This window comes from Zosterops lateralis (assembly GCF_965231275.1).
Source record: "Zosterops lateralis genome assembly, chromosome: Z".
NCBI lineage: Eukaryota > Metazoa > Chordata > Aves > Passeriformes > Zosteropidae > Zosterops > Zosterops lateralis.
The window spans coordinates 48,340,388-48,444,606 of NC_139800.1; the positions used below are offsets into that span (position 1 = coordinate 48,340,388).

Below are 104,219 nucleotides of genomic sequence, written 5' to 3' on the forward strand. Positions count from 1 at the left end.
CACCCTGCTGCATGATGATGTGAAAAACAATGATGTTACAGGTACTGATTAAAAACCAAACCACTTGTAGTTGAAGGGTTATGTTAATCAACACCTGTGCCTTGTCCACTCTTAGGTTTTTTATGGCCAGGCTACACACATAGCAACAGGAAGGACACCAGCTCCCGTACTGCCTCCACAGCCAAGCAGCAGTACAGGCTGCTGGAGTGCCTCTGTCTCAGTGGCCAGACCCTCCTGACAGCCCATCCCTCTCTTGCCATCTGGGAAAAAATGCTTGGTGAGTTTCCTCCCTGGCAGGCTTCTACGCAAATGCGTGAGAGGAGCAGTGGTTGTTGTGGACTCCCTTAATCTGGGAGAAAGCACCCTTCTCCAGCTGGACGCTGCCCGTCCTAAGGGCAGCAGCTGGTCTCCTGCACTGAACCTCGTAAGAAACACCCAGAGGTGGAGACATGGCCAAATGAAGGGCAAGCTGCTTGGACATTTTGAGGCACCGAGACTGCAAGGACTGGGGCTAACCCTGAAGAACGGCTGCTGCCTGCCAAGCCACAAATACCATTTCCTGCCCCTTCCTTACTTCTACAGCTCATTTATTGCCTCATTTGTAAAAGCATCCAAGGGCCTTGCCCAAGATTACAGCTTGGAAGTGTAACACAGCCTGCAAGTTAAATATACTCAATCCTATCAAACGTCACCAGGCAGGGTCGTTACTTGTGATTAGTCTACATTAACACAGAAATTAGTTTTCTCACAGTTCTCCCTTGTTTACAATCTTTAAAAATGAAAGATAAATGTCTCGAATCAGTTTTTACCTGTGAATAACACCTTTTCAGCCTAATTTCACTCCTAACCTTGAAGCAGTTTTGATATGACTCACACATTAAAATCACTCAAATGGGTTAGAAAATCCAGCTTCTATCATGTCTGTAGCATGGTCTCCCCCTCCAAGACGATACAGCCAAAGTACACCACACCACATTTTGATTTCATGAGGCCTCCTTTGCTCTGTATGCACCCAAATCAATGCCTGTCTGTCCTCACATCACAAACTGGTTTAGGACCTCAAAACCATGCAGATTAGAAACACAGCAGCTACCCCTGTGAAAACTGCAGGGGTGCCTGTGGCTCTATTGGTTTAATGTACCTAGTCTCCCTGCACTCTAGTGCATAGCTGCATACATGGCTTCTGCGGACATTGTTTGCTAATTGCATGTGGAAACACTACCTGGAAGCTGTCCTCTCTGGGAACCCCACTGACTACCTACCATCTTCAAGCTGCACTGGATCTCTCCATGCCACTCACTGCAAACAGTAGAGAATCAACCCACACAAAGTAATGCCTAACCAGCCTCAGGTCAGCTAGCTGCTCCTCACGGCCTGGGGAAGGTGCCAGTGCCTCCAAGATGCTCAAGCCAGGAGTCAGCTGGGTAGATGAACTCAGATGCAGCCAATGGAGAGTCTGAGCATGGCCCTTTATATGCTGCTGCAGACCCCATCTAGGCAAATGTGAAGAGCATGAGGCAATTGGAGATTCCATGTCACCAGCTGTTTACCCATACCAGAGCTCAGCCCCTGCTGCAGCTGGATTCGGTCCTCTTCCCTGCAGCTGTGGGGGAGGCTTGGTATGAAACAGGATATGAAAACTCCCAGGGTAAGAACTGCAGGTGGGCACTAAATGTAGGCATAGGAAATCTCTGACCACACTTGGGCCATCCTTTCGCCTCTCAAAAGGAGAAGAATGACTCCAGCTCTAAATACACTCTCTACCAGTCTCCTTTTGCAGCAAGGCCAATTTGCAGGGAAATAGCAGTTCCTACTGCTCTCTCTGGATCTCTGGATAAAAGAGATGGAAACTCTGGGCAGTTCCCAGGACCTGTGCTAACCCACTGCATAGGTTTCTGGTAGTGTAGTTGTTTGAAAGCAAAACCAGTGAGGCACTCCAAGTCAGAAATACAATTTAATAGGAAGAGAAAAAAAAAGAGTAAAATAAAATAAATGCAATAATAAAAAAGACCACTGACAGAGTCAGAATACAACCTGATGCCTGTTGGTCAAGGTGTTGGAAAACAGTCCAAAAGTAAGCCCCCCTGGAGTGGCAGATGTGGTCCTGTTGGAAGCAGAGATGGTCCTGTAGAGAAAAAAGGGTCCAGAGATGGGTCCAGTCTTCCTTTGGGAGTCTTGTGGGAACACTGGATGTCTGGCAACACTTGTGGCTCCTTTTTATCTAGGGAGAAATGGTTTAGCTCTTCTTCCCTGAGCAGAGGATTTCACATGATTTTTGTTGTTGTTGTTGTTGTTATTGTTGTTGGGTGGGTTTTTTTGTTTCTTTAGTTTTTTAGTTTTTTGGTTTTGTTTTGTTTTGTTACAAAACCCAAGACAAGTGGAAAGCGGATTTCAACCCATCACAAGGAGAGATTAGAAAAAGCCCATAACTAATATCAACTATGTTTCAGGAGGAAGGTCTGGCACCTGATGGGATCTCAGCAGGTGGAGGAATGGGCCAGAAGTAAACACATCAATTTCTGCACAGGAGCGGTGACTCTTGCTCAGCACTTTGTGCTGCTGAACACTCATCTCACTACTGCACCCTGCAGTTTGGGCCTACAAGGAAAACACTGACAAACTGGAAAGAATTCAGTGGTGATGAGGCTGCAGCACAGGGTGCATGAAGAGATATTGAGGAAACTGAGCTTCTCCAGCCAGGAGAAGACAACTGGGGAGTTCTCACAGGGGTCATCCACATCCTGAATGGTGGTCATGGGAAAAACAGAGACAGACTCTTCCAGAGGCAGGCAAGGACAGCACATGGGGAAACAGATAACATGCTGCACAATGGGACATTCCAACTGGGTATGAAAAAATTCCTCCACAGAGGGTGGTATGACTTGGAGATTAGGTCTCTGTCCACAGAGGTATGCAGAACTCAACATGGCCAAAATAAACCTGATCTAGCTTTGGACTGGGGAGTTGAATTGCAGACTTCCAGACACGCCTTCCTATCAAGACCTCCTGGAAATTTGGTATTAGAGGGAATACAGCTGCCTTCCTTTGGAGCTTTGGGCTCCCCCATGCTCTGAAACATCCCTAGTGCCTAGGACGTATCTGAGACACTACGTGCCTCTCCCTCACCATCCTTGGGCTGCTTTCCTCCTCATGAAAGCTAACATGGAAGTGAGGATTTTCAGTGTGGTTCCTTCACAACCTGGGAAAGGCAGGAAGCTGTGTCCCAGCAGGATGGCCTGGACGAAAGGTCTCAAAACCCAGACCTGAGCTGGACCAGGTGCCACTGTACTCCACACTGCTGTGCACTTCCAGTTGGCCCAGGAAATAACACGATGCTGCAACTCAGACCCTCTAACATGCCTTTGCAGATCCTCTCTGCTACCTCTCTGAGAAGCATTTGTGTCTGTGTGTCTACAGTTTTACGGATGCAGAACAGTGACGGAGCAGCCAGGGGAATTGAGACAAGAGTGGAAAATGGCTGCAGGCATGTATTAAAGTATTCAGCTTGTCCAGCTGAAAGAGATTTTTGCCAAACAATTTTATAAGGAATAAGGCATTTTACAGGAAAAGCAGGGCCTCTCCTCTCATTTCCTTTCCCCTCTCCTCTGTGAACTTCAAAGGAAAGAGGGGTCAAAACAGAGGCCAGGCAACTGGAACTGAATTCCTGAGCCCTAAGGCCTAATTAGTCCAAGATACATTTCATTGGGTATCTTTCAGGGACTGGCCTAAATTACCAATCTTCCCTGCTGTGCTGCTAAGGGTTGGATGAAGCCAGAGTGTGGTCCACAGTTTGCAGGGCCCCAGCATCCCCAGAGCTCTTGGGGGGAGGGGGAAATGTCTCAGTTCAAGCCCCACTGACATAAGGCTCTCCCAGCCCCCTCCAGGCTTTCTGTGGCCACAACTAAAATCTCCTCTTCAGGACAGAGAATGTCTCCACAACTAAAACCCCCTCTCTCCAATGTCCCTATCAGGCTAGTGGCTTGCCCCAGAGCTGCTGGGGACTGCGGCTGACTAACAGCTTCAGAGCTATGTGTCTGCTGCCCATCCCTGGGTCAGCTGAGACTATCAAAGAGCCTTCAGCCATTTGGAATCACCCCTCAGTAATTACAGACTGATATTAAACCTCCTGCCTCACCTCATCCATCAAGCCAAGCCCAGCTCCTACCAGCAGACCATGTGCTCCACGCCTTTCCTGCCTTGGATATGTTTGCTGGTCCCCCTCTAGCTTCTCCACATCCTTTCCTATTGGATACCCAGAAGAAAGGATAACAATGTCCTTTTATCTGTGTCTCCTCATGTGGCCCAGCATGTGGTCTGCCTCACCACCACCACCAAATAAAACTGTTCTGCACACAGGTTTAACAACTCTCTGGAACCACACATCGATCACAAGTCACATGTCTCTCCCCTGCACAGCCTCTCTTAAGAGACTGGCCTCAGAGGGGTGCATCTTATTTTGAGTGTACAGTAAATGCATTTTGATGGAAGGACTAATTTCTGGCCTTGTGGCCTGAAAGCTGAGAAAAGCCAAACTTCTTGTAGATCTTGTAGATCACCAGAGAGCAGGGAAAGGACATCATTGTCACTGTAAGCTTATGTGACCTCCTGGTGCCATTGTCACTGTAAGCTTGTGTGGCTTCCTGGTGCCATAGCACAGCTCTGAAGCATAGAAAACAAGCCTGGCAGCTTGTGAGGCAGCTGCACATGAAGTCAGATGTCTTACTGGTAGGGAATGTGATATCCTCATGGATGTGGTGTGATTCTGCACCCCATCCACTTCATGGATCCTGCTCCACAGCCAGTGCAGACTGGTGATGTGGTTGGCATAAGGCACACCTCATTCCTGGCTGGCTGCTCAAGCTGCTCTCCCAGAGAAGCAAGAGAGCAGGATGCATGAAAGAGGGTAAAGCAGGAAACTGACTGCTTTTGAATCAGGAGGAATTTAAAAAATATTTTATTAAATCTTCTGCCAGAAAGAAAGGTAAACATCTTGCCTTAAAAAATTTGATTCTAAGGTGCTTGCTCACCTTCCATTTAAAGAATGGGCCTGGGACCAATGAGGACTGAAGTCAACTCCAGTGTGCTACAGAAAACTGTGCTGCCTAACTGCATCAAGACTGTTTATTTCCCTTTGCATCCACTTCCCAATGGAGCCAAAATATAAAATGCAAACCTCTCCTTCCCTCATGTAATGCTCTGCCAGAGCTGGCATCCTGTGAGTGTTGGCTGGAAGGATCTCTGGAGGTCTCCAGACACTGGACTGCTGCCAGCACCAGATCAGATTGGCCATAGCTGTGTCTGGCCCCAAAGTCTAAGTCTGATTCTCGTGTGCTTGCATAGCACTTGGAGCATTGGGGCCTTTTTCTCAGATTCATGGATTCTCAGGGTTCATGGAGGGCACAAGAAAGTTTACCTGGGATGTCCACCTCCCTCTGCCTCTATCAGGGAAGGAAAGCCAGAAGGGCTACTAAACCAGCATGTGTTCAGTCTGTTAGCAGGTTCCTGTGCTGAATTTACCTCATAAAAATGCCATCCTGGGGCAGGATGACAGTCCCCAGGACTGGGACAGTTCAGGACCAGGTAGCCTGCCTGTTGGGTTTTTCCTGCTAGAGGCCATTAACACAGGAGGGAGAACAGCAAGAGAGCACCAGTTGAATTTACTGAGGAATTGAGCCAGATTCCTATGTGCTGCCAGCACAAAAATAGCTGTCATCTTTAGATTTTATGGCTTTTCTTTGTTAGAGTCTGGATCAGACTTGTTTTCAAAACAACCTTCAAACAACATAAATATACCTGTCACTGAAAACAAATAAGCCTGGAGCAATTAAACAATACTTCCCTGAAGTAATCCCTGAACCTCTGTAAAAGCCGTTAAAAAATGAGTTGGGATCACAGAGAGGAAACAACAGAATGCTGAATGTTGGCCATGTACCTCACTCACTGTTTTTTCAACTTCATGCTATTGGATTACTTTCTAAAGTACTCTGGGGACAGAGACAGGAAAGAACAGCTTTCCTTGGCAAAGGGAGGAAGTTTCTCACACACGGCTGTATTTTCCGTGGCTCATCTAGCAAAATGCACATGCCTGAAAAAACAGCAAGAAAAAGTCCATCCAAGAGAGGCCGATAGTGTGGATTCCATGTCCCCATGTACTGGCAGTCTGGCACTGGTATGGGGCTGGATGGTATCCCTGGGTCACTGGGTGCAGGTGGGAAGTGCTGCATGCCAGAAAGCCATGAGCAGCTAGCATGATCTTGGTCCTGGCCAGGGAATAAGGAGCCTCTCCTCCTGACAAAGAAGCTTATGTGCAGCTAGGAGAGTCACGATGAGTTTTACTCATCTTGTAGCACTAACCAGGGCAACAAGACTTTCGCTTCAGTCAGAGTCCCAGCAGGACGGATGGCTGCCAGAGCCACCATGTTGGGATTAGGTTTGTTCCTTTTTTACTCTAAGGAATTTGCCCCCATAAGTTACTAGGAGACTAAGTACTGGGTGCTTAAGGGTGCTTGACCAAAACAAAGAGGTGGCCGGGACAGGGAGATAAGGACAGGGCGGAGGCAGCTTCGCTCTCCCGCTCTCAAGCATCGCAGCGGAGAGGAGACGGGCAGCTGCTGCAGCGGGAGGAGCTCGCTGTCCCCACCGGCTCCAGTCCTGAGGAAATTACCACCACCTGCTCGTGTGCCCCGAACACTGAGCTCGCCTCCTCCCGCCCTGCCGGGCCGGCCCTGTCCCGCCACGGCCGGCTCTTGGGCTCTGCTGTGAGGCTTTTTGTTTGGCTGTAGCCCCGCATGTCCCGCCCTGCCAGGATACCGCTGACGTTCCGGCCACCACTGGAGGAGCTTCTGATCATCCACCAGCCCACGATTTTCCACCGTTCCAGACTGGTGCTCTCGGAGTCCCAAGAGATCAGACTGCTCCGGGCTCTGTGAAACAAAGCCCCTCGAGGTTCCTGGTTCTGTTTATTATTAATACTGTAGCTCTTGTTGTTAGTTTGCCTTTGTTATACATACTAGTAAAGAACTGTTATTCCTATTCCCATACCTCTGCCTGAAAGCCCCTTTAATTTTATAAATTATAATTATTCAAAGGGAGGCCCTGCCTCTCCTTAGCAAATACCAAGACACATCAAACCAAGACACATCATAAGTGTGTTTCAAGGCGAGTTGTCTTCTCATGCTCATCCCTGCTTCCACTGTAGGGCTCTGCCCAGTTGAGTATAATTTTTCCAATTCTTATTCTGTAATTAGAGCAACCATGAGATGCTAATAATTTCCCTACTCAAATTGCTTTGTGCACTGCCATTCTTTCACACACGACCACACTCTTGAGATGCAGTGCTCACAATGGCTTTTTAAGGCTTGCAAACTGCAAGTAACACCTTGGACTTGCACCTGCAAATCTGCATGTCCAAAGAAACAGGCGCCAAAGGAACTGCTGTGTGTCCTTGTCAGAGTGCCTGACATGCAGCCCGCCGTGCCTGTGTCACCACGGGGACTCTTCTGAGAACCCTAGCAATGAAACAGCGGTGAGCAGAATCTCAGAATCAATGAGATTGTAAAAAACTCTGAGATCATTGCGTCCAACCTATGACTGAACACCACCTTGTCACCCAGCACCGAGTGCCACGTCCAGTCTTTCCTGAAACACCTCCAGGGACCGTGGCACCACCACCTCCTTGTGCAGTCATTCTAGTACCTAATCACCCTTCCTGTAAAGAAATCCTTCCTGATATCTGACCTGAACATCCCTCGTGTAGTTTGAGGTACCATGTTCTCTTGATCTGTCACTGGTTGCCTGAAGCAGCAGCCAGTCCCCACCTGTCTGTACCCTCCTTTCAGGGCCTCCTAGACAGTAATAAGGTCACCCTCGAGCCTCCTTTTTTCCAGCCTAAACAACCCCAGCTCTCTCAGCCACTCCTCCAAGGGATTGTGCTCCACACCCTCCAGCAGCTCCACTGTCTCTGGCATCTCCATGTCCTTCCTGCACTGGGAGGCCCAGGGCTGGACACAGCACTCGAGGTGTGCCCTCACTAGTGCTGAGCACAGGGGGACAACCCCTGCCCTGCTCCTGCCGGTCACACAATTGCTGACACAGGTCAGGATACCGCTGGTCTTGGCCGCCTGGGGGCACGGCGGCTCCCGCTGGCCGGCGGGAGTTCCCCGCCCTGGGAACGCCATTGGAACCAGCGGCGCTCTGATCCCGCCCGCGCATGCCCAGGCCGCGCCTGGGCCCCGCGCCGCCTCCGCTCCACCGCTGGGGGGCGCGCCAGCTCCGCAGCCGCCGGGGGGGGGGGGGGGCGGGGGGGGCTGATCCGGAGGGTGACGTCATCCGCGCCAGGGGCGGGGCGGGGCGGCGCGCGCGTTATTTATCCGGGGGCGCGCGGGAAGAGGAAGTGGCGCAGAGGTCGCGGCGGAAGGGCTGGCGGAAGGCCTGGCAGCGGCGGCGACACACCACTGATACCACTACCAGCGGCGGCCTTAGCAGCAGCGGCGGCGGCTCAAGATGTCTATCGAAATCGAGTCCTCCGAGTACGTATAGCGGTGGTGGCGGGGGACCAGGGGGCCGGGGGAGCGGGGAGGGAGCCGTTCGGCGGCCCTGGCCCTGAGCCAGGCCCGGCGGCGCAGCGGCAGAGAGGCGAGGCCTGGCGGTCTCGATGGCCCCGGGGCCGTGAGGGGACGGAGGGTTGCAGGCGGTCCGGGAGGGCGGCCCGCATGTCCGGCGCCCGGCTGACCGTGCGCTGTGCTCTCTCCGCAGCGTGATCCGGCTCATCATGCAGTACCTGAAGGAAAACAGCCTCCACCGGGCGCTCGCCACCCTGCAGGAGGAGACCACCGTGTCTCTCAACACCGTGGACAGCATTGAGAGCTTCGTAGCAGACATCAACAGCGGGCACTGGGACACGGTGCTGCAGGCCATACAGTCCCTGAAGCTGCCCGACAAGACCCTCATTGATCTCTACGAGCAGGTGAGCGAGCGTGGGGTTCCTACGGACGCTTTTGGTCCGTCTGGGAGCTTCTGTGTGGTGTTTTCTAGTAACTCTTTGCTGATGCAGACATTTGTCTCTGAGTGCAGGTTGTGCTGGAGTTGATCGAGCTCCGGGAACTGGGTGCTGCGAGGTCTCTGCTGAGACAGACGGATCCCATGATCATGCTGAAACAAACTCAGCCAGAGCGCTACATCCACCTCGAAAACCTTCTGGCCAGATCTTACTTTGATCCTCGTGAGGTACGTTATGTCTTTCTCTGGAAACTTTTCCTGCATGACCCTCAGCATCATTGCAAGCTGCTGATGGCTCACAGCATTGTTTTTGTTTTGGTTTGGTTTTTTTTTTTCTTATCTTGTGCAGTTTTCAGTCTGATTTTACACCCTTCTATGAAGTATTTGGGAAGCAGTGCATGACACTTCTTGGAGAGACAGCAGCAGAGCAGTCGTTTTGAAATGTACTGTGGTTGGGAGTTTGGGGATTTGGCCCTGTGTCCTGCCACAGGATGACATCTGCAGCTTCCTTTTTTAGTATCATGTAGGCAGCAGAAGAAAATGCAGGTTGTGCAAACAGAAAGAGTGTTACAAACTATCAGTAAAAACAAGACGTTGTTTCTGACTGGTTACATCAGTCTAAAAGTTTTTGTGAAGGCATGTTAGGTTAACTTAGTTAAGGAACTGCTTTTTGAAGGTCTTTTCCAACCCTGATGATTCTTTGGTTTTAAGATTGGTGTTAAAGAGCAGAGCTTTTTTGGAGGCCTGACACAAAATTTTTATGGAAGGGGTTTCAATTTCAGAACGACAGAGGTCTTTTTGAGAAAAAAAAAGTTATTTGGACTACTAACCTCACAAAAAAATCTTTTCTCTAGGCATACCCAGATGGGAGTAGCAAAGAGAAGCGGAGAGCTGCTATTGCACAAGCTTTGGCTGGAGAGGTCAGTGTGGTGCCTCCATCTCGTCTTATGGCATTGTTGGGGCAGGTGAGTATTGAAAAATATTTTAGGAGCTGTGTCTTTACAAAACTGTATAAAACTAGTTATGGTATAGTTGAGTCTCCAGCTGTGTAAAAGTAAAGTTTAAACGTGGTACAGTTTAAAAAAAAGTCATCACTTTAGCAGTAGACTTCTTCCAGTAGAGTAAATATGCAGCACAGTGTGCACTTTGAGAATAACAGTCTATTATCAGCCCTTTCTGATTCTCAGAACGTATTCATTGGTACAGGCAATGTTTCATATGTAGTAGATTTGTGTTAATTTGTCACTAATGGTGTGTCTTTCATCTCCTCTAAAGGCGCTGAAATGGCAGCAGCACCAGGGCCTGCTTCCTCCCGGGATGACAATTGACTTGTTCAGAGGCAAAGCAGCTGTGAAAGATGTAGAGGAAGAGAAGTTCCCCACGCAGCTGAGCAGGCATATTAAGGTAACGCTTGCTTTTGTGTGTTTCTGCTGCTTTTTCTTTCATGTGTTTTATGTTGGGAGATAAGAGGAACTCTTCTGAATGCTTCTTTTTACCTTGTTGTAAGTAGTTCCCCTCCCTCACCATCCACACCTGTGTTTTTTCTATCCTTTTCCATGCCTTATTTTGTCAGAAGACTTTTCATGGGAGTCTGAGATTAGGTCTGTTAGTAATTTTGGGTGCTTATGGTATTTGTGATTAAGATAACCGTATTTTTACCATCATAATGACACTGCAGTTTTGTTTTAATGAGTTGAGTCTTTTATATTGCTTATTAAGCTTTACTTATACTTGTTTTTTAAAACAGTTTGGGCAGAAGTCACATGTGGAGTGTGCTCGGTTTTCTCCAGATGGACAGTATCTGGTTACTGGCTCAGTTGATGGCTTCATTGAAGTGTGGAACTTCACTACTGGAAAGATTAGGAAGGTAAGTTGCTCCTTATTTCACACACAGTGACTTTGTCTTGTCAGAGTGCCCGATTTTTATTCTTTGAGATTGTTTAACTTCTTAGGGACTGTGAACCTGAGATTGTCTGTTTAGGTGATTCAGATATCAGTCTGGAAGATTTATGTGGGTGTAGTTGTTTAGTTTATCATAGATTTCTCTCAGTGATAACTTTTTTACCTTTCTGCACTACTGTGTGGCCTTTAAAATGGTGACAGTGGTAGTACTCTGTATTACAAGGCAATGAAGTCTGATTTACAGTAAGTTATAGAATATAACTGAAGTTATATAACTGTTAGTACTTTTGCACTTTGTCTTAAAATAGACTTCATTGATTCCACTACTTTGACTGATGAATCTTCTGCTTTTATTTAGGATCTGAAGTATCAGGCACAAGATAACTTCATGATGATGGATGATGCAGTGCTGTGCATGTGCTTCAGCAGAGATACAGAAATGCTAGCAACTGGAGCACAAGATGGAAAGATCAAGGTACAAATCTTTTTGTATGGTATGTTGGGAGAGGCTGTGACCAAAAAGATTAGTTTGCAATATCAGTAATGTTCCCATTCTGTAAAAACTCAAAGGAAGTTTAACATGGGTCAGAAATAGCTATGTATTGGCTCTGATTAAGCTCGTGTGATCTCATGACAAAGTAATCACTTATTTGCGGTTTCTTTTCAGGTGTGGAAAATCCAGAGTGGTCAGTGTCTGAGAAGATTTGAAAGAGCTCACAGTAAAGGTGTTACATGCCTCAGTTTCTCCAAAGACAGCAGCCAAATTCTTAGTGCTTCTTTTGATCAGACAATCAGGTAAATAAACGGAGAATGTGTGAGCTACAGTGTGGGAGAAAAGAAAACAGATTGTTCTCATTAAGCAGTTTTAACTATAAAATAGTGTGATTTAGAAGGTAGCTGTAGAGATCCACTATACTTCTAAAGCACAGCCAACCTTTCAGTTAGGACAGGCTATTCAGAGCCTTGTCCAGCTGAGTTTTCAAAATCTCCAGAATTCCAGATCCCAGTGCTTCTCTTGGGGAAAATCCTATATGGATATAGTGGAAGATATTTGGGGTTAATTTGGTTTGGTTGGAGTTTTTTGTTGTCTTTTTGGTGGGGTGGGATTTTTTTAATGTCACTTGCCTTTTGTACTTCAGCTCTACACCTTTTGAGGAGTCTTATTTCCAATTAGTCTGTAAAGACATGTTGGGTAGTGATGTTAACCCAACAGTTACAATTTTTTAGGTGTTAAAATTATTTTAGTGAATATACCTCCTGTTCTCCTCTTTTGTCCCCTTTCTCTCTTTTCTCTCTATTCTCCTCAGGATCATTGCAGGATATGATCTGAGGATCTTGGAATATTTATACTCAGAAGAATACTCAAACAGTGTTGTAGTCTTAACAGGCAAGAGGATCATCCTCAAACCCCTTTTCCTGCAGATCTTAGCATCATGAAAGTCTTGATTATTGTTTGTGTAATTCAATAACATCCTACACCAGCTTGGTTACTGAATGGAATTTGCTCACTCATTTCCACCTATGTTGTCTGACAGGATTCATGGTTTAAAATCTGGGAAAACCCTAAAGGAATTCCGTGGTCATTCTTCCTTTGTCAATGAAGCTACTTTTACCCAGGATGGCCACTATATTATCAGTGCATCCTCCGATGGCACGGTGAAGGTAAGCTGGCATTTATCCTTTGTGAAGAATGCCTTCAGACTCTTGCTGTCTTACCACTCCTTTGTTAGAATTGTTACAGTCATTGGAGCTAATTTTTTTTTTTTTTTTTATACAAGGTTTGGAATGTGAAGACAACAGAGTGCTCCAACACCTTCAAGTCTTTGGGTAGCACTGCTGGGACAGACATTACTGTGAACAGTGTCATTCTTCTGCCTAAAAACCCAGAACACTTTGTTGTTTGTAACAGATCGAATACAGTTGTCATCATGAATATGCAAGGACAGGTATGTGATCTTACTGGTATCCTTTCAGGTCTCTCTGTCATTTCAAGAATGCAGAAAACCTAGTTAATAACCTAACCCTAACCTATCAGGCTTAAACTTGATTTCTCTGGTTTGCTTGCATGACAAATATTCTGGACTATGTTTATAGAACACAGAAAGCTCTTGAAGTTATCGAGAGATCTGTGTTCTGAACAGACCTAGTACTTCCTAAATATTTTTGCCCTAGACATAGTGTTCATATGCTGCTGTTCAATCCTGACAAATGTTTTTGGGGTTGTGTCTTTACAGATTGTAAGAAGTTTTAGCTCTGGTAAGAGGGAAGGTGGTGACTTTGTCTGCTGTGCACTTTCACCTCGTGGTGAATGGATCTACTGTGTTGGTGAAGATTTTGTGCTGTACTGCTTCAGCACAGTGACGGGCAAACTGGAGAGAACTCTGACTGTAAGTTTTCAGCTCTAAGCTTTTCCAGACTTTTAAATATGGGGATGATGTAAATGCTCATTATGAACTCCATAAGAAGGAATCTCAGACCAAGGAGTCTTTCAGCTCTAGCAGACATGATTGGTAACAAATAAATTTCAGGTCATTTGACCATAGAATGTTTTTGGGTTTTTTAGAACCATATAATTGTAAAAGTTAGGGAAGTATTTACCCATCAAGCAAAGACTGAATTTGTACTGCTTTCCTTGAAGGAGAGCATGTCTTGATCTTGGCTCCTCCAGCTGGTGGAGAATCTGAAAAAGCTGTCAGATTTAAAGCTATTTGATTTAAATTTGCTTTAGATTGAACTTAGAGGAATATCAGCTTAAGTGTCTAAATTTAATGGGGAACACTTAGATATCATGGACTTCAGTGGATGTAAACCTTCACAGAACCTTCCCTTGCCCAACAAAAAGTTAACTGCCATGTCACAAAATTTGTTGTGACTGGAATTGAATGTTGGGGGGGTATGTACCCCTGCTTTTGCTCTATGCACAAATCACCTTAACCCTCAGTCTGGCTGTCCTCCAGTTGTTTTTTGAAGAAAGTATATTTCTTAAATCTTCTTAAGGTTAGACTCTAATGTAACTTTCTGCTTACTTTCTAGGTCCATGAAAAAGATGTCATTGGCATTGCTCATCACCCCCACCAGAACCTGATTGCCACCTACAGTGAAGATGGCCTCCTCAAGCTCTGGAAGCCATAGATGGGTTTTGCAGCAAGTTCTGAAGCATGCCTGTTAGTTGCAGGTTACTAGTGTTTGTGCTTTAACAAAGTCTAAATATGCAGAGTGTAATACTTGCTCAATTTTCAGTTCAGGTTTCCAGAGAATTACATTTTTACCTACCTAGAGTGGATTGATGCATAAATACAGCATCAGATAATTTCATATACTTTTATTTTTAGTAGAGTAGTTAAAGCAACTTCAGTGAGAATGCTTTTCTGCCTCCTGAAGTCTGTACTCTTCCTACAATGTTTGTAAAAGTTGAATGAGCCAGCAGCTGTACATGCTTATGAGTTGTTGCTGACTTCCTAGAATACAGTAAAATGCTGTTGTGTTTTTTTTTTTTTTCTTTTGAGTGAAATGTGGAATGGAAAGCTGTCTCTTCCCCACTGCTGAAACAGGAATAGTTTCCTGGGATGCAGATGAGGATACAGTATCATCGTCTTGAAGATGGGGTCATTTCTAGGCCATTAGGTTTTGCTGTGTTGAATTTTCACTATCATCTTTCTACTTATCTGGGGAAAGTAGAATCACACAGCTGCCTTAGGATGAAACTATCCTTCCCCGTCTGCCAGCACTTCCTACTACAGACTGTAAACCTGCCTAATAAGGCAGTGAGGTACAGTTGATTTTGTTTGGGGATTTTTTTTTGTTTGTTTGTTTTTATTTTACTTCACTTCCAGACTATAAGGAGTTATTACCGGGGCCATCTTCCTGTAAGTGCAAAATGTTTTCAGACCAGCTGTAACTGAAACAGGCTCCAGGGGATCAATATTTTAAAACATGAAAAAGCTGGTTTACATAGGCTGAGTTCCTAGTGCTGTGATAATGCTTTAAATAATTATTTTAAAGATTTGTTTTTAAATTTCATATTCCTGTGGACCTAGCCAAGGTTATTCTTAGGTCCCACAAGATAAGATATTTGCAGGCTCTTCAATTTGAAGCACGTGATTTTTTTGTTGAGAGATTCTGACTAATGTACACTGTTCTGAATGTACACCAGAATCTTCTAAAGTCTGTGTCTTTTCTAGGATGCAGAAAAATGAGGTTTTTCCTGTAATGATGAATCAAATGCATGTACATACAATGTGTTCTGTCCTCATCTCATGTAGAATGCTTTCCTACTGCAGCAGTCTATCAGACAGTAATAACTTGTCTTCACCTTAATAAATTAGTTCTACTTTAAGTATTTTGTCTGTGTCTTTACTGGTGTGGGGAAATGTCAAAAAAGTTCAGCTGGAATTCTCACACAGCACCTTTACTGTGCTGGCAGAGTTCAGCTCTCTACTGAGCTATGATGTCTGAATTCCCAGGTTGTTTTTTACTTCCTGAGATAGGCTAAAGGGGCCTTTTTTAGAAAGTAAAAGGTGATTATTTTTCCTGCCTGGAAAAACAGATATATCTGACAGTGATACTGTCAGTGATATCTGACAAGCTCCATAAGCAGTTAGTAATTCTGTTAAGGGGGAAGAGCTTGACAAAATATTTTTAGTAGTACTTTCCCATCCCTTTAGCATCTTTGTGACTCTTTACTGGTCTCTCTCAGTACAACTCTGTCCCTTTTGTATGGGAAGACCCAAAACCAGCGAGTATTCCAGGTGTGTCCTTGCTCTTGCTGAGGTGCTGGGAAAGATTGCCTCCTTCCACTGCTGGCAACCAGGAGACCATTTGTCGTCTTTCCAGAAAGGTGGCTCATGTTGAGCTTGCTGTCCACCAGTTCCTTCTTGGCTGTTTTCCAGCTGAGTGCCCCCAGCATGTGCTGTTGCATTGGGGTGTTCCTCCCCAGGTGCACAACTTTGCACTTCCCTTCGAATTTCGTAAGGTTTTTGTCAGCTCATTTCCCCGGCCTCTCCAGGTCCCTCTGGATGGCAACTGTCTTGGGTTATGTTACCAAAAAATAATGTGTATTCTATTTAATCTGTTGAAAGCCTATGGGGACATGTTTTTGTTTCTCTCTTGTAACTGCAGGGGGGAGGGGGGTGGCTGCTTTCTGATAATGGGCCATTAAGGCTCACCAATAATATGACACATCATCTCAGTGTTCTCTATTCCAGTGGAACTGCATCTGCCACTCCAGGAGGGCTTACTTCGGACTGCTTCTAACACCCTGACCAACAGGGTGTCAGCTTGTATTTCTGACCCTGTCAGGGTTTTCTGGGATTTTCTATTTGTTTTGTTTGCTTGTTTTTTTGTACTACTACATTTGTATTCTTAATATTTCTAGTAAAGAACTGTTATTCCTTTTCCCAAATCTTTGCCTGAAAAGCCTTTAATTGCAAAATGATATAATTTGGAAGAGGAGAACTTACGTTCTCCATTCCAAGAGAAACTCCAGTTTTTCCTGGCAGATATCTGTGTTCCCAAACCAGGAGAGCAACACACCCCTCTGCTTTACCAGCTGCTTCTCCCTCTTCAGTCCTATCTGCAAACTTGCTGAGGCCTGAAGCAGTACTGACCCTGGGCTCTGCCCTCCAACTGCACTTTGGGGGGTATCCAGCCATGAAAGCCAGACATTTTATCTGCACAATGTGTCTGCCTTTGGCTGTCCTGCTTTCTCTAACAGGCAGGACACATGAGGAGATGACTTGGGATGTTTTTCATTTGCTTTGCCAGGGCTTTATAATCTTCCTTGATCTCACCTGTGTTTGGGCTTGTGGCACCATTTGTACTCATATGAAAAAGTGATGGGGGTAGTGGTCTATGACAGGTCAGGGTACCCTCTCAGCAACACCATAGATCCCAGTTACTGGAGGGCAGGATGCCCCTCAAGACTGTCAGGCTGGCAGATGGACAGCTCAGTCCTCACCTGCTACAACCACTTGATGTTTCTCTTGACAGTATTCACAATGCACTGCCAGTGAGGTTCTCTTTGTTGGGCCTTGCTCATGGACATCTGAAGCCTTTAAAGCATCAGATCTACATTTCTGGTCTGCAAGTTGAAGGGTGGAGACTGAATTGGAGCCCTGCTTTTGTGGTTCACCAGGGTGCCAGTTGCCCTAGGCTCAGTGGTATCCACTGTAGGTATGTGGTTCTGGACCCACTTACATATCTCTGCTTCAGCTGCTCTAATACTGCACAGCCAAGTGCCTGTCTCTTGCGCTCCAGCCACCTCTCACAGCTGGTCATCCACCTGTGCACACTTGGTGCCGGTACCAGCCTTTCCTTCAGAATTATCTGGGCATCCATTGAAACTTACTACCTGTACTGACACTGCCTACCTCACCATTTTTTTTTGCGTAGAAGCGTCAGGCTTCTCGGGGGCTGGCTCAGCAGATACACTGGCTTTAGCTCTGGAATGCCCACTATTATGGCACAGACCTAAAGCACTTATCTGAGATGTCGATCTACTTGTACTGTTACTATTATTATTATTATTAATTATTATTATGTTTTCCTGACAGCATTTAACAGGGCAGCTGAAGTCCCATTGTTTGGGCACTGTAACAATACTCATTTTACCCCCTAAGAAAACAATAAGCTTGGCATTTCTTTATGTATGGTTTTCAAAAAGAGTGACTTAAATCAAATCCCACTTTTCTTTGTGTGCTTTCCTAATGCTCTGAGCAGCAATCAGTCACAAACATGTCTTCCCATGTGAAGCTGCTAATGAAACATCATAGGCCAAGTTGTTTGCTTACTTGAATTTACATCACATTGCAAATTCAGAGATTTGGGATGACTGAGTTTGAATTTACACCCCTGGGCTGGGCCAACCTCTTCCACTGCTGCTGGGTAGCAGGAGGAGGAGAGGACCTTCTAAGGGTCTGAAAGCAGAGGTAAAAATGAGAGTAGACTCTTAAATGAGCCTGCAGTGGGTATTCTGTTTCACAGCCACCATGTGCAATAGTAGCACTGCTAGTTTTATGGGGAAAAAAATGAAGTCCTAAATGCCTGGTGCACAGTGAAAATAATTGTAATAGACTAAAATATAAGCTCGATCATATGAATTAGGTGGTGTTGAAAGTAATTCCAAACTCAGATTACAATAGGTCAGGTTACTATACCGGTAGTTACAGAAACAGGTATTTTCTGCTACCGTATCCTCAATTTTTACAGCTGTCCCTTCTGTTCATTTCCCCAAATTAGAAACTGTATCCCAAATGAAGCAACAAGTCAGACAAAAAAGAAAAAAAAAGCCTCTTCATTTTTTAGTGGCACAGAACATGTCTAGCTGCTTGCTCTGTGCGGCATCCAGCGTATCACGGGAGAACAGTCCTTCTAGCTCTTGCCATCCAGTGCTTTTTGCAAAAAGCTTACTCTGCTGCGGCCAATATTCATTTGGGGCACAGATTTTGTATAAGTGACCAGTTAATTTCAAAACAGAATACAAACGTGGTGGTGTTCCTGCTGCCCTTCCTGCACCAGCAGTGCATCCTTCCCTGGATTGCTCTGCTAAGGTTTCCAGGGGCAGCACTTGGTCAGTCACATTCCTCCTGGAATCTGGACCTGGTCCATCTGCTGTGGGGTCACCATGTATGAAGCACGTATGAGTCCATGGTCTCCAGACTAAGTCAAGAATATGACTTCAGATATGCCAATGCAGGTATGGGTGGGGTGAAAGGAAAACTACTGTTCCTGAGAAAGTAAGTCTATGGATATTTTTTTTTCTTAATATAATACACAGTCATCTGAAGCAAAATCATATCCCACTGTCATGCTCAAGGCTGTGAATGGAGTGTTGTTTGTCCTTGCTATTTTGATCTAGTGATTAAGGAAAAAAATAAACAAGAGTGCTTACTGAGCGGAAAAAAAAAGTAGCGTATTTTACTATGGTTTATGCCTCAAGCCAGCTGTGCAGGAGTTAGCCCTAACCAGAGGAGGATTACTTTCTATTTCTCCCCTCAACTTGGAGAAACCAATCTACTGATATAACACAGCACCTACAGGTCACATTTTTCAGCTCACTGATGAGCTCACTCAAGTAGAATTTGGAAAAACATTTGGCCTACATAATTTTATTTCTGTTGAGACAGAAAACAAGTAAGTAGGTGAAACATGCAGGTGAAAGATCACAGTTCTATAGATTCCTGAAAGGGACTACATTTGAGGTACAAAATCCATGGTATACTAGCTGTCTTTATACAATGAAACTTGTAATGCTCAGGTAAGCTAGAGATGTTTTTTTTCCTAAGAGCTTCCAGATATTCAAGTTACAACACATATACTGCCACAAAACAGCTACTTAGGTGAGTTTGCCTCATGATACTTTTGCTTCAAAGCAGTACAAAAAGCGTAAGCTCTCTCCCAAGCCAGATGGTTGAGCAAGACTAAACTACCACACTAGAGGTTAAATCTGGAGTTGTCTTCTCAGCATATTTTCTGAAAGAAGGTTTTTAAGATTTTTCTGTGAATAGCTGTCTAAAAAGAAGGGGGTGGTGTTTTTAAACCAACATCTGGTCTAAGAAAAGAGGCAATGAACAATTTTGTAATTATATTGGAAACACTTCATCTACAATAATTAGAACATTCATACAGAAATTTAAGAGTCAGCTTGAAATAATGCACACAAATACATTAATTTCAGAACATCCTAGATGCATTGGTTGGTTGTATTCACTACTGTACTCTCCTCTGCAAGATCACATACACCCACTAAGAGGACTGGTACGGCTTTCTGTAACACACCAAAGGTATCTGGTTTCAGTAATCAAGGTGGAAATCAAGCTTCCTCTAGCAGCAATCTGACACTCCAAGCCACCTGTGTGTTGACAAAGCCTGGAGGATTTTACTAATGCGCAGTAGCCAAGGCTGCTCCAAGCAACCACTGGCTCCCCAGGCAGTGTGGCTCAGGACAGCAGCCAAATGGGAGTCACCAATGAAACAAAGCAAGCTCCACACCTAGCTTCGGGGTCAGGAGCAGAGCTGGCACAGTAAAGGACTACCTGACCTCATACTTGGGGATCGCACGATTTTAATGGGCCTGTGCAGATTGACCACATCTGTGTCAGCCTCATCTACCACGTGGGTTGTATTAGAGCCAGTCCCTATTAAACAAACACCAGCACAAGCCCAAACATCATTATCCTAATTGGTACAAAACTTAACTACATCTTACCATGGATTGTAAGTACTTGTGCAGACTTTATTCACAGAGTCTAAGATCTAGAAGTCCTAAAAATCACACCACAGAATCTTAGTTTAAGCCTGGGCAATTGCACACATACAGGAATTACAAGGTCTGGAATAAAAGACAAAAAGGTAAAGGAGTTTTCTAGACCAAGAGGCAGGGGTGAAGTGCAGTCAACTTCATTTCAGCTTGCATCCTGGAGCTTTACACAAATTGCAAAGTCAGTTTAATTACTTAGTTTATTTCTTTTATGCTTTTAGAAATAACTATGGCTGGATAGAACAACAAATAGCAGGAAGTGAGGGCAAACTGCTTGTAGTCCTTCACTCATCCACTACTGCATACAAAAAAAGCATCACAAGTTATTCACTGGCCCATTTATGATGTCTGGCACTGAACACCACCTCTAGGCTGATGTTCATCATCTTCATACACTTCTCCATTATAGTGGTGTTTTCGCTTCTGAGATGGATCAAAGTCCACTAATTCCACCTGTTCCATTTCCTCAGTTTCTTCTATCTCCTGCCTTGTAGGTAGCAGTTTTTCAAGTAAGGACAGCTTATCTGAGGACAGGAAGCCACTCTCTGGGAAGATGACCTGAAATCATCAAGAACAAAGGTTACTCAAGTCTAGCTGGACCTCAAGGTTAAATATCTGCCAAAGTCAGCTTTGTTGACACAGATTACCTTAAATTCAGAGCTTAAAAAATTATCGACATCACTAAGCTGTTTTTTAATGCCTGCATTATGTTAGTTTCTAATTCTGGCAACTCAGTCAACACCTTTCTTCTGACTCAGGCCACCCTCCGGAAATACTCACAAAAGCAAGGTATATACGTAATATAATAGCACATACAACTACATATATTAATATATATAAAACCAAAATGTCAGCAATAGAGATATGGTTAAATATATTCCAAGCTGTAGCAGATGGGGTGTGGATGCTGAATGTGAAAAATCAGGCAGCAGCACAGTATCTGTGTGAAGCTAAGTCACACAGACTTCTCATACGGGCCTGAGATATTGTGGCCTGAGAAACTGGAAGTAAGAGTTTAATTAGTCCTTGGAGAAAGTAAAACAATCTCTGCACATGTTGTTTGTCTTCCTGTTGTTTACTTGCAAGAAATAACTGAAGGGTGTTGCTCCTAACTGTCTAATAATGGTAGTGTATTGATTTGCTGTCCAATGAAGTTTTATTCCATTGGAACTGTCTATAAAAGAAAATTTCAGAGAATAAAGATCGCTCTCACTTGTTAATAAACCTGAGAGTCTGTGTGTCATTTCTACTGCTGTTCCTAATTAGAGTGACAAGGGGGTCCACTGCTATAGCTCCCAGCACTAGCTTCCCCCAGAGCAGGAAATCAGCATTTTCCAACCCACTCTTCTGCTCCAGCGCAGAGGTTGAAGTTATTCATGCATCCTTCCTACAGGACAATAAAAACTAAAGAATATGTCAAGCAAATGGAAATTCACAAGGCTGCTGAAGAAACTCCTCTGTACTTTGAGTGCATAGTGTTCTGGCAGTTTTCTCTTTGCTCTGAACTGTAATTCTGACAGGTTGCATGTTCTCACCATTGTAAAGAACAAACACCAAAATAGAATATCTGATTATCGATATCTCTTCTTGACTGAGGTAGTGTTTATTGGTTAAATTTTGGATGGATGTTCAGTCCTGAAATGCCGAGGAAATGAGTTGATTCACTTACCCTGAATTCTATGATCAGACGTCCTTTTTCATATGGTCTGCGATAAATTGGCATACCTTCATTCAACACACACTTAATAGCCCCATGCTCAACAACCTGGCCTAAAAAAACAACAACAAAAAAACTACAAAAAAGGAAGGGAACCATGCAGGCAACAGAAGCAGCTTCAGTTACAATTCCCTTCAATATTTATGTAGCTTTCTACCTTGTGGTTAGGCAGCAACACCAACATGTAGTAGTTGAACTTCCTGAGTAACAGGAACTTATTGCCTGGTAACATCTGAGTAGGAAAGCAGATTGATGTCTACATTACATTCCTGTAACCTTGTTATGCTTCCCAAAGGAAGCATACTTACAAATTTATTAAGTGCTCCATTGCTTCCAAGGCTGAAAAAGTGGTTTTCAGAGACCCACAGCCTTCAGTTCTCATGAGATATCCTCAGGATGCAAGTACGTCCATGAGGTAAGATCTGTTACTACGTCACACAAAGAGAAAGTTACTGCTGACTGCTATGCAAAAATCCTTTTTTACTTTAAGATTTGTACTGCAAAGACTAGGGCAAAGAATGTGATACCAGCACACAGTCCCTCTTACACCAAGATGGGGTGCTACTCTTCCTTTAGATTTCCAGCTTGCATTCACTGTATGCTACAACTTCCAGCAGAAAGCAAACCAACTCTTACCAGGATGGGAGGTAATAATAATAGTTCTGTTATCCAGCGTTGTGATAGGCTTTTGAAAGCCACATAGTGCTTCAACCAGTTGAATATCCATAGACAGAAGCAGATCTTCATCTCGTCTAAGGCAGAACCAATCAATAACAGTCACAGTGAGAAACAGTTAAAGGATCATACTGAACTTCAATATTTAAATTGGAAATTACAATAAACTGTAATTATAACAGAAGCCCAGGCAATTAAATAAAGAATACCAAATATTAATGTAGCTCCTCAGTTACCAGGATGATACCCACTCTGAGAACCATTATGATGACGTCAAGCTATCTAAAGTGTTAGCAGTGTTTATTGGAAAGAAATACAAGGCCCACTTGCATCCAGTCTCACTTCATTGCTCTTTCTCAATTAAAAAAAGAAAACAAAATCTCTCAGCCTCATAAATACTGAGACAATTCCTTTCTTTGTGTAGATAAATACCTTCTTAATTGCACTAGCTTTCACTATGGTAATCTGTTACACTCTGCAGATTTATTACCAGGAGATGGCATTCTGGGTAATGATACAAGGACCTTCTAGTAAGTACCAAGAAGTATCTGGAATAGATAGTGCTAATTACTTTAATTGGGTTCTGACCTCAGTATGGCAATGCTAGTGATTGTCTACACGTTCAAAGGTTACAAAATCCTTCACCTTATTCAAAGAATGTAGAGCACTCACCCTGTTTTTAAAAGGTCTCTGGCAGGAGACTTGAACGAAAAGCTAATTTTAGACTCTGAAAGGAGAGGAGGAACATCCCACTTGTGCGAGAGCGTGACCTCAACATAACCCCACAAGACCAGTAATATCAAGGGTTATCGAAGGACACTATAACTGAAGGCAGCGGGCAGACGGATAGATAAAAATAATCTAGCAGAACTGTGACTTCGAGTCCTAGGAAACCATGAGAACAGTTTGGCATATCTTAATCAGTGTCTGGTTTCATGGGAAGTTAAGAAAAATCAGCTGAGTAAGCTCATCCAAAGCAAAGAGAAGTGATTCTTAACCTGTGAGCTCAGTGTTCCTTGGCACGGAATTCTGGCACCAGCTTCAAGAGCTCAGCACCAAACATGATTGTCAGGCAGACCAGCTGCAGGTTTCCCAAGAACCTTTGGCTCACTGTTCCTATTTACAAGCACAAGGTCAGTGGTCGGTGTTGAAACAAGCAAGTGCTTTCTCTAAACCCTGCAATTTCCTTGTGACTGCTGTGAACAGCAGCGAGACAATAAACATAACACACTTCTGCAACACCATTGGCGGTGCTTTTAACGGGACCAAAACATCCTGGACAGACTAATTCCACAAATAGTAACAGAAAGAGGGAGGCGTGCAACACCAAGCAGTATTGCCTGGGAACACAAAAGAGCTGAGATGTGGTCAGGGCTACTTGAGTCACTTGTGCTCTCACAACAAAAACCAGACAGGACCAATTATCCTGCCCATAGGACTTGGCAGGAAATGAAATGTGAGAAAACATGTTTGATCACAAGGGTGCACACTAAATTGAGTAAGTTTGTTCTAGGTAAGATCCACCAAAACATGTGCACACATTCCAAGTTTTCTGTGCCTTCAGGACTAGTGGACAATAGTTGACGACACTAAATGGCAATTTTCTGAGCTAAGTAATTGAGAGCAAGGAAACAGTCACAAATATTCAAAACTACTAAAAACCTCAGTATTTCAATGAGTCCTTAAAATTAAAGATTTGTAAACTCTTAACTGTAACTGTTGTTGTTTGCCTTCTATCCCCTTCTGCTGCCAAAGCTCACAGGAGATTATCTCATGTTGTTAGAACACAAGTGGCCTGACTAGCAGAATTCCCCCACGTCAGCACTCCTCTGGCCACCCAGACAAGATCACAGCTGACTGACAGTCACGTGATCTTATCTCCTGACACTCCAGTAGTACCAGATGAGTGGTAACCAAGGAAGCATGTGGAAAAACATCACTGGAGATAACATAAAAGAATTTCAAGCATCTTTACCTTGTAAATAGAGAGTGGTCTTTCTGATCCAAGACAATAATAATATCCCCTGGCTCCAGACCTGGCTCTTGGTCCCCTTCACCATGGAATGTTATTTTCTGACCATCCTTCATTCCTATTGCAGAAAACAAATACACATTTAAGATGAGAGCACCAACAACACACACTTCTATAGGCATGAGCTGGTATCAAGGTATCTCTGGACCTTTCAGCAAGAACATCAGGAATCATTCTTTCCACTGTTTTTTAATCTAATCACTTGTTTGACAGATCTTAATGGTGCTAACCTGAATTCAGTGTTATGTTTCAAGATCATTAAGTTTAACTGTACTGCCAAAAGAACCACCAACATAAAGTCCTGAAGGGAAATATCATCAAAACAGTACTCGTTATGCACACAAATACAAAAAAGAAGGCAGAAACACTGCATACCAACTGCATTTCAAGAGCAATTGACCAGTCAGCTTCTTCCGTTTTAATAAATACATGGCACATCTCCCATGAAACATCTCCCTAGTGCCTGCCAAGCTCAAGAAGCATTCTCCACAGACTGAAAGGAAGTTGTTTCACCCACTCAAGAAGTCTATCTAACAAAAAATACTACCTTTCTTATGATGTATCAGTCTCTCTTCCTTTCCTTCTAGAAAAATACTCTTCTCATAAGACTTCCCTGTTTCAAAATATCAGTAATAGATCCCTTCTAGTTCTCATTTCTTATTACTGTAGGATGTCCCCTACAAATTCAGGCACTACATAGGCTCTGCTTACATACGTAACAGTCGCAGATCATAATCTCAACCAAGTCATGTACTTGTCAGCTTGTTCTGCAGTCTTACAGGCTGCACTACTCCGGAGACTTCTCCCATCAGCTTCCCCTCAACAGAGATGCATTTGTCACTCAATACCATTACATTCACCCATCCCCGTTGTGTGTTTGTGTATCGAGTTGCATTTTGCCAGGCAAGGTAGTAGTACCTGTGCTGAGCAGCACTGTCAGGGTTGTGTAGCCAACAGAGCTCTAAGCATGAGAGGCTTAGCAATGTCTCTGCACCCTATCACTATAGCAGACCTGGCTCCCCTTCACACTGAAACACAGCAAAAGTGATCGGAGTCTGCAGGGCTTTGCTGCAGACAGTTAAAACTGGTTAGGGTACCGTATCATAAACTGGGCTTAGAGGGACCTGAAAAGTAATTTACTGCTTACAGTAATGCAGGCTTCAGAATTCCTTCTTAGCTATGCACCAAGCTTTAGAAGTGCCTGGTGATAGAGAGACAGAGATAGTCGATCTTCCCTAGAAACAAGTCTACTTTTTGTAAGGCAGAAACAAGCAATTGTACTGTGTACGTGTTCAGCACTGTTACTCACCAAATCAACCCCACATATTTGCTAAATCTTCTGTTTTAGCACTGCAAAGTCAGTCAGTACCTTCAAGTTCAATACTTCACCTTAATAAGACACCTCACACCTCACCTTTGTCAATGTGAACTTCTAGGATCTTCTTTTCTCTAACAATTTTTCTGCCATTGCAGCTCTTACACCGGTCCTTGGGGCTAATACGCTCTCCATGCCCCTGACACTCCATGCACACAGACTGGATCTGCTGCACCATTCCTGGCCCGATCTGGTGAATTCTGATCTGCATGCCTGTTCCCCTGCAGTTAGGGCAGCATTCTACCGCCCCTTTCTTACCACCACGACCTAGAAACAAAAATTGGAAATAGATGGTTTTGTCCTACAAAAAGAAAAACAACCCAGAAGTTTTAGAAACATCATCTGTTTAGTTTCAGTTTCAACATTACCTTCACATTTGTCACAGATAACGTTTTTCTGCAGTGCAAGTTTCCTCATCGCCCCATTGTACATATCTTCTAAGCTTACTGATAACTGATGGACCACGTTTTTACCTGTAAAACAGACATTTACTCAAATTTAGAAGCTTGGTCTGGACATCTCCTTGCCAAGCCATGATAAACCAAGTCTCTGCGGTTTTACATCTTGTTTCAATAGAGCTTTGTCTTGTTTTGCTTGTATTGGTCCAAAGCCCCTTCCCAGCTGCTGTCATATTAGGTAACAGTTGTTTTGACTTTGACACAGGTAAAGTCAGAAGAGACCTTCTGGAGAAGTACAAGCAGTAAGAGCAACAGAACATACAGAACCTCAAATTTTTAAGTTTTATAATGCAGGACTCTGATTTTAACGAAGTCACTGAACAGATCTCCTACAAACAAGAGACTCTGTTTGGGACCTCCATTTCAGCACTTTCTTCCTGTCAATAGGTGACTTTTTGGAACCAGAAATGAGCAATCATATTTTTACCTTCAGGAACTCCTTGGCACTTCGGCTGTTGTAGGCTGAGTTTTGTAAAGGATCCTGAGCTCTGGGTTGCTACAAGTACTTTGACAGACACTCTTAACATTCTGAGACAAAACATTCTTTCTTTTCTTTTTCACCAAATGTGCACTAGAGGTGATGGGGTCAGCACTGCTCTTAACAAATTTAAAGTTTTCCCCAGTGTGATTAAACTGGAGCTTAACTTCTGGGTAGCATTTTACTGCAGCTTCAACTTAATTCCCCTGCACAATGACGGAACACAGAAAGGCTTCACAGACTAAACTGGATCTTAGTCTCTTGTTTAGATAGTTGCTTTTGAAGCTACACTTAGAGTAGCTTAGTTAACAAGCCATTTTAAGCTACTTTACCCTCCCATTTCCTATTCTGACTACTAACAGCTAGGCTTACACTCAGCTAAAGGTTCTCCAAACACATCTGGTTAGTGATTAACAGGAGACAATGTACAGGAGACCAAACTACCACCATATCAACCAAACGCCCTCCCTTGTGGCTTCAGGCGTTAAGGGACAAAATTTTTCTCCATTTTTTACATTAAGCCTGTAACTTCAGTTTAACTCTGTTTAAATTCCTGCATCTAGGGCACTGTCCTCAGAGAATAGGATACCCCCGCCGACACGTTACCGCGCCTCTCCCTCTGCATCCTCCCTCCGCCGCCGAAGAACATATCGAATATGTCCATGGGTGACCCGAAGCCGCCGCCAGAGCCACCCTCCTTGATAGCTTGCTCTCCTCCTTTGTCATACAGCTCCCTCTTCTTCGGGTCCGACAGGACTTCGTAAGCCTGGGAGATCTGCTTGAACTGCAGGAGAACAGTTACTGGCACTCAGGAACCTGCGGCACCCTCGGCGGAACCCCCACCCGGCCCCTTCCCGCCCGGCCCCACCGCCCCGGCCCGTCCCGCCGACCTTCTCTCCTTCATTGGGGTTCTTGTCCGGGTGGTACTTCAGCGCGAGCTTGCGGTAGGCCTTCTTCAGCTCCTCGGCGGACGCGTTGGGCTTCACGCCCAGCACGTCGTAGTAGGTGGTCTCTTTCACCATGGCGGTGGCGGCGGTGGCGGCAGCGGCAGGAAGCCCCCGGGGCGGCGAGCGAACACCCCGCTCCCTGCTCCTCCGATCCCGACTCTTCTGGAAAGTTCGGGCCGGTCCTGCAGCCCCACCGCTCTACAGCTGGCCCCACCCCGGAAGTCCTGCCCCGCCGCGCGCCGGGCCCGGGAGATCGGCCCACCAATCGTTGTTCGGGAGGGGAAGACACTTAGCCAATCAGCGCCCGCCTCCGCCGCCCGCATTGAGCGCGGGTCCCGCCCCGCGCGGGCGGTGGCTCCCGCCCTGGCTCGTGTCCGCCTCGCTTTGCGCCTGCGCGCCGGGCGGCTCCCGCCCTCGGAGCCATCGGGCTGCACCGGGTACGGCAAACCGGCCCGGCCGCTGCCTTCGCGGCACCGATCCGCACCTTTCCCCCCTCACCCTACACGGGCCTGGCTCCGCCGCCGCACAGGCTGGCCGGCGGCCCTGCCCGCTCCACGGGCCTGCGCCTGTGCTAGGACCCAGCCCACCCGTCTGTAGGCGGCCCCAGTGCGCCTGCGCCCGATCACGCGCCGCGGCGGGAGCCGCTACCTGCTCGCGTAGAGACGCGCTGCAGCCGCTGATTGGCTGCGGCGGCGGCGGCGCGAACGTCGCGCGCGCGGTAAGGGGGATGGAGTCGGTCCCGGCGTTGCCATGGGAACGGGGCCCACGGGGATAGGAGTGCCTTAGGGATGGGCGTGGGACAGCCCCGGTGTCACACTGGGGACGGAGCCTTGCTTTCCGCCAGGATGAGCTCACCACCAGAGAGCTGGGAGGAACAGCGCCGAGCACTGGGCAGGGTGAGGGATCTTGGGTGTCCAGGGTCAAATCACTGTAAACTCGAAGGTTTCATACCATGGTCCGTGTGCTGGATAAAGCTATCCCGACTCTCTCATCATCTCTTGTCTTCTGCTGCTGTCTCTTGTTTTGGTGGTTAAGTTAATCTGTCAGGTGATCTCTGATTCAGTGGAAAACAAATTGAGCTATTTTGTGGCTAGGCTCTTCTGTCAGATGGAACTATCAATCCAATCAATTTTTCCTGTATATGGATTATGGATGTGAGAATGTATGGTAGTGTAGGAAGGAAAACAGGATTGCCCTTTCAACAGCAACCTGCTCTTAGATTATGCAAGTGCTGGTGACGTGCCTTGCCTTGAATTTCGGAAACATGAACCAAGTTAGCAGAATTGGCCCAGCTAATGGATGGGCTGGGAACAGAATTCATGGACCCTGTTCCACAGGAAGGTGGCCCATCAGGAAGTGGCACGTTGGTGACACACTGTTTATTTTACGCTGTAGCACAGAGATGCGTGTGTGCTGGCTCGTGGGGAAAGAGAAATGCACTCAGCGAGTGAAACTGCCACACTTGGAAGCTGTGGTAATTGGGCGTGGCCCAGAGACTGGGATTACAGATAAGAAGTGTTCGCGGCAGCAAGGTAAGGTGATTTAGCTCAAATCCTGCTTTCTACGTGCAGCGGCAGCTGAGCTTGCCTTGTTCCTCCGTGTGGTCTACAGTATTGCCTGGTTCTTGAAGTCATCAAGCCTTTTTAATGAGCACTTACAAAGATCTCTGGGACCTAAAGAATCAGAGACACTCCACAACAGGATGTCCACCTCTATAAACTAAAGCATTAAACCTTAATGTGAGTTTCAGGTCCACAGTTGTGTTCCACTGTCTGCATCCCTGCTTCGTGAGCAGCATTTCTTCTCCCTAGTATTCCATCAACTGATTTTTAGCATGACTTTTATTTTATGCATAAAATGGTGTCTTGTAGAATATATGAAAATACCTGTCACATTTTCAATACTGCACATCTTCCCTGCCTTCTGTGCCTCTGGACCCAGTCTTGCTCTATTGCCTTATTGTCACAGAGGGCTGGTAAGAATATCAAGAACATGTATAAGACATCGACCTTTGTTCTGAAGTAATTCCACCCTTGGCTCAGTTTATGGGTGGCTTTTGTTTTTACATGTGGTCCTAGAAAGAAGAGACAAGGCAGTATTCTTGGCATACATTAACAAAGATCAGCTCCAGAAAGAAACAGATCCTCAAAAAGAGGTGTGTTTTCAGCACTGGGTGATGCAGCAGTGTTCTTTTTATTCACATTGTTTTGTGACACTTTGTTCTTTCTTTTCCAGTTCAGTTAAAAGCAGACTGTAACAAGGGCTATGTGACAGTTAAACAGGTATGTTTTTATGCATGGATTTACAGTATTTCTGGTACTTACTGGGCAGTTGTGTACTTAACTCCACAAATGCTCGAAGTGATGATTCTGGTCACTGGGCCTGAGGGATCTGAAGCTTTCTTGTCACCAAGGGAGGTTACAGCAAGTCGCCCTCAGAAGTGAACTTATTTCTTTGTGCACCTCAGTGGAAGACTGCACTATTTCTTCCAGATACACTCTAGTCTAAGACAGCCAGACTTGCAGCATCAGGAAATGCTGAGAGACTTAGGACTTCTACTAAACTTGCTTATCTTCCTCCTGAGCCTTAAACTTCACAAGCTGAGGCAGCCCTTGCTTTAAAGTTGAAATTCTTGTGTTAATGGGACTACGCAGTTGTAGAAGATTTTTGTTGGTGGGCTGATAGAGCCAGAGATGTGGTTACTTTTGGGAAGGGATGGGATGAGATGTGAGACAGCACTCAGGACAGCAGGAAGGCTCATGTACCAGATGGCTGGAGGCAGGGATACTCCCTCATACTTATGAGACCCAGTATCTCTGAGGTAATATGAGGGGAAAGGTCTCTGGTGCTGATGTTTGTGTGTGTGCCCACAGCATCAGCCTATGTGGACAGCACAACACGTGTTCTGCCTACTGAGGAAAAATGTCTTCTCTCAAAATGCCTCCAGAGCCCACTAGGCACAGGCACCCCAGTGGTATCTGATGAATCTGGCAGAGATATCTCAGTTTTTCACAGAAATTAGCCTTGGTCATGATTTGAATATTGTGTTACTGGAATCTCAAACTGGGAGTACTCTCTGGTGGTGGGTACTAGCATATTTTCACTGCCTATTAAAGAGTTGCTGCCCAGGTGGGAGGTGTGTAGCACAAGGTTCCATTGATCAGTTGTTTGATACTTCATTTGCTGATGGGAAGCTTCCTTGACCTGGACAAAACTGCAGAGCTGTACACCAAAGAGATCCTGATTGGAATCAGATGTGTGTTCATTGCAGTGAATACCAAGTGAGAGGTATGGTACCATCTTGTGAAGCAGGTATGGCAGCAACAAAGCTAATGAAACACTCTGACTGAGTTCATCAGTCACAAGATAGAGCTGATTTCCTGAAGCCTGTTTCATGCATAAACATTAACCAAAAGCAGTTTGCTGGAGACTCCTAATTTTTGTGGGGTCACCCACATGATGAGGTAAAATCCATCTATCAAGCAATCACTCACTGTAGGTTGCCTACACCACAGTGTGCTTGCACTAAAATAATTCACTAAAACTGCTCTTACTCCTCAGAAATAGTTGCTGCTGTTACTTGTGGTTTAATAGGTTGCTAATTGGTGAGGGAAGTGCAGCACAAGTGATGCTGTAACTCTCTCGCTGCTGCAGACCCAGGCTCCCTGTGGCTCTAGGCCCTGGAGTTGTCTGCTGACAGCTGTGACTGCAAGACTGGGACAGAAGCAGATGTCCACGGTGCTGCAGTGCCTGGTCTGCTAAAGCGAGTTGATGTGGGCAGGGTGGGCAGTGAATACCAAATGCATTTGCTTTCCAGGATGGTGGCATTCCAGGAGAACTGAACAGAAATTGGCGATTCCACTTACAGCATCATTTTCTACTATTTTTCTCCTTTTCTGTCTACCAAAGATAGGGGTCAACCCAACTAGTATTGATCTTGTGAATATTGGTAAGGATGAAGTGGTGAAAATGAAGCCAGGCCAAGTTCTGCATATTGTGAATAACCTTTACCCCTACATGGTGCAATTTGCCGAAGAGTCTGGGAAAACTGTTCCAACAGCAGACAGGATGCCACAGGAGGACTCCTGTGAGAATGATGATATAGAGCTTGTGCCCAGAAAAACAATGAAGTTGGAGGCGGTGGATACACAGGGCAGTTCTACAAATCCCAAGCTAAGCAATACCAGTGTATCTACACATGAAGGATCTTCGAGCAAAAAGGCAAGTGTGTTGGTATTAATACTTGTGCTGTTTCTCCTGGGGTTGTCTTTTCCATGAGGAGACGTGGTCTTTTACTTTTGTGGGTTCAGCTGGTGGCAGGCATCTCAGGTGAACACAGATCCTCGGATCCACAGTATACAGAGCATGAGAGGTGTTACATGCTCCTGACATCACCCAGACCCTTGGAAAGTTACTTGGGACCCATTCTAACTTGACCTGAGGGTTAGGTGTGTGTGAGGGAGCTTCCCTATAGCAAATGAGGATTTAATCTCTGTTTTCTGCTGCAGTTTCTGCTAGAAGGACAGTCCACAAGAGCTCCATTTATCTGGAGTCACGCAGGGACACTGTCCTGGCTCTTCAGTGATTATCTAAAAGCAAGTGTACAGAGAACAGAACAACCTGAGCCTTTTTGATTTTTAGTTACTTTGTTTGTAATTGCACGGGGCTTTTTTTTTTTTTTTCTGCTTTGTTCATTCCGTATGGCAGAACCATTTTTACATTAATGAATGTTACCAGCCAGAATCTTTGGAAAGGAGTTTTTAGCCCTGTGATATGGACAAAATAAAAGATCTTAATGCATTTGGAACTAGTGCAGTGCTGGAGGAGAATACACAGAAATGAAACCCCTTAAGACAAAATTTTAATCTCAGGTTGCTGTGAGTTAGCCACTTTATTTATGCACTTGGGCTGGTTATATTAGGACCAGATTTGTGGTGGAATGAGCAAGGAGCTGACAACTCACACTGTTTCCCTGCCAGTAATAATGTTTGAACTTCTTCCTTTATAAGAATATGATGAACATCATTGCTGATCTGAGTAGTTAAAACATCAGTTTTAAAAAAGGTGCATTCGAGGCACACCCTCTATTAGGTGTTCAGTAGCTAACTTAAGAAATAGCTTATCTTGGCTTGATCTTCCTGTGCCTTTCTTGTTTTCTGTACAAGCCACTGCACAATACAAAAAAAATCAATACATCTAAGGATAAGGCCACACACTGCAATGACTTTGTTCTGTGCAGAGCAGTATGGGATAGGACAGTTAATAGAGATCTTTGATTTTTCTTTGGTTCTTGTGGTCCCTGAAGCAGAGGGCCTTGTACCATGACACATGCAGGCAAGTTATTAAACACATTTATAGCTCCCCATTGTTCAGTTTCTAGTGTTTGGAAGATTGAACTTTCCATCTTCACAGTATCTTGTTAAGAGTTTTCAAAAGTAGCTTTTTGGGGCCAGTTGGAGCAGGTGTGTTGGCATTTTGTAAAAGGGAAATAATTGAGCTTCTATATTTATATTTTTTCTTCTAATTCTCATTCAGCTGTTACTGTACTGCTGTGTACTAATGAATGTTCTTAACTGAATCCTTTAAAATATATATTTGGACACTTAATTGTCTTACAATTCATTCTCCCCATTCTGTGCTATAGGAACATTTAGGACACTGGAGTCAGGGTCTAAAGAGCTCCATGCAAGATCCAAAGATGCAGGTGAGAGCTGTATACTTGTACTTTACAGTAGATCCTGTCTAGCAAAGCTGAATGAGCTTGCCTTCTTCCTTCTGCAATTTGCTTTAACGATCCGAATAATCAGTGGAGTCATGCATAAGGGCTGAAAGGTACTTGCATCTCTCTCTTTAATAACATTAACTTGGGAGTCTCTATTGTACTGATTTTGCAGAGTGTCATTGTCTTAATTGTCTTTGAGTTCTCTGTACCGTGAGATTTGGCCAACAGATTTCAAAAAGGATGATGGGAGAGCAGGCAAGCTGTGCAGTTGCTTTGTTTCATCAGGGAAACGAACTAAAATGGGGTTATCATTTGAAGCTGAGCAAACACAGAGGTTCCCATTCTCCATCAGTTACCACTGTCTTGTTTCTTAGTACAATTTCCTGGTTTCCAGCAAATTCTTAACTTTCACACCTTTATGTCAGCCGATAGGATCTGATCCCTGGTCTCACTGGGCCTCTTCAGGTGAGATCACTGTCAGGCTGAAAATAATTTAGAGTCATAGTGTATGTTGAGTTGGAAGGGACCTGTCAGGATCATTGAATCCAACTTTCTGCCCTGCACAGGACATCTCCAGAAATCACACCATGTAACTGAGAGTGCTTCTTGAACTCTGACAGACCTGATGCCATGATGACTTTCCTGGCAAGTCTGTTCCAGTGCCCAGCCACCCTCTGAGTGAAGAACTTTTTTCTGATATCCAGCCTAAATCTCCCCTGACTCAGCTTCAGGCCATTTCCTCAAGTCCTATCACTGGTCATAAGAGTGAAGAGATCAGTGCCTGCCACTTCTTGTCCCCTCAAAAGGAAGTTGTAGACTTCAATGAGGTCTCCCCTCAGTCTCCTCCAGGCTGAACAGACCAAGTGACCTCACTGTTCTTGATATGGCTTCCTTTCAAGGCCCTTCACCATCTTCTTAGCCCTCTTTTGGACACTTTCTAGGACCTTAATATCTTCTATTGTGTCACCCAGAACTGCCTCCACAGTGGAGGTGAGGCTGCCCCAGAGCAGAGCAGAGGGGACAATCCCCTCCCTTACCCGGCTGTGATGCTGTGCCTGATGCACCCGAGGACACAGGTGGCTCTCCCGGCTGCCAGGACACTGCTGGCTCATGTTCAACTTGCCACAGATCAGGACCCCCAGGTGCAGAATCTGGCACTTTCTGTTGTTAAACTTCTGCCCAACCCTCTAATTTGTCCAAGTCTCTTTGCAGGGCCTTCCTGCCTTCAAGGGAGTTGACAGTTCCTCCCAATTTAGTGTCATTTGCAAACTTGTTTTCTATTCCTTCCAGTCCTGTGCCCAGGTCATTTATGAAGATGTTGAAGAGCACAGGGCTGAGGATGGAGCCCTGTGGAACCCCATCAGTGACAGGTCTCCAGTCTGATGTCTGATTCACTGTAACCCTTCATACCCAGCCTGTGAGCCAGTTCCTCACTTAGCTGATAACTAAACTAAGAAGGCTCCTATTTCTTGACTGATTTTTCTTTTTAAATCCAAGTATGAAGTGTTGAACTGCATAGATTTACAGAAGAATTGGATGCCCATTGTCGTAGATTGCCAGCACTTTCAAATGAGTCTATCTATATGGGATGGTAAAATTATGGAAATTCTTCCTTACTTTAGACATGAAGCTTAATTTTTATCCCTGAAGCAGAATTCTATATACTTACCAAACAGGGCTTTATTGACCCAAAATGTAAGCAAGTTTTAAAACTGTTCTTTTAATGTTAGACACAAACTGTTTGTGAGTGAAGATTAGCTTTATTAGTTGTAGCCTAAATATGAATGCACAAACAACAGAACTCCTATATTTTCTTTTTAATCAAATATTAAATGGCAATATTTCTTTCTTCTGAAAAGACTTGAAAATTATCCTTTTCCTACTGGCAGCAGGAGTGTAGACACACTAGAATGTGTGTATAAAATATCTTGCTGCTGAAATAATCAGTCTTGTGATTTGTGTACTGATAGAACTTTAATCTTCCTTCCTGTAGAGTAAAACTGGTCTGTATATAAACATACAAGAATAATTAGCAAAGGTGATAAAGATGTCATCCATCTCTCATCAGCAGGTGCCCTGCTAAAAGACCAGAGGCACAATACACAGTTTCTGCTTCACAACCTGACAGCTTTTTATTGCTGCGTTCTCCCCACAGTTGTCCACAAGCTTCCCAACCATTTCCCTTCCTCAGCCTCATTGAATTGTTACAGAAGGCAAAACAAAATGAAAACAGGAAGAAGACAGGAATCATAGACAGGAGTCTGTTCTCCTTCCTGTGAGTGATCTTACAAAGCAGCACACTGGATAGGATGAACTGAAATAGCCCAGACTTGAATATTTTTGTCTTTGCAATGCTGGTGGAGGTCTGCAGTAAACTGTTGGTAGCACATCTGAGATTTGTGCTTCACTCCAAGAATCTGCAGCCCAGTGCATTCTTACATGTTCTATATTGAGCACAGTGGTTTTGTTTGTGACTGCAGAGCTTGAATGGAGCCTTGATGGAAGTAGAGTTCCCTAGGCCTCACTGGTGCCTCAGTCCAGGTGATTTTCAAGTGTTCATATACACCTATAGCTATGGTTAACTTACTGCAAAGTAAGATTAGACAGCTTTTTCCTTTTATAAAAAAGGAAACCGGAACACTTCTCCATAGCTCCCTGGTATATGTTATGGAAGAAGGTGCTTATTCTGGAGCAACTTAATTCCAGCAAAAGTTCTCGCTGGATAGCATCTCTCCACTAAATATAGTGCTTATAGAAATAATATATTTAACTTTCAATCAGAAAGTAACCTAGTTATTTTGTCTTTGCAAGGTTTACAAAGACGAAAAGACTGTAGTCATCAAGGATAAATATCCCAAAGCACGTTACCACTGGCTTATCTTACCATGGGACCCCATTTCAAGCCTGAAGTCAGTCACCAGGGACCACCTTGAACTCTTAGAACATATGCATGCCGTTGGGCAAAAAATGATCGAACAGTGCCCTGCCAGCGAGAGTCTGGAGTTCAGACTGGGTTACCATGCTATCCCCAGTATGAGGTAAGACCTAGAGGAGTCATGTGGTGGGCATGCTGTTCCTTCAGTTACATAGATTTGGGGGTAAATCCTTGAGATTTGGCATTGCTAAAGAACAGGCAATCTTCCTCAACACTAAACAGCTTGGTGTGCCCCACACTACTGTATAGGTCTCCATGCACAGGCATCTTTGGCACGGTGGGAAATGCCTGTTGGGCTTCTCTAGCAGAGGTTGGTGCCTGGGGCTATGGGACACCTGTGGTCCAGCCCCAGTGACAGGAGCACTGCTGGCAATGCTAGGGCTTCCCCCTCCTAGGGCACCAGTGTGGCATTAGAGACTGACTCCTAGACCTGTCAAGTCCTCCTAATACTGAACAAGGATGTGAGTCTTGTGTCTAAATCCAGACCTTAGAATGTCCAAGTGCCTGTTGATACTGCAGTCAGTTGTTCTCCAGTTCTTGAATGAAGCTTTTGAGCACTGATAAGTCCCACTCAATTACTCTACTAATAATAAAACTTTGGTAAGTTTTAATAAGTCTTTGGTTTGCTGATGCGACTGTCTCCACCTTTTTGGAAATGAGCAGGAATATAGACTGCAGTGAGGCGCCAACAGAATATGCAGACTAGCGACCCTGACTGTTTATAAGTGAAATGGTTGGCAAGAGACAGTGTTCCAGAACAGACTGTGTTTCTTTTGTCACAGGGTCAGGACTGACCCACAAGGCTGGCACTCTGTTGAATCATGTTTGCAACTGATTCAACTGCAAAACAACTTTGAGCATTAACCTTTTTCTCTCGTATCTATGTTATGTATTTTTTTCAGTCAGCTACATTTGCATGTCATCAGCCAGGATTTTGATTCCCCGGCCCTAAAAACAAAAAAGCACTGGAATTCTTTTACTACAGACTACTTCTTAAACTCTCAAGGTAATGATTAGGAAAAGTATTTCATAACAGAATGCTGCTTGCAGGTTCTAGCTTTGGGATTTTCTCTCAAACAAATGTGCAAGGTATACATTTTATTGCAGCAAGTGAAAGGTTTTATTTAATTTAAGATACTGGGGAGTAGCACTGAATAAAACTCAATGAATTTTGTGGCTGGTTTAAATTAGAATGCAGCAATGACACACTGTGCATGCAAAACAGTGCACAGAGATTTGCAGTATCATGTGCTTCATGATGTTACGTGTTCTCAATACTTATGATCTTTTTTATTTTTATCCCCAGATGTGATAGAGATGGTAAGAAGCACGGGAAAAGTGATGGTGAAAGAGCATATCTCTGAACTTCTCAAACTTCCCCTCAGGTGCCATCGCTGTAAAGAAAAGCAGTCCACAATCCCACAGTTAAAGGAACATCTTAGGAAACACTGGCCAAAATGATTTTGCAAAAAATCATCTTTCAGTCTATCTTCAGACTTCAAGCATCATAAAACCCACAAAATGTTAACGGAAATGTATGTTTATTAACTGGAATGACAAATGTAATGTGGGGAAAATAGCCTGGAAACAGCAGCATACTAATTTAGTAATACTTCAACAAAAAACCAAGCCCTCTTCTTCCTCCCTACTAAAAATATAAATAAAGTGACCTCTGAAATTGAAGCTTTTGGTTGCAGCTTTACTGTGGTACAGTCACACTAATCTATAAGTGAACTGAAGTCTGGGAGAAGTGCTTTGTTTGGATGAAAAGATTTATTTTAATTCAGAAGCTGAACTGAGCCCAGATCTAGGTTTCTACTGAGAAAGAAACAATGATTCAGAGGTCTTTCTCTTGATGTTTTCTGCCTACCACTGAAGTTCCTCCTACATGTTAATGTTGCAAGCACTGGTGTGGCTGACAGAACGTACTGTCAGTAGACAGGAAGGAGCAGCAGCTGATCCATCCCTGCTTTGCTGTGCCACTGAAAGGCCTGACAGTCAGTGCTGCTGAACTGCCCCTCAGCTGTGGAGTGGGCTTTGCCCCTCACCAGGGTGCCAGGACAGCCACTGCTCAGGCTCTAAATGGGGCAAACAATCTCTTGGGTACAAGGATGTGTTTAAGCATTTTTGTATGAAATACATGTGTAATACACAATGGTCAGCTTTACTGCTCCCCAGAGTCATAGAACTATCAAGGTTTGCAGTTGCTTGTCAGCTTATGTTGAGGTTAGTACAGAAATTCTGTGGTTTAATCCTGCCCTGTTTGTCCAATCAGGATTTTAGTGAGTCTCTAGTCATTTGATTGTTGTCAAGATGTAAACTTTCAGAAGCAGCAAAACAGTTACTAGTAAAAATCTCTGCTGTCCTGATCTGGTTTGTGGAGTTCAACTTCATCCTAAGCCCAGCTTTGACTTAAGACTCTCTGGGTGAAATGGCTTTCAGTAAGAGTGCACAGAGCTTTTGCTATACATGCAAAATGCTGCTCCTAACAGTAACACATTCCATGGGGAGAGAGTGTCTTCTTCTTCCATTCCCTCATGCAGCAGCATATTGCTGGACCCACTCAAATGGGGCAAATAGTAAGTTGATGTTGCTGGAAAAGAAAAAAGGTGTTCTTGTCATAAAGTTGTCCCCAAAAATGTGTTCTTTCAACCTGGTATGCAAGCATCCAATCCATACAGAAGGTTGGTCCTGTTTTATTTTGTGCTTGTGCAGAGATGGGTGCGAGGTGGTGAATCCACAGAACCAGCACACCCAGTTCTAGCCAAGCACTAAGATATTTCCAAAATATCTAAGTCTGCACTTACCTGATGTCTAAATACCTGCCTACTCAATAGCTATTCAACAACCTTTTGCCTGCTTCAATTTAAGGCTACAATGGGTTTCAAATTTATTATGCGTATTCAGTAGGTAAGATTAATTTGGAGGTGCATAATCTAAGCTTTAGAGATGTGGTTTTCACATTATAATGAACTAAGTTCATAAAAAGGATGCTTTTTTAGCTGATTTAATCAATTTCAGTAAAACATGGAACATTGCCAAATGCAGTGTTCAGTATCTGATTCAAGATTTCTGTTTGTTTTCTCTACTTGTTTCAAAACTATTCTACAAGACCCTGCCATTTCCCACTTTTCTGTGTCTTTAAAGTATTTATTGTTCTCATGACTGTGTGAAATCTTTTCTTAAACCATACCAGAATGGGGTACCATCAAGGTGAAGGGGTGGCCATGGTCTAATTTAAAACACCAGTCAGAGTTCAGCTTTTGCTGACATCAGTAATAATATGCCTTAAATTACAAAACAAAGCTTGGAGAGTAAGGAACAATGACAAAAGCACAGCCACACTGTGAATTAATTCTTGACACAAACTAGGACTTCACCTCAGTCGAGGTAAATGCTAATGCTTTGCAACAGGAACCAATTTGGACCAAGGCCAGTTGCAAATGCTGGAGAGCTGTGGTCTTTCTCATGGCAGACACAGGCCAGAAAGGGAAGCCATGCTTCTTCATGGTGAAATCCACTGCTTATAGCCCATCATATTTGGGTGGGAATCATGGTTTTAGTACATCTCAGAGCAGGTCAGAGTGAAGCATAAACCCTTGCAATCCATCTGTATAGGAACAGTGTGCAGCTGAGCCACAGTTCCCACACACTCAAATGCACGATTCAGAGTAACAAGCCTATGTATGATGTTGTAAATGAGTGGCCCCAGAGGGAGGCATGGCAGCATGTCCAGCACTTGCTGTGTGAGGTCACTCCTGTATGGGAAAGGTCTGCAGGAAGGCAGCAGTGGGCACAGGTGCTCTGAAGCCAACAAGGGGCAGCCGCCTGTAGGGGTAGCCTCAAGGCCACGAAGGAAACCAAGGAATGAAACGTAGACATTGTCACAAGTTACTTTGCATGTGGCTTTGCAGGGCACCCACAGACCCCACTGTCTCTGTCCTCTTTGCAACTCTCAATACTCTTTTACACAGAAAGTCCTTATCTCCCCCCCTCTCCGTTTACAATTGCAGTTAGAGAATATTTGACTATAGTCTCATCTCTGCTTCTCCAAAAAAGAAAAAAATCATTCTTTGAAAGCTTCTAAGGCAAGAGAATGAGAACATGACCACCTTGCAGACAAGTCAACAGTCTTGTCTCTTCCCCAGAGCAGGGATGCCTCTTTGGAAGATCTATGACTCTGACTCCATTGGAGTATACCTGGGAACACTTGTACATAGCACTATACACTTGTATTTTGCAGGTGTGTTTATCACTGGCAATCTAACAAGATATAATCTGCTGCTCCAATGAACCACACTGTTTGTGGATCTGTTCATGAAAGTTCCTACTGAACTTGACGGATTTCCTTTCATTTAATGAAGATAATCAGCAGACAGGTGAAAAATATCTAACAAGAGAAACAGGCTTCCATACAGCCACATTTGCTGAGAAGTGGAGACATTTTTGTAGTTAACTCTGTACTTCTGCATTAATGGCTTACTTCCATTCCCAGTAACTTTGTAGGAGCCTCCACAGAATTTTTAAGAGCAAATTCAATGTGTCTGTAATGACAGTAACTAAAGCTGAGTACATTTAAAGATTAAATGCATCACCAAGAATGCAAAAAAAACATGCCAGCCCACTCCTAGCTGCTGCTAAGAAGAAACTAAAGTTCAGCAACTGCAGAAGCAGTTGCTGAAGCAGGACATCCCCCCTCAAGGCTCACCAGGTGCTGATCACAGCTCTACTGCTCCTTCCTCCAAGTTCACTCAGGAGGGAAGGATGTAGGAGAAGACAGTAGGAATTCAGTGATGAATGATTTAGAAGATTTTTTTTCACTTGGATGGCAGATTTAAAGGGGTTTTGCCTTGATGGGAACACAAGAAAGCACACCTAACCCCAAACCATCTTTGGCTTTCACCATCACCATAATGGAAAAGCAAAAGAAATCATACACAGACACAAGCACAAATCCTTGGTAAGCCAGTGGCAATTTTACCTTTTTATGTGTTCTCTTTCTAGACAACAGATTAGGTTGCACAAGACCTCAGCATTTCCTGGCACTGGATTTAGGAATGTTAGGAATTACTGATGTCAGTGTCATATTTCAGTTGCAGTGCCAGAGTGCTCTGCAGAGGAGCACAGACTCCCTCATCAACCCTTTCTCCAGATCTGGTAGATAGTTTCTGTATTTCACCATGGACTATGCTACCATTTTGAAGACCCAGATCCTGTGAAACAGTCTTGGCCTATAAAGTCTTTCATGTGTTTTGCCATCTCAATATGTTTTATCTGCTCTTGGAGATTCTCTTTCCAGTGTAGTCACAATATTTGACAAGCTTAAGTCATACCCACACAACCCAGAACCAGCCATAAAACTCAGAACAACTGGAAATAAAATGTGCTCCAATGCTTCACACTGACAAAAGACTTTTACCACTGCCCTTCAGCAGGCCCAAGACAGCACAACATACAGTGCAAGACCAAATGGGCACCCCCATCTGATGGAGTTCTTGCCACACAAAAACAGTGACCTGCAGCACTGGACATGCTCATGTTGTGCAATCAGAACACAGCTCACTGCTGTGCCATTAAACACCTCCATGGCACCTTGTTTGTGCCATGTTTTTCTGCAGCACCCAATGGAAATGGCCTGAACACTGCAGCTGCCAGGCCAAAACTAACCAAGAATGGGATGCTACCACTGAAAGAGTTTCCAGCCTTGTCTCCTTCCTCTGCTCCCAGAACTGCTGCTGCTACTTCTCACATCAGATTGCAGAAGTATTCTGGGGTAAAACCTAATTCTCAATACAAGACCAGTTTCCCGATGACACAGTTCTGCAATAGTGCACAGCATTATCAGGGTACAGCTGCTGATTTGTCAGTGCCATAAAGCAGCATTGGTCTATCTTCTTTGATCTCAGATAATCAGGTATTACCCAGCAGAGTGTGACACTGACACCTCCATCCTGCTTTTGTTCGTGTTTTCCTCTGTCCAAGACCTCCCGCTTGTGAATGGGCCCAGTTTCAATACAGCAATGACTGTTGGCACTGCAGGATTCACTTTGAAGTAACAAAGCAATGATGAAAATGTGGTATCAGCAACACCCAGATTCAGCAGAGAAAACACAAAATTCATTTAACAACTACAGCAATTTGCTATTGGTACAGTCTTACAGGAGAATTCTCTAAAGTAGGCTGTGCTTAAAATGTGATCTCGTGGTCATCATGGCAGGTATTAACTCTGGGAGGGAGGGCAGAGAAGATAACCCATCCAATACTGGTGGGATTGCTTCATCCAGAAAAGGGGAACAGTGGTAGGAGCTTTCAGAGCTGCACATTTTTTGCTCCCCAGCCTCACAAGCCACCTCTGCAGTGGATGTGAGTGGCTGTGTCTGAAAGTGTGACACCATACGGGTCACAGTCACAGCTGCACCAGGTGGAGAGACCCTTCACTTGTGCAGCCTCAAGAACAGTGTATCAGAAAAACCAGAACAGCAACGGCTTCTGCAAAGATATAGTGAAATTATATGAAAAGTTAACAAAGTTCAGAGTCCACAGGGATTCCTTGGCTTCTGGTTACTGGAGAAGATGCAGTTTCCACTGTAGATTTTTATTTAATTTTGGTGGAGCCAGTACTTCTGGATCTGAAAGGCAAATGGAACAAGTGTCAGAACAGGGGCTAACAGCAATATAGTTTTTTCAAGAGTTGTCAACTATATTTGATTGTTGTCAAATGTCACTTTTCTTACATCAAACAAGGCTGAGAAATCTCTTGACATCTGTTATTTCCCTTTAGTGACTGATCATCAGCATGCACAGGACAGTGTCTTCACAAGACCTGCTTTCACCAGGAAACCTCTGGGAACACCAAGTCCCCTCTCAATAGGTAAGTGTTCAGAATGAGGAGGCACAGGCACAAAGCCACAACCATTAGTGATACAAAGCAAAACTCCATTCATTCACCTGTCACTGGCCCATCATGCACCAGAGAGAGCTGGCTCCTTTTGGAGTAAAAGGCACAAGGCTTTTTCTGAAGCCAGCCCTGGAAAGTGTCAATAGACAGGCTGCATCTATAGATTCAATAGAGGACTAGCAGGGAAATTTCAGGACTAGCAAGGAAAGAGGATGTAGAACTAGTGGGAAGACAGAAGACTGGGGAGTTGGGACCACCCTTTGCTAGGTCTCTCAGCCCTAATTTTGTATTCACTGCAAGGACTTTGACATGGCAAAGTGGCATGACAGATTGTAGTCTGGTCTGGTCAAGAGCCTGGCCTGCCAAAGCTAGACAGAAAAATTCAGAAAGTAACTTAGGTGAAGAATTATCTAATATGTTCCTTAAGAAATCAGATTTTCAATTCCATCACAACAGACTGACATTACACACAGAGGAACCCAGAAGCAGCTGAGATATTTTAGCATGGGAGACAGTTTTGCACACAAATTCAGAGCAAAATAAACTTTGTTAAGAAAGTTGCTCACTTGCCACAAGGCAGCATGGTACACCATAAAGAAAAGCAACAAACCACCACAGCTGAGTAACTGGTACAACTCTTGGCAGGTAGCAGTGCCTGGAGAGCCTCCAAGCCCACTAACCTTCCTTCACACTCAAACTTAACTCAGAGCCCCAGCTAACCTTGTACAACAGGAGGCATCATCCTCTTTTGCTGATAGGCAGCCATGATGCTGTTAGCTGTGGAATTGGGTCCCAAGACCTGTAAGAAGAAATAGCCATATTCCAACCTGAACAAAGCAAGGCGCAAGCAGGGATAATCTCAAAGGAAACTCTGCTATTACTGTCCAAAACAAGGAGACCTCTCAGTAAAAAGTGAACAGGATCAAAGCATAATCTGTGTGATCAAAGCCCAGTGATGTCTCAGAAAATTTAACACAGAGGCAGAGAGAACTGCTTTTACACAGCTTTTCAGGATACAGAACTCTTATCCCAGCACCTACTTCTTCACAGCACCACAAATGTCATAATTCAGCAGGACTGATTTCATTACAGCGCCATCAATATTCAAAGTTCATCTGGGAGTCTCTGTTCCCTGTCAGAATAATTTTAATCTGTCTTTAGGGGTCCTGCTAATCAGCAGGTAGGGAGAAGATACTGGGGAACATCTTGTGTTCGCCATAAATGCTCAGAAACCACTTATTAGAAATAAAGACTTTTTTACTCTGGAAAATAATCCTTACTTTGCATTAAGCTGAAGCTTAGAAGCCTGACATGATCCTCCTTTTTTAAATTTACTCCTTACGATACATGGTTCAGACTAAATTGACCAATCCAGTAGCTTTTCACTTCACGAGATCAGACTGGCCAACAACTACTCTAGTACACTTCTACAATTAGGCCTAGCAGAGAAGGGAGTGTTCCCATATTCTACAAATTGCTTCAGATGGGGCTTACAAAAACAAGTCACCACTAGGACAAGGCAATGCAAGCCTCAGAAGACCTCATCACATCCAATGTGGCATCCAGTGCAGGGAACACAGTAGGCTATACATGTTGTACCCATCTAGAGTGTACTGACTTGGCAACTCCTGCCTGGAATGTCTACTGACCCTCCAACAGGAAAAACCCCAGATTTTGAAAGCCATGGAAGGATTCCATGCTCTTTGCTGGAGAAGGCAAAATACTGCTAAACACTTGATACTGCCTAGCGAGTGTGATAGGTATTGTGGATGAGCACAGACCAGGCTGACAGAGCTTTGTTGCAGGTCTGAAGTCCAGATTTCTGGAATTGAGGATTCCATCAACTGCAAAACCTCTTCCAGGACTTGCTGCAGTGCCCCAGCTTGCTCATCATAACTAAAGAGCAAAAGCTGTTTCAGAAGAATGTGTATCTCTCCTGCAGGAGGAAACAGAAGCAATAAATAGCAATCAACACAGGTATACTAAATAAACAGCTACACTTCTTTGCTATCAGCACAAAGGAAGGAGAGCAGCAACTCAGAACTGGCTTCATTCCTATTGAGCCCCTACAGTGTCCGAGAACAAAAAGAAGAGAAATCTGCAGTGGCACTGAGAAGGCTTCTTTTCTCTGCTCCCAACTTCAAATGCAGAGAGCTCAAGTTATTTTGAGCACAGAGGCAGGTTAACTAAACCAAGGTCCAACACAGATGGCTGTATGGACCAGGCAGCTTTTGTCCCCAGCACACACAGTAAGAACAAGAGGGGGCATGCTACCTTAGCTGTCCTCATCCTCACAAGCTGCAGCATGGATTAAGATTATCCATTGTCTTACCTTTCACAGTCTCAACAGCACGAATGCTCTCTCCTAGGGCTTCCAGAAGGGCAATATCCTCAAAAGGACTCCCTTCCTTCAGGCTGTATCTCTTACGCTCTGCCTTGCGTCGGTTCTTTGAAGATCGCCTGTAAAGAGGACGTTCAGTTACAGTGTGCACAACAGGATTAGCTGTTAGCAGGGTTAAGTCTGAATGAACACCGACAGTGTCCATGAAACTTGTCATTCAAGTCCTTGCTTTCTCCAGTGACAGACTGCATGTAACCTTAAGTACTGTGACAAAGTTTTCAGTGCTACTCGACCAATATCCTTAGTGGTCTGAAACACCAGACAGGAGTCAGCCTGCTTCTCTGCTCCAAAAATGACTGATCCATGTTCCAGCAAGGTTAAAGCACATCTACAACACAAAGCAGGAGCTGCTCCAAGCACAAAGCAGTAGTCACTATCAGGCAAAGCTGAGGTCCACTTAAAACACTGGTGGCCAGGGTCTGTGCTTGGCTGCAAACATTTTAATTTCTGCCATCTCCAGAGCCTGCCCAGCTCCTACCCATGATCACAGGAAAGCAACTTCTTTCATAGAACAGACCTACTTGCATAATGTTCCCAAGTGATCTGCATACTCTGACACTGAATACTAAGGCTGCATTCTCCTTCTGTTGACATATGGTCCACAAAAAAAAAGTGTCTAAAAAGTCCACATTTTTCCTGCCACTGTATTCTTCCACAATTCAGCCAGGGAATTCAGAAGTGGTCCCACAGATTACACCAACCTGTTACACACCCCACCCCACACTGCAGCTCATATTATTGAGCACTCAAAAACAATGCACACAGCCACTGATTGTGGGAAGACATTGGTATGAGTTTTAGTAGCAGCTCCCACACACGAAGCACAAAACCTGGGCCAAATAACACAAGGCATGCGCACAAGGTAATGTCTGAGAGGCTCTGCCTGTATTCTGTGTCTAGCTTTCTACAGCCAGCTATTCTGGCCACATGCCCAACACCTATGGAACCAGAACCTCTCCAGAGTCTGTGTTCTCAGCTCCTCTGCCGGGCACCCAGTTCCTGTTGCACTAGTAGCTTCTGGCTTTTTCTGCTCTTTCTCTTCCAATGAGAGTTAAAATAACCATGAAATGCCTGTAATTAAAGCAGCTCCAAGGCACTACAGCTGCAAGGAGGAGCATGTCAAGCATGAGCAAGCTAAGCTCCTCAATGCTGATACCAGAACAGTCACTACCTGATTTGAAGACAGATACCTACGCTGATATTCTTGAATTGCTGTGTGAGTATTTGCTGTGCATGTCACTGGCTGTCACAACACTGCTGGTTTCAGAGAAAAGCTCCAATTCTGGGCAATTTGGCACTTCATAATCTGCAAAACATGGTAAGAACTGTCACAGTATAGAAAAAGGTCAGAATTACTTCAAGCTTTCTGATTGATCTGTGTAGCCTGCTGGGCAGATTCATTCTGCCTGCTGGTATTCTGGAGCCTTATGGCTTCCCACTGAGTCAGCACACAAGAAAAACCAGTAATTGTGAGAACAACCCTGCTCCTCTGCCCTGGTGGGGATCCTGATATTGAACAGCACAATCAGAGGGAAGACAATCTCAGTGCAGCAGATCTGGACTAGGACACAGCATTCTACTTTCAGAGAAATTTCCTGTGTGAGCTAGCAGGTGAATACGCCTATAGGTACTTTCCACACAGGTCATGCTGAGCAGTGTCTCACCCAGCCAGGATGGTACTGTGGAGACAATGCCATGTCATTTTGAAGAGCTTTCAGGTGCATTTTCCTGGTGCAAAAGCCATGACCCAAGGAAGAGCTGAAAATACAGAGTAACCACAGTCCAAGTATGGAGTGAGGAGGGGTTGAGAAGGATGCTGTTTTACTGCTGTAGATTCCATTGAAACTAAAGGAGAGCACAGTTCCATCAGAGCAAATAGCAACCACAAACACATGATCCCAATTTCTTATGCAGGAGAAAGTCCCATCCATTTCAATACTAACCCTGTGGGTTCTCACAGGCCTTCTCCTTCAGCTCTCGCACCACTTGCAGGCGAGTCTTATGGCGAAGAAATGCTGTTTTCTGGGAATCTAAGAAGATCAGCTGACTTTTCTGAGCTGATTAGTAAGAAAATCAAAACATAAACATTTGTGCAAGAGAGACAGAAAAGCATTTTTTACACAAGCACAGTCCCTCAACAAGCTCAAAAAAAAAAAAAAATCCTGCAACTCATAAAGCATGAACAGGAAGAACAAGGAATAGTAACAAAACATTCTTTGTATGTGGAAGGGAGAATAAAGCTATCAAATAATTTTTTTTTCCAAAAATTACTCATGAAAGCTTAGAGGACAGAGAGCCATTTTCCTGGTCCATAGCTCTGCTGCCACATGTGCTCTGGAACAAGGACTGTCCTGCTTGTTCATGGACATGCAGACACAGACCCCTTTGCAGCTTCTGACTGTGAGGTCTGGAAAAGCTCCAAAGGAGCCTGACTAAGCTAAAAAGATCCCACGACAGGGAGGACTTTAAGATGCACTGAAAGCCAAGTGCAGCTAACTGATCGGCATCAATGAGATGGAAGCGAAGTATCCTTCCATACACCTTCCAATACTAGAATGCTGTGATTTCCCATAGACCCAGAAAAGATCTTTTTTAGCCTAAGACTCCTGCACAGACTCACCTTCCAAAATAGCAGGTTTCAAGTTGGTCTCCAAGATATCCAGTCTACCATACTTATGAATCTGGACCAGGGAAAGAAGAGAAGGTACCATTTAAGGATCTTACCCAGATCACATCCCTGTTTTTGCACTCTGAAGATGTATTTCCACTTCTGTTCTTGTGGTTTGAAATGTCTTACCAGTCTCAAAGCTTCTTCCCAAAGAGCCCCTTTTAAGAGCAGAACAACAGCCTCTTCATAGTCCTAGAAGGAAAGAGCAACCATGGGCTGCTGCTAATGTTTGTAATACATTTTCAGGTAGAAGCTATTCAGATGGGTATTTCTATGCAGCAATATCCCAGTTAAGAGGAAAACACTACTATGCCAGCTACTTTGAGATGTTGACATAAAAACCCAAACAAGCAAACAAAAACCACAAATCAACTCAGCAGAACTATGTTACTTCTCCCACACTAAGGGGAAATCCCTCTGGAACTCTGTCTTCCTTATTCCAGCCCTCATGTTTCAGCTCTCTCAGAAAAAAGCTTTTCAGACCAAAGCATGGGTGACTTCATGAGTGGAAAAACTCAGGGATACTGCATTTATCCCATTCTGCTCACTGCATCACCCAGACCTGCTCTGCTCTCCCCAGGGGGGCCCATAGCACAGACTGTTTTGCTGTCAGCATGCACAGAGTCACACCTGGTGCAGTAGAACAGAGAAAATACGGATGGTGTATTTGACTGAGAGATACTGGGCATTACTGGGACACAGGCAGGAGGTTGATTACATTACCTGAGTGTACTGCTCCAGGAGTATGGCTGCCTCTGCATACTTTCTCTGTTCAACTAGTTTTCCTACAAGAAAAAGTGGAGTTTCAGCTTTTCAGAAACAGCTGGATTTTGTGCCAGAAAACTATGAAGTAGAGGAAAATCCCATTCACTGAGACACTTTCTATCTCAAGATACATGTATTCAATTGCTAAATTACGGCTGTAATTTAAAAAGGGCTCTATAAAAAAGCATTAAAGGCATGAAGGATTTAAATCGCATTAAGTGACAGAAAAAGCAAATACTGTAGTATCCAGCTCCAGAAGACCAGACTCCCAGAAGCCATATATTCCCTCTGTGTTAAGTGGCCCTTCATAAACTCTGCCTCTGAGTAAGGCTGAATTAAGGATGAAGCTCCATTCTCTTGCTGAAATAGGTGAAATTTCTCGTTTGAAATACACACCACATCTACAACACACTTCATGTCTGATGTGGTAGTGAGCACAAATTTTCTGACCAACTACCTTCTTCTCCTTAGAACAACACACAGCTTTAAGTACCAGCTATTCCTAGCTGCTAGCTGGTTTCAAGGAGGAAAATAAGATGCAACAGCCTTTGACGTCAGTGAATAGGCACAGAACTTTCACCACTTAATGTCTAGAGGCCTCAGTAATACCAGACACTTCAGTGCACGTCCATTCCTTGAGGTTAACTAATGAGGCAACTTGGAAGAGCAGTCTGGCAACCAGCTGCAAGGGAACAACGCAAGAAGCAGTCAGCACTGGGCAGCCAAGGCCACAGTTTGCCTGGCAGCTCCTGGGCTGCCTATCAGTTCAGCTTCAACATCTTTTGGTTCCTTTGAGAAACAAAGACCATGTGCAAATGCACAAACCCTTGGGGAAACATGGGATCTTTGTTCTCATTTAAGAAAAGCGCTGCTGAATACTGAGGTTTTCATTGAATTTTAGGAAAAAATTAAGTGAACCATAAATAACAGCAGCCACGGTTATTTATGCCCTGAACATTTCAGTCTCTTGAAGGCCTACCTGCCATGCTCTGTGCCAGGCTGGACAGCTTATCCTTTGTGTAACCAAGCCGTGATGCCATGCACAGGGCTTGTTGCCAGCTGCCACTGCTCTGAAAAGCATCAAGTGCTTTTGCAAAGATGCCAGCACGAGCAAATATCAATGCAGCCTGTTCAAACAGCTGCTTCTGAATCAAGTACTCCCCATATGCATCACTGATATCCTGAAAGAAAGGGATAAATAAAAAAGAAAAAAGGTTAGTAAGGTCAGTAGCAGTCCTCCATTAGTAAAAATTAAGGGCTCATCAACAAAAGCCTCTTAACCCAGTTTCTAGGAGTTTCTAGGCATGAAGTTTCTACCCCATCTCAAACTATATCAAGCCAAGGGCTGATGATCAGCACACAGAGACACTTCACAGAGCTACATCAAGTGAAACAGGGAGGCACCTGAATCTTCAAACCAAGTGCTGGGTAAACCAGATACTGCAGGAAATCAGACCTTTCCTCCCCACTTACACGAGCCGTTTTTGTTAGAATGTCTCTCTGAACCAACCTACTTTAGCAAACAAACACTGACACAAGGGAACATGCACGCCCTGTAACTCTATAGGCATAAGCTACTCAAAGCTCACCATCTCCATGAAGAAGGGGCAAGTGGATTTGACTGGAAGGATCCAGGGGGAATAATAAAACATTCCCGAGTCATTCAGAAACAGACCTTGATCCTGAGTAAAGACTCCTTTCTGCTTTCACTGTTGCAAATAGACCAATTTTCTCTACTTCTTCTCTCACTCAACTCCTCCTTGTACAAAGGCTTGTGTGCTGTGTATTTACAGTATCTACATTAGATTATATTAAATGCACTCACATTTTATCTCAGCCTTGGACAAGCTCAAGTTCTTCAGTAACACTGAAACCAGTAAGGGACACTATGTACTAGAAAACAGCACATCTAAAAGTGTCCAAGTTCTCCAGCACTTTTCAGAATAGTTTAAGGATAATGAATTGTCCCCACACAATCTACAAGCCACAAAGAGGTCAAAATGGGAAGAAGTTTTCCTGAGGTTATGGGAGTTATTCAGCAAGATAGCGCAGCAGAAGAAACAGGACTTCCAGGATCAAAGGAATAACAACCATTTCCAGGTCCCACAGGGTTAGTGCTGAGAGTCATTCCAATTATTATTTCAGAAAAGGGTCTCAGATAACATTGGAATAGTAATGACCTACTTGAACTTGAACACAAGCTGCTGCAGTTTCATTCCTGCCCTCACACGAGGTGCTGAGGAGATCCAAACACATGCATAAGGGAATATAAAGCTGTGACATTGCACTGTCACTAGTGTACGCACCTTGTACTCCTGAGTGCTACAGGGGTACATCTTCAAGGCCTCAGAATAAAGACTCTGATCCTTCACCAAGTTCAGAAATTCAGAGAAGTGTTCAGGACCTGCAGAAATAATTTACTTTTCATAAAAATAAAAGAGAAAGGACATGGCCCTCCTAGCTCCCAGAGAGTCTGGGTTCACAATATGAAGAAGCAATTATAAGTGCCTGAGTGGAAAAGCACCTACTCTACTACTGTAAAATCAAGGTATTCACTTCCTTGAGGTTTTGTCAGAGATATTAACCAGGCACAATTCACTTGAACAGGAACAACACAAGACTTCATGTGCTGCATGACCACAGAGGAGTAAATATTTTTTTCCCCCTGCACCAAACTACAGTACAAAAAGTAAGTAGCAGAAGTTCACCATGCATTACCAGACAGGAAGATGATCTTGTGCAATCCTTCTCTTTCTTTAGCTATTTCCGCTCAAAGGCTCTCCAAAATGGAAATGTTACACTGCAGAAATCCTCCTTAGGACACCTACCACATTTGCTGAGGTGTCCAAGAGCTTTTGTGTATCTCTTCAAGTGTCTGTCTATTGTATATCGCTGGTAATTGGTTTCCATTTTCCGGAGGGTATTTAAGAAGGGCAAGTATTCTTTTGGGTCCTGCAAAGAACAATAAGAACTGCAGTTGAGCTAATCTGCTAAAAAATCCTTATTTGTCCCCATCTTCATCAACAGACAGTCCCATATTTGAAAATATAAAGGCTCTTTTTTTCCCTAAATGTAATCCATCCCAAAGAATCAATTTGTGCATATACTCTTGCCAGAAATTACTAACTTGAATTACCAGGCTCCCACACAGACTTTAGCAGTATCTAAAGGCTGGTAGCATTTAAAATTCAAGCCTATGTGTCATGTCAATATTGTTTTCTATTATCTATGATCATGTATAAATTTGTAGCCATAAAGTTGATCAACTTCTCCACACCAAAGGTCATAAAACCTGTTAATATGAATATGGTGTTCTAACTTATGGGCAGCAGAATTTGCTGTAACAATAGGAAACTCTAAAGATGTAGACGGGCATTTCAGTTCAGAGATTTCACATTAAACCCACATGAAGACACATGCTATTATCCTAGGAACCACTAAATAAACAAGAATCAAGAGTACAGAACTAAGAATGGAAGACATGAAGTCACAAAACTTCAGATACCAATCCCTCCCTTCCCCAGAGTTACCTTGCCCCGCTGCTCTAAAACACAAATAGATTTCTAAAGCTGTGCCCGAGAAGTACCAGAGGATGCAGAGACACAACACTTTCCCAGCATCATCCCAAGCACACACAGAGCAACTGGAGTCCTGCCTGGGTAGAGAGCCATTACTAAAAACACATAGGCTGATCTGCAGACTACAAAGAACCTTTGAGAAAGTAGAAAAATAAGTTCCTTAGCTGGAACTATAAGCCAAGACCTTTTGAGACTTTTCTGCCACCATGACGACTAAATCAAAGTCATATGTCCCCAAGGAATAATCATACAATTCATTAACATCCACAAGGAAAAGCAGGTACTTTAGTGCTTCTTCTGCACTCACAGCTTGGACATCTGACGTAATGCTTTCTGCAACAAGATAAAGCAGCATATGACCTGTTAACACCACCAGCAGTGGAACCCTGCTGTGAGGAAAAGGATGCACCATCAAGCACAACCCTGACATCAGAGTGGGACCATCAGACTAACAGCTTGTTCTGTCTTGCAGAAGGGTTACTTTGCCTTTACTGGGCAACTTCAAGGACCATCCCAAGCATAGCACTGAGCGGGCAACTGTGATGAGCTTGACACATCAGCACAGAATAAAGGCAAAGTTTGCTAGCTTGAGATACCAGAATCCAGAATAGGAACGTCCAGGTTGGCAGAACTAGAGTTCCAAATGGAAAGTGAAAACAGGTCCAACTCTGGAGTATCTGCCAGCAAACCTAGGTAAAAGGGTGAGCTGAGGGCATGTACAGCAGCCTTTCTTAGGTGATATGCTGCTGTACCTAAACACACAGATGGTTTCAAATACATTTTTGGTTTTTGGCTTGCTGCATAAACAGTCACGTTAAAATAATTTTCTTGGTGAACCATGCTAATGATCAAAGTGTTGAGGAACAATTTAGTGCAATATCTCAAGGTGTAACTGCACTGGGAGCTGCAGGTTGAGCTCTGGGTCGTGAGAGCTCCGGCGTGAACTTGCATAACAAAGGGGACAGAGACCTGTGAAACACTGAGACACAGCAGAGCTGAGGACCTCCAGATTTTTGCAGGCTGTGAAGGTATAAAAGTTCTCACAGGCCCAGGGTCCCCCCTCAGAGGCACCAGCCAGAGCTGCTATTTTGTTTTGTTAGTTATTGCGCTGAGACTAAATTACTTTGAGGATTACGATGTCTGAGACTCAGCTATGGGAAATCTGAGGTTGAAATGGTAAGGAATCCTGGTTTGGCTGTGAGTGTGAGAGGCATAGCTGTGGGGGTGGTCTAGCTCAGGCGGTGCCAGTGTGGTTCCTGGATGATCAGATGGGAAAGTTTCTTCCTTAACAGTTTTGGCTGGACAGCAAAGTTTCCTTAACACAAATGTCCTGCAAACCACCCATTTTCGAAACTTTTGAGCTCCTGATACAAAACCTCGAAGATCGTGAACCTTCTGGAGAGCAATTTCCAGTTCTGGAGGACTTTTCTTTACATGTGCTGTCAGTATTGATAGGCAGTACCTGAAGAAAAGAGATGTAGTGAATGAAAAAGTGAGAAGGCAAAACCACAGCTTATTCCTTTTTTAAAACAGTTTGTGCAAGTTCTAGTTTACATCTTAGTAGAAAAAATAAAAATGCAACTGTTTACGCACTTTGATCCTCCTACAGGAAGGAAGCAAACATGGGAAAAGAACAGAATATAACAGAACAGAATATAACAGGAAGATTCTTCTACTCAGCATGTCTCCCCAAACATGTCACAAAACTGAAGGTGTATTTGGAGTAGAATGAGCTTCCTTACATGCCAGCCAGCATGATGAAGAGGACATACCTCTCTCTGAAAGTTCAGATACCAGGACACAATTTTCCAGGTGAACTCTGGCAGAAACATAACTTTTTATAATAAAAGTAAAGCTTTCTAGGGTGATTTTATACTTCCATATATTTCACACTTACTATTTCAAAAGAGCTTTCCCAGCCAAGCAGATGCTTTATTTTCTGAAAATGCTTGCTGGCAAGTGTGTAAATTCTCAGGGCTTAGCAGCTACCCACCACCTGTTGCTCCTCTCTCCATAACACTAAGCTGCCAATATTTAGCACCATTTCAGCGGGCACTGTTACCACCCTATTTTTCCAGGTTTTATCTTTGTCTGGTGTTGATTCATCCAAGAAGGATGGTTACCAAAAAGGTAATCAATCAGGAACATGGAGCTGATAATTTACAAAGTAATTCAATGTCAAATAGAACAGCTGATATCTTTCCAAAGGGCCAGCTGCTTCAAACAGTCAGCAACTCACCAAGATGAAAACCTTGTTCATGTCTCCATTTCCACACAGACAGATCCTAAATTGAGTGTATCTCCTAAACCTTTATAGGCATCCTGGATCTTTTATTTTAATTCTGGTAGTAAAATGCTGGTGTGGTACCTGTGGAATTATTAGATGTTTCCAGGGTAGAATCCTCAGCAGAAACAAGGCATGGTATAGTTAATTTTGTGGAGCACAAGCTCATCTCAGAGAACCTACAGTCAAGAACCTGATGTCAAGGACAGCTTTGCTTCCTGCTAGCAACTCACTAGAAATCTCTCTAATGGTTCCTTCACCTACAATAAGAAAGTGCTCACTTTTGAGGGTCAATGTGTTCCATGGCAACTCTCATCACATCACATATAAGGTTTACTTTTTTCTGATCAGGATGCTGGCGTGGCTGGCTGTTACTGCTGCCATTCAGAGATGGGTACATACTCTTTGTGAAATCTTCCTCTCTAGATAAAAACAGGTAATGTGAATAAGAGTACATAGCCCAGGACAAAGTTAATAAAGTTAAGGAACTCAAATGCATGCAGAGAATAACTACTCATTAACTGCCATGTTAACAAGAAGCTCTCCAAAAATCTCTGTCAGTCCAAACTGATTGTTATCCAAAAGAGGCATTTAACAAAAACCCTAAAATTGGTCAAACAACTACTTCAGTAGCATATCAGAAGGCAAGATTTACAAGATACAGCTGTCTTCTACTAAATCCACTACGGATTTATCCACTGAAAAATTCAGAAAAATAAGACATTTGCTACTGTTTCTGGTCAGGTCAAAACTGAAAATCAAATGCAACACCGAAGTGATAGCACCAGTTCCTACAGAATTACTGACTTCTGCAAGCTTGAGAAGTCCTGAAACTAGCATTACCATAAAGCTTCATCACCGACCCTTTAATAAAGAAGTCAGGGGACTTGTTTGAGGATCCAAGCAAGTATTTTGGCTTCAGACTAGATATGCATTTCCATCCTGCCCCTCTTTATGAGGGAACAAAACTTTCTCTGTTCTCATTTACTGCTCTACAGCATACCAGCAGAGAAGTCAAAGCACTCAGATAATATACTAATTACTTGCTGCAAAAATCTAATGGCTGCCTGCATACTGGAATTCCCAACAAGAAACACTATCCCTGAGACTACTGAGCCTGCTCAAGCCTTTATGACTCAACATGCCAGATTTCTGATTCTTTGCATCCATACTGAAGAGTTGCTGATATTTTGACACAATAATGTACTACCACTAATTACATGCATGCTTCCATTTGTGGACTTATACTTACCTCAGTTCTGTGAAAAACAAGTTGATATAGTTCACGGAATCTATTTGCCTGATAAAGGTTTCTGTGTTTTCCAGAAATACCTGAAATGAGTAAGAGTACAAGAATAACAAGAATAACACTGTTATTCTGAACACTGAGAACATGTACATCAAATACAAGAATAAATTCACAGACCTTGTCTGAAAGCACAGGATGAAGGAAAATGCTAAATTGGATCTGCCTGTATGATGATGTTGCAGTGCAGAACAGCCATCACTGCTGAAAGCAGAAATGACAGCGCCACCTACACTTTTGAGTGCACTGTTTCAGGGTAGGTTAGTACGCCAAACAACACAAGAGAACTTGAGCAGACTTGCCTTGGGATTGTGGTCGTAGAGAAGATTGAGGTTGATTCGCAGCTTCCTCATACACTGAAAAGCTTCCCTGAACATAAGCCTGGAGGAATGAGTCAAGCAGGACAGTTTACATAGTGAACAAGATGCAAATAAAGGCAACTGACTAGAACTAAGCACAGAACCAGTGGGAAGAGAACAGCCTACACAATTAGCTATGTAGACAGCCTTCCAGAAAAATGTGCATGGTCAATAATGTTCATCACTGACCCTTGCAGTGGGACACACCAGCTTGCAAAGTTGAAGCAATACGGAACTTAGATGATTTTTATCTCCATTAAAAGAGAGTGTTATATTTTGTATCAATTTCCCTTTCAGAAAATTTCATCATAATGAATTCAGTAAAAAATGGAGAACAGCAAGCTTAATCCTGAAGTGATTGAGATGTCTGGAGAATGGAGCAGATGAAGTTTTCTCACACTCATGCAATTTCAGCAAATGTAATAAGCCCTTCAGTGGTGAAGCAAGAAGTACCTGGCACAGCTGACAGCTAGACTTCTAGGTGGTCCCCACAGAAACAGGTTTGTTTCCTCTAACAAGGTCAATTCCTCTAAGTTTAGCCTCCCACTCTTTTCCAGGTCAGTCAGCCTCTCACAGCTCAGAGTGGGGAAGGAAGACAAGAATAGACCAGTGCTATTTACCTGTCTAGCCACTTCCGAATCTGGGCAAGAACCAGAGCACGGTGGTGAATGGTCTCCAGATTTCCTCTTGGCATCTGTAACACAAGATCCATGCAATAACTTACTTGTAGTTACTCTGCCTACATCGTGGGAAGTGAGGACTGGCCCATTTCTTAGGCCTGTTGGCTACTTGCAAGTGGATGGGCCTGTTCGCTTCCTTCAGAGGACATGCAATTTCAACCACTGTGGAAAAATACCTGGACATTCTCTCAGTTCAGAAATATTCCTTCCTCAGAAGGCTGGACTCTATCCAACCAGGCATGACCCAGAGCAATCCGATCAAGTTTTCATGTCAGCCCCGCTCTGAGGACGATGTTGGGCTCCACACCTCCAAAAGTGCCTCTCAAATTACAGCCGTCTCCATTCTGTGAATCTCTGGCGGTTCTGAAGAGTGAGCTCACCAAAAAACTAAGTGCCAAGGCTAATGGAGGGCTGCTAGTAAGTACTAGGAAGTGAGTCTTGAGATTTATGGTGAGAGGCCATAATATGTAGCACTACACTACCTTAGCCATTAGGAACTTGGATAGTCCTTTCCCAGTTCTGCACACACCTGTCTGCCTGAATCTGTACTGAACCCAACTCCCAAAGGCATGCTCAAAATCCCTCTGCATCCAGCTGGGCAGCTGGAGATTTGTGAGGTGCTGTGCTGCAGCAGGGCAGGTGCTGTGCTGTGTAGAGCTTTGTAGCACTGCACACTGTTTGCGGGTTGGCCAGGTGCCCACTGTGACAGGCCCCTGCACACCCTGACAGCACACGTCAGCAGACACGGGCAGAGCACTGACCTGCAGCACCACCTTTGTGTCCTGGGGAACAACGGTGACAATGCGTGAACCTCGCTCCACCTTGCGCAGGGTCTCACTGTTGGGTGCAGCAGCACTGCTCAGGCCAGCCTGCAGGGCTGGAGACAACATTTATCAGCACAACTGGCACGTGCAGCACAGTGCCTCATTAAGAACCTCTGATATTGTAGGAGCCAGGCAAGGTTGTACTGGACAAATGAAGCAACCAGTACAACAGTGATCTTCAACTATTACTGACAGGATGGGAACTTGCTGAGTGCTAATCACTGCTGTACCTGTACACAAAGAAGAGGTGTGTACACTGTACAACAGGATGACAAAGGTCAACAGACCAGATAAGAGTAGCAGTGAAGGGTGTAAAGGATCAGTAAGTTGTGGTCCTGCCTTTACCAAGGTCATCACACTTCTCTCAGCCAGACACCACCAGAAAATCTTTATACAGTGATCCTCTCTCTACCACACACCCTCAAAATAGCACACAGACTTCTTTTGGACATGGAGGGAAGAGGGAGAATGCAGAGCTAGGCTGTTGGAAACAGTGTAAGGGTCAACTACAGCACAAATTCTCTTCCCTGTGAAAAGCACATGATACATATTCAGTTCCCTGAGCTCCTTGCTCTCTGGTAAATTTTTGAAAGCATCTCTCCTGCTCTCATCTCTTAAACACTTCCTTGGAGGAACCCAAATACAACAGGTTTGGACGTGAAAAATGGGGAGATATTGTGTTTCTAAGACAAATGCTACAAGTTAGCGGCAGCAGGCAGCCAGTGCTGATATTTACCCTTCACTGATAAGTTTTTCAAGCAGAAGCACTGACAGGTGTGTGAGTTGGTTGTCACCAGCAAAAACTCATTGTATGTTGCAAATGATGTGATGTTAGAAGCAACCTGTAAAATATGAAGTTTATCACAGTTTAGACCAGAATATGGAAGTTGCCTTTGGCAGAAAAAAGGGGATGAAATGAGGGGCAAAATCTTTGTACCTCAATATCATTAACAAAAAATCGGCATCGATCTGTGAGGCCCAAGATCACCTCCTGTAATTAAAATAATGACAACTATGAGCTATCAGCATCACAACCTCCAGTCTTTCACAACACTGACCAGCACCAGATTGAAGTATCTTACAATTAGGCAACAAGTACCTCATGTGAATTACTTAGAGAAGCCAGACGGCAAGTTATCCAACCTCTCTTTCAGGAGGACTTAAACTTGAACATTTTTAAATACTGCTGGCTGAAAATCCAGCTTGGCCTACCCTGTAGGTAGGCTGTTTGCACCGTCACAAAATGGAAGTGGAAGCCAGCTTGGTCTAGGATGCCAGAGGAAAAGTACCACTAAAGAGCAGGGCAAAGCAGTTTCCTACAGCTGGATGCACACTGAAGGAAGGAAACCCCTGAAATACCAGCAAAATAGCTAGTCAAGCTGTTGTAACTATCAAGAAACAACAGCTTCTTCAAGCAGTTGTAACTATCAAGAAACCATCCCCAACAGGAAAAACCAGTAGCAGAAGATCTGTAATAATTCAATGCAGCCATATTTGCTAAAAAGTTAAGTTCAAATAAAACAAAGCAAAATGTTTTTTTCACAAAGAATGTGGTAGTAACTACTAGAAATTTCCAGTCTGAATTTTCTCACTCTTTAATGAAATTATTCATTGTATTCATATAATGGGGTGATTGAGTGCTAACTGCAATCCACCAGAAATTCTCTAGAAGGTAAGACAAGCTCTCAGCTCTGCAAAGGGCCTTATGAAGAACATCATGAACAAGTATCACTGGGCCCTGGGCTGAAGACCATAGTTTACTTTTGGCACAAAAACAACTGAGCAGTGAATTTAATCAGCTCACAGTCTCACTTACTTCACCACCAATCCTCGTGATAGAAGTCTGCACACAATGGTAGGGGAACTGAACAGCAGAGCTACTGCTACTCCGCCAGGGTTCAAGGACTGGAGAAGAAGCCTCTGAGGAGCAAAGAAGATCTAATTGTTTTCCATCCAATCAGAAATTCAGACATTAAAACCACATGACACGTATCTTAAGAAAACCAGAACTGGGAATAAGCTATGCTATCTGACAGAAGTAAGGAATGCTGGCACAGAAGACCAGGACACAGCGGACAAGGAGTGATAACTTCCAGGGGCTCAGTAGTGCCTTTATTCCACAGTGGAATGAGAAAGAATATCTATGGATGTGGCAATCAGTCAGTACTGAACTTTGTGTGCGTGCATATTCGTGTTAACATATGCATGTATATATATATAAAGTTACCTTTAATTGAATTCTGACACAAATCACTAATTTCAGCCCATTCCTGGGAGCAGAGGAAATATAAAAACAGCACCAACTACACAGCAAGAGTCACTCAAGTCCCTGAAAGTCAAATCATCTCATTAAACCTCTTAAGAAATATCTAACAACTAAGACCAGGTATTTTAACAGGGCCCAGCTTACCCCACAGGTATTTTAGGATTCGTCTATCAGTCAGCTGCAGAGCTACAGTTTTGGTCACTGGGCTGCAGTACAGGCTGATCACTTCTCCATCTACAGGCACTGACAACCTGATGGAACACAGAGAAAACACAGAATGTCAGTCACAGCAGATACACTTGTGAGCAGACACCTTATTCCTGCCTTTCTTGTAGCCAAATGAAAAGATGCACATCTCCAGCATGGACATACTTTGTTCATGTAAGGATCTTCTGCAGTCTTCTCACACCTGTCAGCTGACAGTGGCACCACAGAGGACCAGCAACTCCAACCAACAGGCATCTGCCTAACTGCACTGGTCACTGTCTGCACTGCAGCACTCCGCAAACACACCCCTCTTTTTCTGTTCTACGCTTCACATGCAAATCATTCTGTCTTTGCTGGGTGAGTGCTGCAAAACGCAGCTCTCCTGATCTCTTTGGGAACCGCATTTCTGTGCCCCAGGTGGCTTTCTTTTGTCTGGTTTTAGCTCAACTGGCCCCACAAAGACCAGCAGGTGAGGAGGAGGAGGACAGCAGTTTCAATGGCTACTGGCCCCCTTCTGGACTTTGATAATGGTGGGCAAAGGGTAGAATATAGGAATTCAGTGTCATGTGCTATTCCCTCTCCCCCAAGGGCCTCTAATTCCAAGGAAAGGAGCTATTCTGTACTGATACAGGCATGTTTAGCATGTACCCTTGCCACACTGGGTGTAGGCATTAGGACTACAGGCAAGTGCTGACCGTAGGCAGCTTCATGAGCTGTTTGGTTCTCCTAGAAGAGAGACAAATATTCCTTAACCCATGGCCTCCAGGCTAGAGGTCTAATAAGAGACTTAATTCCTTATAGGCACTGTCCAGAAGCATTTTCAGACTTCAGCCACAACTGACAGATCTCTAGTACCGTAAATTCAGGCGCTCTTCTTCAGCTCCAGCCACGTGAGGCACTGCAGTCAGATGATGAAGGACAGACTGAGAAGCATGGTGACCTTGACCAACAACCAGGAAGCTGTCATCTGGCAGCCAGGTGAGAAATCGGAGCCCCAGAGGATTCATCACTTCACTGCTGCTGCTGCTCACATCAACTCTGTCACAAAATAAGGGAGATCAGGACACAAATAGAACCTGATTTCAGTAGGCCGCCTCACTAGAGAGGCGGAGGACTTCCTAATACACAGTATGGCTGAGAGGCCTCCAGTGCAGAAACACAGATACTCAAAGCACGAATCCTGCCACAGGCTGAGCTGGAGATAAAGGATGAGACCTAGAAAGCTCCATTTGTTTTCCCCAGGTAGTATTGCTTCAATGTCAACTACTTCTAGGAACAAACAGAAAGCATGGTGCAATTTTTAGCATCATCACTGTCTCTGCCATGCAAGCAGCTCTGTGTGTGTTGTGATCATGGGCCAGGGCACTGTACCATCATTCCTTTGTGCACCAGGCACAGGAAGGGATATCTCGGTGCTGTCACTAACAGTCACTGGTTCTGCTGGATTGAGACCTCAGTAAAGGGCATTTCTCAGCACTAGTTGCAGACACAGTGTCAACAAAACGAAACCATGTTATCTGACAGCCTCTTAAAAATCCTGAGAGAAGTGGTCAGAGCTGCGACCTCTAAAGCATCCAGTAAAGTACAACCCTCTTCTCCCCTCTATAGCTGTAGTAGTTCTAGATTACCTGTAGGTTTTATGCAGGTATGGTGTTTCCACAGCTGCTTTAAAGCCATTTCCTCCCACAGCTCCCAACTTGACAGAAGGGACGTTTACTGTACTCTGTCCTAGCAAACACAAAGAAGAACAAAGCAGAGCTTAGAGATCCACCCAACAGAGCCCCTTCCATCTTCAATCTTATCAAAAAGTAGATGCTACATGAAAATACTAAAAAAGTCAGAAAATGCTATTCCTACTTGTCCAGTCAAAATGTAATTCTCATTAACATTCACTTTGAGGAAGTCACCTTCCAACACATCAGTACAAAACAGCTGTTTCCTCACAGTGCACTGTATATGGAAGTGCTTTGCTAAGTGCTCGGTGCCCCAAACAGATTCTCAGACACTTCCCAGTGACAGTCAGCATCATGCCATCACAGCAGTTTATGCAAGATACCATGTGCTGCACTCAAGCTGAAGCTAGGCAGGAGAATATTACCAGCACAATTACATAGTCAAGTGCCAAACACTGTCTTCTCACAAAGTCAATGCACCACCAGAATGCTTCTGTGTCACTCAAACTACTGGAAATGAGAGCAGAGCTTGAACTCACGATTAAAAGAAGTAAGTCTTGTGTAAAGATTTAAGTGACCACCACCTTGCTAGTCTCCCAAGGAACACAGGGTGTCTTCTAAGGAGGTTGCAACATGGTCTTACCATATCTGTACACAGAAATCCTATTATCAGCATCCAGGACAGCCATGTCCCCACTATGTTTGGGATCTGTGTGAAATGCAACCTGATTTACTGCCTGTTGAAGCTGTATTTCATAGGTACACATGGGTGGAGGCACCACAGCATGCTGGAAGGCTGTGACAAGCACTTTATCTGTGGAAGAAAAGCAAAAAAAATCCAAGATGCATTGCAATCTAAATGTTTGTGAGACTCTTTCTGGATTCTTTTTGGAAGCAGAAATAATGTTACAGGAAATCGGTTGCGGTGCTCTTAGTGGTTATCTTCACTGAGCTACCCCTGATCTATCAATTACATGGATCCCTCCTTAAAAGCTTTGTAGAAACAATTAAAAGAAGAACTGAAAGCACTACCCCACCTTTTCTGACCCTGGAGCTGGAAAGTTGTCCCACTGCTTACCTCCATCTATAACAGCCACATTTGCCATGTGTTGACTATTCTCCCCCAGCCCATGGTCTGTGGTCCAATGCCAGTCGTAGAAGAGGTAACGCCAGCCTTGGCAGAGTATGTGTAGTCTATACAGGTTCTCTCGGTCCCACAGCAGCGAGACCAATTGATTTTCCTCCAAGCTACCAAAGTGTAGACTTTGCTTCAGGTACCAGTGATAGTTCCCTGTGGTCCACAGCTGAACTGTAGAAAAACAAATAGTTACTAAAGACTAGTACTTAAGACCCAGCTCAAACTTTCCCCCCCAAACACCACTGCCTTTCTAGGGATGGGTTAAGAGCAATTAAAATAGCAGTTCTAGTCTTCAGTCCATGGGCTGCGCCATACAACACACAAAACCAACATTATGAAAAGTCAATCCTAAAATCCACTGAGCTACCCTTGTGAGATGGTACCCTTGTTTAATGAACGGCTCAGACATTTAGTATTCCATTTGTATCCCTTCCAGTTACAGCAGCCTGGAAGGCGCTTTGAACTGAGGCTGAACTACCCCCTCTTCCTCACTAGCTGTGCTGATTTTGGCTGGGGTAGTTAATTTTCTTCAGTATCAAGTATGGGACTGTGTTTTGGATTTGTGCTGAACACGGGATGGATAAGTGATATTTTAGTTATTGCTGAGCAGGGCTTACAGAGGGCCAAGGTCCTTTCTGCTTTTTGTACTGCCAAGCTGGCAAGGAAGTTGGGGATGCATAGGAGGTCAGGAGGGGACACAGCCAGGACAGGTGACTCCAGCTGACTAATGGGGTATTTCAGACCATACGGCACCATGTTCATATATAAATAGGGAGGAAGAAGGGGATATTTGGAGTGATGGCATTTTTCTTCCCAAGTAACCATTACACATGACGGGGCCCTGCTGGTCCTGGAGATGCAGGCATCTGCCTGTCCATGGGAAGTGATGAATTAATTCCTTTGCTTTTCCTGGCTTGCATGGCTTTTGCTTTTTCATAGTAAACTGTTATTATCTCAACCAACTAGTTTTCCAACTTTTACCCTCCCGATTCTCTCCCTGATCTTGTTGGTGGGGAAGTGGGCAAGTGACTCTGTGGGGCTTGGCTGCTGTCTGCAGTTAAACCATGACACCAGCACAGCAGTCTCAAAGCCATTGGTAAGCCTCCACAGCACCTCCTACCCTGCACGTAAGTACTCTCTGCTAACAACATTTGCAGGCAAGCATTAAAGCCAGAGACTCATGGAGTGCTCTTACCATAAGTGTTTGGGTTGGACTTCTCCACCTTCAGGTCTTCCAGCCATATAGCCAGGATTGTAGAATCTGCATTCCAAAGCATTTCATTAACCTGCAGAAAACAAACATGGCTCTTACTGATATTCTTGCTCCCCCAAAGTTTATAAGACTAGGATGTGTTCCAACAGCAAAGGTGCACCAGCTAATATACAAACAGAGCCCTTGTGTATCACAAAGCTCCTGACAAGGCATTGTGAGAAAACCACAGATGAAGAGATCACAAAAATGACAGCAGCCTTCTCTTTGCTTTCCTTGACACTGAGGAAGCATATGCTGAAAGACCTCTCAGCATCCAAGCACAGAAGCTGAAGTAATGCCCTAGCAATAGCTTCTCACTTATTTGGGATCATGAGAGTATGTAACCTCACTCTTGCACTGGCTGACATGCTGAAAAGTACTTTTGAATCATTTGCCCAGTAAAAAGAATATAGAGCCCAGGAGTACCCCATGGCGACAATCTGCCTTTACTACTTGTCTTTGTACTACAGGCTTGCAGAGGGCATCACATCTTCTCCCCAGGCTTCTTCACTGTTCTCTTTTCAGATCACTTCTTCCATTAGGAAAAGCACAAAGTATTAGGTTAAAAACCTCTTCCTAGAATCTGGAAGAGATCTAGTTCTCCTCTCCATTACACTCTCATCAAAGAAGCCCAGACAAAGAACTTACTTTGACTTGCCCTTTTTGGAAAGGGAGGGTGAACTCTCCATGAAGAAGTCCATTCTTTTCCAAAAAAATCACATCATGTCTGTTGGGCTTTTCTTGTGTAGATGCTATCAGGTTTCCTGAGGGCCTTAAAAAAGAGCCAAATAAAAATTCATTCCTCACACAATCACTGACTGTCACTTTCAGCCCCAGTCATCTCACATTTTTTTCCAGTGACACAAAGGAAAAGACAGCAGAAGATGTCAGCACTGTTCAGACAGTCATAGGTCCAGCACAGATCAGAGTTTATGATATCCGCAGGTGACCAAATAAATGCCAGCACTAGGAAAGGAACCTGTAATATTTCTTTTTATACTATTGAGCCCAAACCCACTTGATGCTGACTGTATGCAGAGAATCTATCCCTTCTTCCCACTTGCAATGCAAGCATTAGGATTTTTAGGGTTTAAAGAGCTACTCATCCTCATGTAGCATCAGAAGGCAACTTTCTTCAGGTTTTGGGAAAAATCAACAAAATGCTGAAGGAATTAAAATGATCCAAGTCTGTGACCAGGGAATAACAAGCAACACTGCTGTCGGCATGCAGACTGTGGCACTACTCACTTCCAGGACAGCGCTTGTTCTAATCCTGAGATAGGCTCACTTGTTGACTGCAGCACAAGCTCTCTGCTCCATACCCGGACCTTCCGAGCACCTATAGGTTGAGAGAGCAATGAGATGAAGGTCTAAGAAAACACTGGGAAGAGATTTTTCTGATTTTATGAGGGCAGAAGAGCAAATTTTGATGCACATGTGTAAAAAGAAGATTTCTTTTGTACACTTTAAGGGCTAAGAACTCAATCTGTGTCAGGCAGTTCTCCTATAGTAACCAAGTGACTAAAGGAATTATGCTTAGAATTTCAGTGTGATGTAGTTCAGTTATAATCCCTCTCCAGCTTTCACCATAGAAATGTTAAAATCTTGCTGTAAATTTACAATCCTCCCTAATCTGAAGTACAAAAGGTAAAAAACCCAAACATGTAGAAGAGCAGTGCAGTTTGATGCAGTTCAGTATGTTGACCAATACATTTAAACTGCTCAAAAAGTAGTATTTACCATGGAAAACATCAGTTACAGTCTTAGAAGTAATGCATATGCTCATCACCTCTTTGACTTCAGGGCAAAACCAAGGGAAAAGTATCACCAGTATTTTAAAAAAAGTGTGCAAGGCTAAACTTTAGTATGAGGGACAGTGGGTGTATGAAGCCAAACAGATTCATCCCTTTGGCACTGAAAGACTATCAGGTATTGCTTAAAGCTTGAACAGGTGAACGAAACAGTTCAGATAGTCTCTACAAAGTAGTATTCCCTCCTGGCATCTCACTGAACTGAAAACCACACCACAAAGGAAGTATTCAAAATAACACCTCTATATAATGGCTCTGAGAACATCAGAGCAGAGAAAAGGGCAATTAAATAACTCAACTCACCCTTGCTTTAAGTGGCCAAGAGATCACAAACAGTTCTTGCATTACCTAGGTTCTGGTTAAGAAGCCCTTTACACACGCTGGTATTTCAAAGCAGTTTGGTGCCATACCTGTCTCCGGACAGACAGCACTGACTGCAACAAACTGCCCATCTCCTCTCCACGTCACCCGAGGCCTGCCATCATCCCAGGCTGATGTCGGTAACACTTCCTGAAGTCACACAAAAGAAAGGTGCATCAAAGCTTGGGAAGGCAACTGCTGTCTTTGTCTAAACAGACTGCTCTTTCAAGAGCCTTAGGATGAAATCCATCCATTAAAATGTGTCAAGACTAGTATCTTAAAACCTCATTATTCAGAATGTTGTTTTAGAAAACACTAGAATTAAAACTATTTAATTCAATCTGCTTCTCCTCCAAGTGCCTCTCCACATGATCACACACTATCCTTCCCATCCACTGAGGTCTCTACTTATAGGCAGCAGTGCATAGGCTGGGCACATGGTGAACTGAGATTTGTTCAGGATTGATGCTGGAACGGCTGCAAATCTTACTTTGAGCTCCGTTCGAGAAGGATGCTCTCTTGATGCTTTACTGAATTCAAAGGAAGATGCATTATTTCAGACAATCGAGAGACAGACAGAAGCAGCACATGAAGAGAACTGCCAAAAAGGTGGTGGCAAATTGGCACCACAGGAATAACAGAAATTCTCTTTATGCATGTTTTCCCTGAGAAAGCATCACCTTGACAAAAAAAAAAAACAACAGTATAATACCGTCTGTTTGCGATGTGCTGCCTGTTTCCCTTCCGAGCCATGGAACTGTGTCTCCTTTTTACCCCAGCCAAGAGCAACAAACTTTCCTGAAGAAAAAATAATTCTTGTAGTGAAAGATTTACAGATAACTTAACTACTGTTCACTATGTACATAACCACAGCCACCCACACCTTCTCCCCAAATTTTATTCTAAATCCTGCTGGGATGTTATGTAGTCTAGAAAGTACTTTGGTACATGGAACTTACTTGAATTTACACTGACAACTAACAATATTGACTTCAGCTGTCCAGCAGCATTACAGTCTAAATACAATGTCTCCCAGGGCCTCAAAGTGCTCAGCTCCTTTTCCTTACTTTCCGCATGCTTACAACATATCAATTACATCAGCTAGGGCAACTTCACTTCAGTGTACCTCTCACCTTCTCCAAACTCATCTTGGTGGATTTGCTTCTCAGTAATTGGTTCAAAATCCCTTGTCATCATGATGAGTGTCTGCTCACCTGTAAGGCAGATATTAAATACAATATTGGTAATGGTATCTGCAGCAAATAAAAAGTCAAGTGTTCTCCTGTGTGCTCCTAAAGTTCTGTCATGGACCTGACTATAGAAAACATGGTACTAGAGAGAACATATCCTTCAAAACATGTAACCTCAAACTGAAACAGAACACTTCCAAGTTTTTCTCCTCAAAAATATGCTTCTTGGCCTAACCTTAAGTTTTTTATCCCTTCCAAGCAGGTACCTGGTTCCTTATCTCTTGAGATATGAAGGACAAGAAGCAACTGGGAAGAGTCACCCTAGATTTTTTTAAGAGGAAATGATACCATCCTGATAACCTCCTACAGTGAGATGACCAGCTTGTGGATATGGGGAGAAGAATGGAGTTCACTTATCTTGACTCTAATAGAGGCTTTTGAAGCTGTGTGCCACATCATCATCACAGACAAACCTATGAAGCATGGGATAGATAAAAGGAGAGTGAAAACCAGCTGAACTGCCAAGCTCAAAAGCGTGCTAGCACTGTAGGTAAGTGCAGCTCGAGGTCAGTCACTGGTGTGCTCCTGGACACTAAGGGCAATGATTAACATCTTCCTTAATGGTCTGGAGCATGGGACCGTCAGCAAGTTTGTAGATGACACAGAACTGGGAGAAGCAGCAGGTACAGCAGAAGGTTGTGCTGCTGTCCACAGGGACCCTGTCACGTAGGCAAAATGGGCTGTACAGAACCTCATAAAGCTCAACCAAAAAAAAGTCATGTCTTGCATATGGAAAATAATAACCTCAGGCACTAAGACGGACTGAGTACCAAGTGGCTGGAGAGCAGCTTGACAAAAAAACATAAACTATGTTTCCTGAGGCACCAAGTTGAACTAGCCAGCAGTATTTCCTGCTGCACAGGTGGACAAGAGCATCCTGGCTGCATTAGGAGTGCTGCCAGCAGGTTGTGGGAGGTGATCTTGCTCCTCTGCTCAGTGCTAGTGATATACATGGAATGCTGACTGAATTTTTGGGCTTCCTAGTACAAGACAAGGACATACCGGAATGAGTCTTGCAAAGGGTCATGATTAAGGGCTTGAAAAATCGGTCACACAAGAGGAGGCTGAGACAAACCAGACTGCTCTGGAGAAAAGGCTCCAAGGGAATCTCATGAGTGTATGTAAATATTATTATGTGGGAGGTGGGGTACAGTAAAGAAGACATGGCCACATTCTTTGTAGTGCAGAGGGACAGCACAAGAGGCAACAGGCACAAACTAAAATATAGAAAATTTAAAGTCTAAGAAAAGTTGTTTTTTTTTACTCTGAGGGTGGTTACAAATAGAAACAGGATGCCCACAAGGATTGTGGGGGTCTCAAACCTAACGGGACACAATCCCCCACAACTTGCTCTAGGTAACACACTTCGAGCAAGGTGGTTGGAACAGAGGCTCTCCAGAATTTCCTTTCAGTCTCAAGCACTCTATGGTTCTGTTTTGTCTGAGGCTAATTTTATTTTCTAGGTGAGTGATAACAGTAGTTAATTAGGGCCTGTGACACACATATTTCCTACCAAAGGTTGAGAAACAGTTTTTGTTACTAAGAAGTCAAATGGTGATATAAAGAAGTCTTTATGCTTTTGAAGCAAGATCAAATGTACTCCCTGGGAAGATTTTAAGGACTAAAAACTCTTCCACAAAGCAGCTTTTTGGGCCTAACCAATTTCTGCTTGGATCTTTGAAGCACCTTATGAATCATGAAATGAAATACAATCTATAGGATCTGGTAGAGTTTTTTCCATTTTAAGCCCTAGTCCAATTTTGTAACTTGTTCTTCCTCTCACTCAATTTTAGTTATGTTTGATGCTTTGGCCATAGAGAGTTTCACTCCTACAGGCAGAAAGCTTAGAAGCTGTTATTGATACCTGTTGCAAGCAAAACAAGCTCTTGGTCGGGACTCCAGCTCATGACAGTCAGACCACTGTCCACACTTCCAACACATTCCACCTGCAAGACCAAAATAAGATCACAGGAACATGAGTGCAGCACTATCCCAACACAAAAGCAAACATCCCCAAGGCAAAGAAAATTGCCTCCTACTGAAAAAAGTCAAAAGTCTAACTCCCCACTTTGTGTTGAATAAAACAAAAGAAACATTTCTGACTAAAAATGGTTCCAGAATGTTTATGAATGAGAGCCCAGGTAATGTAGAGTCTAGCACATTCTACCATACACAGTTTTAGAAAGAGCTTTATGCTGCAACTCTCAGTCTTACGTCAGCACATACTGTGTCAATACTAATATGGTCTGATAGGCCCTGTGATTATATTGGTAAACATTCTTTAGTAACAAAACACAGACATAATGATTCTTACCTGGAGAATTTCACCAGGTAAACTTAAATTCTGACCAGCCTGCTGAACTTGACAGCTGTATAAACCTGTACCAATGTCAAAGTTTATGGAAAATTGGGCTAGTTTTACCGGGCCGTTATGAGCAAATACTAGCAGTAGGCAGAGAACTTTTGTTATGCATGGTTACCCTGATTTGCAAAAGGCATGGAACAGAACGGGAAACACACCACTTGTTGCTGTGATAAATAGCAAGATGATGCCATTCAAGGAATTAGGCTTGGGTGTTAAAATCTTTTCAGGTAAGAAAAGTGAGATTGGGCAGAAGTCAACAGAGTGACTATCACTCACACAGAGAGGGTTTCAGAATAAGCAAAGGAATCTTCCAGACCTCTTTTTGGTGCCCAGACCGCAGACCTGGTGCACCAAAAGAAGACTGGAAAGTACAGCAAAAAGCCAGAAAAGTAACCCAAAACCCCATAAAAGAAAGAATCGGAAGTTAAACCAGTTCCCTGACACATCTATCACTGTAAAAAAAGTCTCCTGTATCACAAGCTCTGTAAAGTTCTATTCCCTTATGACATGTTCTAAGTTGCAATACAGGACATATTTTTCAGATACAGCTGACTGCGTACTTAAGTGGAATCTGCAAATCAAGTGCAAACATGAGCCAAAACAGACAAGCTGCAAATAACCACAATTTTACAGCTAACCCAGACAGACCACTATCATCTCATGCCCACTTAAACACGCATTGTTGGATTGGTATTGTGGGAGCTGATTCAGATTTCAGAGGATGCTGTCCTGTTAAGTGTCTTGCTGAAGATGCTACAAATCTGACACTGAGGAAGGAAGAGAAAGCAAGTATCTCAGATTCTGCTACATCCTAAGTTATGTCAACATGTATCAACTGATAACAAAATGGTAGCTACACTGTAATTATGAACGGATTACTTTATTCTTTACCTGGTCTCAGCAATATCCTGTTTCTGTAAAACTCTCCAGCAGATCCTTCGCTGCTGGGAGCCCACTGAGCAAACTTAGAGGCTGTGGACAGGCAAGCCATCATTTCAATTCCAGTTCTTTTACAGAGTATATATTCTGTCTTTAGTCATTCTCAAAGCTACCACAAAAATCAGCTTGTCTGTCCAGCGAACAGAGACTAGCCACAGCTCAGTATGCAACGAGCATACAATTGACCCCTAAAGAAATTGTGTTACTCTTTCCTCTGAATTTCCTCAGTACTGTTGAGTTTTTCCTGCCACATTACCTGTTTCGTACTCAGATTGCACAGCAGGATGTCTCCAGCTGCTGTAGCAATACACACACTCTCCTGCTCTGGAAGATCTTCAACACCCACGACGCAGCCACTTCCATCTTCAGGCAAGAACTCTGTCAGGGCAACTTCTCTTGACACCTTCATACAGAAAGGCCAATGGCTTACTAATTATACATCACTTCACTGAGATTTTAGCAGAGTAAGAACCATAGGTATATTTCATCCTACTGCAGTTACACAAAGCATTACACAGTTACAGAAAGCATTTAGAAAAAAGACAACTTGCAAGTACTTATCTCTACTTATCCACAGGAAACCGTGAAGATCCTCTTATGGCAAAAATGATAGAATAAAACGAGAGAACGCATTTATGGAAACAAACAATACACAACTTCCAATTTGCCCTGCTAATCATCTTTTAATATCCTTTCCATACTTCACCGCAGTATCAACACTAACAGGTGTATGGGCAGTGTTAAAAGTGTCCCACTGCTCTTAAGGAGGTATGCAGACTTCTAGACACAGCATAAAACAATTTCTAAGGAAAACAATTTGGATGGTTAAGGTATAGCAATCTCTAAAAATTAAACCCTTGGAAAGGTCCAAAGGTCTTTTGACAGTTAATTTCAGAACTGAACGTACAGAAGGAATTAGATGCCTCAGAGTTGCACAGTGAGAAGAAAGCAACCCAGCTCTAGCTCTAACCCAGGAATTCATGACTCAATAATATTTTATTACTTTAGTGGTGTGTTGGGGGCTTTTTTCCCCCTAGTGCAAAGTTCCAAAAGCTTCCTCTTGTACTCTTCACTATTTCTTTGCCTGTTTGGTTCTGTTTTGTGAACCTGTCCAGATGTAACTGTTCGCCTGGTCGTGCTTAAGACTAAACCACGCGAATGACACGCGTCTAACACAGCCACGCTCTTAAAAAGGCAGATTTAATATTTTAGAAGCACAAAAAGCCTCTTCAGCCACCAAGATCAGAGTGCAGCGGCTTCCATGGCACCATGAAACAGCAGCAAGCGGCGGCGGGGAACGGCGGGGGGGTCCAAGAACGCGGGGACAGCGCTGCGAAGCGGGAACCGCACCAGGAGACTGGCGACTTCCCGGCGAGCTCCCGCTGGCGGAGACGCAAACGCTTCAATTCAGCTTTGCAACCAAAGCCGACCCCAACGCGCCGGCGAGCACCAAACCCTGTCCCGCAGCCGCGGCTCTCACCGAGTCCCCGGCGGGGCGCAGTTCCACCAGCCCGTACTGGGAGCACACGAGAACCGCGCCGGGCTCGGCGCTGAGGCAGAAGCACTGCGGGGTGCCTGTGGCGGCGGCGGAGCGGCACCCGCCGGCCCGCAGCAGGCGGAGGTTCCTCATGGCGGAGGCCGGGCGGCGGCGGAGGGCTGACGGCACCAGCCCCTCACGGCGCCGCCATGTCGCGCAGGGCGGGCGGGCGGGCGCAGGCGCCGTGCGCGGGGTCGCTCCCCAGGGCGGAGCGCGGCCTCTCCTGCCCCTCCGGGAGCCGGGCGGGGGCTGCCAGCGGCCGCGGTTGGGGCGGCAGATCCGGCACTGCGAGTCCTCAGCAGCTCAGCTCCCTGAGAGCCTGCCCAAATAACAGAATCACCGAGTTTGGAGGAGAGTGTACGGTCACCCAATCCAACCGTCCACCCAGCACTGCCACTGTAACCCTTAAAACACATCTCCAGATCCAGATGCTTAAACAAAGGGATGGGGACTCCACCGCCTCCCAGAGAAACCTATTCCAGTGCCTGACCACCGTGACAGTGATAATTTTTTTTTTCTAATATCTGCTCTGAATCTCCCGTGTCTCAGATGAAGGTCATTCCCTCTTCTTGTCTCACTGCAGGCACGGTAGGAGAGAGTGAGCCCTGTTACAGTTCTGCCTGCTTTATCTCTGCCAAGGTCAGGAAAAGACACGGGAAATGTAGAGTCAAGTTTGGTCTTGGTTGTTTATTATATCTTGTCTATTTACAGTATTTAAGTCTCATGAAGTGTGAGCTCCAACTTGCCTGTTAAAGAAACGAGACAAAATGGAGACCTTCTAACTCCTACCAAGGCTGTTTGAGAGATAATTACCCAATACCAAAGTGACACCTCTATTATTTATGCTTTTGACCCAATAATGACCGTTTGAGGTCCACAATGCAGACATCTTTCACCCATTAGAGAAAACCACCCAAATCCATAAAGAAGGAAGAAGGTGGTGAAGAAGAAGAATCCAGACAACACCCTGAATTGTCCATCTTGGCCCAGACACATTACTGTATACCAAACCCCTAAACCTAAGTTTTCACCCTGTGAGATCACACCCCACCACTCTAAATACACCCCCACAACCCCCGTGCCACCACACAATCTCGGAAGCGTGTTCCAAGGCCTCAAGTCAAATGTGATGCCTGCCTGAGGGTCAGCCACCCCTCAGCTCAAAAAGCCTGAAATTTTCAGCCTCTGGGGTTCCAACATCTCCCCCTCCTGTTTGAACTATGAAAACTGCTTTTCTGCTTTGTTTGTCTTGACTTACCACTCCCTAGAGTGGTAGAAGGTAGAAAGAAATGTCCTTGACCAAAGATTGATCTTTTCTCGTAATAGCTAAATTTAACACAAAAAAAATCATGTTTACGGAATTAATGATGTCCAATTCTTCAGGTTCAAAAGATGCCTTGGGAAGATGAGGAATTCACTAGTCTCATCCATCTTCTGGCATGTTAATTAAACAAGTGGAAAATGTATTTTCTAGGACTGTACAGGAAAGACATATGATATCTAAATCTGATGCACTAGCTAAAGTCTCCTAGATTTTTTTTTAGGTTGTCTAACTAGCAAATTTGCACTATTAAAAGCAAGAAAGCAAAAAACATAAGCATAACATTTGATAGGACCCCATATTACCTTTAAACTATCATCTAACAAAGGAATTCTGCAATATCACTGATCCCCAAATTTTTCTTCAGTTGGTTGGCAAGTCAGTTGCATTGCTAAAGGCAAACAAAACAAGATGTGAACATGATATCTGATTTACCTTCATGACTTTCCTTTGGTTAATTTTTGATTTGAGTAATATTCTTTTTCACTCTGAATTTTCAAGCAAATCATTTAGAAGACTCTTTTTTTTTTCTTCTTTTTTTTTTTTTTTTTTTCTTCTTCTTTTTTTCTTTTTTTCTTTTTTTTTTTTCCCCAAATTTGTTCTGGAAGCACCCAAAGATATTGTTTTGTTTGCATTGAACTCCACATATTTGAATCTCTTTTGATTCTCTCAAAAGTTCTCTTCTACATTCCTCCCTAAGAGCAGGAAGATGGGGACTGTCTTCTTCTTTGTGACCCACTGTAACTAAAAATTCAATGGCTTTGTGCTTTTTTGGGGATTCTAAATCATAACATGATGTACACCACGCCTATGCCAATAGAGCTCTACCATACTGACAATTCCCACACTTTGTGCATTGACACAAAACCCAAGGTTCACAGTTCTTGCATATGGGACAAGAGATGCCATCAGCCACAGTCTCAGTGCAGTCCACATCTGCGTGCTTGCTTCTTCACTCTTAGAATTGTCAGAGTTTCTGTGCTTGAGATGACTTCACATTGGTTGCAGGAATTCACTTGGGTTCTGTGTCTGCAGAAACAGAAGCAAGCTCTTTGCCACAGGTTTATAGAGAGAGTGTACCTTGATGGGAAAATGCATAACTCTTGCTAAAACTGAAAACAATTAGGAAAAAAATTCAAATACAACAACTAAGAATATTTCAGATGACAAACAGAATTAATGACTGTTAACAATAACACATGTGAAGTTGCCAATTCACACTGTGCCCCTGGGGGCAGCAATTCTGGGTCACTGGGGAAGCGGCAGATGGTCCTGCATGATGAGTCTGATTGTGGTTCCCTACATGTTGTGTGCCTTGAGAGATTTTGTGCTGATGAGTCATCGCCACTAGCTGTGTCGTAGCGTGTTGGCATGCCGTGCTCTTCTTGGAGTTACCTGGGTGAGGTAGAGGTCTTCATCTACGTCCATTTTGGAACGACACTGATTTGCAAAGTGCTTCCCTTTCCTGCATCTTGGGCAAAGACTCGATGCTTCTGTATTTCCTGCAGTTTGTGGGCAATACTTTTTAATATGTCCAAATTTCCCACACTTCAAACATGGTCTTTTGGAGAGTTCTGCTGCCGTAACTCCCGCAGAGTTGTCTTGTTGATCTGCAGTTTCCTGATGTTTTCCAAATTGTTCTCCCATGATGTTTGCTTGGATCGCTGCTACATTTGCAGAAGTAGCTATTTTGCTACAAACTTCTATCATTTGAGACAAAGTTGTTTGTGCACTAGGTAAGGCATGAATAACACACTTGAATCCTTCATTGGCATCTGCAGAAGCTAGGCCTCGAATCAAATGTGGTTGTGCTACTTCATCACTGCATTGCCTCTCAACTGCTTGAGTGAGGCAATCTATGAACGAGGTGAATGGTTCATTTACTCCTTGCTTTACTTTCGTGTAGCTGCCCTCTGGAGCTCCTGCAGGTTGAATTTCCATGATGACTCTTTGAGCTGTTTCTTTGATATCTGTGAGCACATCTCAAGGCAAACCCACAGCTTGATCTTTGGGTTTATCGTGAGGTGGATCACCTGCTCATTGAGCTAATAAAAGGGCTGCATTTGGGCCTCTAGCATAAGATTCTCGCAGCGTGATGAGAATTCTTCTCCATTTAACTTCCCATAATATCTATTGAGAGTCTGTTAAAATTGTAGTGCAATATTTGCAATCATAAGGCACTAACTCATAAGTACCAAAGATGCCTTTCAAAAGTTGTTTAAAGTACAAAGAATCCAAGCCACTCTCTTTAAGTGCTTCTCTCAGGTCTTTAATTACATTGTGTGTCAGTGGTATCCATCTGGGATTTGTATTTTGTGGACCAAATCTCACTGGCATGGCCATTATCTGTGTTGATGCCATGTCGAGATTTCCTTTTGCATTATTATTTGAAATTACTCTTGTAACAGGATAGTATGGAACTAATTGTCTGTATTTTGTAAATTTGTATCTTGCAGAAATGCGCCTCTTTCAAACTTCATTGTTGTTTGCTTTCCTTCTCCTCCTGCTATGTGTAGAGCGGGTGGCTGTATGTGCTGTATATTATGTTAGAAGTATGGGACGGTGTAACAATAGCAGCCAGTGGTGGCGCCGCAGCGGGAGGTTGAACGCCTCGTTGACAGTAAAATGGCGCTGGCGGAAACACCTTAGCGCTGTTCCGGGAAGTGCCTGGTGCGCCGCCATCTTGCCCCACGGCAAAAGTACATGTGACACCGCCATCTTATTGTACGGCAAAGGGGTCAGCACGCCGCCATTTTGTGGAGCATAAGGTTCCTGCACACAGTCCCTGCGCTGGACTGACAGGTCCCGTAGGAACTCTTGCGGAATTGTACGTGATTGAATGCCCAAAGGGAGTGGTTATCGGAATTGCCGAAACTCCTGGGGGAATCCAGAGCTCTGGAAACCCCTGCGCCATACTCTGGGGATCTGCCGGCATTTGCATGAAGGCGGATGGCCGCACGTAGCCCCACGCCGCGGCTCTCGGCGCTAAGAGAGCTGCCGCCTGCACGTCCCGAGTCAGAGTTTAAAACCTCTAGTTCGTGCCATCCCTGTCTTCCCGCAAGCCCTTCCTGCTCCGGCCTTGTCCTGCCTGGGCCTGAGGAGTAGCTGAAGCCGTAGCTGTGTTTTTAAACTTGAGAGCGGATTCTGCAGAGCAGCCGCTCCCACTTCCTGTTTTGCCGTACGCCGTTTCCGCGCTGCTCGCAGTGCCCACGGGGGGCCCGCCCGCCCGCTCTGTCTGAGCCGCTGCGGAGCCGCTCGGGCCGCCTCGGCCTGCGGGGCTGTTCCGCCCAGTTCACGTTGTGCTGCCTCGCCGGGCTCGTGTGAGGGCACTGCACCATCCATTTCACCCCCTGTGCTTTGTTCATGCAGCACGGCTCCTATCGCTCTGCGCCCTGGAGACGATCCATTCACCGCGGGCTGCGGGCCTTGGGAACTTGGCGTTATTGCGGCGGTAGTGCGTGCAGACTGCAGCGGCTGCGCGGTTTGCGTAGGTTGCGAGATTTGCGTTGTAGCCGCTTTTCGAGCACGGAGGCGTTCACCTGGTCCCGTACTGTTCCCCGGACCGTTCGGTGGAATTTCCTGGGGTCCTCTGTCTGCGAGCAAAGCCTCCAAAAGTTTAGGGGATCCCTTAATATCTGAGGCTGTCCCCACTTGTGGCTGGGTATCCATCAGTGAACTTTTCAGTGACAGTGACTCTGCCGATACTAATGGGACAGAGGGAGCCGCCCCCCTTCCCTCCTCTCTCCGCCGTGCGGGCCCAGTGTAACTGGAGTGATTCTGTGCTTCACTTCTGTTGGAAACGGATTCATAGACAACTCTACAGACAGGGAAAAGTTCCGCAGCCTTGCCGTTCCTAAGAGTAACTTCATTATAAAGCCTTAGCTGACAGAATCCCACAGAAATAGATTAAAAACACTTCTGCATCTGCCCTTGGAAATTGTTCTTGTACCCAGCATAGGATGTCTCTCAACTGGTCTTTTGAGACAGAAACCGGGTGTTTTTAATCATGGACCTTAGCTTGTCCATTGCTTCTGTGTCTTGGACATTAAGTTTCCCATATTTACACTCTGGATTAACTCTGAAGTTGTATTTGAAGAAAAAAGGAGTTGCTACCTGACTTTACTGCCAGTTTCTTTTCCTCAGTCTCCAGTGTTCTCATAGCCAACCAACCTGCAGATACAAGTTCCTGGATCTGAGCTGTTTCTTTTCCCTGGGGATAGTTTTCACTTTTTTTTTTTTTCTCTCAGCTTTTCTGCTGTCAGCCTTTCCGCTGTTTTTCCTTCAGGGAGTCCTGACCTGGTGCTAGCAGGGGTTTTTCCTCACACAGGATGCACCAGTTGTTACAGTTCTGCCTGCTTTATCTCTGCCAAGGTCAGGAAAAGACACGGGAAATGTAGAGTCAAGTTTGGTCTTGGTTGTTTATTATATCTTGTCTATTTACAGTATTTACAGTCTCATGAAGTGTGAGCTCCAACTTGCCTGTTAAAGAAACGAGACAAAATGGAGACCTTCTAACTCCTACCAAGGCTGTTTGAGAGATAATTACCCAATACCAAAGTGACACCTCTATTATTTATGCTTTTGACCCAATAATGACCGTTTGAGGTCCGCAATGCAGACATCTTTCACCCAATTAGAGAAAACCACCCAAATCCATGAAAAAGAAGGAAGAAGGTGGTGAAGAAGAAGAATCCAGACAACACCCTGAATTGTCCATCTTGGCCCAAACGCATTACTGTATACCAAACCCCTAAACCTAAGTTTTCACCCTGTGAGATCACACCCCACCACTCTAAATACACCCCCACAACCCCCGTGCCACCACACAATCTCGGAAGCGTGTTCCAAGGCCTCAAGTCAAATGCGATGCCTGCCTGAGGGTCAGCCACTCCTCAGCTCAAAAAGCCTGAAATTTTCAGCCTCTGGGGTTCCAACAGACCCCCACATCCTTTCAGACTGACCCCACACCCTCCTTTCAGGGAGTTTTGGAGGGCGATGGAGTCACCCCCTGAGCCTCCTCTTCTGGAGACTAAACCCCAGCTCCTTCAACCATTTCTCATAAGACACTTTGTTTTCTGATCCTTTTGTGGTCCTTGTTCCCTTCTGTGGACACACTCCAGCACAGCAATGTCCTTTTTAAAGTGAGGGGCCCAGAATTGGACACAGCACTTGATGTGCAGCCTTCCCAGTGTCAGTGGGAGCAGGATGATTCCTCTGGGGCCATTTGGGCACTAACCAGCTGAAGAGCTCCAGCTGAGACTACTAAGGCACTTACATGCCAGTCTTCACATAGGTTAGTGCTGCCCTGATGGCATTGCTTCTGTCACACTCTGCCACCTCCCTCCAGGCTGGCTGAGAGGGAGAAGATGGTTACTTCAGCCTTCAGGGGGAAGGTGGACTTCATGCAATCACAGTTATACCCTTCACATTTCCCCCTTTTCCTAGTGGAGCTAGACTCCAATCAGTCAGTACTGATGATGTTTAAGAAAGACAAGGAGCTACTGGAGAAGATCCAGTGGAGTAGACAAAGATGATTTGGGGCCTGGAGCCTGGAGGAGAGACTGTGAGAGCTGGGCCTGTTTAGTTCAGAGAAGACTGAGAGTCGATCTCATCAATACATACAAATATTTCAAAGGCAGGTGCCAAAAGGATGGTGCCAGATTCTTTTCAGTGATGCCCAGTGACAGGATGAGGAGCAATAGCCATAAACTAAAATACGAGAACTTTCACTTCAGCATGAGGAAGAACTCATTTATGTTGAAGTTGGCAGAGCATTGGAACAGGATTCCCAGGGAGGTTGTAGAGTTTCACTCACTGGAGACATTAAAATCCTACCTCAACACATTCTGCTCCAGGTTACCCCTGGCAGAGAGGGTACCTTACCCTCTTGGCAGAGAGGATTGGATTAGATGGTCTCCAGAGATCCCTTCTGACCCTAACAATTCTCTGATTCTGTGTGATTCTGTGATCCAGTCTAATGGCCAAATACGAAGAAAAGACAAATTTGAGGCAAATTGTTTTTGTCTATGGCAATCTGTAAATTTAGCATGCTGTAATCAGCTTAATGTGCTCTACAGTTTGGCAGTTTAGGGCAGTGGAAAGATGGGCCAATAGACACCTGGACAGGTTCGCTTTTTGCTGCACTTGGTAAAGTCAGTGATAAAACTCAGCAAAACTTGCTAAACTCAGAGAGGGATTTTTTGAGACCAGTGGAAAAGGCACAGCTATCACTTCACTGCACATGAGGAAAATCAAAGCCATCCAGACTCCTTATTCTTGGAATAAAGGCATAAGAAGTGCCTTCCCAGGCCAGTACAGCACCTGCCAAGACCAGGTAGGCAGAAAGGCAGCTGTCAGAGAGCATGTGACCCTGGCTGTGCTGTGTATCTTGTCCTCTGTGTCCCCAGGACCTGCACGGCTTAATTAGGGCGGTCTGACACCCCTATTCTTTGCAGTATCTTTTCCAGAGGCTTTTTCCTTTGGCATAACTTGATGTTATCAGTCTCCAGTGTCCCAAGTCACTAGTTTACCACTGTTCTTACCCTGTGAAATGTGCTTGACCGAGCTGAGTTGCCCCAGCTGACTGCACAGCCGCGGGTCTCGCAGCACGTCTGCATCCACCACCGGGTGGTTCTGCAGCTCGGGAGAGAAGTCCTCTGATGGCAGATGGCATTTGCTGCTCCTGCCTACCCCACCTGCTGTCCCCCTCTGCTTGCTTGCCTTCCGTGGGTCGCATCACCCTGATGGATCACTTTCTTCCCGAAACCCATCTGAAACGCCCTATATTATCGTAGTTATTTTCTCGCGACTGCAGCTGCCCTCCTGCCCCCCGCCCGGGCCCCGCCCCGCCGCCACCGCCGCAGACCGGCCCGGCAGGAAGCGCGGGGCGGCGGCCACCGCAGGTATTCCCGGCGGGGTCGGCGGCTTCCCTCGCCGCCGCTCCGCCCCCTCCCGAAATCCCCGACCGGCGAGCGGCTCGGGTGCCCCCCGCCCCAGCCGGGCGGTGGCACAAGCGGTGCCAGGCTCCGGCCAGCCCGGTGCCAGGCTCCGGCCGCCTTCGCTGGTACCCGCGCGGTGCAGCTGCGCTGGGAGGCGCCGGGAGGGGCGGTGGGGGCTGCCTTGGGCTGGTCGCACCAGCAGCTCCGGAAAGCTTTATGCAGGGTCCGCCCCGATACGTTTTCATTGGTGAGTCAGTGTCAGGGCAGCTTTCTGCTAAATGTGTCTTCCAGACAACTCCCCGGCAGCGACTGGACCCAAGAAAACCTGAGACAGACGCTGCTTTTCTGTTGCTGCTGGATTTATTGGAGGCTGTGGGTAGCAGCAATAGCTCTATGCCAGGAGACGGTGACTTCCAGGAGCTCCTCTCTACTTCCCTTAAGGAGGTGAGGTCTTCTCTAGAGGTCTTTGAATGCTCTGACATGATTCCTTATAACTTGGTTCTTGAACCTAATGCTTACTAAACAACCTAAATTAAATTACCTAAAATGCTTGCTTGGTCCTGTTCGTGGTGTGGACCCATGGACCATCACGCTGGCAAGAAGCAGAAGTGTGATGGAATCTTCAGAGGGTACAGAAGATACTTGTACTGACATAAAAGCCTCAGTGTCTGTTTGGGAAAGTTGAAAATGTTTGTTCCTCCTGATGATATTTCCTTTGTGACAAGCAAAATTAGATTGCAAATGAAGTTTCTTTGTGTGTTTCAGAAGCTTAGTTGAGGCAACACCTTCTCCAGGAGTGCTGCTTGTTGGCATTTGTGGATGTGTTCAGCACCACGATCCACAGTGTCAAGGGAGTGAACTAAAAGAACTTAAGCAGCTTTTCACAAAGAGTGAACATTATTGATAATTGTCTGTAAAGCTAATGTGGAAACAGGAGGGGGCAGCAATAAACATGATGAGGCTTAGCCAGTGCTCGGATGGATAAACCTTCTTTCAGTCATGAGGACAAGTTGTTCCTAAGAGCAGAGGAAAAAGATCGGCTTGGAAACATCTCAGTGTGCTCCATTGTATTATTCATTGACATGTTGTCATACAGCTGGATCTTGTATTGAATAGTTTTGTGTCTGCAGGTGGATTCACACTAACTTAACACTGCAGCAATTTATTTGCTCACATATTTGCCTTTGCTGTGTTACTGCCTGAAACTGAAGTTTCAAGAAATGCAAGAAATTATTTACAGACACTTTTTCTAGAGTGTTGTTAGCTTTCTTTATACAGGAGCTGTGAATATCTGCAGTTCTGAGCAAAAAATCACACCTGTCATATGGTTAAGCAATTGAAAAAGTGCTCAGAAACATGGCAAAATTGCCATCCTTGCATAAGGAAAAATTTACTTGAATGTGGGCCTGTGTAGCTGGCTACAGCTTTTACATCTGAGAGAGAGTTGAACTTGAGATTTACAAAGATCCCTTCCAGCCTGAGTTTTGTCTTTGCCTTTTATACTTCTGAGACTCAGGTGGTTACTTTGGTCACTGAGGCAACCAAGTCTCTTTTGCAACAACCACAGAATTACTTTCTCTGGTGCATAATCCATCATATGAATCCATCCTACTGGATGAAGAACTAACACGTAACATGCTGGCATTTTAACAACTATAATCAGCTGACACAAATTATTCATAAGTATGCTGAATAATGCTGGATTTTTCTCCAGATGCCATGGTTTAAAATATTAATTGAACATTCAGTCCAAATACCTGGACACACTTACCTGCAGTCCCTTGATCTGAGTACGTGCCTATCCCCAGAGCTTGTTATCTTGCTATGATCTGCAGCTGTTCCTTAACATGAATAGGGAATGCCCTGGTTATTGCTATTGATTTGGTATGCCCACAAGCTCTGCTTATTTTTCACACAAGAGATTATGGTACTGTTTCTTGGCTGCTAGTCCAGCCTAATTTAGGAATTGGAAAGGGAGAAAACAGGTATTAGAGGTTGTCTGAGCAGAGAAGGGCAGGGAGCAATGACCAAAAGTAGAGTTGGAGACCTTGGCTGGGTAGTTTGAAAGCTAAGAAGTATTTTTTGTCATATGGCAGACCTGAGCTTATTCCTTCCTTTTTTGTTGTCTGCAGGTTCTGTAACAGTGATGATATAATTGGGATTGGCTTATTTACATAGAGAATTTCCTGTTTCAATCTGTTTCCTTAAAGAGATGAAGAAAGGACCAGAAAGTGGAGTATGTACCCTAGCTGATCCAGGCAGTTTAGTGGGACCAGATCCAGACACTGACAGCAGCAATGGACCGTCAGCAAGAGAGAAAGACAAGCTTCATTCTCCTGGAGAACTGGAAAATGTACCACTGAAAACCAGCACAGAAACATCCAGAAAAAAACTCTGTGGCTATTTAAATAAGCTGGGCATCAAGGGGCCAATCAAGACCTGGAAGTCTCGCTGGTTCTTTTACGATGAAAACAAGTGTCGCTTACTATACTACAGAACTGCCCAGGACATTAATCCTTTGGGGTCTATTGATCTCTCCAATGCCAGCTTTGATTGCAAAATGGAAAATGGGGAAGGAATTTTTGAGATCAGAACACCAGCCAGAGCTTTTACTTTGAAGGTAATGAGAAATTCCCAGTCAGGACAGACACATTTGTACTAAGGTATCTCTTAGCTTGAGTTTCATTTAAAGTCCTCCTAGCTTGGATTGTGACCTCTTGGACCTAAAGTACTTGCTTTGGCAAGTCTGAGACTCCTTACCTGTGAGATGGCTGTTGTTTAACAGAGTAGGAATAAAAGCTGAACTATGTGCCAAATTAAAGTAATTGAGGAGTCCCGCAGTCCACATGTAATTTACTGAACAGAGATGTACTCCCCTGTTTAAAATGGTTGCTCCAGGAAGATTCTTTGCTAGACTTTTATTTCTGTGTAAGTCATTGTTAAAAAGCTCTGGGGACGCTTCCTGTCTAAAGCAATTGTGACATTTCTGCTTAGTCTTGGACCATAAAAAACCAAAACACTTAAAATATTAAAATTAGGTCAGTGGTCCACTGAGATTCTACCCCTTAAAGCCACACCAATGATTTCCTCTGTCCTTCCAAATCAGTGTTAGGACCAGAGGATATGGATACAGCTGACCTTTTTTTCTGCTTACTTGTGCAGGAGAGTGGTGGTCATCTCCTCAGGATATGTCTTATGTTGATGAGATGATTCCCCTCCCTTTCCTGTTTTGTGTTATGTTAGGCAATCAGCAAACAGGCAATGATGTACTGGCTGCAGCAGCTGCAAATGAGACGTTGGGAATTTTGCAACACTCAGAGCAGATTTCCTGTGGGCAGCTCCCAGCTTGTGAATGAGCCTCTGGCTGGAAGAACAAGTAGGTGTTGCACATCAGCCTTTCTTCTGCTTTCAGCAAAAGATGGTGATGAATGGTGTTCCTCATCTGGAAGTAGGCAGAAGTTTTGGCCAGGCTTTTAAATGCAGGTGCCAGCTATCAGTGCTTGTCCAGTGTTTGATGCTTCTGCCTTATTATGTATGAAAATGGGTAAGCTGCATCCTAATCCACAGCATATGTTTGGAGATTTTTAGGTGTCTTGTGATGATCTTGATTTTCCTCACACATGTGAAATGTGCACATTTGATGTATCACTCTCATAAGGCCTCTGAAATTTTGAGCAAGTATAGGTTTTTTCAGCAGTGGGCTTAAGAGATCTGTTCCTAGAAGTGGTAGTAGACACGACTGTGGATCAAGGGTACCTGATACCTAAACAGGGTATCCTCCTGTTTAGTAATGACTAGATGCACATTTTCTTTGAAACAAATAATCCCCTCCCTAGTCTGCTCTGAAAGGTTCTGGCATCTTGCTACAGCACACAAAAATTTGGTAACTGTGTGTTACTGTGCTTGCAGCATGTGATCAGCACATTAAAACTATCAAATGTGGTTTGGAATGTGGGAAGAGAACAGCAAAATTCTTCTTACTTGTATCTTTGGGCAATTAAAGATTGATTGTTTAAGGTTAGTCATGCTCATATATATGTTTGAAATCATTTGATTGTCCTTGATTTTGTTTGCACATGGAAACTTGTGTAATTTGACCTAAAATTAAGGAAGCCTACTCTACTGTCCTTGTTCCACCTGACCACTTGAACATGCATACCTGTAGTAAACTGTTGTGGCTGTCAGGTTACATGAAGGACCCAAAGACCAATGGAATTCTGTCTTGCTCATTTGCTTTTGTGTCCTATTTTGTTTTTACATTTGTAGATGTAGTTGACAATGAAGACTTTCTGCCTCTCGTGAAAACACCAACAGAAGCAGTGGGTTTAAAGGCAGCATCTTTGCCTGCACCCCAAACATATACTGCTCTGCAGAACATCTCCCTTAAGCATCCTTGGACAGAGATACAGTAAGTGCATGAAGAGAACTGCAATGTGGTTGACATGCTGGCCTGCCACTGTGTGCCTTCCTTCCTGTCATGTATTGTGTGAAATGGGATTCTTGCCTAGGTGGGAGAACTGTGAAGCACTTTTTTGGAGGCTAGTCCAGGCCAAAGTACACTTCCTGCAGGTGGGTCTTTCACATCCTCCTGTTTTGTTGCATTTCACATAATCTAGCTCTCTTAGCAAAGATCCTGGTGGCAGACCTAGGACTAGTAAACTCTCTTCAGTGTAGTCAGTGCTTTGCATACCTAGTGTGATGCATCTGCACAGCAATCTTGGAAGAGCATGTTGTGGTCAGGGTCATCTGTACTCAGTAGGTAGTCACAGAAGCCCATTAACTCTTTCCAGTGGTTTCAAAGGACCTTGAGTGTAGTGTATTCTCCAAAGCAGGAACTCCAGGGAAAAGGAGCTTGAGCTGCACAGCTGCACAGTGGCCTGACTGCCCAGCTCACTCTTGTTTGCTGAGTTTCAAGGATGTTAATAGTCCTACTGCCTGCTTCTGTCTGCTGTTGCAATGGGTAGCCCCATCAGGTTAAAAGTTACAAGTCTTGGGCAGTTACAGTTTCACAAAGACAACCTCATCCAAGTCTCTGCTTTTCCTAGTCACTTACCTACCCATAATGAAAAATGAGTAAGTGGCCATAGGTGTGGTAGGCAGCCAGGCACCTGCCAAATATTGTTTGTGTGGAAGTTACCTGTAGGTTTTTTACCACCACTGCTGCAGCTACAGTCTGATGCTTATATGAAGAAAGATTCCCCCATGAGAATTTCACGTTAGCAGCTTCATTTACAGTTAGGAAAGCAGCAGACACTGAATTTTTTATGAACCTCAAAACAAGGGACTTATTTTGTTTTAGCTGATGGACAACACATGAGGAGAAGGAGAAGACCTGTAAGCATTCTTTCTGGTATAGGTTTTACACAAAAAACTTGTACATTTGTAGTTCCTCAAAGTCAGCTGCTCTATTTTTCAGGCTATGCTTTCTCTTGTACTCACGTTGATTAAAAATAACACAAACATGGCTTTGGCCCCTGCTCCCGTGCTTTCCTTTTGTGAGCTTGAGTAACAACTGTCTCTTTCAAGTTGTATTGCTCCCCTTGTTTGATAAACATTTCTCTAAGCTCTATCACCGTCTGGCTGGGTCTTCATGAGTGTAGCACATCTGGATCCTGAGCTGCTAGTCTCACAGGGAAAACAGTGCAGCATTAGGTAAAGAAAAGTAGGAAAGTTGCATTGCATGAGTACTAACTGCAGACAACAGGAACTGAAGGTCTGCTAGTCTTACACACCAGTATGCTCTCCAAGGTCAGCAATGTCTGCTCTTCTGCTCTGGAGCCTTACAGTAGCAAGGCAAAAGAATAATAGTATCTAAATGGCAGCTTCATTTACAGTCAGAAAAGCAGCAAACACTGAGTCTTTTATAGATCTCAAAACAAGGGACTTGTTTTAGCTGAATAACAGCACAGGAGGAGAAGAAAAAGGCTTGTATGCATACTTTCTGGTACAGGTTTTACACGAACTACCTGTACATTTGTAGTTCCCCATGATTCTATAAAGTCATCTCTTAGTGCTTCTGGCAATAGCAGCAGTTGTAACAAACTGTTCCTGAGTCTGACTGCAGTTTTGTTCCTGAAACTCTTTACTACTTTTTAGTTTATGACTTTGTAAATTATCACCACCCACCTCTGCCTCTGGCTAGCTCTTCTGAGGGCAGCGACCTTCCCTAGCGAGTTGCCTCGAGTAAGGCAGCCTCAGCCCAGGTAGCGCAGGGCACCTCGGTGGATTTCAGCTCTTTTGTGAAGTCCAAGACTATCAGTCCAGACAAGGCTCTAGCTGTTGGAGGCTGCTCTTCCTGAGGGGGTGATCCCAAGCGGCGCAGAAGGAAACACGGGAGCCAGGGATGATCTCTGGGAGGCTTCTTTACTTCAGCTCTGCCGACGAACCAAAGACCCCGAAGGGCTCGGCTGTCAGGGTTTTATGCACCTACCAAAGGGGGTGGGGTTTTACCAACAGCCAATGGGGTTAGAAACTGAGGAAATGGACCAATCAGGGAGAACATTAATAAACAAATTAGGGGATTGAAACTTGGACCAATCAAGGGAAGGATACAGAACTGACCAACCAGGGAACAGAACTGGGGTAGCCAATCCGTAGCTGGGGGGTGCTCATGCACTGTCTGCTCTCCAAGGGAGTGCAGGGTGCATGACCCTTTCAATGTCCTCTTCAGAGGCAGGGGCCTCCACAGTAAATAACCTTTGGCAAGTTTATTTATTAAATGTTTCAGAGCACAGGACCTGTGGCTGCTTCAAATGTGATCATTTGTCACAGTTTTGGCTGTGTTGTAGGTAACTGAGCTCCTCTTGGCAGCTTTTCTTGGCACCTAGGGATTTTTGCAGTAAACTAAGGATAGGGATGGATGAAGGAAGCTAAGGAAAGAGGGAGAGGGAAGGAGGAGGAGAGGGAAGGATGTGGTTGATGGACTGTTACCTTTCATCCCTCTCTTTGATCTGATATGTTTATGTATAAGGCTCAAGCACATGAGGAAAGATCATATGATTTTACATTCCTGTACTGATTTTGTGGCATCTTCCTAGTTTATACCAGGTACAACCTTGCTCTCCTCAAATCCACAAATTCTGTAACAAGTTCATTTTCTCAACACATGAAGGAGATAAGTTTTGGGAGAAGGGATGGAAAGTAATGGTAGGTAAGATATTGAATAGTTTGAATATGCACTGGCTGGCTGCAGCGATCGTGACTTCTGCTCACTAGGCTGTCTTGATATCTTCTTGTTTCAGAAACACTGTCTACAATATTTGTGGCTCCAAGCAGCTGTGGGGAAACAACGGGAATGTCTTTAGCTTTGATGAATTCCAAGAGCATCCTGAGAATGTTGATGAGGAGCAAGAGGCAGAAGTGGAGTCAGGATGTGCAGGTGATTGTTATTGAGCAGTTGAGCTGAGTAGGATGCCTTCTAGCAGAGATTAGCTGGAATGGAAAAAAGATGGTGGCAAGTTTTCAAAGGATATGAAAACTCTGTTACATTGTTAAGTCTCTTCCTATGTTGTTGCTACAAAACTGACTCTTTTGGCTCTGCTTCAGCCTCCATGTGTGTCTATCTTCTCCCTCTGGAACCTTCTGCAGAGGCAAAAAAAAAAAAAAAAAAATAAATAAAATCCACAAGATTGATTTCTTTGAGGTAAAAGCGTAATTGCTGCACAGTCACAGGCCAAGTGTGTCAGCTCCACTGCAGCATACCTTTCCATGGTGGTAATAACTTCCATTTGCTGTGGTCCAGACTGATGAGCAGGGTCCAAGGTGGTTAACAGGTAACATAAACCATCACAACTTTGTTTACTGTGGGCATATCAGTGTCTGTTTTGGCTCTAATCTTGTGGATCAATTTTACACGTCCTGTCTGTCAGCCTTCTCTGTGGAACTGTTGTGAGTCCCCCTAGCAAGACTTGGGAGTCCATAGTAACAAAGCAATTCTGTGTAAATTAAATCTATCTCCCCTCAGTTAAAGAAGGAACCCTGGAAGATGGGAGGATGGGGCCCAGGCTGAACTGGATTAGGAAAACCAAGTGGATGAACAGTGGCTTCCAAGGCTCTGAAGAATTGTCAAGGGAGAAGAATTCAGTGGATAAAGTGAGTGTCCTTCAACAACAGATTCTGACACTCACCGAGGAAGTCAAGTCACAGAAGGTGAGTGTGTTGAAGAGACTGCTATTTCTAAGGGTCACAGGGACTCCCTTACACATTGGTGTGACAGAAGCACTGAGAAGTGCTCAGCAGGCAGTAACTGGAGACTTGAAGTTCCTGGTATTACCTGTGTGTGCCTGTGTGTGCCCAGCACAAAAGAAGACCTGCAGCCATTTCTAGGAACTGCAGCTAGGTGTAAGAGGGAGGTAAAACAAATCCAGGTGTACTCTGCTGTTGCCTTGCTTGTGCACCTCTATTGCTCACTTAGTACAGTCCTGAATACTGTGACACTGGTGAGAACTGCCAGGTGGAGTCATGGTGTTAACAGCAGGTCATTCTTTTTGAGCAGTGACCCACCTTTAAGATGTGATTTGACTGTAGAAGTCAGGCATGGGTCACTGCAAGGTCTGTCTCTCATGAATGATAGTGTTCTTCAAAGCATGGAGCAATGCCAAGTTCTCTGTTCATGATGCCAGTAGCTCTTCCAGCAGTAGAGGCAGGAGAGCCAAATCCCATGTTGGGCAGTCAGTTGCATTCTTAATTTGCTTTCTTAAGTTTCTGAGATGCCAGAGACTAAATCAGCAGCATGTTGTGGGGCAAGGTTCCATGCCTTCATGCAGGATAGAGTGAGGGAGGACTCTGGCAGAAGGAAGGTTAAAATGGATATGCAGTTTCCTTCTGGTAGCACGGGTAGTTGCAGACTGCACTATTTCCCTCCCATTTTACCACACTCCTGGCCAGATCTCCATGCTCTCTGCTGAGCTTCCCAAGAAAGACTGTAGGAAAGCTGGAGTTCAGACAGCGTGGGTGGCAGCTTTTCTGCCAGCAATCCATGTCAATCAAATCTGTGAACTGCTGCAGAGACCTTTTGGGCCCAGCTCGGAGAGCAGAACTTCTCACTGTGATGTCACTGTATTTTCAAGATTTCTGCACTGTTTTCCTTCTGAAAGGAGTCAATTTCAAGGTATTTCACTGTTGGGTCTCTGCTGTCCATAAAGCTATTGCCATGGACAGCACAGTGATGTGATGGCTTTGCATTCCCTTTCCAGGAACTGGTCAAACTTCTCCACAAAGCTCTTGAGGCAGCCCAGCAGGAGAAGCGAGTATCTAGCATGTATCTCACTGCAGCAGAAGATAAGGACAGGCTGGAGCTGGTGCGCCACAAAGTGAGACAAATTGCAGATCTGACAAGTCGACTGGAAGCTCTTGAACAAGAAAAGAAGGAACTGGAGCAGATACTGACTTTGAGAGACAGCCATATCCAGGAACTCAAAGAACATGTGCAGCTTCTGATGGAGAAGAACCATGCCAAACAGGAAGTCATTATGACCTTGACAGAGCAAATGGCCCGAGAGCCCTCTGACCCCCTGCAAGAAGCCAACACTATCACTGTAGAGACATTGTATAAGCAGCAAGAGGAGATTGAGCATCTGAAGGTGTGTGACATGGCCCAGGTCTTTTGGGCCCATTTTTATGCTCTCCCATTTAGGTTGAGTGGGAGGGTGCTCTTTGTGGTAAGCACAGAATATACTTCTGCTGGTTGCTCCATCTGTCTCCAAATGAGGAATGCTGGAAGGGGCTCACCTGATGCCAACAGGGTACTGAAAAGCATCTGGGTCAGCTTCAGCTTAGAGCCTGTTTTGTTTGACTTCCTGTCATCATTCAATACCTGCCACTTTCTTTTCTTTCGTTTCACAGCTGCAGCCTGACTTGCTGCTTTCACTTACTCCGTTGCTCTATGTTTCTCTCTTGCAAATGGTTTTCCTATACATCCTGGTTCTTTCAGATGCAGGCTGTTCTATGTGTACAGCTGACAGGGGTTAGTGTGACGTGGAGAATTGCCAAAAGAGCCACTTTCTGTGGAGAGTGTTCATTTTTCCTGCCAGCCAATTTTAATGATTTGTTTCATTAAAACAAAAACAAAAACAAACAAACAAACAAAAAACCCAAAAAAACCCCCAAAAACCAAAAAAACCCAACACAACCCAAAAAACCCAACCAAAATTAAGCCACTTAACCTAACAAAACCCAAACAAAATGCATACATTCTTACCCTTATTTAAGTGCATCTCTGCCTTTATATGATCTGTATCTCTCTGTGTTTTTAAGTATATATATACATTTAGCATTTTCAAATGTCTTGTTGATACATGACAATATTATGCCTTGATTTCCTTTGTAGGCAGTATTTGTACTGGAGACTCCTGTCTGCTCCTCAGAACACAGAATTTTTGAGCTATTTTATTGTCCTTAACATAATCTGATGTCCCTGAAAGGGAAGGAATTGCAAATCCCTCAAGAACTCTCCTTGTGTGACTGTTTTGCTTTATGACAGGATGACATTGATGCATACAAAACCCAGAACCAGTTTCTCAATTCAGAGATCCACCAGGTTACTCGACTCTGGACAAATGTTGCTGAGAATGAAAAAGCCCTTCTGATGAAGGTAAGGCCAAATGACATTTTTTCCTTGGTGTGAACTGTTACTAATTTATTTTCAAAGTTGGCACCAGAATAGATTTTGATGCACAAGGAATAAGCTTTTTTTGTGCTTTTTTTTTGTGACCTCTTTACTGCTTTGTGTTGTTCCCAGATTAGACGATCATTTTAATTCTTCGACAGAAGTAAAATACCTGTGAAGATCAGTCTTAAAGGTGCTGAAACTTAACCCAGATTTCTGCATTTCAGCTATACAAATAAAAAAGCAACACTGTGTAGGCAATCACAAAAGTTTCCTGAGAGCTGGCAGACTGAGTCCTGGCTCCATCTAGTCATGGTTTCTCTGCTGGACTTGGCACTGCCAGGTGGCAGCACACTTGAGGTCCTGCAATTAGATCAGAGTTCTTATGTTTTGCTAAGTTGTATTTTTATCTCTAGCTGTGTAAATGTGAAAAACCTGGTTACTCTCAGACTTGTCTAATCCTATTTTCTGATTTGGAACCACTTTCAAGGCTGGAGGTATGTGCTGGCATTTGTTCTGTGGATTTTGCCCGGGATTTACTTCCTGGGGTTTAAGGTATTGTTGTGAATGAGTGTCTTAGGTTGCTTAAAGAATCACTGGCAAAAGTTAGGCTAAGCAGGTTCAATATTGAAGTGAAAGCATGGAAAAGGTCGTTGCCAACGTTCACTCTACTACTTATTAGATGGTTAAGGCACACAAAGATAAAATAGTACTAAAACCTATAATCAGTCAATCTAAAACTAAAATCAGTTAAAATCTATGTGGAAGCTGGGGATGGAAAAAAGGATGGGAAAGCTTTAGCATAAAAGGAATAAGGGAGGCCCTCCCATAGAGCCACAAGGTTCAGTGTGGACTTCTGTGCAAAACTTAGCTCTGGACTTGAACCATAGTTTGGACCTAAAGATTTTAACAGCACTTAAATAATGGCTGAATTTAAACAATTTACAAAAGATTGTATTGAATTTACTGCAATCACAACCATAACTCACTTACTGGCCTAACTTACTTACTAACATAAAATACTTAAGAATCTAAGATTCCAGGTACATTTTCTGTAGTAAATTCACACAACCCCCGGGTACGTACAAGGTACCTGTTCTTGTATTCTCCCTCGAGCTCAGTGAATTACTCATGTCAGGTGTCTGCATCTTCTCAACAGGCAAAGGTTTGAGCCTCAAGGACTGTGGGTATTGGCTCAGGCTTTGTTATCATTGTTTGGCAGTGGTCCCTCAAGTACAGGAAATCTGGGAGTTCTCTGGCTCTGAGAGGCCCCAGTCAAAGGGAGGTTGCTGGTTACAGCCCACTGTGATGCAGGAGAGCTCAAAGGGTCTCACTTAGGACCACTGTTTATAGGCTCACAAGAGAATTGCCTTTAGTCATGGTAATTTGCCATCCTGGCTGCAATTGGTAACTTTCTTTCAAGATTTGGTGACAAAAATGTTCTTTGACTTGGGTTTGCAAGAAAAAAATAAGTTTCCAATGGTGTTTGTTAAAAACAGAAGCTCATTAGACCAATTAGCACCAATTCCTGGGAGCAGACAGAGTTTCTGATAAGCACAAGAGGTTAGCCCAGTGCTGTTCATCAAGACTGAGGCCTAACAAGCATTTCTGATGGGGGAATCCGATGGCCTTAGATGAGAGAATGCACCACCACAGGCATATCTTCACAGTCATGGATTCTTGTACAGGCAAAAAGTTGCTTCTGGAGTGTTATTGGCATTCTTACATCTGTTTGCTTACTAGTTCTTTGAAACCCTGGCTTCCTCCTAACTTACTGCCCTCTCATCTTGAGACTTCTATAACCTTCAAAAAGGAAGTAATAATACCAGCCTAGTATGTTCAATGTGAGTCAAAATGCTGGTTAAAGTGGTAGTATGAAAGAAACCATGCTCCTTTCTGTCCCTTCTATATGCAGCCTAATTCTCTCTGTGGTTTCTCTTTCAACTTCTGCTTCCTACTGAACAGGAGTCTTCACTGAGCTTCCTGTAGAACTGGGTGAGTTGTCACCTGTGTGGCCTTAGTTCCCCACTTGTGGAATGCACTAATAATCCTCATTCATTTTTCTGCTTTCTCTGCCCAGGACCAAGGTGGTGGCAGGTACTGTCCTGCTGTTTGATCTCAGTTGGGCTTCCTGTGCATGAGAAATGATGTGTACGAGTGCCATGGAACTGGGGATGCTGAGGGGCATGTTGTCACCTAGTCCGTGGTGCTACCATGTATCCTGAAAATGGTATACTTATAGCTCAGTCACTGGAGCAGTATGTTTTATCAGGATACAGCTCATGTGGCATAGAGGACTTGTCTGAGGATGTGGGAAAAGGACTGCAGAGAACTCACATGCAGTGCTGGCTCTTCAACTGTGTTCTTAGTTGTGCTGGTGGGGTGTGGCCATCCACTGATGCAATGCAGTAGTTAAAGGAGGTGATGATGTAGTAGGTCTTTGACTCAATAAGCAACTTCTGTTGCATGCTAGCTACTGCAGCTTGTGCTTGTTCACAGACCATGGTGATTCATTTCATGGCTGCAATTCCACTGATTGTGGAAAACTACTAAATGTGTTTCCTGGGGCTTTGCTCTTCAGAAGTCTTTATATGCAGACCAGGCCAGTAGAGCCTAGTGGCAATGCAGGAAGGACTACCTCTGAGTGAGCTCTTTCCTTCTTGTTTCCCTATCAGTGTGCCTGCCTGCAAGCAAGAAACTGCCAGATGGAGAGCAAATACCTGACAGTCTTGAGAAAGCTGCAGGAGGCTGTGCCTGGCCTGCCCAACTCCTATGCTGAATTGGTGAAGAACCTCATCCAGGAAGCTCTCCAGTGGGATGTAAAGGAAGAAGCAGAAGAAGGTTTTAACTTGAACCCTGTAAGGTAAGAATTGAGAACATGGGGATATTTGCAGCTTTGTAGAAGCCTCTCTGCAAAGGGAAGTGTGCAGGCAAGATACATCTACAAATATTTTATAGCAGGAGCCTACGTTTGTGTTTATGCCTTCCTGCAAAGTCAGGGCCCCTGTTCTGTAGGAGTTCCTGGTTTGTTTTTTTTTTTGTTTGGTCAGTCTTGCAGGTACTCCAGGTAGCTTTGGAGATGAGACACTTGAGGCCAGGCCTGGCCTCTTTGCCAAGAATATGATGGTATCTTACAAGTTTCCCACTCTGTGGACAGATGGTGCACAAACCCTTGACAAGCTGTACTGTCTGTACTCGTGGTGTGTTCTGATCAGTAAGAGATTTGCATTGTGTACAAGGAGACATCAGAAGGGAGTGTGGATCTCTGTTCTTTGATCTGATGCCTCTAAGCCTTTCCAGTCCACTCCCACAGAACTGTCTCTGCACTGGGACAGGGTAGGGAGAAGGTACACAAGGGGAGCTCGGTATTTCTTTAGGGGGGTCTGATGAGGTTGGTCTGCAGCTCAGAGCAAAGTTACACTTGAATTGGTGTGTGTATGCCAGTGCTGCAGGCTCTCATTTGTCTTCAAGGCTCTGAGCTAGGCTGTCACATGTAGCTGCCAGAGAAGTGAAGGAGGAGTACTGTTACCTACGAGTGTTTGAGATCACTTTAAAAAAATCACTAGCAAGAGTATCAGCAAAACCCAGATTTAATAATAAGCGACAGCACAACAAAGTGAAGTTGAGGCCTAACGAGCATTTCTCAGATCTCAGTCCAGCCTGGAAAGGGAGGGGGGTGGGGTGTGCATGCCCACAAGTACCTGTGCTCTGCTATGGGTGATGTGAGCTTGGCAGGCTGTTGCTGGCATGACCCCAAGCAGTAAGTGTCCTTGACACAGGTACCAGCACTGTCTTTTGAACTAAACACTGTCTTGTGTCCCTCCAGTGAGTATGATGAGTATGGGTTTATGACTGTGCCTGACTATGAAATTGAGGACTGGAAACTCCTGGCCAAAATCCAAGCCCTTGAGATAAAGTCCAACAAACTGCGGAGTCAGGAGATAGTGGAGAAGCCCCTCCGTGACAGATGGAATAGTTTTGGAGAGCTGAGCCCTTCTGCAGAGCTGAAGAGTCTGATCCGAAGCGGCATTCCTGTGGAGCATCGGCAGCGGGTGTGGAGGTGGATGGTCAGCCGGCACTGCTGCCCTGTGCCTGGCCACTACCACCGCCTGCTGGAGCAGAGCAGGAGCACCGAGCACCCTGCCTGCCGGCAGATTGAGCTTGACCTGCCCCGCACACTGACCAACAACAAGCATTTTTCCTCTCCCACCTCCCAGCTCATCCCCAAGCTCCGGAGGGTGTTATTGGCATTCTCCTGGCACAATCCTGCCATTGGATACTGCCAGGGATTGAACAGGTGAGGAGCCAGGTGTGCTCCATCTTCATGAGATGGCATTGAAAAGGTGTAGACATTCTCTTGACTATGATTCAAGCAGCCTCAGGCTCTTGCCTCTCTACAGTTCTGTCCTAGCTACAGGTGTTTCCTTGGAGAATTCTGCATTTGGTGACTTATTTTTCATCCAGTGTTGTTACTGGGATCCAGCAAGCAGCAGGATGCACTTGTGTGGCATCTCTATAGTTCCAGAATAGGAAAGAACAGCTATAGGAGGAAGAGTGAAACAGTACCAGAATAAGACCACAAGGCTGCGGCTGAATTTTTAAGTAGTAATGTAAAGTAGTAAAGCATAAGAACACCCTGGTGATTCCCTTTTTTGCTGAGAACAGTTGGAGGAAATGTTGGGAACTGTTAACATGTGAGGGAGTTGCAGCAAATGACACAAAGAGAGACTGAGGAAACCATGGTCGTTCTGCCTGGAAAAGAGGAGATTCAGAGAATATAAAAGCTTCTTTCACTTCTCAAAGAAGGCTATAGGAAAGATGAACCTAAATTTCTTGCAAACATAAATTTCTTAGAATTCTGCTTGCAAACAGAAAAGGCACTAGGCATGAGCTGTAAGAAGGGAATTTCTAGTTGGACCTTTTTACATGAAGAAGGTCTTGTGTAAGGTATTTATTCCTCATGATCTTTGGATGGTCTTCAGAAAGACAATAGAAGCTTTCCTCCAGAGAGCCCTTAATATAAGATATCTTCTTTCTAGTGTGTCTAAAAGGCAGTAAATCAGAGCTGAAGGAGGTTGAGGCTGTGAAAGAATGGGTAGAGAGATGAACTATATCACATAGTATGAAGTACCTCTGTGTGACCTCTTTCCTGTATTGAAATAGTGCAAATCACACTACTAACTTCAGCAGATCTACAGAACATTCCATTAACTGGGAAACCTGGCTTTGTCACACCAGTTCCACATGTTCTGACAGAGCCACATGGGAAAGAAAATCACATCCCTGTGGTTCCTTCAGAAACAGACCACTTGCCTCTGTCTGGCTGTCCTGCTACATTTGTTATTTTGGATGCCGATGGAGCTGGAGACATGCAAAAAGAAGTCTTGCATTCTTCAGTTCCTGTGTTGATGACTCCTCCTGCAGCACTGAATTCCCTCACCATGTCTTGTCCATCACAGATTGGCAGCTGTTGCTCTCCTGGTCCTAGAAGATGAGGAAAGTGCCTTCTGGTGTCTGGTCTATATTGTGGAGAACCTAATGCCGGCAGATTACTACAGTGACACACTAATAACATCACAGGTGAGCTGAGCACCCTCACATCTGCTTGGACTCTCATACAGTGATTTACAGTAAAGATTTAAAAATGAATAGTCATCCTGCTGTGTGTTTGATTTCTCACAGGATAGTGATACCTCCTTGCAATGCCTTCCATTGCAGAGGTGCTGGAGACTTGAGAGTACAAAATTGTTACACTCACAGGATCAGCACACACAGAGCAGCAAAATTGGTCACCAGCTCTAGGAAATGGGGTACCACTCCCAAGTAGTAACATGAAAGTTAGGTTAGTCAGAAGGAAAGTGCCCATTAATTGTCCAGTTACTTATTATAAAGAAGTCTTAAAAGAGGCAAAACAGCAAATTCTGGTATGTATAGACTGAGTATGAGGAAGGCATAATTTTGCATCCCTTCAGATGATGTTTTTGAAACTGCACTCTATCTTTGGAGTGCCATATACATGTGGACGAAAATGCTGAGATTTTTATATTCACTGTATTTGCCTCAGTTCATGATTAAGCATGGTGTTCTCACTCTGGGGCTCTCTGCACATCAGAAAAAAATCTGGCCTTTTGATGTCAAATGTGCTGCGAATAAGTTATCCACCTGATTCAAAATCACTGCATTTCAGGGTTTTCAGTGTGTCTTGTGTCAGATATATTATGTCCTCCCAGGCAGACAAAGAGACAAGCCACCTCCCATATAGTTTAATGAAATTGTAATTGTGTGCCCATACAACCCACACCCATCAGGGCTCAGTTGGGTAAGCCTGCCTGCGACCTTGATGTCTCTGTTATGTGTGGTTCTTCCAGAGAAAAAAGAGTTGGTTTTATTTGTGGGCCCACAATAGAGGAGGCTTCAAGGGTTAGTGGCTGAGAGTGACTGATGATGCCACTGAATTTGCTGACTAACATTTACTGGGCCAGTGGTGTGGTGGTGGAGAGGCCACAGAATGGGGAAACAGTCAAATCACTGTGAAGATAGCAAAATGTCTATTCAGAGGAGGTTGTGTTAGCTGTGGGATTTAATAGACATCACTCAATACTCAACAAGTAGAGACTGACAGGGAAAATGTGACAGACTGAAGAGGCTCGCCTACATTTGGTGAGAAAACACTGCCAGCTGAAAGTCTTGTTTAGAAAGAATTTCTGACCTCATGGTTGATATCTGAAAGTCTAGCCAAGACCCATGTAAAGAGGAACATCTAAGGTGATGCTTTGTGGGTTGGCTTGATAAAGTGAGTTGGCTGGAAAACTTAAAATTGCAAATTTTAAAGATAAAGCATATTACCTACATGGTTTATACCCCTATGCCTATACAGCTAAGTGGGCTGACACACCTGGGGCATTAATATGATATGGCAGAGGGAATCCCTAAACATGATCCTGCTCTTTAGCACTTACCCTTCAGAAAGCACAGCTCTGCTGAGATGAAACCTTTATAAACCTGGATCAAGGATCTGACTGACTGTATATCTGTGTTTTGGAAAGCACAGAAGTACTCAGACCACAAAGAAAAGCTTAAGTGAGAAGATCAGGTTCTGCTTGCAAAGTCAGAGGTATTCCAGGTTTTCAGTCTGTCGGGCCATGTAAAGTCATTCAGACCTGGGCAGGTATCACAGAAAATCCTGGTAAGACCAATGCAGGAACATGTGTCAGATTTTCCCTCTTGACTTTGAGAAGGGAAGGAATATGATTCTTTGAGAAGAATGTATGTTTCTCTACTTGTATCTTGACCTTGTTTCAGCTCCATGCCTTGCACTGGATGCCATATACGAGTACACTGCTCAGTGAGTTTGAAGGGTTGGGAGACAAAGCATGCTCTGCTCTTCCTAGAGTGTGGTTCACCAGAAGGCAGCACTAGTGATGACCCTGGCATGCAAGGGCCATTGTCCTGTTGCACCACTCCTCTCCTCCAACAGCAACACTGCTCTTGACTTCATTATTTTCTTTTTTGTCAATTTTAGGTAGATCAGAGAGTCTTCAAAGACTTCCTGTCCGACAAGCTGCCTCGCCTTATGGCTCATTTTGAACAGTATCGGATTGATGTCTCACTCATTACCTTTAACTGGTTTCTGGTGGCCTTTGTGGACAGCCTGGTCAGCGACATCCTCCTGCGAGTGTGGGACGCCTTCTTGTATGAGGGAACTAAGGTGCAACACTCAGTCTAGGCCTTCATCCCATCTTTACCACCTCTGTGGCATAGTGACAGGGTGATGGGCATACACATCTATCAAAGATATGTGGGTTGAACCGCGTGTCCTACCCTGCCTGTTTGGTATTCAAGCCCCTGTTTTCTATGTACTTGCTGCTAGTACGCCAACCTAGTCCCTGATTCTGTGCACTTGGTACTTTTTAGCAGGTAGCTGTGCCATAAAACACAGCTCTGATAGGCTATGATGTCTCCTGCTCTGTGACACAACGGAGAATATTACAGATAAAGGGAGCGTAAGATAGGCAGTGTCTGAAAATGTGAGTCCTGCATTGTCCCTGTGCATAGGGAGAACTGGAGAACCCTTGTGAAATCCCTGTGGGATCCTTTTGTAGAGCCTGGTATTCTCTGGGGTTGCAAATTAGCCAACAGATGGTCATTCTCTTGAGATTAGCTCGGTACTCCTTTAGGCCTGCCCTAGTACAGACTATTGAGAGCAGAAGTAACTCTGGATCTAGTCGATACTGCAGTGTTGTGTGCTGACACCATCTTTTATGCCAGGATGGCCTGGACCTTCAGTTCCTTAAAACTATACACTTAAATACCTTTCAACCCTCCAGGTCATTTTCCGGTATGCTCTTGCGATTTTTAAATACAATGAGGAGGAAATCCTAAGAATTCATGACAGTGTGGAGATCTACCAGTACCTACGCTTTTTCACAAGGATGATCACGGATGGCAGGTAGGACTTTGAGTTGTAGACAAGCTTCCATTGCGTATTTGTACTTGCTTGTCTGTCAGGTCAGCTTAACAATAGTTGTGACTAGTTTAGTAAGAGTTTATTAAGAGAGATGCATGTGCATTGATAGGTCTGTGAGACATGCATCCGTTTGTCTCTTTTTGACTTTCCTTACTTAAAATCTTGGCTTGGGCAAAGGCACGCTACAGCAGAGGAAGCCATAAAGTCAGCCTCCTTGTAGCAGCTGGTACTTGTGCCATTGACTGCTGAGTGTCTCTCAGCTGTTGTTGGGGTGTTTGGGAACACAAGCACAGCCTATGACCTTGAATGATAACATGTGCCTGAGATGAAGATTTCTGTGATCAGAAGAGCTCAACATCAGGAGTATTCCTCCCTGACAGGCCATCAGAATTGGCATCTGATCCATTGTCTCCTAAATGATGACTGCACACCGTTACCTTAAAAGGTGGGATGGTATAAGTGTATGTGAAGTACTGCTTGGGTTGGTGTTTGTGTGGGAAAGAATTTCTTTAAGACACTGCTGTTTGGTGACTTCTAAGCTCAGAGAGCTGAAGTCTGAGGCCCTACTCTTTAATACCCCAGAATGTTCTTGCCATATCTGTTACCATGTGTTACTAGCCAGTAAATAAGTTGACCAGAGCTGTCCTTTCTGTTGTAGGAAGCTGATGAACATTGCCTTCAATGACTTAAACCCCTTCCCCATGAAACTGCTGAGGAACCGTCGGTCAACGCACAGGGAAGAGCTGGAGGCAGAACTGTGTGAACTTCAACAGATCAAGGCAGCCTATGTAAAAGAGAGAGCAGAGCAGGGACCTCAGGACCTGGAGGAGGTTGTTAGTGAAGAGGAAGAAGAGAGCTAACAAAAGAGAGTTTGTCCTCCCTCCCATCTTGTAGAAGGTCATTAGTAGCAACTGTCAGTAAGAAATGGACCAGAGGGGGAAGTGTGGTCACAGGAGTTCATCTGCCCCAGTAAGCAAGGCTGTAGTTATGGGACCATTTGGAGACCAAGTCAGACTTTAGAATGGATTGGAAGGTGTCAGAGGAGTTTTAACCTTTTCTGTACTTCTCCCCATTTAGCCCATCCTGTTCTGTGTAGTTTAGGATTACAGCTGAGGGTGCAAAGGAAATATCAGTTGTGGTGTCGTGACAGGAACTGACATGGTGCAAAAGACTCAACCAAGCAGTGCTTTTTATGCATTTTCTGATGGAGGCTTGAATGAGATCTTTATCTACAAGTAAAATCTCCAGAATAATGAGCCAAGAATACTCCCTCATTGTTACCTAAAGCTTCTGAATTGGTCAGGAAAAAAACCTTCTCTTAGAGGGCATGGTGGCTTCATTGTCTAGCCTGTCAGGAGTGTGTGTGTTTAACACTGTTTCTGATCAAGACTGTCTCCAGATGAGTGTTAGGTCTGTGGAGGTTCTGAAAGATGAGGACATCATCCCATGGGACTCAGGCAAGGAAACAGATTGTGGGAGAGTAGAGTTGCTTCTCCAGTTTGGTACCTGTAGGGAGTTCATGGGAGCACAAGGTATGTCTCTTGCTTGGCTGGGAAATGTTGGGAGCTTTCTCTCCTCATTGTTTAGCTTTGAGGCCCTGGCATCATTCTGTGCTGGTGAGTTTGCTCCATAGAGGAAATCTGATCTCTGTATGAAACCAACCACAGCCTGCCTGCAGGCAGAACCTAGTGTTATGTGGACTTTTCCTGGGGATGACTGGATTTTCTGATAGTCTCACTCTCTCCCCTACAATTACAGTCCTTCTGTGCTGGGTCTTTACATAGATATCCCTGTCTCTTAACTCCCATTCATTATGGGAGGGACAAGGGCTTTTCTTTAGGAGTTTATAACATTTAAGGTGTTTTATCCATGGCATATGACTGGTAGTGAACCTGAAAACCTGGGAACAAGGTCACAAAAGATGACTTGATATTCTTTAGAAAAAAACCCATTAATGTCCCCTGAACCAAGGAACCATGGGTCTAGCACAAAGAGATGCCCTATCTACTCTGGAAATGAGGTCTGATAGCCTTCTGCCTGCCTCCCAGGCTTGCCCATCCCCTGGATCAGATACCCTACCTGTGCAGCTCAGCCCTCCACAGACCCAGGATGAGTCAAGTATTTAGATTAATACAGTTTATTTTCCTTATGCCAAATCCTGCTGCTCCACTTTCCTGCTGACCAGTGCATTACTCCAGGTGTGCCTGTAGTGCTGGCACTGACAGCATGCAGCAGACAGCATGCAGCTATAAGGGGGGCTCTCCTCTATGTTTTTAGACTGACCTTGAACCCAAGTGGATTATGCCTTCTTTAAACATCTTGTGGTTGCAAACTCAACCCTTCAAGTTGTCAGTGGTTGCAAAGGAAGGAAAGGGGGGCATTCATAGCCCACAGTGTTTTTAGCCCTGTGGGCTGTAGTCAAGATGACAGGCTCTGGGGGAAACAGTGACTGAGAGTTCCTCTGTGGAATAGACATGAGACATATGGTCTGCTTCACTGGACAAGTCAGCCAGTTTGAATGAATTATAGAAGACTGAGATGGGAGAGACCTGTGGAGGCCAACCACACAGCAGAGAAGTAATCAAAATGGAAGCGAAGTTCTCAGAAGAGTGGACAGATCCCCTGAATGTCACTGAGAGCTGCACACATTGAAAGTGTGGGATGAGAGGAAAATGTTACTGGAAGCCTACTACAATATCTCAAAAAAATGAACTAATTTTCAAACTGCCACCTAGATAGGGAAGTCTAAAAGGCAGAAGGTTTTTCTTCACAGATGACACTGCTAATCTAATTTATTTATACTCTTATGTTCATGGGTGCACACACAGGTTTGCTGTTGTTACAGATATTATCTTCTAAATCAAGACCATGAAAATTAGAAGTTTACTTACAATTTTATTTCCTAGAGCTTTCTACAAAAGCCTAAAAATCTTTCCTCCTGACTTGCCCTTATGTTTATTAATAAAGGCATTTGAAACATGTATTGTTAGACTAAACCACAGCCTAACATATGTCTACAGTATATAATAAACATTGGTCTATGTACATAAACTCTTCTGAAGTAGGCATAAGAATCAAGGTGTTGACCCTGATGGGGAATTCTGAAAATAATTTTTAATTGAAAGTGGAAGGGAAGGACGTATGAGGATTGCTATTAAGTTTCTTTTCTTTAGTGTCTTTCTCAGCTCTTGGCTTTGGTCCACATGTATTTACTGAGGACCATTTCCTCTGGTCATATTGATAACCACTCACATGTGGTCATTCTTTATAAAACTGTAGTGAATGCAGGGATATCTGCAAGGCCTATACAGACCTGCACCTTGGAGCCAAGCTCACATGTCCTCATGGGCCCTCATCTACTTTCCTCCTGCTTCACAAACTTCAGTGGTACTAAAAAGTACTGAATTCAGGTCACAAAGGAGCAGTTGGGCCAGACTCAAATTCCTCAGGCCCCTGCAAAACCTGCAGTGACTATCAGTGCCATGGATGTTTCGAACCTCTTGGTTACCTCTGCCTGAAGTGCTCAAGAGTGATTTGTGCAGCCATTGCCAACTGTTGTGGCTGGGAAACAATTTGATCTGGTTATGCAGCCCAGCGGCTCCTTCTCTGTGTGCTTTCTACCCAGAGCCAGTGTTTGCTGAGCTTTGCTGTATGCATAACATCACTTGTGAAATTAAGCTTTCTGTCTCTGCATTAACCTAAACCTTGGATACCAGCTCCCACCCTAAAAAGGATGGTTTTGATTTCCACTCCTACCCTCTTCCCTATGATGTGCCATTAACTTGCAGTTCAGTTTGTTGCAGAACCTTGTGGCCACCAAAAGTTTACAGGG

General features: G+C 44.3%; 5 protein-coding genes across 10 annotated transcripts; 3 read left to right on the forward strand and 2 right to left on the reverse strand.

Moving 5' to 3' along the window:
* Positions 1–8,392: 8,392 nt before the first annotated feature.
* SMU1 (SMU1 DNA replication regulator and spliceosomal factor) lies at positions 8,393–15,235 on the forward strand. The gene is made up of 12 exons (XM_083883339.1): positions 8,393–8,528; positions 8,755–8,965; positions 9,073–9,225; positions 9,852–9,962; positions 10,273–10,401; positions 10,745–10,864; positions 11,258–11,374; positions 11,567–11,694; positions 12,435–12,561; positions 12,678–12,845; positions 13,134–13,286; positions 13,933–15,235. The coding sequence occupies exons 1-12, from the start codon at positions 8,503–8,505 to the stop codon at positions 14,029–14,031; spliced, it is 1,542 nt and encodes a 513-aa protein (XP_083739465.1). The 5' UTR covers positions 8,393–8,502; the 3' UTR covers positions 14,032–15,235.
* Positions 15,236–20,337: 5,102 nt separating this feature from the next.
* Positions 20,338–27,941, reverse strand: DNAJA1 (DnaJ heat shock protein family (Hsp40) member A1). Its single transcript, XM_083883391.1, has 8 exons — positions 27,781–27,941; positions 27,497–27,674; positions 26,323–26,427; positions 25,994–26,221; positions 24,523–24,637; positions 22,509–22,624; positions 21,825–21,925; positions 20,338–20,713 (listed from the first exon to the last, which is right to left on the reverse strand). The coding sequence occupies exons 1-8, from the start codon at positions 27,910–27,912 to the stop codon at positions 20,495–20,497; spliced, it is 1,194 nt and encodes a 397-aa protein (XP_083739517.1). The 5' UTR covers positions 27,913–27,941; the 3' UTR covers positions 20,338–20,494.
* Positions 27,942–28,477: 536 nt separating this feature from the next.
* Positions 28,478–38,177, forward strand: APTX (aprataxin). Of its 2 annotated transcripts, none has more exons than XM_083884496.1 (8): positions 28,478–28,555; positions 29,233–29,369; positions 30,073–30,119; positions 31,747–32,058; positions 33,482–33,541; positions 36,371–36,597; positions 37,397–37,500; positions 37,801–38,177. In XM_083884496.1, the coding sequence occupies exons 2-8, from the start codon at positions 29,240–29,242 to the stop codon at positions 37,953–37,955; spliced, it is 1,035 nt and encodes a 344-aa protein (XP_083740622.1). In that variant the 5' UTR covers positions 28,478–28,555; positions 29,233–29,239; the 3' UTR covers positions 37,956–38,177. The 2 variants fall into 2 exon arrangements, with proteins under 2 accessions (XP_083740622.1, XP_083740623.1); XM_083884497.1 differs by lacking the exon at positions 28,478–28,555 and adding an exon at positions 28,638–28,733.
* Positions 38,178–41,448: 3,271 nt separating this feature from the next.
* ELP1 (elongator acetyltransferase complex subunit 1) lies at positions 41,449–73,093 on the reverse strand. The gene is made up of 36 exons (XM_083884219.1): positions 72,999–73,093; positions 71,775–71,921; positions 70,079–70,160; positions 68,098–68,178; positions 67,677–67,762; positions 67,015–67,114; positions 66,042–66,132; positions 65,442–65,565; positions 64,737–64,827; positions 63,482–63,712; positions 63,047–63,217; positions 62,359–62,458; positions 61,586–61,768; positions 60,668–60,774; positions 60,074–60,177; positions 59,195–59,248; positions 58,994–59,099; positions 58,195–58,310; positions 57,374–57,447; positions 56,697–56,775; positions 56,341–56,420; positions 55,370–55,510; positions 54,181–54,266; positions 52,989–53,137; positions 52,055–52,178; positions 51,533–51,630; positions 50,206–50,407; positions 49,185–49,246; positions 48,591–48,653; positions 48,414–48,474; positions 47,737–47,850; positions 46,988–47,099; positions 45,725–45,852; positions 45,174–45,328; positions 44,113–44,191; positions 41,449–43,123 (listed from the first exon to the last, which is right to left on the reverse strand). The coding sequence occupies exons 3-36, from the start codon at positions 70,119–70,121 to the stop codon at positions 43,056–43,058; spliced, it is 3,663 nt and encodes a 1,220-aa protein (XP_083740345.1). The 5' UTR covers positions 70,122–70,160; positions 71,775–71,921; positions 72,999–73,093; the 3' UTR covers positions 41,449–43,055.
* An 8,152-nt stretch (positions 73,094–81,245) lies between these two features.
* Positions 81,246–103,574, forward strand: TBC1D2 (TBC1 domain family member 2). 5 transcript variants are annotated; one of them, XM_083883498.1, is made up of 15 exons: positions 81,246–81,278; positions 81,606–81,758; positions 83,447–83,934; positions 84,558–84,690; positions 85,581–85,722; positions 88,556–88,692; positions 89,278–89,462; positions 90,509–90,895; positions 91,795–91,905; positions 94,596–94,783; positions 95,747–96,217; positions 97,380–97,500; positions 99,443–99,628; positions 100,248–100,369; positions 101,046–103,574. In XM_083883498.1, the coding sequence occupies exons 3-15, from the start codon at positions 83,527–83,529 to the stop codon at positions 101,245–101,247; spliced, it is 2,793 nt and encodes a 930-aa protein (XP_083739624.1). In that variant the 5' UTR covers positions 81,246–81,278; positions 81,606–81,758; positions 83,447–83,526; the 3' UTR covers positions 101,248–103,574. The 5 variants fall into 5 exon arrangements, with proteins under 5 accessions (XP_083739624.1, XP_083739626.1, XP_083739628.1 ...); XM_083883500.1 differs by having other exon boundaries at positions 83,525–83,934; XM_083883502.1 differs by lacking the exon at positions 101,046–103,574 and adding an exon at positions 100,768–100,920.
* The last annotated feature ends 645 nt before the right edge of the window (positions 103,575–104,219 follow it).

Bases quoted from the DNA above. Each gene is read 5' to 3' on its own strand.
- APTX (XM_083884496.1), top strand. From the start codon at position 29,240: ATGCGTGTGTGCTGGCTCGTGGGGAAAGAGAAATGCACTCAGCGAGTG. The intron at 29,370-30,072 runs GTAAGGTGATTT...TTTCTTTTCCAG, and splicing joins GAAGTGTTCGCGGCAGCAAG to TTCAGTTAAAAGCAGACTGT. The intron at 33,542-36,370 runs GTGAGAGCTGTA...TGTCTTTGCAAG, and splicing joins TGCAAGATCCAAAGATGCAG to GTTTACAAAGACGAAAAGAC.
- ELP1 (XM_083884219.1), bottom strand. From the start codon at position 70,121: ATGAGCTGGAGTCCCGACCAAGAGCTTGTTTTGCTTGCAACAG. The intron at 60,775-61,585 runs GTACTAGAGATC...GTGTTCCATCAG, and splicing joins GAAGAGCGCCTGAATTTACG to GTTGTCAGTGCCTGTAGATG. The intron at 43,124-44,112 runs GTTAGCTGGGGC...TTTGCCTTTCAG, and splicing joins GATGCCTCCTGTTGTACAAG to ATCCAGAAGTACTGGCTCCA.
- DNAJA1 (XM_083883391.1), bottom strand. From the start codon at position 27,912: ATGGTGAAAGAGACCACCTACTACGACGTGCTGGGCGTGAAGCCCAAC. The intron at 26,222-26,322 runs GTAATGTTGAAA...TTTTGTTTCTAG, and splicing joins TATCTGTGACAAATGTGAAG to GTCGTGGTGGTAAGAAAGGG. The intron at 20,714-21,824 runs GTAAGTGAATCA...TGATGATTTCAG, and splicing joins GTCTGATCATAGAATTCAGG to GTCATCTTCCCAGAGAGTGG.
- TBC1D2 (XM_083883498.1), top strand. From the start codon at position 83,527: ATGAAGAAAGGACCAGAAAGTGGAGTATGTACCCTAGCTGATCCAGGC. The intron at 90,896-91,794 runs GTGTGTGACATG...GCTTTATGACAG, and splicing joins AGGAGATTGAGCATCTGAAG to GATGACATTGATGCATACAA. The intron at 100,370-101,045 runs GTAGGACTTTGA...TTTCTGTTGTAG, and splicing joins AGGATGATCACGGATGGCAG to GAAGCTGATGAACATTGCCT.
- SMU1 (XM_083883339.1), top strand. From the start codon at position 8,503: ATGTCTATCGAAATCGAGTCCTCCGA. The intron at 8,529-8,754 runs GTACGTATAGCG...CTCTCTCCGCAG, and splicing joins ATCGAAATCGAGTCCTCCGA to CGTGATCCGGCTCATCATGC. The intron at 11,375-11,566 runs GTACAAATCTTT...GTTTCTTTTCAG, and splicing joins CACAAGATGGAAAGATCAAG to GTGTGGAAAATCCAGAGTGG.